The sequence below is a fragment of the Onychostoma macrolepis genome, chromosome 21, assembly GCF_012432095.1.
Source record: "Onychostoma macrolepis isolate SWU-2019 chromosome 21, ASM1243209v1, whole genome shotgun sequence".
Classification (NCBI taxonomy): Eukaryota; Metazoa; Chordata; class Actinopteri; order Cypriniformes; family Cyprinidae; genus Onychostoma; species Onychostoma macrolepis.
In genome coordinates, this window is record NC_081175.1 from 8,389,381 (window position 1) to 8,506,278 (window position 116,898).

Sequence of the window (116,898 nt, forward strand, 5' to 3'; positions counted from 1 at the left end):
TTCTAAAGAAGGTAGCGTCCCAATACGTTTGTCCATATAGTGTATGTACAAGTCATTGGTGTTTGGTAAAGAGTTTTTGGCTTAAGGTCTGCATTTAAAGTCACACCAGAGGTGTTCAGCTTGGATTAGGACTTGGCTTTCTGCAGGACCAGTCAAGTTCTTCCACACTGACTAAATCAATCATTTATTTTTGAACCTTGACTTATACACAGAGGCATTGTCATGTTAGAATAGAAAAGGGTCCTGTCCAAACTGTTGCTTTAAAATTAGAAGCACACAATTCCCTAGAATATCATTATATGCTTAAACATTAAGATTTGTACTCATGGAAATTACTAAAGTAGTCAAACCTGTTCATTAGAAGGGGGTGACCCAATACTTTTAGCAATATAGTGTATTTCTTATAGCAACATCCAAATCGTTCTCCACAACTTGTTGAATTGTCTCGTGAACATTCCCGGGCTCTTAATTTATTCAGCTGATTCTGCGGGATTACGTAAAGCTTTTCAGCATATTCCATTCCTAATGTTGTCTGGATGATATTAAACTAGTAATAAACCGTATGACCACACTTAACAGGGGCACGAGAAAACCTCCTTGTTGATTAATCAGTCGTTTTTTTCTCTTGACGATGATCTTTTTACTCGCCGTGTATTTGATCTCCTCTTTTCTCTTTTTTAATCTTCGGAACTGCGCACTGTTTAGAGGTATGGTACTGCGGACCGCGTTAAGAGCTATTCCGCACAAGGATAGAATCAGTTTATCTGAAGCTGACTGTAAAATGACGCGCTGTTGCTTCGGTGAAGCATTATATAACAATTTTAAAAGAGGGAGGTTTTTACAAAGCCTATCGCTGATTTTCCTTGTTTTTCACTAAAGTTACCGTGTTCTTTTCTGCACGTACACCACCTGTTGATCTGAAAACAGTCCTGATCTGAGACGAAAATGCTCCAGCGTTTTAGCTTTAAAGTGCATATTGCAGGTTAAAAAATTTTTCAAATGAATATATAACCTTGTATGAAAATATCATATGAACCGTTATTGCAGGGTTTGAAAATGTTTTACAAGGCTTGAGGGCACAAATTTAGAAGAAAAAGTGACGCATTCCTTGACAGTTCTGAAAAAGCGCTTTTTTTTCAACATCGCGTCATATTACGTCACGAGAGGGAGTCGTGTGCCGCGCGCTGCTGGTGTTCAGTGGAGCGGGCGAGAGTCATTGTGTTTTGGTACTTATTTTTTTCGGTTTATCATCGTCATGGTAAATTATTGTGTTTGTGGAGGTTGCACAAACTCCAGCTTGTCAGGACATCGAGTCCACAAGGTTTCCTGACCAGACATAGGACCGTATCTTCCGAGCCTCGGTGCGTTTGTGCAGCTGAAGAGACTTGATGCATCTGCTTCAAACAACGCGGTGGTGTGTAATTTAGCGATCACTATATACCGGAAGATTATCATTCCGGCGATATGATGCAGTTCAGCATGGGATATCGGAGCAAGAAGCGAGTGAGACTCCGAGCTGGTGCGGTTTCTTCATCGGGTCCCGGTCCGCCTGTGTTCGGCCGCCGGTGTTGTGCCGAAATTGGTGACTTAGCGAAAACTGTGACCAGGGGTCGCTGTTCAGCAAATGTTCTCGCGGGAGCGCGCACGCGTTAGATCAGACGCAGAAGCCGAATGATCAGCGTCAGAGGAGACGAGCGCTGCTGTAAAAGATGTTTCATGTCTTAAGACTAAAGAAAATTAGACAAGCATCTAAATTCTTATATAGAAAAGAAATTAAATATTAATGCTGCTGTTGTCTGCGAATGTGTTACCCTACTACTAAGAATGGTTTACTTGTGATGTTATGTAAAACATATTTCTGATTATCTGATAAATGCAGGTCTTATCTTTATTCTTATTACTACTGTAATTGCCCAATAATGTTGGAGATCTACAGTTTGTTCCTTACAAATGCATATGATTATACACTTGAAAGGGTCACTGAATCTGACAAGTAAAAATTCACATAGCTATCAAAATGTTACCACTGTTTCAAAATAACTTACTATACAATTTTAATAAGGTGACTCATGTGATGTGTGAGCTCCTTTTCTTTCTATTTTACATAAATAATGCATATTGATAAGATATTGATATATTTATAGATACAGTAGGTTCTGACAGGTTAAATTTAAAGCTACTGAAATGTTAGCTCCATTTATTTAATGCTTAATAAAGTGACTTACAGTTGAAGTCAAAACTTTACATACATCTTTCAGAATCTGCAAAATGTTAATTATTTTACCAAAATAAGAGGATCATACAAAATGCATGTTATTGTTTATTTAGTACTGACCTGAATAAGATATTTCAGATAAAAATGATTACATATAGTCCACAACAGAAAATAATGGTTGCATTTATAAAAATTACCCCGTTCAAAAGTTTAGATACACTTGATTCTTAATACTGTGTTGTTACCGGAATGATCCAAGCTGTGTTTTTTGTTTGTTTGTTTGTTTAGTGATAATTGTTCGTGAGTCCCTTGTTTCTCCTGAACAGTTAAACTGCCTGCTGTTCTTCAGAAAAATCCCACAAATTCTTTGGTTTTCCAGCATTTTGTGTATTTGAACCCTTTCCAACAATGACTGTATGATTTTGAGATCCATATTTTCACACTGAGGACAACTGAGGGACTCATACATAACTATTACAGAAGATTCAAACGCTCACTGATGCTCCAGAAGGAAAAACTTTTGAACAGAATGAAGATGAGTACATTTTTCTTGTTTTGCCTAAATATCATATTTTTTCATTTAGTACTGCCCTTCAGAAGCTACAGAAGACACTTACATGTTTTCCAAAAGACAAATTAAGTTAAATTTACCCTGATCTTCAATTTCAAAAAGTTTTCACGCACTGGCTCTTAATGCATGGTTTTTCCTTCTGGAGCGTCAGTGAGCGTTTGAACCTTCTGCAATAGCTGCATATGAGTCCCTCAGCTGTCCTCAGTGTGGAAAGATGAATCTCAGAATCATACAGTCATTGTTGGAAAGGGTTCAAATACACAAACATGCTGGAAAACCAAAGAATTTGTGGGACATGAAGGATTTTTCTGAAGAACAGCAGGCAGTTTAACTGTTCAGGACAAACAAAGGACTCACAAACAACTATCGCTAAACTAAAAAAACACACAGCTGTGGATCATTCAGCTAACAACACAGTATTAAGAATCAAGTGTATGTAAACTTTTGAACGGGGTCATTTTTATAAATTCAACTATTATTTTCTCTTGTGGACTAGATGTAAACATCTTTTAAGTGAAATATCTTATTCAGGTCAGTATTAAATAAACAATTACATGCATTTTGTATGATCCCTCTTATTTTGGTAAAATAATTAACATTTTGCAGATTCTGAAAGGTGTATGTAAAGTTTTGACTTCAACTGTACTGCATGTGTCAGCACCTCTTATTTTTCTCATTTAAACAAAAGTTGTTTGATATGCACCTACCATTAATTGGCTTAATCATTTACAAAAAGCAAGAACTACACATTAACCTTGTTTTTATATGAGTTTTGTTATTCAAAATCTGTACTTCATTAAAAATATAAATAATATGTGAAGGTATTATGTGGCATCAAGAGAAAAAGCAGAATTGAAATTAAAACATTTATATTGTGTGGCTTACAGGTTTTCCCTCCTGATGTTTCCCCCCTGAATCACAGATTCAATGTGAAAAATGCAGATAGAGAAGGAATTCCTTTGCCCAACATGCATTTATCTTGTTAACGTTCACCCCCTCCATTTCTGAAAGTGCAGTAATGCTGAAAAACTTAATAGTTAGTAGTAGTTTATTGAAATTAAATTATTGTTTGTTCATGTTGTAAATCATTTTTTTTTTTTTAAATAAATCAAATAAATGAATAAGCCATAAAGGTCATGTGGGACAGTGAACATTTAACATATAATTATACTACAGAATGTATTTCTGTATTTGTTTTGTAAAGGTTGATCTGTGAGCAGACAACACTTTAAGTTATTTACAGTTACATAAAAGTCTTATTTAGGCTATTTATTCATACACTTTTTATCCTACTTTTTTTCAGATTATATAAAAACATTTGAACCCAATCATAACTTATCTCTAATTTGACTTGTGAAATTGATATAAAAACTTTTCTAGGAATACTCTAAAAGGCAGAAAAAAAAAAAACTCATGAGGAAATCTCTGTAAAATATAATTGTAATGGTAACAAATTCTTAGTAATATGCAAACATAAATGTAAAATAAAAATGGTATGATCAGTTAGTCATGAAAAAGTCATGTTTTACATTACTTTAACTCATCAAAATAAGTTAAGCCATTCTTAACTTTTTTAAATAAATTAGGCTATACGAAGTTCAACTCAAGTTTTAAGTCAGTTTAATGTAAGTTAAATTGAAATTACCTATACAGTTAAGTTGACTATACTTACAGTTGAGACATTTCAACAGTGTTAGAGGTGGAATAAGGAACAAACCTTGTGAATGATAACCTAAAAAACATCACATAAATTAGATTTATGAGCTGTTGTTTTATTTATTTATTATCGTATTACTATTTTATCATAGTAATAAGAATAAAGATAAGACCTACATTTATCAGATAATCAGAAATATGTTTTACATAACATCACAAGTAAACCATTCTTAGTAGTAGGGTAACACATTCGCAGACAACAGCAGCATTAATATTTAATTTCTTTTCTATATAAGAATTTAGATGCTTGTCTAATTTTCTTTAGTCTTAAGACATGAAACATATTTTACAGCAGCGCTCGTCTCCTCTGACGCTGATCATTCGGCTTCTGCGTCTGATCTAACGCGTGCGCGCTCCCGCGAGAACATTTGCTGAACAGCGACCCCTGGTCACAGTTTTCGCTAAGTCACCAATTTCGGCACAACACCGGCGGGAGACATGATGCTCACGGATCCGTCAGAGATGCTGCTCCACGAAAATCAACTGTGCACCGTAAGACTTGATTTTTAACATTTGCTAACTACCAAATCAGTGAACATAATTATTTAAATAATGAGACGCAACCAGATGTATATAAAGTTGTTGTAAAGCACCACAGCTAGCTTGTAAGCATTAGCAATATCGTTATATTTTTAAAAACCGTGTAAAAACGTTACCATATGAGAAGACATAGCTGGTAAGTTAACCTCAGTTTGCTAATATTATAACCATCAAGTCTAGTGACAGCTTAGTAACATTGTTTGCACAGCTAATTGGTAATTTTTTTGTCATTTTTTGTTTATAAGGCTTTGGAAGACGGGAGTGTGAAGATCTGAAGCAGTGGAGGCCAGCTGTTATGAACCACCTCTACTGGACTGCAGCTTCACTCCTGATGGAGATGCAGATGTGATTGAGGCCGAGTGGAGAAGCATGGTCAGCAGTGAATGTGATCTAAACGTTTGCTTGCTTCTCCCAGCATCAGGCCTCATGGAGTCTCTGAGAGTGTTATACTGCAGGTCACCACAGGCTCCATGAGAACGCAGCACTGTCTGTCTTCCGCTACACCTGCTCCTCTTTCCAGATCCCTCTCAACAAGATGAGGCTGTTGTTGGATTGTGTATCTAGCACAGCATTCACGATTTAACACACTTCAACAACACATTAGTGTGATACCCAGACTGAAAGATTGTTAAATGTTTTTAAATGGGTTCGATGGTATATTTTTCTTTCGGTAGTATATGTTTGGTGCACACACACACACACACACACATATATATGTATATATATGTATGTTAATTAACAGTTGCAATGTTGTGTTTTTAATTGGGTATTAACAGTGCTATGCAATAACATTTGTTATGATTTAGTGCTGTATAAATAAAACTGAATTGAATTAACCATTAATGCAGATCTGCTTGATATATATCTAATGTAAACTTCATAAACAAGTTTTTATACAATAAGACAATTTGTGATTGTGATTATTTTTTATTGATGGTCAACAAAATGGGGCCATTCAAAACCTTTATAAAGTCCTCCTTCCTCTGTAAACTGTCTTCTAATGTCTGACTCAACACATGCTGGTAAGGGCTGCTCAGAGCACCACAGGCCCAGCGGACAACTTGTCTGTATGCTGTCAATATTGACTGTCTTATACCAATGGCATCAAAAAGTGTGACTTGCAGGTAGTTGTGACCTACTTAAATATAGGCAACTTGTAATTGAAGACAATTATTCAGATGGTTTTAAAATGGTTTTCAAATCTTTAATATACTATGTATTTATACATACAAGTATTTAGCTCAGAGTAATAAATGATCTCTGCCCTAAACACACTAATGTCTGCTGGCCTGGAGAGGTCCATGCTCCTGTCTGAAGTGCATATAGGTTATCTGTAGCACATATGGGTTTAGACAGCAAGCCTCAAAGCCGGACACTACACATCAAGTGTGGGGGTCACATTCTCCACTAAAGCCCAGTATGTATCTAACTCCCTGCAGCACTGACTTTCCTCAGCTGTGACCATGGCCTTGCATTTACCACACAAACACTTAATGAAACAAAAACGTGTTTATCTCTCTCTCTCTCCTGCAGTGATGAGACACCGCTATATCACTTAACGTTAGTGTCGGATATTAACGAGCGTGACACGCCTGATCAACGCTTATTAGTTTATGTTGCTGGTAAGTATCAATACTCATAGATGACCAATACTAGTTTTGCTATTGTCTGATTACATATCGTTAGCTAACGTGTGTATATCTGTAAGCTAACACTGGTCTCACCAAGACACCTGCTGTTCTCCTCACACATCAACTCAATCTGTCTCCTCTGACTGTTGTTCTGTCTAATCCTGACCTGTCCCTGCTCTCTTGGCTGCATAACAGGCTCATAATTTTCTGTGGTCCGTCACATAAGTGTAAATAAACATTTAAAATTTCCTCAGCGTCCAAACTGTCATTGCGATCCATTGTTTTCCTATGGTTAACATGGACCGCTCTCCCTCTCGTTACGTCACTTCCGGTTTTGGCGGTTTTCAGATGCGGAAGTAAAATTCTCACAAAAACGACTCTAGAAGCCTTAATAGTGTATTTTAAAGTATATTTTAAAGATAATCTAGTTCCTACATTATTTTTCTATACATCGACTCACAGGAGTCTCTAACCTGGAATATGCCCTTTAAAGTCAAACAAAAGAAATCCGAAAGGTTGATTGGTTGCATCCCAGCCAACATGTCCATGTGGGCCCCACATGGGATTTATCTGGGCTATATGGGCATCAAACTGGGCATGGGCTCAGAGTAGGCACATTGATGTGCTGAATGTGGGCCCCAGCTTGGATAAAGTTGTGGGCCCCAGTTAGGTTGCCCATTATTGTTTATTTGTGATCAGTAATGTATAATGATAAGATTAAACACTAAATTTTTAGTTAAAGGCATTTCATTATTGAATTCAGAGATGTCATTGTCTAGCTCAGTTTAGTTTAAATAGTATCTGTGCAATCAAATCGGCGATAATCGCTAGAAATTAAGTGTCCCCAACTGAGCAAGCCAGAGGCGACAGTGGCAAGGAACCAAAACTCCCTCTGTGACAGAATGGAGAAAAAAACCTTGGGAGAAACCAGGCTCAGTCGGGGGGCCAGTTCTCCTCTGGCCAGACGAAACCCGCAGTTCAAAAGTTTCTATTTCTATTTTTAATTTTGTTGCAATTTCTAACAATAGTAGTATTATGTAGTTAGGTATTTTATTATATTTTAGTTATTTAGTTTTATTTTTATTTTTATTGTATTTTAATCGAGGTCTTCACTGGGGCTATGTCTCTGGGGCTCATCTGGGTGTCCTGGTCTCCGCTGACGATCAGGGCTGTAGACATCATCTCTTGGTGCTGATCCACCATCTGATCGGATACGGACTGAGAAACAGAATAGGAAAAAAACAGACAAATATTAGCGTAGATGCCATTCTACTTACGATGTAACGAGTACATCGTGTGTTATGAGGAGTGTTCCCGGTTCCGGTTGATCTAATTAATGCAGCCTAACAATACTTTAACGGATTTGAATAATAGAAGCGTATTAGTGTGTTAGGTGTAAGCCAGGCTAAAGAGATGGGTCTTTAATCTAGATTTAAACTGACAGAGTGTGTCTGCCTCCCGAACAGTGTTAGGTAGATTGTTCCAGATTTTGGGTGCTAAATAGGAATAGGATCTGCCGCCCGCATTTGATTTTGATATTCTAGGTATTATCAAACGGCCAGAGTTTTGAGAACGCAGTGGACGTGGAGGACTATAGTGTGATAAGAGCTCGCTCAAGTACTGAGGAGCTAAACCATTCAGGGCTTTATAAGTAATTAACAAGATTTTATCCGATGTTTGATAGGGAGCCAGTGCAGTGTTGACAGAACCGGGCTAATATGGTCGTATTTCCTGGTTCTAGTAAGGACTCTAGCTGCTGCATTTTGGACCAACTGTAGTTTGTTGATCAAGCGTGCAGAACAACCACCCAATAAAGCATTACAATAGTCTAACCTTGAGGTCATAAATGCATGAATTAACATTTCTGCATTTGACGTTGAGAGCATAGGTCGCAATTTAGATATGTTTTTGAGATGAAAAAATGCAGTTTTACAGATGCTAGAAACATGGCTTTCAAATGAAAGATTGCTGGTAACATGTAAAGCGTGAAAAGTAACGGCCCTAGTACTGAGCCTTGAGGTACTCCATACTACACTTGTGATCGATATGATACCTCTTCATTCACTGCTACGAACTGATGGCGGTCAGATAAGTACGATTTGAACCATGCTAAGGCACTTCCACTAATGCCAACAAAGTTTTGTAGTCTATTCAAAAGAATGTTGTGGTCGATAGTGTTGAGCATGGCGCTAAGATCCAGTAGAACTAATAAAGAGATACAACCACGATCAGATGATAGAAGCAGGTCATTTGTAACTCTAATGAGAGCAGTCTCAGTACTATGATACGATCTAAATCCTGACTGGAATTCCTCACAGATATCATTTTTCTCTAGGAAGGAATATAATTGTGAGGATACTACCTTTTCTAGTATCTTTGACAGAAAAGGGAGATTTGAGATCGGTCTGTAATTAACTAGATCTTTGGGGTCAGGTTGTGTTTTTTTAATGAGAGGCTTAATAACAGCCAATTTGAAGGTTTTGGGGACATATCCTAATGACAATGATGAATTAATAATAGCCAAAAGAGGATCTATGACTTCTGGAAGCAGCTCTTTTAGTAGTTTAGATGGGATAGGGTCTAACATACATGTATGTATGTTCTCCTACAGTAGAGAATGAATTGAATTGTTCCTCAGAGGATCTATAGTGTACTATCTGATGCGATACTGTAGCTGACGGCTGCAAGGATACAATTTTATCTCTGATAGTATCGATCTTGGAAGTGAAGTAGTTGTGAAGTCATTACTGCTATGCTCTTGGGAAATGCCAACACCTGTTGATGCTTTATTTTTCGTTAATTCAGTCACTGTATTGAATAAATACCGAGGGTTATGTTTGTTTTCTTCTAGAAGAGACGAAAAGTAATCAGATCTAGCAGTTTTTAATGCTTTTCTGTAGGATAGGGTACTTTCCCGCCAAGCTAAACGAAATACCTCTAATTTAGTTTTCCTCCAGCTGCGCTCCATTTTCCGGGCTGCTCTCTTTAGGGCGCGAGTGTACTCATTATACCACGGTGTTGTATTCTTATCCTTAATATTGCTTAAGCGTAAAGGAGCAACCGCATCTAAACTGCTAGAAAAGAGAGAGTCCACAGTTTCAGTTAAATCATCAAGTTGTTCTGAGCTATTGGATATGCTGAGGAACTGAGATAAGTCAGGAAGATTATTTATAAAGCAGTCTTTTGTGGTAGAGGTAATGGTTCTACCATATTTGTAACAAGGAGTTGGCTTTACAGCTTTAGCTATATGGAATATACAGGAGACTAGATAATGATCTGAGATATCATCGCTCTGCTGCCAAATTTCAATGCCACTGACATCAATTCCATGTGACAGTATTAAATCTAGAGTATGATTTCGACAATGAGTAGGTCCTGACACATGTTGTTTAACACCAATAGAGTTTAGAATGTCTATAAATGCTGATCCCAACGAATCTTTTTCATTATCAACATGGATATTAAAATCACCAACGATTAGGACTTTATCTGCAGTCAGCACTAACTCCGAAAGAAGATCAGAAAATTCTTTAATAAAGTCTGTATGGTGCCCTGGTGGCCTGTATACAGTAGCCAGTACAAACATCACAGGGGATTTATCATTAATACTTGTTTCTTTGGATAACGTTATATAAAGCACCATTACTTCGAACGAATTATACTTGAAACCCGACCTCTGAGAGATACTGAAAATATTGTTATAAATTGTACCAACACCTCCCCCTTTACCTTTTGGACGCGGTTCATTTTTGTAACTGCAATCTTGGGGTGTAGACTCGTTTAAAGTAATGTAATCATCTGGTTTTAGCCAGGTTTCTGTCAAACAAAGCACATCTAGTTTATGGTCAGTGAACATATAATTTACAAAAAGTGCTTTTGAAGAAAGGGATCTAATATTCAATAAGCCAAGCTTTATCATGTGTTTATCTGTATTATATCGTTTTTTTATTTGTTGAACATCAATTAAATTGTTACTATTACTTTGGTTTGGATGTTTTCTGTATTTTCTAGTTCGGGGAACAGACACAGTCTCTATAGTGTGATATCTAGGTGAAAAAGTTTCTATGTGCTAAGAGTTAACTGACTTCTGTGACGTGAGGCGGCTAGCAGACGATCGGTTTGGCCAGTCTGTCTGCTTCCTGACCTGGGCCCTAGTTAGTCAGATACGAATTCTAAGACTATGTGCCATATTTCTAGAGAGAAGAGCGGCACCACCCCAGGAGGGATGAACACCATCTCTTTTCAACAGGTCAGGTATGCCCCAAAAATTCTTCCAATTGTCTATAAAGCCTATGTTATTTTGCGGGCACCACTTCGACATCCAGCCATTAAGTGACGACAGTCTGCTATGAATCTCATCGCCACGGTAAGCAGGGAGCGGACCAGAGCATATTACAGTGTCTGACATCGTACTTGCAAGTTCACACACCTCTTTAACATTATTTTTAGTGATCTCCGACTGGCGAAGTCGAACATCATTAGCGCCGACGTGGATAACAATCTTACTGAATTCACGTTTAGCATTAGTCAGCACTTTTAAATTTGCCAAGATGTCAGGCGCTCTGGCTCCTGGTAAACAATGGACTATAGTGGCTGGTGTCTCTAGTTATTGGCGATTCTATTGTACGGAACGTGAAAATAGAGCACTTTCATCAGGTTTCTCAGTGGGTGCTTCACTGAGTGGGGAGAACCTGTTTGTTGTTTTGATCGGAACGGAAGAGTGGTGTTTTGACCCGCGACTACGCCGCCTCATAGTCACCCAGTTGCCCTGCTGCACGTGCTCAACCGAAACAGAACAATGTACAGGACTCCCTGAGCTAGTCGCATCCAAAGCAGTATCTACAGCCCTCACATTCTTACTATCCTCAACTAAAGTTTGGATGCGTGTCTCTAGTTCTAAAACCTTCTCTGTCAGCCTAACTATTTCTCTACATTTATCACATGTGAATCCCTCACTGCTGACAGAGACAGATAAACTATACATGTGGCAAACAGTGCAAACAACAATAGCAGGAGAAGAAGCCATTACTCACCGTGATTAATGAATGATACCAACTTAACTTACCACTTACCACTGTTGTTTGATGAGCTCGTGAAAAACGGAGCGAGGAAAAAAAAGAATATAATAATAGGCGCAAATAGAAATGTAAATGGAACCGCCAGTGACAAGCTAACAGGCTAACAAGCTGCACTTGCGGTTTTAAAAGCGGACGATCAAATTAGTTAGATTAGTTTGAAAGATAACACCAGAAATAATTAAGTTATATATTATCACTTTAGACAAAAGGGAGCAGCACAACAGACTGAAGCAAAAGAGTGTAGTCTCAATATAAGTATAAGTATCTCAAAGGTTTTTTTTTCCTCCTTATAATCTAAAAGCACTTGTTTTATGCAGTCAATGCGTCATGCGATGATTGGCGTGCGTGTCTTCCCGCCCCTTCTCATTTGAAAAAAAAAAAAAAAAAACCAAGAGCAACCGTTTGCTACTCGCCACTTGAACACGGTCGGGCACCTCCGTGTCAGTGGATAAACTCTCTTATCAAGGTAACATATTTAGATTTCATTTTATATTAGCCAAATTACTGCTGCTTTTATATAATTGGATATTTTTTAAAACATTTGAAAATTCAGTAATGGCAGAGTCGACACTAATGAAACTTACGAAGACTGTCACGATTGATCTATCGTAGCTAAACAGTTATATAAAAATTAAAATGTTGGCAGTTAACCAGCAAACTTTCAGTACATTACAATACAATCACGGGGCAGAAGCTGAAAACAAGTTTATGCTCGAATGTTTCTGTGTGTAACGCAATCGCCCATATAACGTTTCCACTTCAATAAAAAGCTTTTAAAGTGAGTGCATACAGGCACGTCTGCTTCATAATAGATTAAAAATGCTATCTTTGTTCGCAAACATGTCGGATGTGTAAGTCAGACAGCTATTTGGTCTCTGAACGGGGCTTGAGAGAGAGTTGATAGTGAGGGCACTGGCGCAGCCTCCGCTTGCCAGATCCAGCTATTATAAGCGTCTTTGTGGGGAGAATAAAACTAATAGGTTACAGAATGAAATATGCAAACACTGGTCATGAAGATTGCTATGCATTGTTTGATAGTTAACCTTTTACAAAAATCATGCTAAAACATTCATAAGAGCAAGACAAAGTTCTTATTATCATACATATAGCAAAACTTATTAAGCTATTACAGTAATAAGCATTGTTGCTTGAATGATACATAAATTTATCCACACCTAACATGTAGAAAAGTATGAACAAATTGTTGATACTTGTTTTCAGACAACACAAGAGAGTGGAATGAGTTGCATTGTAGGCGTTATTAGGTTTTAGGTGTTACCAAACATCTCCCCATGCGATGGCATGGCACCATGATGGATTTATTGTGAAGATGAAAGCTCACAAGAGTGTGGTAAGTTAACTTTAATTTTCAACTTTTTTATCTCTTTATACGTTTTATTTTGATGATGTTTGCAAGATATAAAGCTATATTAATTTTTATAAGAATATGTGAGCAAAGGCTCAGTTTCTGAGTCAAGCTGTGCTAACTGGCCTTTTCCTCCCACAGCATGGCTGTCAGACCAGGGGGAGACTCGTCGTGAAGTCCTAAGAGCATGTTAAATTTGTAGGTATACGTTAAAATACATGTATACAGTTTTCTTCAGCATCATGGACGTATTATTGTAATTTTATTTTCTCACTTTCCTAGTAAACTAGTATTTTCCTCCCGCAGCGGCACTAGCAGCCCAATGGGGAGACTCGTGAAGACGACAAGTTGTACGAGTGCGTTAAATAGGTAAGTAGGTGAACTTTAAAACACTTGCAGTGGTCTCATTTGTTTTATCAATTAAGCCATGCTAACTAGCATTTCTCTCCCGCAGTGGTGCTGGCTGACCAGCTGGACCATCGTGAGGCAGGCGGGAAGAGTCGTTGCCATAAAGAAGACCATTTTAAATGTTTTGAGATGATATGTGTTCTCTGATTATTGTTGTATAGTCTTAATAATTAAGTACATTAAGTCTTCAAACTTTTATTTTTATATTTACACCATTTATTTTCCACTGGCACAATGTGTTATCTGTGATTTTACTTGTAGGCTATATGTATGTTCACTGATGAAATCTGGTTAATATGCTGGCAATTCTGTGTTATTGAAGTTCAGCTGTGAAATATAAAAGATGATTTGTGAATAAAGCTGTTGGTGTGAAGCAATAACTTGTGTCATTGAATATATAACAAAAAATAAAAAATAATAGTACACTTAAAGCTACTGTACTTAGTTTCACAGTAATTTTACTGTGGTATGAAATACTGCAACTACTGGATAATTGTTGCCAGTAAGTTACTGTTAATTTGACAATAAACATTTTACGGTTATACACTCTTTTGAAATCAAACTGCGTTGCTGTGTAGGCTGTCTTGCAACAAAAATAGCTCCTAGAACATAATTACATTTCTAAACTGAACAGCGTCACTTTTAACTTGTTCATATTACCTTTAGTAGCATAACTATCCCTTTAAGTGACAGTTTTGTCACTTAGGCAGAAATATGAAGTACTGGCACGGCTTAATTATAACCATGCATGCTTTTTAATACTTTTGTGAATGTTTCAGTAGTATTTTAAAAATAATTGCCTTTTCTGTTTTTCTTTCTTTACTGTCTTTTTAGGTATGAAGCTGAGAAGTCTGCACAGGCCCATTTCATCCTGTTCTGCTCAAGTACTTTTATCCAGTTTTTATCCTGTTTTACCCAATAAAAAAATGTTTTTTTTTTTAGAGATTCTGAGTTGAAGTCATTTTCTTAACAGTTGAAATGGTAACACTTTAGAATAATGGTCCGTTGTTAACAAGTAACTATGCAGGAAGTAATAGGTAGTACTACATTAACACTCAACTTAATACTATTAACTAATAGAGAAGTAAGATTAACTAAGCAGTAAGTAACAATTTTAGGACAAAGGTAGTTCCTTATTAGATATGTGATAATTATTAAATAAAAATCTCATCACTGAGAACTACTTGCGAACTATGACCAATTAATAAAGAATAACCAATTAATTACTAATCACAACAGTAACGTCTTAAAAGTGAGCAATTGGGTTCTTTGTGGAAACTAATTTATGAATATGATATCCCCCAAATAAGTCGGCTACAGTTTGAAATTATGACTTCTACTCTTACCAAAGGATGGATGTTCTCCGTTTATTTCAATCAAAAACAGAATAATAATAAAAACGATAATTCACTTAAAATTTTTAATAATTAGGAAGTGATGCTGACAAGCTCATGATTGAATTAGTTCACAATTATGAACTCTGTTTTATGTCATTTCAATATGTATCCCACTCCACATGATCTACTGGTAAAATATCACTAGTGCTTCACACAAATGTATGACTCAGGTGTCAGATATAAAACATTACATAACTTATTAATTTATGTGTGAGTAATTACTGAGGGGTTAACGTGTTTTCACTTTAAAATAATGGTCCAGATCACTAGTAGTTCCTTAGTAGCACCTTAGCTTTAAAGTGAAAATACATTAGCCCCTCTCAAACGTTACCTTGTCAGCCTGCAGGAACTACTAGTGATCTGGACCATTATTTTAAAGTGAAAACACCTTAACCACTCAGTAATTACTAAGTAATTTAATAAGTTATTTAACACTTTATTTTGATGGTCCCTTTTGAACATTATGCTGACACTAAGTAATGTTGCAACTACATGATAACAAACTCTCATAAGAGTATTAGTAGACTGTCTGCATATCTACCAACTCCTTATTGTGTTGGTCTCCCAACAGATAATAACTTTGCAAGAATGTGTCAACTTAATCTAACCCTAACCCTACTAGTCAACTAATACACTACTAACACTCTAATGAGAGTCAGTAGAAATGTAGGTGCAACATTACTTATAGTCAATAGAATGTGTTAAAGGGACCATCAAAATAAAGTGAAACCAAAATGTTTAAATCTGACACATAGTGTACATTCATACATTTGTGTGATGCACTAGTGATATTTTAGCAGGCACTGTAATCTGGAATATGCTGTTTTGTGCTTAACACAATATAAATGCAGTCGATGCCTTCATTAAGGATGTAAATTGCTTTTATCAAGAGAACATCATTATTTATATTCAAGAAAAGTCCTCCCCAGCCTACTGTCACTAAAGGTAGGTCTTTTTGAGTCGGAGGCATACTGAACTGACACAAACTAGAGCTCATAATTGTTAACTAATTCAATCACTTCCTAATTATTAAAATTTTTTAATTATTTTTATTATTATTCTGTTTTTGATTGAAATAAACGGAGAACATCCATCCTTTGGTAAGAGTAGAAGTCACAATTTCAAACTGTAGCCAAATTATTTGGGGGATATCATATTCATGAATTAGTTTCCACAAATAACCAATTGTTCACTTTTAAGACGTTACTGTTGTGATTAGGAATTAATTGGTTATTCTTTATTAATTGGTCATAGTTCACAAGTAGTTCTCAATGAGGAGATTTTTATTTAATAATTATCACATATCTAATAAGGAACTACCTTTCTCCTAAATTTGCTACTACTTACTGCTTAGTTAATCTTACTTCTCTATTAGTTAATAGTATTAAGTTAAGTGTTAATGTAGTACTACCTATTACTTCCTGCATAGTTACTTGTTAACAACGGACCATTATTCTAAAGTGTTACCGAAATATTTTAACATGTAATTTAAAATGTATTGAGCACCACGTAAAATCAACTGATATTAGGTCAAAAAACATTGTAAATTAGAGTTTTATTGCATATTAGCACATTAATTTTATCCAGAGGAATTAATAAATATAAATGGGGCTCAGTTCTGACCCACTGTGGTCCCACAAAAACCCCATATATGGGCTTTTTGTGGATTCAGCGTGGTCACCCCATAAGGGTTCTGTATGTGGCCCATCTTGGCCCCAATTAATAGAACCCATGTGGGCCCATATAATGAAAATCTACATGGGCCCCACTTGGAGCCCACTATGGACCCATCATGTGCCCCTATGGGCTAATACACATGGGGCCTAAGTGGAGCCGATGGACAAAATTGTATGGGTCCCATTTGGGTTGCCCATGCGGGGCCCAAGTGACAGCCCATCAAAAACCCACATGGGGCCCATGTGGAAATGTGTAAAAATAAATGTTTGTATCTTTACATGTGATCTCAGACTAGAAATTATTGAGAAAATCCTAATTTGTAGGGCATCCAGTGAGTAAATAACTACTGACCCCATGAGTGAATTAAATCATTCCACTTGATCTTCAGACAGATTATCAGGCGTAGACGCTGCATTTATCAACCCCAATTAATTTAATCCTGATGGCAAGAGCAAAACAAACACTGAACTCCTAAATTAATTAACTTATTCTCTCAAACTGAATAATGCTCCTAAAGCCTCTAGCAAGAATGGAAAGTAGATATAGAAATAAACCAGTGAATAGAATCACATTAAGAAATTCATTTATTGCATTACAATTAAAAGGAGAACAATATTTTATGCATATTGTGGAAGTTCAAAACCTAAATTAGGAAGGTTTTTGTAAAAAAAGCTTTAGGTAAACAAAAATTAAGTGAGCTAATTCTTTTTGACTATAATAAGATAAGACTTATTATATAGAAGGGATGAAGAGACTTTTTGGTTGTTTTCAGGATCCAGATGGCCCTGACATTTACATGAGGAAAAATGACCCGTAAGTCGAAGCTTTTGTTATGGACAGTTATATGAATTTTATTTGGTATAAGAATCTCTCAAGACACCAAAAAGGACTCGTGTTCGTAGGAAGAAGGCATTGACCAGTTCACATCCTCTCAACTGGACTGATACCCAGAATATCAAAACCTTTGACCATCACTGCAGCAGTGGCTTCACAGAGGAGCATCCGCCACATGTTGACTTTGACCACTTCCCCTGAGAAGGACAATGCAGAGCATTAGTTAAGCAGCCCATCTGCAAAGCAGCAGAATCATTTCAATAAAATCCAGGACATTCTTGTCTTGGTCATTAAAGGTCATTTATTTAAGTGAATGTTTTATCTTAAAATATTATTTTTCCTAGTTTAATGTGAGATGCATAAATAACCCATTAAACACAGTTTAGGAAACTTGTTTGAAAATGGTCATTATTTTTGCATTTGTTGCTGTTGAAATTGTTTACCTTTAAAACCATGAACTTTTAAATCACTGTGCTTAAAACTAAAGAATCATAAAAGAAAACCTAAAAGTCCCATAAGCAAAGCCTTTTTCAAACTCTCCAGTACATAAGACTAAAGAAGCTGTACAATTCAAGAGACAGTAGCTTTATCAGTGTCTAAGTAACTAGTTTTTAATGAGGACATTACAATGGAGGGGGGGATCTCCTAGTATAGATCTCCCCGTTCAAATGAATCATTTGTTGTTCGTTAAAACGTATTGCACACAACTGTGAAAAACAGTGTTCTTAAATTACATCTAAATTACAGCTCTTCTATTTAGCATCTTTCATTACATTAAAAGTTTATACTGACTTGTGACTTGAAACTAAATGCATTTCTGGACCGATTACACCCCTGACACATCTGCTAAAGAGCAAAAACCACAACAACTTAAATTTATTTCAGATCTGCCAACCTTGGGCAATTTTTTTTGAGTACCATCAGTGTGGCCGGGGTAGGGAGTGAGTTGGTTGGAGGGGATTGCAAGATTTAATTGCAAGGGGATTACAAGAGTAAACAGTAGGGATGCAACAATACAGATAGAAAAACATGGATTATTATATGTCTACTTCAAATTTCTTTTGAGAGAAGTATTATTTTTATGGAATGGCCATTATTTTGTGGTACGAACTGGGGATGCGCGGTATACCGGTATATATTATATTTCAAATGGTACGATATCATAATTTTGCTCAATTCGGTATTTCATACACTGCTGTTGCGAAGTGCACCAGTAGGTGGCAGTGCTTCCCAAATTGCTGTGCAACCGGTAAACGTGAAAACAGAACGCGATGGATCAAACAGATGAAACTCTATCAACGCAAGCGAAATTAATAAATAAAGAGAACAGTAGAAGTGAAATATGGCATTACTTTGCATACAAAACAGATGACAAAGGTGAACAAACTGACCTTACTGCACCTGAATGCAAGTGTTGCTATAAATCATGTGTTGCCAAAGGAGGCAACACATCAAACCTTTTTAAGTATTCGTCGCTTGCTCATCCTGATCTTTTCAGAGAATTAAGAGATCGACAGGTGAGTGCGTCATTCATAAATTCAATTTAATTTTTACTTTTATTTACAACTGATCAACGCACATAGGCCTACATAAGATGTTTTACAGTAACAACTGTTGTAGAATTTTCCATGTTCAAAATAAATTGCTAGAGAGGTTTTGAAGCCAGTAGACTTTATTGACCATACAACAAAGTTGAGTTACGGTTTGCAAAGGTAACTCCAGAATGTCTGTTTAACACTGGTATACCTGCTGTTCCACAGTATTCCATATATGCTCCGTTGTATTTTGGGACAGGTATCTTTTACCATATACAGTGGGTACGGAAAGTATTCAAACCCCTTAAATTTTTCACTCTTTGTTATATTGCAGCCATTTGCTAAAATCATTTAAGTTCATTTTTTTCCTCAATGTACACACAGCACCCCATATTGACAGAAAAACACAGAATTGTTGACATTTTTGCAGATTTATTAAAAAAGAAAAACTGAAATATCACATGGTCCTAAGTATTCAGACCCTTTGCTGTGACACTCATATTTAACTCAGGTGCTGTCCATTTCTTCTGATCATCCTTGAGATGGTTCTACACCTTCATTTGAGTCCAGCTGTGTTTGATTATACTGATTGGACTTGATTAGGAAAGCCACACACCTGTCTATATAAGACCTTACAGCTCACAGTGCATGTCAGAGCAAATGAGAATCATGAGGTCAAAGGAACTGCCTGAAGAGCTCAGAGACAGAATTGTGGCAAGGCACAGATCTGGCCAAGGTTACAAAAAAATTTCTGCTGCACTTAAGGTTCCTAAGAGCACAGTGGCCTCCATAATCCTTAAATGGAAGACGTTTGGGACGACCAGAACCCTTCCTCGAGCTGGCCGTCCGGCCAAACTGAGCTATCGGGGGAGAAGAGCCTTGGTGAGAGAGGTAAAGAAGAACCCAAAGATCACTGTGGCTGAGCTCCAGAGATGCAGTCGGGAGATGGGAGAAAGTTGTAGAAAGTCAACCATCACTGCAGCCCTCCACCAGTCGGGGCTTTATGGCAGAGTGGCCCAACGGAAGCCTCTCCTCAGTGCAAGACACATGAAAGCCTGCATGGAGTTTAAGATGGTGAGAAATAAGATTCTCTGGTCTGATGAGACCAAGATAGAACTTTTTGGCTTTAATTCTAAGCGGTATGTGTGGAGAAAACCAGGCACTGCTCATCACCTGTCCAATACAGTCCCAACAGTGAAGCATGGTGGTGGCAGCATCATGCTGTGCGGGTGTTTTTCAGCTGCAGGGACAGGACGACTGGTTGCAATCGAGGGAAAGATGAATGCGGCCAAGTACAGGGATATCCTGGACGAAAACCTTCTCCAGAGTGCTCAGGACCTCAGACTGGGCCGAAGGTTTACCTTCCAACAAGACAATGACTCTAAGCACACAGCTAAAATAATGAAGGAGTGGCTTCACAACAACTCCGTGACTGTTCTTGAATAGCCCAGCCAGAGCCCTGACTTAAACCCAATTGAGCATCTCTGGAGAGACCTAAAAATGGCTGTCCACCAACGTTTACCATCCAACCTGACAGAACTGGAGAGGATCTGCAAGGAGGAATGGCAGAGGATCCCCGAATCCAGGTGTGAAAAACTTGTTGCATCTTTCCCAAAAAGACTCATGGCTGTATTAGATCAAAAGGGTGCTTCTACTAAATACTGAGCAAAGGGTCTAAATACTTAGGACCATGTGATATTTCAGTTTTTCTTTTTTAATAAATCTGCAAAAATGTCAACAATTCTGTGTTTTTCTGTCAATATGGGGTGCTGTGTGTACATTTAATGAGGGGAAAAAAATGAACTTAAATGATTTTAGCAAATGGCTGCAATATAACAAAGAGTGAAAAATTTAAGGGGGTCTGAATACTTTCCATACCCACTGTATGTATCCTTGAAGGTGATCAATAGTTTGTCATGCATGTATTTCTAGCTCCTGAACAAAGTCTTTTCCATATATGGGTTTTTCAATCTTTAAATAGTTCACTCAGTTTACGGCTCATTGCAATCCTTAACCCACAGTTGTTTCACACCGTCAAGACTAATAATAGAGATAATAGTAGAATTGTTTCTTCTTACAAATAAGCATAATTCTATGTATTGCATTAATTCAAGATTAATGCAAATATTCTACACAAGGAAAGCTCAAATGTGCATGTGTGACATGCTAGAACCAGTGAAGTTTTGGTCACGTAATATATGCACTTGCATTTCATTCAATCGAATATTAATGGAATTTGAATCAAGCAAGTTTGCTTTATTAATGTTAGTATCAATAACAAAGGGAATGTTTCTGCCACGCTGCCGACCGCTAATATGAAGCAGCCGAGAGAGCAAGATTTATATTTAATGCTTTTTCTTTGGCTATCTGAGGCTGAAATCTGAAAACAATCTGAGAGAGAGTAATAACGTGATTTGAATATTACTTTTACTGTTAGAATAACACTTTACAATAAAGCAACATTTGTTGCATTAATTGCTTAGTTCAGTTGTATTTAATTTTTTTCTTCAAACTCAGTCAAAATGTAACCCATGTTGCCGGTAGGTTTTTGGTTACATTTTGAGACATTTTGCTTGCATTATGTGTTTGCACTGAAAAGATAAGAAGATTTGAATATATTTTCATTGTATTACTTCAGTTATATATATATATATTTTTTTCTCCAACATCAAAATGTAACCTATGTTCCCTGTAGGTTTTTTTGTTACAGTTTAATACTAAGTATTAAGATATGAATCTGTTTTTATTATTATTATTATTTTAATAAAATTGTTTTCAATTCACTTATCTTTTGAGGCTGGTTATTTGTTACCTATGGTATCGATTTAGTATCTATACCAAGGTATTACATTCTGGTATCGCACCGAAGCCAAAATTATGGTATTGAGCCATCCTAGTATGAACACATGTAATGTCTGTTTCATTCATACTGCCCTCATGCAGAAAATCCACATATGAACAGTGTTGCCAACTTAGCAATTTTGTTGCTAAATTTAGCAATTTTTCAGACTGCCCTAGCAACTTTTTCTTCTAAAAGTACCTAGCAACAAGTTTTGCTATTTTTTTATATTTATTTGATAACTTTTAGCAACTTTTTGACAATAAAAAGGCATGCATTTTCCATCTAAATTACATAAAAAGAGGAAATTAAAGATGCTTAGCAGTACACACATCTTTTAACATTAAGTGAGCTGCTGTTTGCAATTGTTAAATTTAATAATCATAATAATAATTGAATCATTGTTCATTTATGATACACCTTGTTAGTAGCTTGTACCTACGATTGTTGATCAGTTATTACACTAAGAAAAATGGAAAAGGTATTATATAGTAATTTTCCAGGATATTATCCGTTATCCATTATTGCGTTATCCAACACTGCATATGAATTACAGAAGAAATAGAACTCAGACCTCCAGGAAATCCCTAAAGCCAGGCACACACTGTGCAATGTTTAATAGTCCTTTATGATTGCTGCTTGTCAGACTGTACGAACATGATGATCATGTCACACTGTGGGATCTCAGTTGTCATTAATGTCAGACTGTACAACAGCCAAAACGCATTAAAAACAAGTACGTGCAAGAAAACTTGTCCAGAGTTTCACATTATCAACCCATACAACGTTCAGTGACTACAAGCTGTGGGGCTGAAATGTTGGCTATCATGAAAAGCTTCTGAATGGCAGCAATTGCAGGCCGCTATTAATAGCATATTTAAGAAGAATAGTGTTAGCAGCAGTACACACCCACATGAAAACAGCTGTGCAACCGGTGTTCATATAGCAAAGGCAATATATCATATGAATTCCTTGAGCGGCGGCCGGGAGCGCCGGAGTTTATGGCGGTTAGAAGAAATCTCTAGCATTAATTCTGATCATGGTTTGCCTTGAAAAAACGAAGACAGTTTGATGTTCATCGTAGGAGAAGTCACACTGCAGGACAGTGTGGCAAATCTTCTGACACTGCCAGAATTTCATCTGAGGTCACATTTGATCGCACCAATCATTAATTAGCTGTTTGTGAACATGTCAAACTAGCGATCACAGATTTTGAAAAACCAAACCAAGACCACAGATTTTAGCCTAGGATTATAGGAATCTTTTAAGATTTTCAAAATTTGTCTCAGATGACCAAATCGTGGCCAAAATTGCACAGTGTGAGCTGGGCTTACTATGGACAAAAGCATCCAGCTATCGTGTAACTGAATGAAAGAAGACAGAAACGCTTTGAATGAAAAGAATCAAAATCAAAAAGAACATTAAGATAATAAACACTCCTGCTGCGACAATGTTCATCTGTGTTCTTAAAATCACCTCGGGTATTTAAAAAATTAAGTATATTTATAATCCACTGTTAATCAACATAGCCTTTATTACAGTATAGAATATATTTCTGCCTCATTCTGTGATAAGGCACATCAGATCAGGAAGGAAATTATTTTAAACATTTGTCTGATGTTGTGGAGTAAAAGCATGTTATAATGTTCTTTTGAACTCATCTTTTTCTGTTGCTTGTTTTGAATACTGCGCGTGGACAGAGCCGTCATCAGGTTTTTGCGCAGTTTAGAGTGACAAATCGTACCAGCTTACTTTGAGGTCAAAATGCTTACAGGTTGGCAGGTCTCTTATTTATCCATTATCCATGTTAAACATTATCCATGTTATTTATTTGACCTCATAGCCATTAAAATTTTGGGTACTGAGCATATTTTTCTTTCTTCATTAGAGGGACCCACCTGTCTGCCGGTCCTTCTCCACACAGTAGCAGCTGTCGTAGAACTCTGTGAAGGTGGTGGCCAGCTCGTAGAGGTAGTCACACAATGTGTGAAGCAACAGGTCATCTGTGATCTTTTGCAGAATCTCAGGGAAGCGCAGGATGCACTTACCCAGTTTCCACTCTTTCTCATGGTCCAGTAGGACCTCTGTGGTCTCAGCTGCTGTGCGCAAGGTGGCCTCCTGGATGTTAGCCAGTCTAGCTATAGACCTGGAGAGAAATGGAAGAAGAATAGGTGTGCATACATTGATTTATTTGTGGCGGCCCGCCACAATATCAAAACTGACCGCCAAAAATAGATTTTTCAAGAGGCTTTGACTTTGTTGAATAAACATGAGCACTGCACGTTTCAAAATCGAAACCCGGTGCGGGTCTTTTTAGATCACTGTATTTCTGAAGGAAACCGACTGTCTTCAGAAAATTTTGGATGTCATTTTCATTTCATCTTGCATGTAATGCCTGATAAAGCAGCGTTCGTGAGCGGAGCACTGCTCTGTGTACAGCCGTTACCGGGGAAACCGATATCTCTCCACTCTACAAGCTCCTCCTGCTGGCAGAGAATGAATTTGCATATACAGTGCTGCTTGAAAGTTTGTGAACCCTTTAGAATTTTCTATATTTCTGCATAAATATGACCCAAAACATCATCAGATTTTCATATAAGTCCTGAAAGTAGACAAAGAGAACCCAATCAAACAAATGAGACAAAACTATTTTCTTTGTCATTTATTTATTCAGGAAAATGTTCCAATATTACATATCTGTGAGTGGCAAAACGTGAATCTCTTGGATTAGCAGTTAATTTAAAGGTAACAGAGTCCATCTGTGCAGAGGTGTTTTCAGTCAGTGCAATGACTATCAAATGTCAGTACGTGACCTTTTTTATTCAAAGAACAGGGATCTATCAAAGTCTGATCATGTTTGTTGAAGTGAATCATGTCACGAACAAAGGAGATTACTGAGGACCTCGGAAAAAGAGTTGATGTTGCTCATCAGACTAGAAAAGGTTACAAAACCATCTCTAAAGAGTTTGGACTCCACAAATCCACAGTCAGACAGATTGTGTACAAATGGAGGAAATTCAAGACCACTGTTACCTTCCCAAGATGTGGTCGACCAACAAAGATCACTCCAAAGCAAAACGTGCAATAGTCTGTGAGGTTGCAAAAGTTCTAAGCAACTAAAGGCCTTTCTCACATCGGCTAATGTTAATGTTCATGAGCCTACCATCAGGAGAACACTGAGCAACCATGGTGTGCATGGCAGAGTTGCAAGAAGAAAGCCACTGTTCTCCAAAAAGAAAATTGCTTGCTGCATTTCAGCTTAAGAATTTTATCCCATCTTTGAAACATGGTGGTGGTAGTATCATGGCTTGGGCCTGTTTTGCTGCATCTTGGCCAAGACAGCCTGTCATCATTGATGGAACAATGAATTCTGAATTATACCAGCACAAAGGAAAAAGGTTTTTAAAGGAAAACGTCAGGACATCTGTTTAAGAACAGAGTCTCAAGAGAACGTGGGTCATGCAGAGAGACAACAATCCCAAGCAAACAAGTCATTCTACGAAAGAATTGTTAAAGAAGAACAAGTTAATGTTTTGGAATGGCTGAGTCAAAGTCCAGACCTTAATCCAATTAAAATGTTGTGGAAGGACCTAAGCAAGCAGTTCATGGGAGGAAACCCACCAACATCACAGAGTTTAAGTGGTTCTACACTAAGGACTGGGCTAAAACTCCTACACGTTATTGTGCAGGACTGATCAGCATTTACAAGAAACTTTACCTTCAGTTACTGCAGCAAAAGGGGGGTCACACCAGATACTGAAAGCAAAGATTCACATACTTTTGCAGCTCACAGATATGTAACACTGGATCATTTTTCTCAATAAATAAATAAATGATGTAGATCTATTTTTTTATTTCCGTTAATAAAAATATTTTAACTTAGTCATCAACGATAATTATACTGCCATACGCAAATGCAATTTCAGAGGTAAGGTGGATTAAAAGGTTTTCAGTGAATAATTTAATTTAATTAATTTAAATGGCTGTTTCGAAATGGCTTCATAAAAACATGGAAAACAGCTCCTAAGTTTTATGAATCATTTTATATTATATATTTTTGTTACGAATCTTGACAGCTAATCGGTCACTGTATGTTTCCACTGTATGATAAAATTTCTTCAGATTTTCTTCTTTTGTTTTCAAATAAATTAATGGGCTTAGAAGAACAATGATGACATCATAATTATAAAGCAAACTATTCCTTTGAATGGTCTATTATTGAGCTCAACACAGGATAAGATGAATGGAAATGGCGAAACAAAAATTTTAAGTGGACAAAGGAAGGAAGGGACATTTAACTGCTGCAAAATCTCACATAATAAGAAAAACATTATACAAGAATTTTTTTTTTTTTAAATCACCATGACTAAGTGTCTAAAAATCGATTCTGCCAGAGCATTAGGAAATCAGATTCAATTCAATGCATTTTGAAGAACCAAATGCTGAAATCACCACCAACTGCTGCCATTGCCATTTTTTTTTTTCTTTTTTTTTTTTGGCTCTTCTCCTTTCATTGAATCTTTTACTTTTTCCAAATATGATTTTCTGTTACCAATTGTTACCAACAGCCCATTAAAGATAAGACAAAGCTTTCCAAATGTGTGAAAGGCATGAAACCGGAGGTACCCCAAGCTCCAGACATCAGGTCATCAGAGCAAACACAAGGTGATAAAGAGTAAAAATAAAAGGGCACTTTGCTGAACATCCACTAAGATGACAACAGAAGTTTATCCGTCACAAACACACTTTTTTTTTTTGGAAAGCCTTTCTCTGCAAGCTTGTGAAAAACTGGGCACGTCAAATTTCGCTCCCCCCATGACGAAGAGAGGATCTTATAATATTACCGCCCCTTAATCTGCACATTTCCACCCACGGCACTGCTATTGTGTTTTTGCAAACGACAATGGTGTACCAGTTCTAATGCCATGGCGAGAGTTCAAGCAAATGCACTGATGAGCACAGAACACTGTTTAAAGTCCCAGCCTCAGAGAAGACAAGGGAGCAGTGGATTTACTTATTTATTTACTGTATATTACGCTGCTGCCACACAGAACTAATATAAACATGTATTTTTTTTCCCCAGCTGTTTACCTTCACAGACATAAACGACTGTTTTTGTAACTTGTGTTTTTAAATGTAAACTGTGTATCTGACAGTTTAAGAGATGAAAGAGAACTCTGTCTGTGTGCCTGTTTTGGCTCAGAAAAACCACATATCAGACATATCAGTTCAAATTAATGTTTTAAAACCCATGATTTCAGTGTGATAGACATGATAATTAAAATCAAACATTTTTGAGAGTAGAGTATCAGAGACGAGCTGTAAAGGCAAAGCCCTTTTCTGAAAAAGGGGGCGGGGGAGCAGCAGCTCATTTGCATTTAAAAAGACATGCACAAAATCAGCGTGCTTCTACTCAAAATAGGCATTTTCAAAATGATATAACAAATGATCTGTGGGGTATTTTGAGTTAAAAATTCAGAGATACATTCTGGGAACACCTGAGACTTAGGCCTAGTTTACACTAGTGTTTTTGTTTTAAAACGCATTACATTTGCTACGGTTACGCCTGTCGTTTACACTTCTACGGCATTTTCAACCCTCGAAAACGGACACTTTTGAAAACGCAGCAGACCCCGTTTTAGTTTGAAAACTCCATGGTTGCGTTTCAGTGTAAACGGACCAAAACGGAGACTTTTGAAAACGATGGCGTGGCTGCCCACATTCTCTCTGCGTATCCTTGACGACCATGTAAACAATAACATTATGCTCATTTTTGTACGCATAGATAGGTACAGGTAGATTCCCCATTCGACCACTCCAAGCACACAGACACATACGCCATCTAAATAATAGGGAATCTAGCTATACATATCTATGTGACATGCGTTTTCGGTTGTGTAGTGTAGACGGAGATCATTTCTGAAATGCAGTGAAAACGCCAGTGTAGACGAGGATCGTTTTCATTTTAAAATGCCATTTTAAAACGAAAACGCACAAGTGTAAACGGGGCCTTATATTACATATAGTAAAAAGGGGCATAACAGGTCTTCTTTAAAAATAAACAGCAATTGAATTTTATAGTTTGTTCATTTTAACCTTTAATATTATAGCAGTGACAGGGTTCCTTGAATTTAGTTGAGAATAATTTTTTCCTCAAGAAAAACTGATGCGTACTGTACAAATTGTGAATCAAATTGTGAAATTTGTGTCAATAAACAGCCCTACATAAGTGTGTCCATAACACAAAATAATGTACGATGTAAGTATTTTTTTGTATATTTGTATCTTTTCATTTTTGGTTCTGATATTTTGGTTTAAACTAAAATCTTATTATGAACTAAAATCTTTTATATTTTGGAATAAATAAATAGGACAAAAAATTAGCACCACATCAGTGATGCAGATCAATACCCAGCAGGGCTCATTTGATGTGGATGAAGATATCTATTGCCTTGAGGGTTTACCTGATGCGTGTAAAGGCATAGAGAAGATAGGCTGCAGTGTTTCCCCTGTCATCCAGCATCTTGTCGAAGGAAAAAATGTAATCATTGATGCGGTTGTGTGAAAGGTCTGCATATTTAATGCATCCAAAAGCCACAGCACGCTGAGCCTTCACCAGCTCCTCCGGGGTCAGAACCTGCAACATATAGTTTCAAAAAGTTGTGAGATTAGAGCAGACAAGACATTTTGCCACCCTTACAAAAACAAGTTACCAAGTATGTCCTGATTACTGAAGGAGGAAAAAATTTGCTAATCTTAAGATAAGCAAAATTTCGCAAGTAAAAAATTATCGTTTTGAGTGTAGCTATGTATGAAGCACTACTTGCATTGAAGTCACATTCAAACCAAGAAGCTTTAAAAATCTGCTTGACCAACCTGAACACGAGATAAATCTGTGCAGTGAGCTTCATGAAACTCCAGATCACACTGATTCCTATTGAAATGATGACTTCACCTATGAAATTTCACAGAGGTAAATGCAGTGTTTCCACTACATTCATTCTGCCGTAGTGGGCTGCCACACCAAAAATCATCCCTGCCATGGCTGCAGCTTCTCAGTGACATCATAGTGACGCCACTCACATCATTTACAGTTGGGTAATTAGTGGAGAACACAGAGCAGGACTTGAATTTTGGCACGGGATTGCAGATATTGCGCATAATTCTACTCATTCCTGCAGGTTCCGCACTTATAACGTGTTGACAAATGACGGAATGTATCATTTGCATGTGCTTTTGAGTTATTCCAATTTAAAGTGAAAGAACTCAATACAGTACTCTCTTATAGACCGTTTTCTGTGTGCCCACACCCAAAGCATGACCACATAAAGCTGCCTCTGAAACAGCACACAACTACAGAATTGAGTTATGTGCCTTATTGTGCGCAAACGGCCAAATACATACCAAATTATGTCAAAATGCCCATCTTGGCGAGTGTTCACGTAAACACAGTTGGTTTATATTAAACATGGTCGGTATACAGTATGTGCCATTAAGTGAATGTAAACCATTGAGAAGCAAAATGCACGTGTAAAACAGTATATTAGATCAATGCATGAGGTCTTAAAGAGACTCTTAAAGAGTAACTGTCATTACTGTTTATTTATACAGTGAAGACTATCCAGTGTTATTTTACAGTTGAATAGATCATTCAGTTTCTGTAGTAATTCTGTACCTAAATATTAATTAGACCTACCTGAAAAAAGTAAAGTACTGTTAATTAAATTTGTATCTTATTGTTTTTGTTTGTGCTATTGTTTGTCATTTATTTCTTTGTTCTTATTTTATTACTTACTATTTACTTGTATTTTAATAGTGCTGTCAAAATTAGCACATTAATTGCAGGCAATTATTTTTTTTTTCAGTTTAACACATTAAAAATATTTAACACAATTAAAGGAACACTCCACTTTTTTTGGAAATAGGCTCATTCTCCAACTCCCCCAGAGTTAATAAGTTGAGTTTTACCGTTTTGGAATCCGCAGTGATATTACGCAGCGCCTGAAAGTAGTCCCCAGCTATATTATAACTAGTTACCTAGCTGGGGACTACTTTCAGCGCCATGCATCACTGCGCCTGCTGCGCCATGGTACGGCAGCAAAGTTCCTTGATTATTACGCCGGAATGAGAGTATAGTTCCTAATCATATCAGCCTAGAAAATCGCAACTTTTCATTTTCCGCCGGTCTTAGTACACGATATAACTACAGAAGAGTCAAGTTTTAAATAGGACAAATATCGAAACTCTTTGGTCATTTTTGAACGCGATGCTACTGGTCTAATCGGATTCAATGATCTATGCTAAGCTATGCTAAAAGTGCTATCGCCAGACCCGGAGATCGGCTGAATGGATTCAAAAACGGTAAAACTCAACTTATTAACTCTGGGGGAGTTGGAGAATGAGCCTATTTCCAAAAAAAGTGGAGTGTTCCTTTAACACAGGGGTGGAGCTAGGGTTGGCCACCCCACTCACAACTGCTGTTTCTGTCACTTTTTCTCTTGACAAGAAGCGCATTTATTTAGATGCAGAACGTCTTTAGGACCGCATCAAATGGGAGACGTTTCAGACACACTGAAACGTCACCTCAGCGCCAGCGAGTCTAACAAGCGCAGAAACGGTACTGTGCTCATAGCGTATGCGCTTCAATTGACTATCGCAAAACCCGCCCAACCTTAGTTACTGTTGCTATGCCTGACAAACAATGCTGCTCTCAACACTACAAATCATGTTCTCACGCAGTGAAAAATACATCGCAGAGCAAAGAGAAAACTGAAAACACACTGACAGAGGAGACAGAGCAGGTTACTACTATTTTTTTTTTGTTATCAACTTTATTTATTTTCAAACACATCATCACAACATCCATTCAAAACAAACAAAACGAAACAACAGACATATAATCAATACTTTAAAACTCCAGTCAAAGAGGAGAGAGAGAGGGAGGAAAAACAAAAAAACAAGTCATTCCTTTATATAATCGAGTATGTTAAAAGAAAAAACCCTGCATCAATAGTAGAAGGCTTGGCCCCATTAATTTGCGCTGTTGTACATTCATAAGTCACTATTTTCAGGAGGCTATGGATCCAATATGTTTTTCCATACATGTGCGGTAGGCATGGGCGGTTTCCAAATTTTGATACCGTCAAACCTCCTCCCTATTTTACCTCGGTATACGGTATTACCGTGAATAATAAAAACATTATGACATAAGGCTCAGACAGTGTCACCAAACTGTTGGCTTGTGCCTAAACCGTTCAGAAACTGAATACCAAACACTAATACTGAAACAATAACATGCACAACAATATTAACAACTTTTATTAGCAACAAATACAGTTTAGAAAAAAGTGCAAATACAACAGTCAAACAGAATTAAATTAACATAAACATCCATATTATAAAAAGTATTGCAAAGCGGCTGTCGGTGGACCTAGATGTTGTTGGTCCTGCATCGGGAGGCGTTGAAACTGTTGCACCAACCTGATCTCACAGAATTCCGTGTAATGTTCACGGACTTAATTAACCTCCGAATCTGTGGTGACATCACGGAATCGCCGAAAATTCCGTGCTGGGCTCACAGAAGGCACCAGCCGTGGTCCATGCACGGATTCACTGGTTCAACACCAGCACTGCATCGGACCACGTAAAAAGAGTGACTCCGATGCAGTTATACTTTCACTGGAGTACCTGACCCCACCCCTACCCTAAACCTACCCAGTTCTGAACAATAATGATGACGATAAATTTCCCAGTATCGCGTCGGCATGTTGATGCTAAGGGTTTCCGTGCGTGGAGCACGGCTGATGCCTGTCACTGACTTACATTGGTATCACTTCTGTGAGTCCATCACGGGCTCACAGAAAAAATTCCATCACGGAATTTTCGGCGATTCCGTGATGCCACCACAGATTCGGAGGTTAATTAAGTCCGTGAACATTACACAGAATTCTGTGAGATCATGTTGGTTGCACTAAGTGAACTCAGGTCCATCCTCGCAGCAGTGTGAGTGGATGGTGGTTTCGTATATGCGACCTTAGGTTCGAGGTATTTCCATCTCTCGCGGGCACCTTTTTGTTGCACAATTTGCAAATTGCCTCGTCCGTATTTACCGCCTCTCCCTTCTCGTTCGGTCGAAACCCGAAATACTGCCAAACTGCAGAAGTTGTGTTCTTTTTCGAGACCAGGTCACTTGGTGCGCGACTCGCCATCTTTCCCCCTCTCTCTCTTTCTCCTCCACGCTGTCACGTGATGACAACCAAGCATACGCATTTTTAGGCATTAAATAAATTTAATTTAACCTCGTCTCCTATATAAGTGCATTGTTTTTTATGACGGCATAACGGTATTGAAACTGATACCGTTGCTATTTTTAGATCCCGCGGTATACCATATTACCGTATTACCGCCCAAGCCTAATGTGCGGTGTAAACCAATTCTGTATTATTGTCTTCTTCGCAGTTGTAAAACCAGCAAACAACATTCTCTTTTGTATTAAGCTTATACAGAGACCAGAATCATCATTAAGAAGACACAAACTTGGGTTTGCAAAGCAATTAATTTGCAGTAAGGAGGATAAAACCAGGTTTACGTGTGTCCATAGATTAATGACGATAGGACACTCCCAAAACATATGAAGAAAAGTACCTGACGATGCAGTATTACATATATTGCAGTTAAAATTTGGTTGTAGTTTCATTTTGAATCTTTTGTAAGGAGTTATGTATGCTCTATGAATGACTTTGAAGTAAATAAGACGATTAGCCAAGTTTTTAGATGTTAAGCTGAGGTTAGACCACACTCTCTCCCAGTCAACAGATAAATTAAGGTCAGATAATTCCCTATTCCAAATAGATTTAATAGAAAGAGGTCTTGTAATGCAATCAATAATTTTATTATATATTAAGGAAACAGATGGCCGACCAGAAGATGGTGCAATCCAATCCCGCACAAGATGAGAGGAAATGGGAGATGCCCAAGGAACTCCATACACTTTGAGAGCAGAAAGACAAAATATGCGGATGCTGATAAACAAAATTTAGTTGTTAATGTCTGAAATGAACAGAGGCCCTGGTTATCATATATATATATATCACCGCACGTGTTATGCCTAAAGAAGACCAAGAGGACAAATGGACGATTTCTGCATACAAAATTAAAATTATGCCATAAAGGTGCTCTGTTGGAAAATTTGAAGGGTCCACCTATCAGACGTTCAGATCCAGATTTTAACAGAATTAGCCACAACCGGACCAAATTTATAATTATCACCTTTTTTACCTGTGCCAGTAAATAAAATATCTTGGAGTCTATTTGGTTTAACCTTGTCAGCTTCAATCACTCTCCATGAAACTTTCGATTGAGGATCAACCCAATTATAAAGAGCCTTAAGTTGGAACGACCAATAATACAATTAAAAATTTGGTACAGCCAGTCCTCCTGCGCGTATAGGATGTTGTACTGTGGTACGTTTGATTCTGGGGCATTTATCATTCCAGATAAATTGAGAAAGCATGGAGATGATCTCCTTAAAATAACCTGGAGAGGGAGAAAGTGGTAGCATAGAGAAAAGAAAGTTAAACCGAGGTAACAAATTCATCTTAACTGTGGAGATTCTTCCTTGAAGAGAGACTTTAAGATTCTTCCATCTTTGAATGTAATTTTTGACCTTAACTAGAATACTATTAAAATTGTCTCTGGCAATCGATGTTTTTATATATGGTAATTCCCAAATAGATGAAAGATTCCTTAATAGGGATAAATGAGTGAATAGAAGAATTAACCTTAACATTGGTAATTGGCATTAAAGTAGATTTGCTCCAATTTATTTTGTATCCTGATAAGCTACTAAAATGATCAAATTCCTTAATTATACTAGAGACTGAAACATCAAAGTGGTCTAAATATAGAATAATATCATCAGCGTACAATGAAATTCTATGATTATGATCATGAATCTTAATCGGTACTTCAGATTTGCTGATGGCTTGTGCTAAGGGTTCAAGAGATAAGCAAAACAATAAGGGGGAAAGCGGACATCCCAGCCTCGTTCCTCACTATAAAGGGAGCAGGGGGGAAATAATATTACCAGTCAAGACTGATGCTTCAGGTGAGTGGTATAATGTCTTAATCATAGAAATGAAATGTTCACCGAAGCCAAAACATTGCAGAACTGCCCACATATAGTTCCACTCTAGCCTGTCAAAGGCCTTTTCTGCATCAAATGAAAAAAACGCACAGAGGCTCGGATGAGAGTCGGCAAAGTTAAGAAAATGAAAGATTCGACGCATATTGTCAGACGCATCGTGCCCCTTGATAAAACCGGTTTGGTCCTCCTTGATCAAACTATGAATTACCTTCTCCATACGAGAAGCAAAAACTTGAGCATAGATTTTTAGATCACATGGGATAAGTGATATCAGTCTGTCAGTCTCTAATGGATCTTTCCCTTTTTTAAGAAGTAATGATCTCAATGATGTTTTTTGATCTCTATGAAATACACCATGTTCAATTGAAAAATGAATGAATTAAGCATAAGTGTCCCTACCAAATCTCCAAATATAATTCAGGGGGGGAGACCATCTAGACCCGGCGATTTGCCCTTTTGAAGGCTTTTTAGAGAGACTTGGAGCTCCTCCAAACTTAATGGGGCCTCCAAAGATTTATCCACCTCTGAGATCCGAGGCAATTCCAATTTATCTAAATACTACTTACAAATTGGTTCATCAAAATGTTTCGGCTTTGTACAGATGTGTGTAAAAACCTTCAAATATGTCGTTAATCGCCACAGGGTTCATAGTGACCTGACCATCCAATGATTTTATTGCGATAATATATGCCTTAGACTCATATTCTTTCAGCCTAAGGGCCAATAGGTGACTAGGTCTCTCTGATTCGAAATAATATTTTTGCCTATGTAAGATAAATTCCACCTTTGAGTGTTAAAGTAAATCATATTCTTCTTTTAAAGAGGACAGCTGTGTAGCCTGTTGCTCAGTAAAATTATGTTTTTCTAGGTTTTGTAATGATTGGATTTTATTTTCTAATTGTGTAAACTGGTAAATTTTCGCTTTGGCAAGAGTAGAAAAAGATATACAGAATCCTCATAGTACACTTAGTCGTTTCTCACAGTATTTGAGGATCCACATCAGAGGGCATATTAATTTCAAGAAATTCCTTTATATATTCTTTTAGAGAAGTAATGAAGGTCTGATTACTTAATAATGATATGTTAAAGCGCCATCTAGGGGATCTGGCCTTAATATCGGAAAGAGGAATATTGCACAACACAGCAGAATGATCAGATAATAAAATTGGTAATATAGAGATGGAGGAATTAGACGAAATTAAAGATGGGCTGAGAAATATGTAGTCTATCCTAGAGAAAGTCTTGTGTCTATTAGAAAAAAAAGTGAAGTCCTTAGATTTAGTATTCTGATTTCTCCAAAGATCGATTAAGCTCAGTGATAAATTTATGCTCATGTAGTGTTTTGGAAATATTTGTAAGGAATTCACCGTCTGTCTCATTCGTCTGTCTCATTCACCGTAAATAGAGACCAAAGCTAACTTCTTATGTATCTTGCAATGGATAAAAACAAATCTACCCTCCTAATCACTTCCAATATGTTAAATTGTTAAATGTAACTTCCTGTTAACAAGGATAAGCACCCCCTTAGTTTTATTAAGAGCGCAGGGGAAGGCTGCCAATTTATAATACTTATTCTGGAAACGTGCCACGTCAGATTGATTTAAATGCGTCTCTTGTATCAGCGCACAGGAAATCGATTTACGGTGCAAATATTCTAATACACGAGTACGTTTCACAGCAAAATTTAGGCCATTTACATTCAATGATAAAATATTTAGAGTATGCATAATACAGTATTCATAATCCCAAAATTGTATTCAGTAAATGAAGAAAAGCAAAAGCTCTCCCATTCTGTAAGTAACATGTAAACCCTGGTGTGTATTCTACATACCAAACCACCTAGATGAATAATCCTTTTAGAAATAAGGTCAAATAAATAAAAGAATGTCTGTTGTAAAAAATAAAAGCAACACAGAAACAGGAACAACAAACAACTATAAAAAAGAAACAACTCAGGCCGCACATTACCGAGAACGTAGGTCTGATTGAGCAACAAAATACGGTGATGATACGTGACCGGTCCACCTCAATGAAAGACATGTCCCCAAAAAGCCCACATAGTCAAAAATTATTGTAATTAAACCTACTCTCCATTAGACCCCTCCAAAAAAAAAAATGGTGTTAGTCTTACAAGTAAAGAGACAGTTGTGCCAGATAAATCGGAACAATATCCCAGGAGGAGAAAAAAAAAAAAAAAAAAAGATTTAACAAGTGTCCATGTCCGCCTTGTTATTATCCTCTCCTGAGCAGCTGGAATCGCCTTCATCCATTAAGTTCTTCTCACTGGGCCGAAGAGATGGAGATGCTGGCTGCTGTTTTCTCGTTGCTTTGTAGAGCTGCAGCATATGTCGTCTTCTGTGACAGTGAGCTGATAAAATCCTCCGCTCTCTGAGGAGAGTCGAACATCATCTGCTCACGTTTGTGCCGTAGTTTGATTACCACCGGATAGGTGAGAAAGGGCTGGAGACCAAGTGCTGTCATCTTCTTCAAGACTGGATTAAAGCTCTTTCTCTTGGTAGTTGTGGCTGGACTAAAGTCGGGAAAAAATAGTAGCGTGACATTGTCCTGCGTGTATTTCACTGGATATGCCTGCCGAGCACCCTTCAGGATCACCAATCTGTCATGCCATCTTAGTACATGGAAGATGAGAGTACGTGTCCGATCTGAGTTTTTCCTTCCGTCATACATGCGATGGGCCTGGTCAATCTCAATGTCACGGCCTTTCAGTGAAGGGATCCACTTGGAAAGATTAGCTCTGAGGAAGCCAGCTGCATCGGAGCCCTCCGCCCCCTCCGGCAACCCCACCAGTCGTACGTCATTTCTCCTGCTCCTATCTTCAATGTCCGTCATCTTCTCAGTGAGTTGCTCCAGCTGATTTCTTAAGTTTGTGACTGTCCTCCTAACCTCACGTGCAGCTGCTTGAACGGAATCGACCCGGTCACGTGTCTGCTTCGCAGCGCTAGCTAGTCCCTCAAGTTCCACTCTTAGCCCTTTAACAGAATTGTTGGTCGCTTGTATGTCTGCACGCAGGTCACGCAATGCTAGGGTCAGTACAAAGTCTAGCGCATCTCTTACTGTTCGAGGCCACGACCGAGTCCAAAGTACTTTGCTGCTCTTTAAGCACTAGCTTGATACCGTTAGCGATAGCACCGTTGAGATCCTCTATGGAGATGGTGGAATCTTTTAATTTTTTTCTTTATTGGCGATTGCTCAATCTCTCTTTTCCGATTGTCTTTGACTGTTGAAATATTCATGATGGGTTAAATAGAGTGGTTTGAAATTTACTGACAGGATTATATAATATTTGACAGAGTGAGCAGAGCGAAGGACTACGCATGCATCGCTGTTGAAGGGTCATGTGATCTCCAGAGCAGGTTACTTCTCATATGAAACAAGATCTCAGGACTCTCAGCTTTTAAACGGTGTCATGTTTAAAGAAATTAAAACAATAAATACTGTTTTGTGGCTCTTTAACGTGTTAATCACTGTATTGCCTCAGTTCAAACATGTGAACCGATCATCATTAAAGTAAGGAAAGATCTATCTGATAAAATGAATTTAACCTTGAGATTAAAACAAGAAAAACTATTGGTTGTGAACACATAGGGCAACATGGAAGTAACAAGGAAGCTGACAAGACCTGTCATAGTTCGATGAGAGGGAAGATGACATGAAGCGACGCAAGGTTAGCTGCACTGAAAACAGATGAGCGCACATGTGCATATACAACTCCCGATCGGGTGAAGTTCACGGGATTTTGTCCACAGAATGATAAGAGCACACGTTTTAATTTTTTTTTCTTTAACACTCCGTATTTTAACTTCAGCGCTGCAAGCCATGCATACAGCGCCGGACATGACAGTTTTTCTGTTATGCAAAACAAGTATTTAAGTGAATTCCTTAGCTAATTGTCTACTGTGGCAGCCAACAACAGCACAGCTTAACCCTCTGGGGTCTGAGGGTGTTTTGGGGGCCTGGAGAAGTTTTGACATGCCCTTACATTTGTGCTTTTTTAGTTGCTTATAAACATGTAAATGGCTAAAGTCTTAAAACACTGTAAACAGCACAAACTGGGCTACAATAATATGTTAGCAGCATTTAAGTACATGATTTTGTTTTTGAGAAAGAAACGTTTATACGTGGTTAGTGAAAAACTAAAATTTTGAAGTCACTGAAATAAGGCCATAAAACACATACAAAACATTTGTTCACAAGACTATTGAGAACTGGACCTTGTAGTCTAGAGTTTTTGCTTCAAAATGATATGTAAATCATCTTGTTTACTTGCTCACAGAAAACAATATATTGATTTAAAGTTTCTAAGTCACTTTTTGAGTAAAAAGGGTCTATGCGTCAACCTTCACATTCACACCTGAGCAGACAAAGGCCCGCATAATGAGCTGCATAATGAGCTTCATAATGAGCCATACAGGCAGGTATGTGACAAAGGAAAAACTTACAAGAAAGAATATGAAGACAAAATATATTTATATTTTTTTGTTAGTAGTTTATTAAGAATATATTTAGCTATCACACAAAATAACTTGAGATTACTTGAAAGTGCATTTAAACAGTTTATTAGGAACAATCAAAGCTGACTTTTTAGCATCATTACTCCAGTCACAAGATCCTTCAGAAATCATTCTAATATTCTGATTTGCTGCTCAAAAAACAATTATAATTATTATTTTAAAAAGAGCTGAGGTTTTGCAGGTTTTTTTGATGAACAGAAAGTTCAGAAGAACAGCATCGTTTGTAACATGATAAATGTCTTTATCATCACTTGTGTGCTGAATAAAAGTTTTAATTTCTATATATACTGACTCCAAGCTTTTGAATGGTATAGTGTATATTGTTACACTTGGAGTAGTAATGATGCTGAAAATGTAGCTTTGATCACAGGAATAAATTACATTTTAAAATATATTCAAATAGAAAGCAGTTATTTTAAATAGTAAAAATATTTCACAATATTACTGCTTTAGCAAATACAACTATGTATTTTGGACATGAAGGCTTGGTGAGCAGAAGAGAATTCTTTACAAAAACATTAAAAATCTTACTGTTCAAAAAGCTGGTAGTGGACTGGTAGTGTGTCATTCCTGCAACAGATGCTGTCCAACAAGTGAAACAAGTAAATCATACCTGATATTTACGTGTTTTATTTAAGTGTTTCTGCTTCTTTCCATGGATTCAAGAAGAAAAAAAAAAAAAATCAGTAGTCAAGGAGTTTGTTTCACCATAGAATATCAGTGTAGTTGAACATCTGATGTTGGTACAGCGCTCTCAGAGGAAAACAGTTTGAAGAAAGTCATCAGGATTCATCTGTGGTGCAGATTCAATAAAATACAAACAACCCAAAAAAAAAACATTTGTGAGCATGTTAATATCAGGAGCATCTGTGTGTGTGTGTGTGTGTGTGTGTGTATGTATGTATGCATGTATACATACATATATACATATATACATACATACATATACACATACATATATATATATATATATATATATATATATAAATAAAGAAAATACATTTTGTATCTGAGAAACTAATTATTATTGTTTAGCACGTTATTAGAATCTATTTTTGAACAGAGTAGGCTAGGCTATTAACAATAAACATGTACTAAACATAGGCCTACTTAGACTCGTAGCATTCATCATGTTACAGTGTACACTCATATTACTATTATTGTTTTATATAGACCATGAAAACATCATCGCGCCATAAGAAATTTAAATACAATTAATTGCCTATCATATTCAAAATGTTTTACATGATTTCAAACATTGCAGTCAGGGATTATAGTTTGGGAAAAACCCAACTATGATAGCCTAGTATGTATGATTTTATAGTAGCCTATGATATGATTCTGCAGCCATAGACTCACGTATGCTTTGTACTATAAAAGGATGTAGTAAAAAAAATGATATTTTATATCTGAGAAACTAATCGTTATTGTTTAGCACGCTATTAAAATATATTTGTGAACAGAGTATTAATAATAAACATGGTCTAAACATTCTTAGATGCGTAGCATTCATCATGTTGTAGTTTGGGAAAAACCCAACTAACTGTTAGTAAATGTGTAGTTTTTGTCACAATAACACGGTAACTAATGCAAAAAAGAAACATTACTTACTCATCAGATTGATCTCCTCTACTGGATGAAATCGTGTTCTTCTTTCGAGGGAAATCCTGCCTTTACTCAGTGCGTCTTCTTCCAGAAACGAACAGTAGCCGCAATGAGCATCTCTTCTCTTTGTTTGTGTTGGGCGTTTGCATGTGCACACGTCCCACGTGGATATTTACATATGAACAGCGCGAGCTGCGCGGGGACAGGATTGCATTAGAGATAATGAGTTAGATGGGAAAGACTGAACATAGTGTTGGTTTCATACGGATTACTTCATCACAGAATGTTTGTTTTCGATAAGACGACGCGTGCTGTAGCCTGTATTTCATATCAAAGCATGAAATAAACTATGCGCATGAAATAAACTATGCGTCGTGATCAGTTAAGTCATGAAGTTACCAAAAAGGCGATTAAAGCTGCCTTAAAACTGTGCATGCATGTAATATATTTTATACAAGTCACATTTAAGAACATGTCTAAGAAATGATTTTCGGAATTGTCCTGGAGCATCCCTGCGCTGTCTTCCTCATCTAACACACCCGATTAAACTCGTCAGTTCGTCAGAGACTTTAAAACCTGAAGTGGGTCAGAAAAGGTAAAGAGAGTTCGCGTTCCTCGTCACATTTAGCAGCGGCAGCTCTTAAAGAAATAGCAGCCGAAACAACCTAATAACCCGGCTGCTGTGATGTCTGTTAATCAAAGAAAAAATTAAAAAAAGAGGAATTAAATAACTTTTATAGCTTTAAGGATTAATCTATATTTAATTTCGAATTTAGTGTTTGATAACTTCAATTTCAGTTGAAGGGCACAGGTAATATGACATTTATTATAATGTGTTTATATGAAGATTGTTTTAAGTTCACTTAAATTAGAAGTTATTTTTTTAAAAGTCTAATAAATGTTAAAATTGATAGCTCTCAATTATACTTTAATGTTGAATGGCTATAGTCAATGGTTAAATATTGGGGGTTAAAGAGACATCAGTAGTATTGTATCAGTGATACTTCAGTCATAAAAAAATATGCCATTAAACAAATATTAAAAATATACGGTCTTTGTGTTGTTTGTACATTCATTTGAAGATTTAATGTGAAATTATTACAATGTAAAAGTATATTTAAAAACTTTAATGTTAGGTGGGATTAATCGTGATTAATCGCGATTAATTTCTGGAAAAAAAAATATACGATTAATTCGTTAATATTTTAATCGATTGACAGCACTAATTTTTAAGTTAAAATAAATTAAATTCTGAGTTTGAGTACACGTAATTATTGGGTGGGGAGGGGAAAATAGTCCTGCCACCACAGCTGGAAAAAATCCTAGAGGACAGACTGTAAACGTGACTGCACTTTTACAATTATATTACTATGTTATATTTTACAGGTTTGTGCGCATTTAAAGGGGTCATCGGATGCCCATTTTCCACAAGTTGATATGATTCTTTAGGGTGTTAATGAAAAGTCTATAACATACTTTACCAAAAATACAAAATAGAAATTTTAACCAGTGTAAAAAACACCCTTTTTACCCTGTCAAAATCAGCACTGTTTTCAGAAAGCTGTTTTTAGTCCATGTTGCTTTAAATGCTAATGAGCTCTGCTGACCCCGCCCCTCTCTTCTGTGGGGCGAGGAGCAGAGGTAAACTTCAGCCGCGAAACTGGCTAACTAGCACATACAGTCATGGCCAAAAATATCGGCACCCTTGGTAAGTATGATCAAAGGCGGCTGTGAAAATGTATCTGCATTGTTAATCCTTTTGATCTTTTTAAAAAATAAAAAATTCACAAAAAATCTAACCTAAGAATAATTTAAAATGGGGGGAAATATCATTATGAAATAAATGTTTCTCTAAAATACACGTTGGATACAATTATTGGCACCCCTACAAATTCTTATGAGTAAAATATCTCTGAAGTATATTCCCATTCATATTCACAATTTTGAGCACTCCAGGGTGATTATGAACATGAAATTATCCAGCCATGGCTTCCTGTTTAACAGAAATATAAATAGGAGGGAAAACAAAGCCCAAATTCCCTTAATCATCCATCACAATGAGAAAAACCAAAGAATATATTTCTGATGTGCAGCAAAAGAAAATTGAGCTTCACAAATTAGTGAAGTGGCTTTAACCCTCTGGAGTCTGAGGTCATTTTGGGGCCCTTGAGATGTTCTGACATGCCCTGATATTTGTGCTCATTTCAGCTACTTAAAACATACTATTGACCAACATGTAATTTTTTTGTATTCAGCACAAACTGTGCTACAATAATGTGTGACCAAGATGGATGTACATGTTTGCATTTTTTAGAAAAAAAAATATTATGCGTGGTTAGTAAGTTTTGGGGGGAAAATGTAGCTGAAATAAGGCCATAAAACCCACACTAAATAGTTCTGAATAAGCCTTTTGAGTAATCAGTCTTGTAGGCTAGAATATTTCCTGTATATGTAGTAGGAAAGGAATAATTGTATAAACTTGTTAAATCATCTAAACCAACAACATGTATGTTAGACCCTATCCCATCTAAAGTACTAAAAGAGCTGCTTCCAGAAGTCATAGATCCTCTTTTGGCTATTATTAATTCATCATTGTCATTAGGATATGTCCCCAAAACCTTCAAATTGGCTGTTATTAAGCCTCTCATTAAAAAACCACAACTTGACCCCAAAGATCTACTTAATTACAGACTGATCTCAAATCTCCCTTTTCTGTCAAAGATACTAGAAAAGGTAGTATCCTCACAATTATATTCCTTCTTAGAGAAAAATGGTATCTGTGAGGAATTCCAGTCAGCATTTAGATCGTATCATAGTACTGAGACTGCTCTCATTAGAGTTACAAATGATCTGCTTCTATCATCGTATCGTGGTTGTATCTCTTTATTAGTTCTACTGGATCTTAGCGCTGCGTTCGACACTATCGACCACAACATTCTTTTGAATAGACTAGAAAACTTTGTTGGCATTAGTGGAAGTGCCTTAGCATGGTTCAAATCGTACTTATCTGACAGACATCAGTTCGTAGCAGTGAATGAAGAGGTATCATATCGATCACAAGTGCAGTATGGAGTACCTCAAGGCTCAGTACTAGGGCCGTTACTTTTCACGCTTTACATGTTACCCTTGGGAGATATTATCAAGAGACATGGTGTTAGCTTTCACTGTTATGCTGATGATACTCAGCTCTATATTTCTTCGCGGCCTGGTGAAACACACCAAATTGAGAAACTAACGGAACGCATAGTCGATATAAAAAAACTGGATGACGAGTAATTTTTTACTGCTAAATTCTGAAAAGACAGAGGTGTTAATTATCGGACCTAAAAACCCCACATGTAATAACATAGAACATTATTTAACACTTGATGGCTGCTCTGACAATTCTTCTTCATCAGTCAGAAACCTAGGTGTGCTGTTTGATAGCAATCTTTCATTTGAAAGCCATGTTTCTAGCATCTGTAAAACTGCGTTTTTTTCATCTCAAAAACATATCTAAATTGCGACCTATGCTCTCAACGTCAAATGCAGAAATGTTAATTCATGCGTTTACGACCTCAAAGTTAGACTATTGTAATGATTTATTGGGTGGTTGTTCTGCACGCTTGATCAACAAACTACAGTTGGTCCAAAATGCAGCAGCTAGAGTTCTTACTAGAACCAGGAAATATGACCATATTAGCCCGGTTCTGTCAACACTGCACTGGCTCCCTATCAAGCATCGGATAGATTTTAAAATCTTGTTAATTACTTATAAAGCCCTGAATGGCTTAGCTCCTCAGTACTTGAGCAAGCTCTGATCACATTATAGTCCTCCACGTCCACTGCGTTCTCAAAACTCTGGCCGTTTGATAATACCTAGAATATCAAAATCGACTGCGGGCGGCAGATCCTTTTCCTATTTAGCACCCAAACTCTGGAACAATCTACCTAACACTGTTCGGGAGGCAGACACACTCTGTCAGTTTAAATCTAGATTAAAGACCCATATCTTTAGCCTGGCTTACACATAACACACTAATACGCTTCTATTATTCAAATCCGTTAAAGGCTTGTTAGGCTGCATTAATTAGATCAACCGGAACCGGGAACACTCCCCATAACACACGATGTACTCGTTACATCGTAAGTAGAATGGCATCTACGCTAATATTTGTCTGTTTCTTTCCTATTCTGTTTCTCAGTCCGTATCCGATCAGATGGTGGATCAGCACCAAGAGATGATGTCTACAGCCCTGATCGTCAGCGGAGACCAGGACACCTAGATGAGCCCCAGAGACATATCCCCAGTGAAGGCCTCGATTAAAATACAATAAAACCAAAAATATAATAAAATACCTAACTACATAATACTATTATTGTTAGAAATTGCAACAAAAGAAAAAATAGAAATATAAACTTTTGAACTGCGGGTTTCGTCTGGCCAGAGGAGAACTGGCCCCCTGACTGAGCCTGGTTTCTCCCAAGGTTTTTTTTTCTCCATTCTGTCACAGAGGGAGTTTTGGTTCCTTGCCGCTGTCGCTTCTGGCTTGCTCAGTTGGGGACACTTAATTTCTAGCGATTATCGCCGATTTGATTGCACAGATACTATTTAAACTAAACTGAGCTAGACAATGACATCTCTGAATTCAATAATGAAATGCCTTTAACTGAAAATTGAGTGTTTAATCTTATCATTATACATTACTGACACTCTATCCTCCAATTTGATACTGTTAAGTGCTTTGACACAATCTGCATTGTTAAAAGCGCTATATAAATAAAGGTGACGTGACTTGACCTCGAAATTGTGAAAATCATTCTGCTTACTCATTCACAGAAAACAATATATTGATTTAAATTTTTCAAGACATGTTTTGTGATCGAAAGACTATATGCGAGGGAGTGGCAATGGCCTTGAATATTAAGTGAGTCTCACCTGAGAGACAAAGAGCCCTCCCCTGATGGCCCATCAGTGTGACTGTGACTTTGAGGCAGGTAAGAGAGAATGTGAGGAGATTGAAAAAAAGTTTTTTTTAAATTATTTGTATTTTATTTACAACACAGTATAATCAAAACATACATAATGAAGGTCAAAGACACATTATTGTGCACACTGATCTAACCACAGAGATGTGAACAGACTTTGAGTCATTCCTGCAACAGATTCTGTTCAACAAGTGAAACAAGTAAATCATACCTGATATTTACGTGTGTTATTTAAGTGTTTCTACTTCTTTCCATGGATTCAAGAAGAAAAAAACATAATCAGTAGTCAAGGAGCTTGTTTTAACATAGAATATCAGTGTAGTTGAACATCTGATGTTGGTACAGCGCTCTCAGAGGAAAACAGTTTGAAGAGACATCAGAATACATCTGTGGTGCAGGTATCTGACTCAATGAAATACAAACAAACAACCAAAAAAAAAAAAAACATTTGTGAACATGTTAATATCATGAACATTTGTGTGTATACACATACATATATATATATATATATATATATATATATATATACAGTGGGTACGGAAAGTATTCAGACCCCCTTAAATTTTTCACTCTTTGTTATATTGCAGCCATTTGCTAAAATCATTTAAGTTCATTTTTTTCCCCTCATTAAATGTACACACAGCACCCCATATTGACAGAAAAACACAGAATTGTTGACATTTTGCAGATTTATTAAAAAGAAAACTGAAATATCACATGGTCCTAAGTATTCAGACCCTTTGCTCAGTATTTAGTAGAAGCACCCTTTTGATCTAATACAGCCATGAGTCTTTTTGGGAATGATGCAACAAGTTTTTCACACCTGGATTTGGGGATCCTCTGCCATTCCTCCTTGCAGATCCTCTCCAGTCTGAGGTCCTGAGCACTCTGGAGAAGGTTTTTGTCCAGGATATCCCTGTACTTGGCCGCATTCATCTTTCCCTCAATTGCAACCAGTCGTCCTTTCCTGCAGCTGAAAACACCCCACAGCATGATGCTGCCACCACCATGCTTCACTGTTGGGACTGTATTGGACAGGTGATGAGCAGTGCCTGGTTTCTCCACACATACCGCTTAGAATTAAGGCCAAAGTTCTATCTTGGTCTCATCAGACCAGAGAATCTTATTCAGGTGTTTTTTAGCAAACTCCATGCGGGCTTTCATGTGTCTTGCACAGAGGAGAGGCTTCCGTCGGGCCACTCTGCCATAAAGCCCCGACTGGTGGTGGGCTGCAGTGATGGGTGACTTTCTACAACTTTCTCCCATCTCCCAACTGCATCTCTGGAGCTCAGCCACAGTGATCTTTGGGTTCTTCTTTACCTCTCTCACCAAGGCTCTTCTCCCCCGATAGCTCAGTTTGGCCGGACGGCCAGCTCTAGGAAGGGTTCTGGTCGTCCCAAACGTCTTCCATTTAAGGATTATGGAGGCCACTGTGCTCTTAGGAACCTTAAGTGCAGCAGAAATTTTTTTGTAACCTTGGCCAGATCTGTGCCTTGCCACAATTCTGTCTCCGAGCTCTTCAGGCAGTTCCTTTGACCTCATGATTCTCATTTGCTCTGACATGCACTGTGAGCTGTAAGGTCTTAAATAGACAGGTGTGTGGCTTTCCTAATCAAGTCCAATCAGTATAATCAAACACAGCTGGACTCAAATGAAGGTGTAGAACCATCTCAAGGATGATCAGAAGAAATGGACAGCACCCGAGTTAAATATATGAGTGTCACAGCAAAGGGTCTGAATACTTAGGACCATGGGATATTTCAGTTTTTCTTTTTTAATAAATCTGCAAAAATGTCAACAATTCTGTGTTTTTCTGTCAATATGGAGTGCTGTGTGTACATTAATGAGGAAAAAAATAGAACTTAAATGATTTTAGCAAATGGCTGCAATATAACAAAGAGTGAAAAATTTAAGGGGGTCTGAATACTTTCCGTACCCACTGTGTGTGTGTGTGTGTGTTTTATAGCCATAGACTCACACATGCTTTGTACTATCATAAAAAAAAGGAAGAAATCTTATATCTGAGAAACTAATTATTATTGTTTAGCACGTTATTAAAATCTATTTCTAAACAGAGTAAGCTATTAATAATAAACATGTACTAAACATACTTAGACTCATAGCATTCATCATGTTACAGTGTACAATCATATTACTGTTATTGTTTTATAGAGCATGAAAACATCATCTCGCCGTAAGAAATTTAAATACAATGAATTGCCTATCATATTCAAAATGTTTTACACAATTTCAAACACTGTAGTCAGGAATTATAGTTTGGGAAAAACCCAACTATGAATTTGTAGTCATATAGCCTAGTATGTATGATTTTATAGTAGCCTATGATATGATTCTGTAGCCACAGACTCGAGCATGCTTTGTACAATAAAAAAGGATATTTTATATCTGAGAAACTAATTATTATTGTTTAGCATGCTATTAAAATCTATTTGTGAACAGAGTATTAATAATAAATGGTCTAAACATTCTTAGATGCGTAGCATTCATCATGTTGTCGTTTGGGAAAAATCCAACTAGTAAATCTGTTCAAGATTATGTCACAATAAAACGTTAACTAATGCAAAAAAGAAGCATTACTTACTCATCAGATTGATCTCCTTTACTGGATGAAATCATGTTCTCCTTTCAAGGGAAATCCTGCCTTTACTCAGCACGTCTTCTTCCAGAAACGAACAGTAGCCGCAATGAGGATCTCTTCGCTCTTTGTTTGTGTTGGGTGTTTGCACGTGTGCACGTCCCACGTGGCTATTTACATATGAACTGCGCGAGCCGCGCAGGGGCGGGATTTCAGCTTTCTATAGATATAACTCCCATGTCTCTGTGTTGAGCATTTGCTGAGTTACAATTTTAGTGACGCGTTTTCCAAAAGCAGTTCGCGGAGATGGAGAAGACAGAGAGCGCACCCTGTTTGTTTTCTTATTTTTCCAAAAGCACAAAGTTGTGTTGTTATTCTGAGTGTACAAAAATAAAAGTAGACACTTAACAGTTTTGATTGATGTATAACACTTATTTGTGTGACCAAAATCAACAGAGCATTTTTAGTGTCTTTTGCACTGATCTTAGAGAGTTAAACGAGAAAGACTAAGATGAATCCCGACTCATCGGTACTTTATGGATGGACTTTGGCTGGCTGTTAAATTGCATTTGCACATGGGAGGAGAACAGTACAAGAACATTGGACAATTATACACCTGCTATCTTTTCTTTTAATGCAGCATATGTTATTTTCCATAATTCTGACAAATAAGGCACTTATCAAAAGTCTGATTCACTTTAGGGAAATCAGAATTAAAAAAATGTATTCTTGGCCAGGAATAAAATCATAAAATCTATTATTTGACATCAACGGTCAAATAATAAAATCTATGAAAACTTAAATTGTATGTGTGTCATTAACATTCCAAAAAAGTCTATTTGAGGGCATCTAAATGTCCAAATACTTTTGCTTTGCCTACTTGTGTCTGAAACAACATAGTTGTATTTTTCAAACTCCTTTACTGTCAGAAGCACTCTGCACTATTTGTGAGATATTAATCAAGTGCATTAGGCATTAGGAGGTTCTTCATTTCTGAGAGCAAAGGAGTTGTGATTAATATATTCAGTAATTAGTACAGCTGGCCCCTGGTCACATTTGAGATCTATTGATCTATTCTGAACTGAGTACTCAGGCATACAAAAGGAGTTGGATGGAGGCTTTCAGGGTGACATGAAAAGGCGCTAATTTCGTCAGAGTTTGAGGGGCTCACCTTATCTCTCCCCTTCTCCTTCAGTTTGTCCATGGATCTTTTCAGACCCTCCTCAAGAAGGTCCATTAGACGAACCGTGTCCCCTGAACGAGTCTTAAACTTTTTCCTGGGAAGGAGATTTAATATAAATACATATAAAACATTATTCATTACAATATTTTCCTCACAGCAAAAACTAGTGGCACATGGGGCACTAGAGCTGCAACTAAAAAACTATTTTGATTAACCAATTAATCTGTCCATTTTTTTCTTTGATTAATCAAATATTAATATTCTATCAGATCTCTTGTCAAGCATTCTCCTTCAAACGATGTGCAAATTAAAGTTTAACATTATGTGTTTTGTATATATTACCATTAAAATGTTTGGAGTCAGCATGTTTTTATTATTACATTATTTTTAAGTATTATTTTTATTTATTTATTTAAATCAATACCAAAATGAATTAATATTTTTAGTCATCAAGGACACACTGAACTATGGAAGCCCATTTCCGCCACCTTGAGAAAAAATATAATTCTGTAAGTCATTAATAATGAGATACTTTCTCATAATTATGACTTAGTATCTTGTTACATTGAGAAACTTTCTCGTAATAATGACCTAGTTTCTCGTAATAATGACTTATTTTCTTATTAAATTGAGAAACTTTCTCATAATTATGAGTTAATATAACATTCAGGGGAAAAAATATCATATAACGAGAAACTTTCTCGTAATAATGATCTATAATCTATAATCTGTTCTGTAATCTAAAGTGTATAATCTGTCATTAAATAATGATTTCAGATTAATTATCTACATGTAGTCTTGTTAATTTGTAGCACTTACCAAGTTATTCTGCCAGATAGTTATGGCTTCAAACATTCCAAATTAATATTTCAGTTAAGAAATACAGGCATTTTAAGAAGAAATGGAAGCCATTACGCATACAAACTTAATTTATAGATGTTTATTTCAATGATTTATTAGTTTTATTAGCTGTCCCTTTCATGCATCACATGCTTCATACAGTAAGCCATCTCATTTCAAAAGCACAAAGCATCGTTGTTCGTTACCACGGCAACCACTTGGTCTTCAGCGTGCCACACCGCTTCTTGTTTCTCATTATTACGAGATGTTAAGTCATTATTTCAAGAAAGTTTCTCATTATTATGAGAAAATAAGTCATTATTTCAAGAAAGTTTCTCATTACTACGAGATGTTAAGTCATTATTATGAGAAAGTCTCTCATTATTTCGAGAAAGTTTCTCAATATAACGAGATACTAAGTCATAATTATGAGAAAGTATCTCATTATTATGACTTACAGGATTATATTTTTTCTCAAGGTGGCGGAAATGGGCATCCATACTGAACTGATCAAAAGTGATGGTAAAGACATTTATAAAGTTACAAAAGATTACTATTTTAAATAAATGTTCTTTTGAACTTTCTACTCATTAACAATCCTGGAAAAAAAATCCAAACCATTTCCACAAAAATCAGCACAGCACAACTATTTTCAACATTGATAATAAGAAATGATTCTGAGCACCAATTATATTAGAATGATTTCTGAAGGATGACGTGACACTAAAGACTGAAGTGATGGTGAAATTATAATTATAAAATATTTTCACACAGTTAAATTACAGTAATGTTCCAAAATATTGTTTTTACAGTATATTATTTCATCAAATATAATTCTTACCAACCCTAAAACTTTGAGCAGTAGTGTGATTATGATTTAAAATATAACTCTTACAATACAGTGATATTTTCACAGCTTAAAAGCAGCAGAAAAATAATCAAAGTTCTCTCCTCTGAACATAAGAATGTAATTATTTTTCAGTAACCCTGCCGTAATCCAGTTATTGTTCATGTTAAAAAAATAAAATACTATTACTTGCGTAGCACAGAGGATTTTATATATCTAATCTGATCAACAGAAAATAATGTTTTATCCAAAATGAATTTGCTTCTGTTTATGCTACACTCTGTGCATCTTGCCTCAACCAATCAAAATTTGTTGATTATTTATTTTATTTCTAGCTGTTACATCCCTATGGGTCACCCTGGTGGAAATAAGACAAAGGTGATTTCCATACTCATCAATACACTTACTTGTCCTCCCCAAGCACCACACCAAAACCTGCATGTTCTACCCGTATGACCTTAGGGTCATACCAGCCGATCAGCTGAGCAGCAGCAAAGACCACTTGGAAGTGCATTGCCTGTCATAAATCACAGACAATGACAAGATAAAAAAGAAAACACACACACAGAGAAAACATTTAGTTATCTTATCTAGTCATCAACACACATAATCCCTAATTCAATTTTAGCCATGGAAAATGGAATATGTCTTTCTTCTTGTGTAAACAGATCACAATTGTAAACTGTGTTGACGAAGTCGTTAACAGAGCGCACTCCTGACCTAGAACGCATTAATATTTGAGGTGAGGAATCTATTGCAAATATTTATAAATATATAGATGTTTGAATTCTGGGGTTTGTTTCTATCTTGCTCAGTGCCCTTGACCCCTGCTGCATGTGTCCTCATACATATCAGGTAAGTGTGGGAAGGTTTATGTTCTGGGGTCTGTTCAAGATTTCGCCAACACACCTGGCCACTGTCAGTCACATAGATGATGATGTCAGCTTTCTCATCAAATAGCCTGTTTTTAATGGCAGCTAGATCGGAGGTATCGTAAGTGTAGCCTCCATCCGATTTGACAATTGTCAGGGGAATAGACTGGCCTGGAGCAAACACTATCTTCCTGCCCTCGTCCAACTGCACCAGCCCTGTTGAGAGAGAATAGGATTGGCAAGAAATATGAAAGAGGACGGTTGAGCGAGGGACTAAAAGAATTCTTAAACCAACACTGCCCCCCAATGGATATGAGCATTTAGATATGTGCAATGCATTTAAATAAATGTTGTAGTTCAATTAAAGCTAAGTTCTATCGACTGTCGAATGGTACAGTAAAAGCTTTTGACCTGTCTTTCAGTCTGTAAAAACAAACAGAAATCATGTTTACAGTAATCATGTTTACAGTAATGTGCGTACAACGGAAGTCTATGGTACTGAACTGGTGTAAAAATTAAACACTGTTTTGGAAGTAAAGCCAGTAGTATGTGACACTAGTGCAATAAAATCAACTATCAACCTTGCCTGTACAACTTTAAACTCAATCTTTAAGTCATGTGATGCCCATGTAAATCCTGTTTGCAAGAATAACTGACACTGTTCACAAGCTGTTTAGAGAAATAAATCCAACCTTCTTAAGAATTAATTAAAATAATAAATATAAATATTTAGTGATTAAAAAGTAAATCAAAATGAACATACAAAACAATAAAAAAAAATGAAAAAAATAAATAAATTAAAATATACAATAAATAAATATTAACTGATGACAATGATAAAACATACTATCAATCACTTAATGAAACACTTGTCTTTTAGGATGTCATAAGATAGATTATTATTTAAAATTAATATTTTACAGAATTTATATTTCTCTCATTTCTACACCTACAGCAGCACAAAACAATCGCAATACAAAAGTATGGCCCAGTAACTTGACCAATAGTTTGGGGTGGGACCACTTGTTTGTTTGAACAACAAAAAATCTGACAAACAGACATTCCTGGTGCAAAAAAAAAAAATTCATAAATAAAAAATCAGATGCATGTGTGTTAGGTTAGAGGCCATCTATATGACAGATTATCCCAAAAAAGTTACCTAAATAAACTGTTAACCTTTTTATATGTCCCACCCAAACCTGTTTCAATTAAAAATACAAAGACAGGAAATAAAGCAACTTATTAATATTCATTCAAATGCTGTTGGAAAAAAAATATCTACTTCAAAAGCAAGCAAAAATTATATTTTTAAACATTACATATATCAACTTTTACTATTAGATAGTAAAACAACAAACATTAGAAGTCCAAGAGCCCTCGATCTGTACCTTTTTCCTCAAACTCTTTAATCACGGCTGTCATCATTTCCTGGTAGTAGGACTCTCCCCTCTCTTCTATGTGGATATCCAGGCAGTTGTAGACCTTTTGAAACTCTGCATCAGCAAAGCGGAAGGGACAAAGACGGTTTAATTACAACAATCACACCACAGGGAAATCAAATGTGGCACTCTCCTGAATTAACAAAGCCTGATTAGATGGCATCATCAGAAAAAAATAAACACTAATTGACCTTCATTAGACAAGCCTTAGTGGGGACCAGAGTATATGAGCGGAGTGGAGCATCAACAATTTCCCCTCCACGCTCCGAGCATTTAATAATCACTCCACTCCAGCTCCACTCTGGGTTCACCATTTCCCACTCCCGCTCCACTCCTCGCTCACTGATATCAGAAACACTGCTCTGCCTTCACTCCGCGTCTAAAGTATTTCAGTATGTTTGAAATACCACAGTTCTGTTCATAATGTATATTAAACAATAAAATAAATAAAATAACAGGAGAGTTTTAAAGTGGCTTATTGGAACACTACAGTGTGTGCAGAATTATTAGGCAAGTTGATATTCTGGTCATATTTTTTTTCCAAGAACATTTTACCAATTCCAAACCACATCAATCTTAATAACTACTATTGATTTTGTATTTAATAATTTATAAGTGATATATAATTGTCCATGAAGGCTGATAGTCAGAAACTTCTTATTTCAGGTGTGCAGAATTATTAGGCAGGTTTTCCTTTACAGATAAAATGAGCCAAAAAAAGAGATTGAACTCAAGAATAAAAGTTAAAAAAATTATTAAATGCCCATGAGAAGGATGCAATACTAATGCAATAATAGAATTAGCAAAGTTAAGGCATGACCATTGGGCAGCGAAATGCTCATTGGGTCAGCAAGGTCAGAAAAAACAGGGGGAGAGGAAAAGACACATGTTAACTGCAAAATAATTAAGAATTAAGGTGAAGAATTAGGTGAGAAACCATCAGGAACCATTTAGTCTCCAGCACCATCATTTTCCAGAACTGCAACCTTCCTGGACTCAGGTGTCAGGTTCTCAGAGACTTTGCTTGGGTAAAAAATTCTTTAAAATGGCCCTCACTTAATAAGAATAACATGCTGAAGTGTTGTGAAATACATGAAGACTGATTTTGTATAGGATTTATGGACAGATAAGTTGTGAGTGACTCTTGAAGGACCAGCATCACATCCTCTTGTACCACTGTTTGAAGAATTTATCTTCCAGAATCTGGCAGTAAGTTTTAGAATAATATTATATATATTATAAGTTAAATAAATAATATAAATAAGTTATTTTACTTACAGATGGATGCATTTCTTAGAAATTTCTGCTCATTCGTAATCGGATACAGATGAAGTAGCACTGTAAGATTATTTTTTGTTTGAATGCATTATTGAGAGAGTGAATGCGTGTGAATAAGTGTTGTAGTAGGCTAGTTGTTCAAATCATGCTTTCAGCTGAAAATATTCAGTATCTAGAAGGAACAACAAATTTCTTGAGAACTATAACTTCCCGCTCATGTCCATTTCACATTCTTTTCTGATTTGAGTGATCCTTCTCTATTAAGCAAGCTAAATATGTTTAACGTGAATTCTTGCTAAATATGCAGTTATATTACGGGCCGTTGGCATGAATTGTACTCGTGATGGAGCGGTGGTGGAGCGCTTTTGGAGCGAGTGAAAACCACGACGTTCTGACTTTTTTTAAAAATCAGATAGTGTTTAAAACATCATTCCATCTTAGACACAAAAACTCTTCACTGCTTTAACAGAAGCTTCAGAGCTTAGAAAAAACACTTGATCCCTCTATTTCACCCTTTTTTTGTTTGGAATGAAAGGGAATAAATGATAACTTTTGAGTCAAGTACTCCTTTAATATTGCACCTGCAAAGAATTATCAGTACACTGCAAAAAATTAACGTGAATTTAAGGGTACAAGACTAAAAATGCTACAGTAAAAACCTGTTAAATATTTAAAGGTACGTTCCCCTACTATATACGGTTAAAAACTGTATTGGACATTACATGTAATTTTACGGTAGTATACCATTTTTGGAAGTAGAAAAATAATGTATAATTTACATTGAATAACCGTAAATTGATATTCCCAGAATTACATTTCAAATTTGATGTTTTTTTTGTTGAAATAACTATGTTTCAACAAAAAATGTAATATGTATTTCATTTGGTGGCTTTTGGTGGTTATCAGTGTATTACAAAAGGTACAAAACAGATTTCAGTACTTCAGTAGGTTGGTATATTAACATTATATCAGTTAATGAAATTACGGTATTTAAATTTAAGTTAAATCCGTAAAACCTAAAATACTGCTATCGCATTTTTTACAGTAAAATTCTGGCAACCACAGCTGCTGTTTTTTTTACCGTAGATTTTACAGATTTTTTTACAGTGTATTTATTATTTAGTTATTGTAATTGTTAGAATGGCCAAGGATCGGCAATCTCCACGTAAAACTGATCGGGCAGACCAAACCGTCAGTCGTATAGAGACTTGAAACTTGAGGGATGATGGTACTCACGCCATCTACAATGTCACCAAGGCTCACCCCAATCGTCCTTACGGGGCACTACAGCGATCAAAAGTATGAAATCGCTCATTACTCTTAAACTGGTAGTCAAAGGCCCAAGTGCCTTAAATCATTGGAATCCTTGGCTCTCATTGGACAAAACACATTATAGGACAGTCACCCTGGCTTTCGGGTACTTTGGATTTTTTGAAAAACCTACTTTCACAAACCAGTCCTAAGTTTTTCATCGATCGAAATCAAACCAGCACAGAAAGATTCCCTGGAGAGTGAGAGTGTTCACACTTGTCATATTTGGTTCAATTAAATCAAACTCTGGTGTGATTTCTCTGTTAGTCAGGTTCATTTGAGTAAGGGTGAATGGGTACTTTAATGTCATACTCCAATCGGTCTGCACAGCGCCGCTTTAAGTCAAACACACCTATTGTTTGGGATGTTCGATAAGTTCTATCATGAAATATACATCATTCAACCAGACCAATCAGGTTGTGAACGTATCACTATGCCTTTAGGTTCAGTATCTTTAGGCTCAGCGTCAAAAATGCCAGTGTGAACGCTAAGCAGACCTGGACTAAATGTATAATTTTCTTTTTTTTGGTTCGGACCAAACGAACTAAGAGAACCGAACTACAAGTGTGAACCAGGGCTCAACAATAAGGAGTGCCCGATGGCCCGGGGCCAGTGTGAAGGACACTCAGGACAGTAGACAGATTTGTCACTTGCCCGATCGGGCCACAGCAGCATCGTCACGAACGTTTATCATTTACATGTGTTTTTAAGCCTTGAATTGAATTTGCCAAGTCTATAAACTATGAACAGCACAAATAAATTAATGTTCACCTTTTATTTGTATTTAGCCTTCATACAAACAAGAAATGTGAAATCACTGTCAAATAAACATCTCAGACTCACCTTATTAATATCTTTAACTTCAAACTATAGGCTAACATACACTACCAGTCAAAGGTTTTTGAACAGTAAGATTTTAGTTTTTTTAAAGAATTCTCTTCTGCTCACCAAGCCTGCATTTAATACAGCAAATTTCAAATTCTATTTGAAAATATTTTAAAATGCAAGTTATTCCTGTGATTTCAAAGCTGAATTGTTAGCATCATTTCTCCAGTCACATGATCCTTCAGAAATTTATTTCATTTAATTTATTATTATTTATTATTATGTTGAAAACAGCGGAGTAGAATCTGATTCTCTGCCAGTAGGAGGCGCTTTGAGAGCGGTAGAACTAGTGCTGTAATCTGTAGGCTGTAATCTAAGCAGCTCCGCTCATGAACGCTACTTTATCAGATAAAATGAAAATGCCATCAAAACTATTCTGAAGACAGTATGTTCCCTTCAGAGATCGGGTGTGTCTCACTCGTCCTTAAAAGTGAAGCTGCGGGCTCTTTGATCGCCCTCTGGTGGCTGGCTGCAGTACAGGTCATAAACCCCGCCCTTTCCATGTAAACGAATGGGACTTCAGTCAAAATAAAAAAAAATAAATTACACTTCCAATACAATTTTCCGAAATATGGTTTTGGTCATTTAAGGTAGTTGTTATCACGCTGACGTATGTTCAGTTGTTCGTTTTTGTGATACATTTGATTTTAGCTAGTAATTTGATGCTATAAAAACGGGGCATGTCGTTATGGTTGATTGGGTTTGCGGGAGTTTGGGCGGGAGTTTGATTCCGCGGCTCCACTTCACGACACTACTGCGCAGACTCGGGCTCCAAACAAATCTCTACTGCGCAGACTCGGGCTCCAAATGACGTCATTTACTCAAGATGGCAACGGCCATACTGAGATGTATTCGCTTCACTTTTCTATAGTAGAAGGAAGCGGAGACGCGTCATCCATCTTTTTTTACAGTCTATGTCAGAGATGCATTCATATAAACACTTTATTTCGATAGTCCACTTTAGACATTCTACTAACAGTAAGTAACTTTGCAACTATATGTCAACTAGCAGTCATTAAAGTATTAGTAGACTGTCTGCTTAATATCTTCTAACACTTTATTTTGATGGGTCCTCAACATACAACATACTGAGTATAAGAAACTTTGCAAGTATATGTCAACTTATTCTACTAACCCTAAAACTACCCTACTGAGAGTTAGTAGACATGTAGTTGCAAATTAATGAGAATTAGTTGACATGTAGTTACAAAGTTGCTTATAGTTAGTAGAATGTCTAAAGTGGACTATCGAAATAAAGTGTGACCAAAAAATGTTTTTCTGCTTTCTTCAGCAATGAACAATTTATATTATCCTTATCCTCTAAAGGGAACATACTGTCTGTTGAGGTTTGTACATGCTGTCTTAGTGAGAATGGCATTCTTAGTGATTAATTTCTCACACATACCATTGCGGGAAACATCACAGATGAGGTTCCAGGCTTTGATGAAGTCTGGCTCTTTGCTCTGTAGTTTAACCACACACTGGTAGGCCCTCCTCTTAAACTCCTCATCCTCATCAAACCTTTTCTTCGACTCCTGATGGAGATGAAAGTAGACAGTAGTTTAACATCTTTGAAAAGTAAAAAATAAAAAAATAAATAAAAATCTGTTGCACAGAATGCACAACAAACGCTCTATGGAGTTTCTGTCAAAGCCTTCCACAAATATACTGTATATAACAAGGGACCTTAAAAAACTACTTACATTTAATTATACATTTTTAGAGACATGCAAACAATACAACCACTGATCTAGGTTAAAGCAATGCAAGTTACTCCAAATACAGGTGCATCTCAAAAAAGTAGAATATCATGAAAAAGTTCTTTATTTTTTGTAACTTATTTAAAAAAAATGAAACTTTCATATATTCTAGATTCATTACATGTAAAGTAAAACATTTCAAAAGTTTTTTGTTTTAATTCTGATGATTAGAGTTTACAGCTCATGAAAGTCAAAAATCCAGTATCTCAAAATATTAGAATATTTACATTTGAGTCATTAAATGACCATCCCTACAGTATAAATTCTGGGTATCTCTTGTTCTTTGAAACCAAAATAATGGGTAAGACTGCTGACTTGGCAATGGTCCAGAAGACAATCACTGACACCCTCCACAAAGAGGGTAAGTCACAGAAGGTCATTACTGAAAGAGGTGGCTGTTCACAGAGTGCTGTATCAAAGCATATTAAATGCAAAGTTGACTGGAAGGAAGAATTTGGGTAGGAAAAGGTGCACAAGCAACAGGGATGACCGCAAGCTTGAGAACACTGTCAAGCAAAGCTGATTCAAACACTTGGGAGAGCTTCACAAGGAGTGGACTGAAGCTGGAGTTAGTGCATCAAGAGTCACCACGCTCAGACGTCTTCAGGAAAAGGGCTACCAAGCCACTTCTGAAACAGAAACAACGTCAGAAGCATCTTACCTTGGCTAAGGAGAAAAAGAACTGGACTGTTGCTCAGTGGTCCAAAGTTCTCTTTTCAGATAAAAGTACATTTTGATTTTCATTTGGAAATCAAGGTCTGGAGTCTGAAGGAAGACCGAAGAGGCACAGAATCCAAACTGCTTGAAGTCCAGTGTGACGTTTCCGAAGTCAGTGATGATTTGGGGTGCCGTGATGTCTGCTGGTGTTGGTCCATTGTGTTTTATCAAGTCCAAAGTCAATGCGGCCATGTACCAGGAGATTTTGGAGCACTTTATGCTTCCATCTGCTGACAAGATTTATGGAGATGCTGAATTTTTTTACATCAGGAGTTTGGCACCTGCCCACTTCCAAGTGGTTTGCTGACCATGATATTACTGTGCTTGATTGGCCAGCTGAAGGCTCAATAGTGCATAAATGAACATACTTTAAAGAACTTGAACTTTTGTTTTGCAAATCCTTTTTTGATTGATCTTAGGAAACATTCTAATATTTTGAGATACTGGATTTTTTACTTTCATGAGCTGTATGCTCTAATCATCAAAATGAAAAACAAAATATGAAATAAGTTACAAAAAACAAATGAACTTTTTCACGATATTCTAATTTTTTGAGATGCACCTGTATTCCAAATAAAATCTAAATTCACACTATTGACTTTGCTAGCACACATTGCTAATCTTGAGGTGAACAGTTAATCCACTAAAAAAATATTTTTAGCAATCTTAAATCAAAATGAAAATTTGCTTCCGTTCTGGAATTGCATTCCTTCTTCCTTCTTGATGACATCAGTTTGAACACAAAGGGTTAGGGGTTACCCTAACCCCATCCTTAACCACTCCCCTCCAACTAGTTTGCTACAAGTGATCGTGGAGAGGTGAGCTAAAACAAAAACCTGCCTTCTATTTAATATGTGACCCTGGACCACAAAACCAGTCATAAGTAGCATGGGTATATTTGTAGCAATAGTCAACAATACATTGTATAGGTCAAAATTATTGATTTTTCTTTTATGTCAAAAATCATTAGGATATTAAGTAAAGATCATATTCCATGAATATATTTTGTAAATTTCCTACCATAAATATAATCAAAACTTAATTTTTGATTAGTAATATGCATTCCTAAGAACTTGGACAAGGCGATTTTCTCAATATTTTTATTTCAGATTTTAAAATAGTTGTATCTCCGCCAAATATTGTCCTATCCTAACAAACCATACATGAATGGGAAAACTTCAGCTTTCAGATGGTGTATAAATCTCAATTAAAAAAAACAAACAAAAAAAAACAATTACCCTTATGACTGGTTTTTGTGGTTCGGGGTCACATATTTTTATTCAGATGGATAATATTTTATTTCAGATGGAAATGTGTCACAATACTGAATTACGAAGATCTCAGATGACCAAACACCTGAGAAGAGATCATGTCAACCCCCCAGAGGACCTCAGATGATGCCAACCCTAAAACAACATACAAAACTATCAAACTTTGCTATAAGTTGATTGCAACATAATTGTTGTTAATAGTGTTCACCATCTGTTTGATTACGTGTCATTACCACTAGGGGTGTGCGATATTGAAAAAAAAAATTATATCTTGATATGTTCTGGGATTTTTTCGATAACGATAATTAGACGATATTTTGCAGAGTGTGTTATTGTGCTTATATCTGACTACCGTGGACAGCTGCAGTTTTTGATATTCTTCATATTCTGTGTGGTCAGTGCACATCAGTGATAGAAATTAATCTATTCATAAGTTTAAATTCATTTTTACCTTTTATGGGCAATGTTACCTTTAAAAAAGCCATTTTTTCCTAAAAGTGTGCATCTTTTGAATCAAATTATTACATTTAATCAGTCAATTAGAATAATAAGACATTTAGGCTGTTACCAAACAAATGAAACCAGTATCAACAAAATTAATCTTTGCAGAAGCTGCATCTGACGTGGCATTTACACACTGTGTTTAGATGTATTTACACACTGTTTAATGCAGCTCAGAGGGACATGGAGTGCTTTTTATTTTAAACATAAAACATTGAATACTGATATTTGAAATTATTTTAAAATGAAAAGATACTTTGAATGTCAAATTAAAAACGCCAGTAGGTGGCAGCAAGTCACTGTTAACAAGTGAGTCATTGCGACTGAACCGAATCATTTAAACAGTTGATTCATTCAGGAACGAAACAACATCGTCATGTTGCTCAGTGACGCAAAGCAGTGCTGTAGCTGTTTGGAATTATTTTTTTGTTGGCGAAATGGAGCAAAAACAGGCAATATGTTGTCTAAAACGAAAGTCTCTAAATATTAACTTCTTGTTTATTGAACTGTTGTATAAAATCAATATCGCATTTGTAATCATGCTTATTTTTGAAGAAAAAAATGGCACTCTTCATGTGATTTTAACCATATGAAATATACACATACATATATATATATACACATATACATACATATATATATATATATATACACACACACAGTGGGGCAAAAAAGTATTTAGTCAGCCACCAATTGTGCAAGTTCTCCCACTTAAAAAGATGAGAGAGGCCTGTAATTTTCATCATAGGTATACCTCAACTATGAGAGACAAAATGAGAAAAAAAAAAATCCAGAAAATCACATTGTTGGATTTTTAAAGAATTTATTTGCAAATTATGGTGTAAAATAAGTATTTGGTCAATAACAAAATTTCATCTCAATACTTTGTTATATACCCTTTGTTGGCAATGACAGAGGTCAAACGTTTTCTGTAAGTCTTCACAAGGTTTTCACACACTGTTGCTGGTATTTTGGCCCATTCCTCCATGCAGATCTCCTCTAGAGCAGTAATGTTTTGGGGCTGTCGCTGGGCAACACAGACTCCAAAGATTTTCGATGGGGTTGAGATCTGAAGACTGGCTAGGCCACTCCAGGACCTTGAAATGCTTCTTACGAAGCCACTCCTTCGTTGCCCGGGCGGTGTGTTTGGGATCATTGTCATGCTGAAAGACCCAGCCACGTTTCATCTTCAATGCCCTTGCTGATGGAAGGAGGTTTTCACTCAAAATCTCACAATACATGGCAGAAAAACAGCCCCAAAGCATGATGTTTCCACCCCCATGCTTCACAGTAGGTATGGTGTTCTTTGGATGCAACTCAGCATTCTTTCTCCTCCAAACACGACAAGTTGAGTTTTTACCAAAAAGTGCGTGGAGCCCCAGATCGAGGGAGATTATCAGTGGTCTTGTATGTCTTCCATTTTCTAATAATTGCTCCCACAGTTGATTTCTTCACACCAAGCTGCTTACCTATTGCAGATTCAGTCTTCCCAGCCTGGTGCAGGTCTACAATTTTGTTTCTGGTGTCCTTTGACAGCTCTTTGGTCTTGGCCATGGTGGAGTTTGGAGTTGGACTGTTTGAGGTTGTGGACAGGTCTCTTTTATACTGATAACAAGTTCAAACAGATGCCATTAATACAGGTAACGAGTGGAGGACAGAGGAGCCTCTTAAAGAAGAAGTTACAGGTCTGTGAGAGCCAGAAATCTTGCTTGTTTGTAGGTGACCAAATACTTATTTTACCGAGGAATTTACCAATTAATTCTTTAAAAATCCTACAATGTGATTTTCTGGATTTTTTTTCTCATTTTGTCTCTCATAGTTGAGGTATACCTATGATGAAAATTACAGGCCTCTCTCATCTTTTTAAGTGGGAGAACTTGCACAATTGGTGGCTGACTAAATACTTTTTTGCCCCACTGTGTGTGTGTGTGTGTGTGTATATATATGTGGTGTATTTCACACCACACTAACTGCAGTCAAGAAGGTAATCTTTCAAATTTGACATGAACCCACATTCATGTGGCTCAAAGAACAAAAAATATTGTGCTGTTAGCATGTTCAACAGCAAGGATTAACAGAGCTAAACCAATCACAATTTGAGAAACTTTCTAATACAATAACTCGACAGACCAAATGCAAACCCTGGTTTGTATAGTTATTGTAAGCCATGTATGTTGACTTTATTCTACAACCCCAATTTCAGAGAAGTTGGTACATTTTGTAAAATGCAATAAAATCAAGAATCTGTGATGTTAATTCTCTTTAACTTTTATTTAATTGACAGAAGTACAAAGAAAAGATTTCCAAACTTTTCACTGACCAGCATAAATGTATTTTGTAAATGAACAAATTTTGTTTTTGATGGCTACAACACATTCCAAAAACGTTGGGACAGAGGCAAAATAAAAGTGAAAAGGTTCTAGAATATCCACATTAAACTGTTTTGAAAAAGTTTACAGTAAGCAGGTGAATTGGTAATAGGTCAAGGTATCATGTTTGGGTATAAATGTAGCATCTCAGTCTTTGCAATCAAAGCTGGATCATGGCTCATCACTTTGTGCCAAATTTCATGAGAGAAATATCAAACAAATCAAAAATCACATTTCGCAATGCAAAATTGCAAAGATTTAGGTCTTTCATCAAGTACCATACATAATATTGTGAAAAGATTCAGGGAATCCAGAGAAATCACAGTACATGTAGGGCAAGGCAGGAAACCGTAGTTGAATGATGCCAAGCCAACGCCGGCCACTCCCGAGCCCCGACCTCCTAAGGATCGCAAGATGCTACCCCTTCCCGAAGCACCAAGGACCCCGGCTCAAGATCGCCTTGGATCCGGCGCCTCAGAAGTCCTCCCGATCAGGCAGGCAGAAAGAGGAGGGGCCCGAGTCTCGCTACTGCTGGACCACCCCGCAAGCAGCCTCTAAAGTGCCTCGTCACCCCGTTCAGCGCTGGGTGCAGAGGGAAGTGTGTTATTGGTTCCCCAAGGGCCCACTCTAGCGCCCAGGCGTCCAACCGCTGTGATAGCGGACAAAATAAAACATACATTTTCAAAAAGATAGCAAATATCCTCTTCTGCCTACCATAAGCGACCTATTCTAGATCTCAGACTCCTGAATCACGTCCTGGTAAAAAGGTCGTTCAGGATGATCACTTTGAAGTAGATCCTCTCGCAAATATGCCCAGGGGACTGGTTCATGTCACTGGATCTGAAAGACACATACTTTCACATCCAGGTAGCCCCCCAATCACAGACGATTCTTGAGATTCGCATTCGAGTGGGTGGCATATCAGTACATCCTCAACTACCTCAACGACTGGCTCATTCTGGCCCAGTCAGAGGCAGTTTCAACACTGCACAAGACCCTCTTCCTCTGCTTCACATGTGACCCATCCAGTTCTGGCTGAAGCAGAGGGTTTCATCCACGGCTTGGCGTCACGGTCGCCATCGCATAACGGTGTGTATCAGCCCTGGCCAGTTGGAGGGACCCCCTCTGGCTGAAGCAGGGTGTGATCTTAGACACGGCGCACAGAAGGAAGGTTGTCACGACAGACGCTTCCAACAAGGGTTGGGGAGCGCTGTGCGAAGGCAAACCGGCCTTCGGGCTTTGGTCCGAAGAAGAGTCGGGACTGCACATCAACTGCCTAGAGATGCTAGCATTGTGCCGTGCCTGTCAATTCTTCCTGCCAGACATAAGGGGACACCATGTGCTAATACGCTCAGACAGCAGGTCCGTGGTGTCATACATAAATCACCAGGGCAGCCTCATCTTGAAGCGCATCTGCACGCTGGCGAACGACCTTCTTGTTTGGGCTCAGACCAATCTGCGCTCACTGAAGGCGACGCATGTGCCGGGCAAAATAAACCAAGGAGCGGACATGTTGTTGAGGAACAACGTCTCCTCAGAAGAATGGACGCTCCACTCACTCGCGGTTCAGAAAATCTGGGAAGTCTTTGGCAGAGCTCGAGTAGACCTCTTCGCCTCCGAAGACAACTCTCATTGCCCAATCTTTTTCACGAAGAGCACGGATGCCCTGGCCCACGAGTGGCCCAGCTTCCCACTCTATGCGTTCCCACCAATCGCTCTGATACCGCAGGTACTCAAGACGAGTCAGGGAACAACGCCACAAGCTTCTTCTAATAGCCCCCCTCTGGAGGAACCAGCTGTGGGTGTATGGAGCGAATTTTGTGCCAATATTCATCAAACAAATCCAGTGTTTTGCAAATAAACAATCTGCTTTGCAAAGAAAAACTCGACTTGCAAACAAACGCAAAATGATTTGTAAATACAAAACTCTATTTGAGAGAAAATGCAGAGGTATGGACAAATATATGTATTGTGTGTTGCAACTGTGAGCCTCCTTTGCCTTTTTATGAGGAAACTTGGCTTGATTTTCTCACAAATGGTATTTGTAGTAAAACTGCCTATATTGAAATGGTAACCTGCAAAAAAACATGATTACCACACTTTTACTATAGTAAAACCAACTTTAATTTTCATAAGGGATATCATAGTTTATTATCATATTTATGTTTATATATAGTATAGTAATATGCATGCCTTGTACAACATGTAAAACTAAAAGTGGCCTGTAAGGAGATATTTCATATTTCAACCAATATAGCAGCAGATTTTAGTCTGACAATAGCCTGTTTGGAAAAATCCAACTAAAATTATGTAGCTTCTCACTACACTCCTAGAAGAGTCCTCGCTGTCCAGAGTGTGTCTTCACCCGTGTAGCACGCTGTTTATTAAACCACTGTTTATTAAAATGCTGAATTTAGTATTACATCAGCGTGAACTTGTTCCTTCTCCCTTCTCCCCAATTCACAGGACAAGAGTGACACCAGAAGAAACATATTCATAATTTTGCTTAGCTAAAAAATACGTAATTATTTTAGACAAATGATAGCACAGTTACATCATTTTAAAAAAAAGTTTAAGATATTGTACTAAATAATGTGATTTGTTTTCATTTTTTTATTAATAATTAAATGACCTCTTGGGTGATATTACTATATCTGATACTAAATTAAATTGTCTAAGCTTTCATTTTTGGTACACAATATTGTTGCTATCCATTATACATTTTTGTATTACAATATATTGTGACAATATATTGTTATACCCCTGCATTGTTTTGAATTTTATATATTCTATATCCCGCGATCCAACAGAGGATAAGAGGTACGGAGAATGGATCAGTTTTTATAGGGAAAGACTGCCTAGTTAAATGTTTAGCCATGTCACTACTGATTTTTGAACTAATCAATCATGTTAACAATTTTACAGCACTTGTTGTGAATTTCACTGACACTGTAGTAGGGTCACTTTTTGAAAACATCTAAATGGTTATTAATGGAGATAGTAACACAGAAACTCACCTGTTCCCCACTCATATTGGTCTGAAAAGGTAAAGAGGTGTTTTGGGTCTCAGGAGACTAGCGTAAATTGACTGACAGCGCCATCTGCTTTTTTTGAAAAAGAAAGTTGCTCAATTGCACTTGTGAGAAAATCTGCCCGCACGCGTGTGAGAAAATCAGCCTGCAAGCATTTGTGAGAAAATCAAACCAAGTTTCCTCATAAAAAGGCAAATGAGTCTCACAGTTGCAACACACAATACATATATTTGTCCATACCTCTACATTTTCTCTCAAATAGAGTTTTGTATTTGCAAATCATTTTGCGTTTGTTTGCAAGTCGAGTTTTTCTTTGCAAAGCAGATTGGGTTTATTTGCAAAACTCTGGATTTGTTTGATGAATATTGGCACAAAATTTGCTCCATACCCGTGGCCCATTCCCTTGAGACGGGACCTCCTCTCTCAAGCGAACGGCACGCTGTGGCATCCACGCCCCGAGTTATGGACCCTGCATCTGTGGCCGCTCAACGGGAGCCTTTCGACCTCCCAGAGCGTGTCTTAAACACTATGGCAGAAGCTAGAGCCCCGTCTACCAGCCACCTCTATACTCTGAAATGGTCTATTTTCTCGGCTTGGTGTCAAGACCGCGACTTAGATCCGGTTACCTCTGATGTATCAGTGGTTCTTTCGTTTCTGCAGGAGATGCTGGATAAACAGCGTTCCTCATCCACCATCAAAGTTTACACGGCAGCCATAGCGTCTTTCCATGCCCCTATTGCTGGCTGATCGGTGGGCAGGAATAGTGCGGTGGTCCAGTTTATACGAGGCGCCAGGAGAATTAACCCCCCGCATCCACGTACAGTTCTATCTTGGGATTTACCAAATGGTACTAAGGGCCTTGAAAGGCCCCCCGTTTGAACCATTGCAATCCACGAGCCTCAGATCACTCTCGTTTAAAACCGCCCTGCTGTTAGTGCTGGTGTCGGTTAAGCGAGTAGGCGCCCTACAGGCCCTTTCCATCAACCCTGCTTGCCTGGAATTCGGGCCTAACGACTCCAAGGTCGTCCTGAAACCAAGGCTGAGTTATGTACCTAAGGTGCTCTCCACTCCGTTCAGAGCCAAGGTCATAGCGCTTTCCGCACTTTCCCCTTCGACGGATGACCAGGAATTATCCCTGCTCTGCCCCGTCAGGGCCCTGAGGGTATACATTGAGCATTCTGCCTCATACAGGAGATCAGAACAGCTTTTTGTCAGCTTCGGTAACCGCACTAAATGTCGCCCTGTTTCGAAGCAAAGAATTTCCAAGTGGTTAGTGGATGCTATCACCCTAGCATACTCCTCCTTGGGCTTGCAGTGTCCCATTGGAGTCAGAGCCCATTCCACCAGAGGCATCGCCTCTTCCTGGGCATGGTAGAGCGGGGTGTCCATTTAGAAAATTTGTGAGGCGGCCGGCTGGTCCTCGCCGTCCACATTTGTAAGGTTTTACAACCTGGACGTCCCTGCCTTACAGGCCAGAGTCCTTTCTGCTTAGTTCATTGCCTCTGGCTAGTTTAGCAGTCTTATGGGTTCGCTTGACCAACATTGTTCATGTCCCTCCTTCACTTGGGCATTTGATACTGTTAAGTGCTTTGACACAATCTGTATTGTAAAAGCGCTATATAAATAAAGGTGACTTGACTTGACTTGACTTGGACGGTCCATATTATATGGATACCAGGTATAAACTATAGGGGACGACACCCAGGCCACGGATGACCCTGATGGCTCAGCCTGTACTTGGGTGTATTCTATTGACTCCCCTGGGTCTTACTCCCACGTGAGTCTTGGTTTTGAGTCGTTCCCCATCATAGCATGGCGTGATTGTACTGGTTCTCCTACAGCGTCTTACGACGCAGTACGAGTGGAATATCGAAAGGGAACGTACTCAGTTACTATCGTAACCTCGGTTCCCTGAGATACGGGAATGAGTTCTGCGTTCCTGGCCGTGCTATGAGCTGCACGCCTCAGTCGCTTCATTCGAAGAAATCTGAAATGCAGCGGCAAAGCGGCCGCTTGTATAGCCAGAGGCCCTGCCCATTTTGGTGGGCTGCATAGCCATAAGCTCGCTCAGCCAGGGTGTCTACAGATATGAACAAGTTAGATTTAAGACTTTTTAAGACCTTTTTAATACCACCATATGTAAAATTTAAGACCAAACCTGTGAAGGAAATACACATTATATTACATACGTAACTGTAAGATTTAATGTGTTTTTAAATTTAAAAAGAAAACAAAATATCATCGCTGTCAAAAATGCTATTTATTATTACGATATACAGAGAACTTTTCATATCTGAAGACAATATCCCATACAAAATATTCCTCAAAAGCTCCACATCAGCAATATTTTTGGTGGTGTAAATGAAGCAATATTTTCATCAGTTTTCTATTCAGCATTTACATATTTAAATCTGTATGTTTTTAATATTTACCCCAGGTTGTTATTTACCTCCATAAAGTCCAATATTTTTTAACCTTATTAAATGTATGCGTCATCTGTCAAATTCTTACAACTGATGAGGAAATTTAATATACACAACAGGGCTGTTAGCAATCAAATTAAATATTTTGCACTACAAATTTACAACCGTAATAAATAATGTTATGAGATTAATGTTTTAAATAAATTTTTTGGAATATACAAATAAGAAACCACCAGTAGGTGGCGGTAAGTCACTTATTCATTCAACCGATTCATTCAAAACACTGAATCATTCAGTAACAAAAATGCGAGTGATGCTTGGAGAATGTGCAATACTTCTGATCTTTGTTTGGAACTATTTTCGTTTGTGAAATGGAACAAAACAGTCAATATTCTGTCTAAAATGTAAGTAACTACTTAACTACTTGTTTCTTGAGCCAAAATCAATGTAACATTTGCAATCATGAAAATATTTAGCAAAATAGTCCCCTTGTCATGGTATGTTATCATCATCATCATCATCATCATCATGTTATAAATAAACTAAATATTTTTAATTTTTACCTCAGTGTGTTTATTCTGTGAGTTTCTTTATGTTTGCCGTTATGCTCATTTGATTTGATTTCTCCATATAAGTCTCTCACAGAGACAGGCAGCATGAGCCTCAACAGCGCAACATTGATACCAGAAATACACTATCCATTATCAATCGCTGTTTACACTGAATGTAATAAAATATCACTTAAGTTTTAATCAAGCTATTTGTCCCGTCGGGCAAGTAAAATCCTCGAGCAATTTTTCAGTAAACTTGCATTAACCCATTTAAAGCAGCTAGGAGGCTTCTCAGCGAGCTGGTGGTATTCGACATGCATTCTGCTACCGCAACTCTCTCTGATGACGCAGTAACTACGGGGGGAATCTTCCGTCTGTCCAATGATTGTAAACAGTCCCTGGGTCCATCAGACTGGTGAAACTTTTGCGGTAATGAGACCGAAGATATTTAAGACCCACTGAATCTGAATTTAAGACATTTTAAGACTTTTTAAGGCCTTTTTTAAGCAAAACTTTATTTAATACATTTTAAGACTTTTTAAGGACTCGCGGCCACCCTGTCAGCACCGCCGCTGAGCCATTGGTTCGATTTTATAGCACTGCACGAACCAATGGATGTGCAGTTTCACTGCATGATTGAAAAGGCTTCAGTTGAAGAGAAAAAAAAGGAGTTTTTTCCTCAGCTCCGCTCCAGGTTCTCCAGCTCTTTTATTGCATTGCATAATAATTCTCTGTTTTCACTGTAGTTATGCCAAATTCCATTAACAGTGTCTGGTTACCATGAAAATATGGAGTAGTGTTGTCAAAAGACCCGGTACTTCGGTACCAACAAAAAAAATGTAAACGTCACGTTACCAGGTTTTTTTAAGTACCAGTGGTACCGAATACCCGGTCAACCCGGTTCTTGACACGTACGGCCCTATGATTTCCGCGATGCAGAAAACGCGAACAGAATCTCGGAATCCAGTTTTAAAAATGGAATTTACAGTTTAGCACGGAATGTCATGGAATTTGTCAAATTTTGGATGAATTAATCAAAAGTAGGTCATTACACTTAAATCAAAATCGCGACATGGACTAGTATCTGTAAATCCGCAAGAGTCGATTCAGATATGAATCCCACATGTTCTGTGAGTCTCTGTGTGTGTGTGAAGGAATGAATGGCAGAGACGCGCTTTTTTTTTTTTTTTTACTTCACACTGAAGACGCTCGCGGTGATTTCAGCATCTGCCGTCTCAATGAGGACATAAATACATAAAAAACATCTCCAGGACTGCTCACTTCACGAGCATTTTACCGTTTCATTTGAGTAAAACTAGCGTCATATCATATAGCTACACACAGAAATTTAAAGGAATTAACGGCAACCCGTCAAAATAAAAGTTTATCTTAAAGACATTGTGCCAGAAATATATTACTATTATTTAGTAGAATAAAAATTAATATTTATTTTTAAATAAATAAATCACACAAAATTTCTTACAAATTTTAATTTTAATAGTAAATCCCCTTAATTCACCAAAAAAAATAAAATGTGTTTAAATTTCATTAATTAAAAGACAAATTAAATTCGGGTGAAACTTTACTGTTTTTCATACTTTTATTACTTGTGGAAAAACTTGAAACACAATTTAAATAAGTATAAAGAATGGCACTGATTTTTGTAAATTTTATTTTTGTTTGACTTTATTATTAAAAATAGTGTGTTTTTTTAATTAGCATGTGGTACCGAAATTGGTACCGAGAACCGTGGATTTTCACTGGTATCGGTAACGAATACTGAAATTTTGGTACCGTGACAACACTAATATGGAGCATATAATATGACAAAACTATTTGAATTTGAATTGTGTAAACTTTAATTATTGACAAGTGTCATTTAACAGAACAGAACAGTTTTTTTAATATGCATGTATTTTCGAACAGATTTTTTGTTCTGAATTCTTAGACTGCAAATATTCATTTTTTAAAAATACAGCTTCAAGTTTTCAACAAAGAAATTCGGAACATCTAATTCAATATTCAAAACGCAGAAATTCAGATAATACAGAAAGTAGGTCAGAGGTCATCCACAGGGAAGACTAGATGATCTCTGAAAAGTCAAACGAAGTATTTACAGCGACTGGGAGAGGACATGTTCGATTCATTACGCTAGTTTTATATATTAATAATATATTATATTATATTACATTAAAAAGTTAACAGTTAACAGATTTACAAGACTGTGTGGTGGAGAAAAAATGTTTTATTCAGAACAAAAAAAATCTGTTAAAAAAACTGCCATAATTTTTTTTTATTGTGTTCAATTTCAAATGTTCAATATTCAACTAATTAGTTAAAAAAAAAATAATTCAGAACTGTTATATGCCACATAATATTCAGGTTTTTTTTTAAATGACACTTGTCAATAATTCAAATGTACACAAATTCAAACAGTTTTGTCATATTATAAGCTCCATATGAAAACAGTGTTATGCGCTGGGCACTCGCTGCTGCTTCAGCCGCCAGATGGTAAATGTCCAAATTAAAATGTGTTCAACAAGCTGAAAGGCTTTTTGGACAAAAAGAAATAGATCGCCACCTTTCAGCTTGTTGATAATTTAAGTTTAAATTTAAGTAATTTAAGTTGTTTTGTTGTCATTGTAAATCTTTACTTTCCCATGGCCACGGAAGGGAATCAGAGATTGCAGGTCACATTCAGCTGACAGATACTGACATTGTGTGGTTTATTTTTGTTTGTTTTTTTTGTATGTATTTCAACACGACAACCAAAACCAAATCCCTAGAAGTTTGTGAACAGTTTGTAGTGACTGCATGCAAGTTCTGCTAATTCACAAAACTGTGACAAACATACTTGTAAAGGTAATGCTAATTATTAAACCAAACAAAATACAAAACTTCCAAAAACACTCAGCAATGATTTTTTTGCTGAATGATAGGCAGTGGGTTTAATCAGTGACATTATTAATAGATTTGCTATCTGGCGTCTTCTCGTCACCTCCTCAGTCTGCTTCCCTTAGTGTTTTTACATGTAGAAAATGTGAGGGGGAAAAATTTAATAAAATAATAATAATAATAATAATAATAATAATAATAATTACATTGTCAAGTTTTCTCCCTGAAAAATGATGTGAGTTACTATGGAAATTCTCGATGCAGCATGAATAACAATCAAGACTGAAAATCAAATCACAACCTTAAAGGCCTGTTCACACCAATGACGATAACTATAAAGATAACGATAAAGATATAGTTCTAGAAATCATTCTCAATATTAAAGAATAGCAAGTCCACACCACAGCTATAACGATAAAGGCACAGAGAAACGATATTGTGGAAATTATTTCCAGAACGATTTTTTCCAGCTGATGAAGGATACAAACACTGATGCCCAATCAGAATCAATCCTTCTATAACGAGCTCGAGAATTTAAAGCGACAGACGCGTGTACGCTTAGAATAAACGTACGATACTGTTCGTTGGTGTAGATGCTAATATCATTATCTTCATAGTTATCGTTCTTGGTGTGAACGGCAGAACTGCAAAATAATACTAACAATAACTAATCAAGTAATGCAGGGTAAACATTGGTGAAACTGATCAGCAGTCAGTCTCCAATTCTGAGCACATTCATCAGGTTGTATATAAGAGATACTCACTTTGTAGAAAGCCTGAAGGTCAGCAATGGGAGGGGAAACACTGAGATAATTTGGGAACTTGTCTTGCAAATGAGCAATAAGCATCCCAAATTGTGTCCCCCAGTCTCCAACATGGTTCAACCTGACAGATAGAGGACAAAAGAATGAAAGAGAAGCAATTAAGCACTACTGAACACACAGATTACTGCTGGCCTAAAGAAATGCTATAAAAGAACATCCTTTTCACTTAACATTGAAGCACTGTTCTTTGCTGTGAATCAAGTCGCCATGATAACAATGATTTCTGATTGGTGGATATAATTTCAAGATTGTGTAGTACTTCACTAGGAATTTAATAAAACTTTTTTAAATCTTTCGCTGCCAGCTTTTAAAATTTTTTTAGTTGCCAGCCACTGCCAGCATTTTTCGTGATTCATGACTCAGCGTCAGCTGATGCTGCAGGCATGCCGTGGTCTGCCTGAACTATGCTTGAGCTCCCTTCGTCGCTCAAACTAGATTTCAGTCTGGACCACTCTGTTTGAGTAAGATTATTGTAGAGGTCCTGAACTTTATATTTGGCAGCAGGCTTCGCTCTGAAGGTTTCAGATTCTGAGCTATCCATAGGCAAACCTCAATGAGATATGCAAACATTTGAACATGGGTAAATTTCATGAAAAAAGCAACATTTTGAACAAAAAGCTGAGAAAATCACATTTTTGTAAAAGACTCAATAGATTGCTTTCATCAACATGCAAAGCTTGCATGGTCCTTTTCCACTTCCTGGATTGTCATTTCATTCTGTAACATTTTGATTTATATAATGTTTGATGACCGCATTATTTTACATATGCATCTGCTTACATACACAATCACTTGTTTCTGCTTCTTCACTGTGTTTTGGTCCAGACAATCAATACTCTTTCAGAGGATGAGTAATATTTTCAGAAGATGTGTAATACCCCAGTGAAAACATGGAAAGACAGACAATTCTGTCAATGGCGGGGAAGTGTTGTCTCATAAATGACGGAGAAAGAGCTAAAGTCTACAGCAGGGGTCTCCAACCCTGCTCCTGGAGAGCTACCGTCCTACAGATTTCAGCCCCAGCCCCAGCCCCAATCAAACAAACCTTGAATCAGCTAATCAAGGTGTTCAGGGCTACTTGGTATTTACAGACAGGTGTGTTGAAGCAGGGTTGGAACTGAGGTCTGCAGGACAGTAGATCTCCAGGAGCACAGTTGGAGATCCCTGGTCTACAGTATTGCTTTAACAACAGTATTGTTTTTATTTTTATAAAGAATATTTCACAACAGAGATTAAGATTAGCTTTTCATTTTTGAAACCCTACAGTTGAGCTCCATGACTAATACAAACCAACCTTAGCACTTCATAATCCAGGAACTCAAAGAGTCGACACATACTGTCTCCAATAATTGTGGACCGCAGGTGACCCACATGCATCTCTTTGGCAATGTTAGGTGAGGAGAAGTCTACAACAACCTAAAAGAAATACAAATGAGGGTAAAGACCACTGGATAAAACTGCACTGTAGATTATACTACTATGTTGTGATGCATCACTACAGTGAAACTCCTACCTTCTTTTTCTTCTTCAAAGATGGAGGCTTCACTCCATTCACAAGCAGGTTTGAGAGGAGTTTAGAGACAAACATCCTCTTGAGATGAACGTTGATAAACCCTACAATCCAATATGTACTTGATTATTTATCAAGTAGGGGAGAAAATGGTCTTGGTATTTATGATATTCTAAACAAACCTGGCCCTGCGATTTCTGTTCTCTCAATTAATTCATTATTGGGAATGTTTTGGACAATCTTCTCTGCTATCTCCCTGGGGCTGACCTTCTGTCCTTTAGCTTTCAGCATCTTAAAACAAATTAAAAGCATGTTTGGAGTGACAAAAAAAGGAGAAACTGAAGAGTTTATCCGAAAATGAAACTGACCTGAGCCATTGCCATGGCACTGTTACACTGGTAATCACCAAACTTGGCCTGCTGGTTAGGGGTGACCGTAAGCGGCGGGTTCTCTAGGCCAGGGTAGGTGGTACTGATGGCCTCCCCAAAGATCTGTTGCAAACGCTGATTGACGTTCAACATCACCTTGTCGTTTTGGCTCATCTCCTCCTGTAAACTCTGAGGAAATGCAGTGGAAACAACACAGATTTAATGACTGAATTTCAATTGTTATTTTAGCATTATTTATACTACATACTTTATAGTATGCATAACAGTTTGAATTAGCTTTTATTTTTACTTCTGTTTTAGTTTAAGTTTCAGTACTTTTTATGTGCCTATGACTTTTTGTTTTTTGTTTGTTTTTGTGGGGTTTTTTTTTTTTGTGATATTTGTATTTGGTAATTTTTTTTTTCTTTTCTTTTAAACTAATATTGTAATGCAGACTCAGAGAAACAGGATTGAGATCCATGCAGCTTTATTAGCGAGAACAGCAAGAACAGACAGGTAGAGATCAGTAACAACAATAATCATAGTCATAGACAGGCACAGGTTTGAGGACTGCTGCAAATAACCAGGGTAAATATCCATGCAAACAAAGCAAAGTCAACAAGGCAGGCATCAAAGAGTTGTAAACAAGAAAAACAATTAAAGGGTCAAAACACATGCTCAGAATTGTCAGCCAGAACAAAACAATACTTTGCACTGGGCCTAGTACGTTTTGTGCTTAAATAGTCCAGGTAATTGAAAACAGGTGTGTAGAATCAGTCTAGGTATGGGGTCATGGGAAATGCAGTCCAGATAGTGTTCCACTAATTTTCTGGTGAAGGAGCCCTAAGTGGGAGGAATACAGATAAGTCCTGTGAAATTCAGTGATGCGTGTAGGGTCGAGGATGTCCTCTGCATTGACCCGATACTGTTCCTCTGGACCATACTCCTCTCAGTCCACCAGAAAGTAGACGTCCCAACGTCTGGAGTCCAAGAGATAGTACTTCCACATCCACAAATATTAGTAGGGGCTTCGGGCGTTGCTGTGGGCTTCAGGCATTGAGCAATGGATTTTCCCTGCTCAGGGAGTAGGGAGCAATGAACACTGTGTAGGGAGCATGTCAAATCGGAACACAGTTCATGCACATAGTTCTCTTCTAACGAGCTGGTTATCTGAATCAGGTGTGTTAACTAAGCGAGACATGCAAAATATGCAGAGCAGGGGGCGCGAGGACTGGAATTGGGAACCGCTGGGCTACATAATGTGTCATTCACGGTGAGAAAACTTTATAGCACAGTTAGTAAAAGTACTACAATACCAGGAAGAAAGATCAGGTTGTTGATGTTTGTCTGCCATTCTCGCTCTGTCTGTACAGCGTGCGTGAACGCGCTGATGACGTATCCTGTCTGCACGAACAGGGTGTGCAGAGGTATGCAAATACATACGTTGACAGGCAGGTAGGAAAGACAATTAAAACGCTCGGACCGAGCGTTTTGATTGGACGAATATTTCTTGGTCCTACCCCTTCCACAGAATGTGTTAATACAGATAAATACATTTAGACCACTTAACTTAATGATTGCTATTGGGATGTAAAGAGACTTTCGACCAGCATAACAAAAAATGTTTCTGAAGACAATCACCTATTGCACCTTTAAGAAAGTGTGACAGATATGGCATTTAACAAAACAAATGAGCCCGGTCTCATGAAAATGCATATCAATAGCACGATTTTCTGTTTCTATTTGGCATGTGATTTATATGCAGAAATTGACTTTGGCGTGCATATGATACGCATTTGATATGCAAAAAAAAAAAAAGTGGTGGTACTCAACCCCACTCCCTCACCCAAAAATAAATAAATACAAACTAAAGTCCTTAAAAAAAAAAAAAAAAAAAAAAAAAGTACTTTTTAATTTTCATAATTCGCAATGAATGTATATAGTGCCACAATAAATAAATAAATCCATTAATAATTGTATGCAATTCACATTTATTTGTATAGCACTTTTCATGATACACTGTTGCGAAGCAGCTTCACAGAAAATGAACATTTCTATAATTACATTTAGAAGTTTACAGCACTTTTAATAGAAAAAATTGCATAAGTCAATCTGCGATGCCAAACAGGAACACAGGGGGATTCCAAAAGACCACTAAACGAGCTACTTTGACCTGACTGATCCAGAATTACTAAAACACTGACTACTGCGTAATCTAAAACACCTTCAGCTAGCATCCAGTTTAAAACACTTGTGCTTTTAAGCCAAATAGCTTGCAGATTTTTTTTTTTTTTTACTGACTTACATGAGTATTATCATCTCCAACATCTCTGATGACATCAGCCTTGTTTTCTCTGCATTAGCGCTGTTTTGAACTTGCTGTTTGAATGCATTCGCTTACTGGATCCTTAGACTTTCCAGGAGTTTACCGGTTGATCTGATCGCAAAAAAAACCTGCTTCTTTTCCATTTTTATAATGTATTGTTTTTGTTAAAATTTACTGATTTAAATTAGTAATTATTATTTTATTACTCTGCACTAGGATGACCACCTGGATATAGATGTAGATGTGATTTTGCAGGAGAATGCGGGACATGAGCGAAACAGATACATTTACTGTTATGCTATGTACATACTGATTTACATTCGTGGGCATATGGGATAATTTTTGAGTGCACACATGTAGCCTAATGTCTGACCGACAGAGAGCACGTCCTTTTTCTGTGGGAGTGTATGAATGGGAATCCACCTGCGAGCAGAGAGATTTGCACTCACGCATTGGATGCGCTCAGTGGCGCAAAAACGCAGAATGCAGTGCATAGGGGCGCCATTTTGCCAAAATCATTCTGTGAAAAAAAACTTTAATAAATCGTTATAAATAATCAAAAGCTTAGTTATTAAAAATAATTAATGCAACATTTTTATTTAATGGTTTTTAGCATTTTAATGAGTTCAAAAATGTATTTATTAAAAACTTAAGACACGGAATGGCTGTATCTCTTTGCGACCACAACAAACGGGAGACTTTTCAGACGCGCACTTCAGCTTGCCCTCAGCACCAGGCGCGAGTCAAACAAGCGCGGAAAAGGTACAGGTGCCAAATGAGCTTCAGTAGAACAACAGGGAACTGCGGACTGATGAGATATTGTTATGTGTCAGTAAAACAAACTTCCTGTCCTGTCAGCCGTTTTACTGTGCTCACGACGCGCACTCTTCGCGAATATGAGGCACACATTCACTTCATAAATAAGCCGCACTAGGAACTGCGAGTCACAAAATTACAAAAATGGCGATTAAAGCTGCAAAACCGTGCATCATGTATGTGCATTACATTTAAGAACGTCTCTCAAATGGATGCAGCCTGAAATATTCTGCAATTCGAGATCACAATAGGGCGCAAAATGATAGGCTATGTAATTATTTTTATTTATGATTTAATGCACAAGTAGCCAAATGTAATCACAATGCAGTTGTGCAAAATGTGCTAATGTGTGTTAATTTGGAAAGTAGGGCCTACGAAAATGAAGAGAAAATGAAACCATATTTAAATGCATAAAATAACTCATTTTACTTTCTTACATTATTTTCCTTTGTACAGAGCTCGATTTAAGCACTGCAATGAATTCATTTTGACAACTAATATAAATGTTAAACATTGACTGATAACGTTTTCAGAGTTAATTGATAATATAAAATTCAGTGAAGGTTGACTATAGTTATCTGCATGTCTCATCCATGAGTGGGCCTATGCAATGATTTTTACCAATATTGCGATTGCGATTTAATATGCAATTATTTTTTAAAGCTCTTTAAATCATCGTATAGTATGACCAACACAATATTAGATAGATTAAACATAAATGTTCTTTTCTGTAGGCCAGGCCTATATGTTACGATGAAATTAGGTGATGCATGAATTGATATGAATTACATTATTTATCAACTACAATCACAGTAGTATATTGACTGATTTGTTGAACTTCCAGCCTTGTAAGCATGTAATAATTATGACAACATAAAGCACTGACAAATGAGCCTGGTGTAAACATTATTATGAAAGTCAGTAACAAATCACACAAACTAAAGTAGATTGCAGAAATATAAAAACAAATTTGTTGCTTTATACCACACTCATTATTTAGGGAATTAATTCAAAGTCACAGTAATAAACATATGTAAACATGTGGATTGCACTTTTTAAACACTGCTGTTAACTTTAGACAGACTTTAAATAAACAAACAAAGAAAGAAAGAAAGAATATATATATATAGAACATTTCACTGAGCTCATGTGTTGGAAACATGATGAGATATTATATATAATATATATATATATATATATATATATATATATATATATATATATATATATATATATATATATATATATATATATATATATATATATATATATATATATACATACATATATATATATACACATACACACACACACAGGTGTTGGTCATATAATTAGAATATCATCAAAAGTTGATTTCACTAATTCCATTCAAAAAGTGAAACTTGTATATTATATTCATTCATTACACACAGACTGATATATTTCAAATGTTTATTTCTTTTAATTTTGATGATTATAACTGACAACTAAGGAAAATACCAAATTCAGTATCTCAGAAAATTAGAATATTGTGAAAAGGTTCAATATTGAAGACACCTGGTGCCACACTCTAATCAGCTAATTAACTCAAAACACCTGCAAAGGCCTTTAAATTGTCTCTCAGTCTAGTTCTGTAGGCTACACAATCATGGGGAAGACTGCTGACTTGACAGTTGTCCAAAAGATGACCATTGACACATTGCACAAGGAGGGCAAGACACAAAAGGTCATTGCAAAAGAGGCTGGCTGTTCACAGAGCTCTGTGTCCAAGCACATTAATAGAGAGGCGAAGGGAAGGAAAAGATGTTCCAAAGTGTACAAGCAATAGGGATAACCGCACCCTGGAGAGGATTGTGAAACAAAATTCATTCAAAAATGTGGGGGAGATTCACAAAGAGTGGACTGCAGCTGGAGTCAGTGCTTCAAGAACCACTACGCACAGACGTATGCAAGACATGGGTTTCAGCTGTCACATTCCTTGCGTCAAGCCACTCTTGAACAACAGACAGCGTCAGAAGTGTCTCGCCTGGGCTAAAGACAAAAAGGACTGGACTGCTGCTGAGTGGTCCAAAGTTATGTTCTCTGATGAAAGTAAATTTTGCATTTCCTTTGGAAATCAGGGTCCCAGAGTCTGGAGGAAGAGAGGAGAGGCACAGAATCCACGTTGCTTGAGGTCCAGTGTAAAGTTTCCACAGTCAGTGATGGTTTGGGGTGCCATGTCATCTGCTGGTGTTGGTTCACTGTGTTTTCTGAGGTCCAAGGTCAACGCAGCCGTATACCAGGAAGTTTTAGAGCACTTCATGCTTCCTGCTGCTGACCAACTTTATGGAGATGCAGATTTCATTTTCCAACAGGACTTGGCACCTGCACACAGTGCCAAAGCAACCAGTATCTGGTTTAAGGACCATGGTATCCCTGTTCTTAATTGGCCAGCAAACTCGCCTGACCTTAACCCCATAGAAAATCTATGGGGTATTGTGAAGAGGAAGATGCGATATGCCAGACCCAACAATGCAGAAGAGCTGAAGGCCACTATCAGAGCAACCTGGGCTCTCATAACACCTGAGCAGTGCCACAGACTGATCGACTCCATGCCACGCCGCATTGCTGCAGTAATTCAGGCAAAAGGAGCCCCAACTAAGTATTGAGTGCTGTACATGCTCATACTTTTCATGTTCATACTTTTCAGTTGGCCAAGATTTCTAAAAATCCTTTCTTTGTATTGGTCTTAAGTAATATTCAAATTTTCTGAGACACTGAATTTGGGATTTTCCTTAGTTGTCAGTTATAATCATCAAAATTAAAAGAAATAAACATTTGAAATATATCAGTCTGTGTGTAATGAATGAATATAATACAGAAGTTTCACTTTTTGAATGGAATTAGTGAAATAAATCAACTTTTTGATGATATTATATGACCAGAACCTGTACATGTATATGTATACACACACACACACACACACACACACACACACACAGTGGGTACGGAAAGTATTCAGACCCCCTTACATTTTTCACTCTTTGTTATATTGCAGCCATTTGCTAAAATCATTTAAGTTCATTTTTTTTTTCCTCATTAATGTACACACAGCACCCCATATTGACAGAAAAACACAGAATTGTTGACATTTTTGCAGATTTACTAAAAAAGAAAAACTGAAATATCACATGGTCCTAAGTATTCAGACCCTTTGCTCAGTATTTAGTAGAAGCACCCTTTTGATCTAATACAGCCATGAGTCTTTTTGGGAAAGATGCAACAAGTTTTTCACACCTGGATTTGGGGATCCTCTGCCATTCCTCCTTGCAGATCCTCTCCAGTTCTGTCAGGTTGGATAGTAAACGTTGGTGGACAAAAGAGAACAAGCCGTGCTCGAGCAACAAGTCGTGGACTTACAGGATCGTAATAGACGCAGCAATCTGCATCTGGTCGGATTGCCGGAAGGTTCCGAAAAGGACAACCCTATGGGCTTTTTGAAAAGATCGCTACCGCTGTGGCTCCCGTCTCTGGCAAGCAAAGAGATTGAAGTGGAGCGAGCGCATCGCGTGTACACAAGGCTCTCCTCAGATCGCGCTAAACCACAGGTTTTTATCTTCAAACTGTTACGGTACACGGACAGGGAGCTCATTCTTCGGCCGCCAGACTTCACGCCCACGGTGAAAACATCTGACGGAGCAACGCTGTCTTTCTTTCCTGATTTTTCTCCGGTCACCGCAAAAAGAAGAAGTGCTTTTGCGCCAATTAGGAAGGAAATGAGAGAAGCTGGCATCCAGAATTTTCTTCTTTATCCTGCAACATTGAAGGTCATTCTCAATCGAGGTGAACCTAAAATGCTATACTCCCCAGAAGAAGCAAGAGTATTTCTCAGATCCCATCTATCCACCAACTCTTGGTGAGCTTCAGCTGGACATTTGCTGTCTAATCGGAGAAGAGATGCTCTAAATGGTTGGTTGGTCTCTTTCAATGTTCACTTTAATGTTCACTTCTTAATTCATAGTTACTAGAAGCTTTCATTGTGCATACAGTATTGCTTACTGATTATGATGTTATTTTATTTGTTTTAGTTGTATTCTTTCTCTATCTCTTTTTCTTTTTTTTAATAGAGATACTACCTAGTCAATATGTGATTATGGGGCCAATGTTGGTGCTTCAGTAATGTGCAGGTTTTTGTTGATGCCACAGATCATATTAAGGGGTGTTGGCAGATCAAGGTTTGTTCTTGGTTTGATCTGCCATAGTTCATGGGAATGTGTTTATGTTTTCTTGAATAGTGACGGGAAGGGGTGGGGGGTGGTTTAATGGTAGACTCAACTGGTTTTATTTTCAAACTCGTATTTTGTCTTATGATGCAGCAATTTTGTTTGATATTGACTGATGACTGACCTGAGTTGTAATATTAATGGCCCTCACAAACGTACAGGTTTTCTGGATTTTTTTGTGAAGAAGAAAGATTGATATAGTGTTAGCTCAAGAATCCCATTTGAAAGAGGAGGATATACACAGGTGTAATAATAAGTTTTATGAAGTAGTATCTCACTCATCATCGGATACTAAAACCAAGGGGGTCCTAATATTGGTGCAGAGGACTTTAAATATTACTATTTTAGATAAAGATTGTGATACAGACGGTAGAATAACACACAAAAACAATAGTGGAGAATAGGAATATTGTATTTCTTTCCATTTATGCCCCTTGTACCCCTTGTATGCCCCTTCTCTGTTTTGTCAACCTATCTCTTAAAATTTTCAGATTTTGAAATTGTATTGGGTGCAGATTCAAATTCTGTAATGTTGCATATCCTAGATAGATCTGGACCAAAGCAATCACACTCTCAAGCTTTTTGTTCAGACAAACTTCGGCAATGTGTAACCTCATCCTCATTGGTGGATAGTTGGCTTTTTATTAAATCCTTCTGCCAAGTCCTTCACTTTGTTTTCTGCTACTCATAAATCTTATTCGCAAATTGACTATATTTTCATTTCTACTTCTTTATCTTCAGCTGTTCGTGATGCCGATATCTGTTCCTTATCTCTGTCAGATCATGATGGAAATTTGTGCAGATTATCTTTGATCCCTCGGCCATCTCGTGCCACTAGATGGCGATTTAACCCTAAATTGTTACAGGATGAAAACTTTTGCAATCAATTCAGAAATAAATTTGCTGAGTTTATTGAAATTAACCAAGGTTCAGTGGATGATCCTCGAACACTTTGAAATGCAGTTAAAGGATTTATAAGGAATAACTCAATATGCCTCTTTCCTTCAGATAAAACCGACAAAAAAAAAAGATTGTTGAACTGGAATCACAGCTCCAGAATCTGACTAGAGATAATCAGCGTTGTTTCTCAGACAATACACTCAGTAAAATAATGGCGGTTAGGTCCGAACTCAATTCATTACTGAGATCCAGGGCAGAATTCCTGATTCAAAGATCCAGGCAGAATTATTATTTTCAAGGGAGTAGACCAAGCCACCATAATGTAATAACTGCACATAATGTAAAAATTGCACAAAGTATTACATTATTATTGTAATAAAATGTTCATAATGTAATGATTTTCTCAAAACGTAATAAAATATTGAGCTCAATGTAACAATTTTTAAATGTAATAACAATTTCACATAATGTAATAGGTTATTGTATGAGAAATTTATTACATTATGAACACACTGTGGCAACTTATAATGTAATCACAGTTCATAAGGTAATAAGGTACCAGCACATAATTTAAATTAATGTTTACAATATTATAATTATCTTTCAATATAATAAATTTGAACACAAAGCATAATAATAGTTTTATGTAAAATAAGCTATAACATTAAAAGAAAATTAGGCTTATTAAGCTATATTGTGAACTTTTATTGTGAAGTAATATTCATTTAACTCGTGCTGCTATTGTCTGAGGCAGACAATGCAATCTACTACATTAGACTTTGGAAACTTTTTTTTTTTTCTTCACATTTGTTCATAAAAATGAACATGCCTTCAATGCCTTAATTTTGATCAAACAATTAAAATATATATGTAACCACTGTCGTTGTCATCATGCCACGGACATTACCTGAGAAGTTAAAGTAAATGTGTCAGAAAACTGCGCTCTTTCAAGGGAATGCATTTAATGTATGGCCAAAGTAAGAGCATAATCTACTGTAAGTGTTTAAAACATGCAAAGTTTTTCTCCTTTCTCTGATGTGTTCTAACAACATCAGAATTCTGGAATGCAGAATATTTTGATACTTGAATAAAAACAATGAGAGCATCCGTACTGTAGTTGGTACTGTGCTCTACCCTTTGGTTTAGCAATGTAAAAGGGCATGGAAATCGAGCAATGGATGTTGAAACGTACAGTACAATGTAATTTTGGAAGCACTGATGTTTTTATTTTAAAAAATTATGAAATTTGACTATTTTTGATGAGTTTATAATGCAATACATTTCTCAAAATGTAATAATTGTTATTACATTATGAGCTCAAGATTTTATTAAGTTTTGAGAAAATTACTACATTATGAACATTTTATTACAATAATAATGACTTATTACATTATGTGCCGTTTTTACATTATGTGCAGTTATTACATTATGAGTTGCTACACACCTTTTAGCTGTAAGATTATGCAACAATGAAAAGTTTGCTAATATTTCAGCAGTGAAATCCCAAATTGGGCTCATTATGACAGACCCAAAAGACAATAATATCGCCTTCCACTCTTTTTACTCTAATCTCTATACTTCTTCTGCTGATGGTGAACCTGACTCTTTTGCATCTTTTCTGTCCAACCTTGATTTACCTAGGCTGTCAGATTCGGAATACCTGGCTGAACCGATCACTCCTCAGGAGCTGGAATCAGCAACCCAATCTATGATCAAAGGGAAATCCCCAGGCATAGATGGTATTCCAATCGAATTGTATACTACTTTTTGGTCAGCTTTAGGCCCCCTCATGTTAGATATCATACATTTTTCAGTTACTCAAGGCTCATTTCACCCATCTATAATATAGCTGTTATTTCTCTCTTGTTTAAAAAAAAAAAAAAAAAAAAGATAAAGATCCGACTTCCTATTCTAGTTACCAGCCTCTTTCTTTGATAGGGATTGATGTTAAATTATATGCTAAAGTCTCAACTAGGGAGGTTAGGTTAAAATGGCCAGTCTTGCTATTTCAGAAGAAGAGTGGTTGAATATTTGTTCTGTTCAGGCTACTTCTACTAGTTCTGGTATGTGGAGAGAATTCTGCTGGAAGAACCTTATTAGATACTTTATAACCCCCAAGTTAAAATTTATTCAGAATGGTCAGACGGGTAGTGGTTTGTGCTGGAGGAAATGTGGGGAACAACTAGCAGATCACTTTCATGTATTTTGGAGCTGCCCAACCATTCAGCCATACTGGCAGGAGGTAACAAGTAATACACAATATTTTTGATGATGCAATTGATTATTCTTTTTCTACAATTTATTTGGATAACTTGCCAGCTCATTTGATGGTGAGAGACAAGTACTTATTAAAGATACTGTTAGCAACCAGCAAGAAAGCTGTAACACGAAAGTGGCTCCAGTCTGAACCTCCAACAAAGTCTGAATGGTTGGACATTGTAACCAGTGTACAAAGTATGGAAAGAATCACTTTCGCATTAAAATTACGGAGGGACACATATCTTCAATACTGGGAAAAATGGATTGTGTCTATGACTTTATGTTCTGTAATTTGACCTCTGTATGTATCTGTTAATAAGATCTATGTAAAGATGCAAAGGTGACCAGTCAACTGTTTGCCAAGTTCTGTTAATATTCTTATTCTTGAATAAAAAAAATAAAAAAAATTATATGCTAAAGTACTATCTTGTCGTCTAGAGAAATGTATGAATAGGCTAGTTCATCATGACCAAACAGGATTTATTAAATATCACTCAGCTTTGGATAACTTGCGCAGGTTATATCATGTTATTAGTTCAACGAATATTTCGTACTCCCCTTGTGCAGTATTATCTCTAGATGCGATGAAAGCTTTCGACCAGCTAGAATGGAACTATTTATGGGCGGTTCTACAGCATCTGGGTCTAGGATTGAGTTTCATAAATATCATAAAAGTTCTGTGCTCCAATTCAGCAGCCACTGTTCTCACAGGTGCTGTTCGCTCTAACCCATTCTTTATACATCAAGGTACTCGTCAGGGTTGCCCGCTATCTCCTCTGTTATTTGCCCTATCTTTGGAACCCTTAGCTCAAGCGGTCCGACAATCTGAAATTTCTCCCATAAATATACAGAATACTCAATCATATTTCTTTGTTTGCTGATGATATCTTATTGTTTTTGAAGAAGCCGTCACATATTCCTCATGTGTTGAATTTATTTGACCATTTTGGATCTCTCTCCGTTTAAAATTAATTGGAGTAAGTCATGTTTACTTCCCCTCAATTCTAAAATTGATTCCATTAGGGCTGTGACGATAACCGCATTACCGCGGTAATGAGATGCCGACCGCGGTGTTGAGGTCATCACCGTTATCACCGCACTTTCTTTGCAAGATATTTGCAGGAGGAAGCTAGAGGTCTGCGTTCCGCGGGACCCTACCAGATTTCTTGCGATGCGGGATTAAATTCCCGAATAAAACTCGGTAGCGGTCGGTAACTCTGGTGTAATTTGAACGGGAGTGGGCGGTCTAACAATATCCCGTTCCCGACTCCTTTCAGAACAGCATATCTGCGCTTTACTCACTCTTATCGCTCACGCGCTGCACGCACGGACCAGTGCTTTCTGTGTCATGTATTTTATTGCAGGGTCTGTGCACGCAGCATGTGTATAACGGCCCTCAGACAGAACAGGCAGGTTGTGGATGAGTGACAGAGCAGAATAAGGATGGCAAAGCAAAGTGTGGATGCGCTGTCCTTGAAGGACTTGGACTGGAAAATGGTCAGTTTACTGCTAAGAAAACCACGTCAGGCAAGTCTGACTCGGACATTCTTCTCAGGGATGTTAAATTGTTCGGTTAAAAAGTGATTTCATTTCGCAATGTCTACAAGCCAACGGTTTTGTTCATATTTTGCTTATAAATTTAAATGTCGGGGTTTTTTCTCTCTGCGACACTTTTCCTACTGTGCTGACAGCAAAATGTTAAACGAATTTTGTATTTTGACAAGACGAATAAAAATAACAAATAGGCTAAAATTTTTGTACAACCATAGGCCTACTTTTTTTTTTTTTTCCCCTCTGGGACAATTTTTCCTATTGTGTTGACAGCAAAATGTAAAACTAATTTGATTCTGGACAAGACGAATAAAATAAATAGCCTACAATAAATTTTGTGCAGACTACAATTTTATTTGTTATCCTCTCTCTTTCAGTAGTGGAAATTTAAATGTGAGATTCTGGAAACAAGATATATTAGCGGGAACGGTCAGGTCAGGAATAAAATTATTCTAAGCAGACAGCGCATGAACAAAGAGTGGATTTATAGCGGGAGCCTCATGTTCCCTTTTTATGTTGCACTTTAAAAAGGTTGTTATTATAAATGTAGCATAATTAATAGTTAAAGTTGCGTTTGGACAAGCGCGTTTCTATCCACGGACTGTTACCTGAAAAACAATGTCTAAAGAAATAGGAATCGAAGTTTAACACAACTCCCCAGAACTAAGCAATGAGCTTGTATTTTCTGCAGCTCAGGTTGTTATTCTTTTAATAATTTATTGTACAAAGAATGAGTTACAAACGATGACAAAGACTGTTCAATAATTCCTATTAAACTAAAAAGATATCGAAAAAAAAACAACAGAGTTATATAAATAAATATTATTTTGTTATTATTGTTAATATAATTTACTTCTTTTCAGGCTCGTATATCGGTGATTAAAATGCATGTTCTCCCACGTATTAATTTATTTTCTTCCATAATTCCTCTCACTCCACTGATTAGCTACTGGAACAAACTAGATGCATGTGTTTCACGGTATATATGGGATGGGAAACGTCCTTGCATTAAACTGACAACCTTACAACGATGTAGATTACATGGAGGTCTTTCTTTCCCTAATTTTAGACTCTATGCTCAAGCCTTTTCCCTCCGCCCTTTATCAGTTTGGTTTGATCTTGACGCTTCTGTGTCTTGGAGAGCAATTGAGGAATCTATTGTTTACCCGTATAAATTGAAGCATCTTGTTTTTTTAGGGGGTTCCACTTAGGCAGTGTAAATCTCGCTTTGGTCCCATTGTAACTCACCTCCTCTCCACTTGGAGGGATGTTGAAAGACGTTCACAACTAGTTACAATATGGCATAGGCATTCACCTATTTTCCACAATAATAACCTTTTGTCAGGCAGTACTCCATTTCGTTATCCGCAATGGACTCATAATAAAGTAAACACTCTGGGAGATATCTATGATGATAGTGGTTTAAACTTCACCTTGTCTGTCCAACAAAAATGAATAAATTCATGGCATTCAGCTTTTAATGTTGTGTTATCTTTTATAAAATCTTTGTAAAAATTATTTCATTGTTATTTATCTATTAATATAAATTATTATTTTTTTTTTTTATTGTTTTATTTTAATTTTATTATTATTATTTTTTTAAGTCTACCAGGGGGTGGGATGGGTTGGGGTGGGTTCTAAATTTGTACAGCTGATTTTTGGTTTATATTACTGTTCCCTGAATAAAAATAAAATAATAATTTAAAATATAGCTGAAAGCAGCGATGGCGGGCCCAAGCCGTCAGTGCAAACGCCACCCTGCTGGCATCAGGAAAACTGTGCCCAGCGGGCACATGCATTACAGTAATCCTCTGACAGTCTGGTTTTGAGGGATACAGCAATAAAAGGGTTAATCCAAACTATCAAGTCTGTGAAAGACACACACAAACACACACACACACACACAGACACACACACATACATACATATACACACAACAACATATACAATTTTGGAAACACTTTCAATAAGGTTTCAGTTATTAACATTAACTATATTAATTAATATGAACAATAATTACATAGCTTTTATTAATGTTAGTCTCTCTCTATCCTCTCTCTCACACACACACACACTCACACATAAAGAACAATATGTAAATCTTTTGTAACACTTTGATAAGTTTAAATTTTTTAACATTATATAAGTTAACATGAAGTTAACATGAACAATTAAATAGCATTTATGAATCTACTACATTTTTAATAAAAATTTCTGGTTAATGTACATCAGTCACTGTACCATGAACTAACAAAGATTTTTTTACTAACACAAAGAAATATAGTAAAAGATATGTTGTTCATACTTAGTTTGTTAGTTTTAATTAACTAATGTTAATAACTATATTATTGAACTATACTAGTTAACATGAACAATAATTATATAACATTTATTAATGTTAATTAATGTTAAGTTAAAAATTTATTAATACATTATTAAAATTGAAAGTTGTATCTTAACATTAGTTTATGTACTGTGAATTAATATAAAAATGTATATGTTTAATGTTAGTATTAACTAACACTAAATAAGATTAATAAATGATTTTAAAATATATTGTTCCTTTTTAGTTCATGTTAATTAATGCAATAACTTATGTTAACCAAAGGGGCCTTAATGTTAATTATTACCAATACTTTTTATGATCTATAACAATTTAAATATATACACAGTGGGTACGGAAAGTATTCAGACCCCCTTAAATTTTTCACTCTTTGTTATATTGCAGCCATTTGCTAAAATCATTTTTTTTCCTCATTAATGTACACACAGCACCCCATATTGACAGAAAAACACAGAATTGTTGACATTTTTGCAGATTTATAAAAAATTTAAAAAAAGAGTATTTAAGAGTATATAAAGAAAGAGACCCTTTGCTCACCATTTAGTAGAAGCACCCTTTTGATCTAATACAACCAGGAGTCTTTTTGGGAAAGATGCAACAAGTTTTTCACACCTGGATTTGGGGATCCTCTTCCTCCTTGCAGATCCTCTCCAGTTCTGTCAGGTTGGATGGTAAACGTTGGTGGACAGCCATTTTTAGGTCTCTCCAGAGATGTTCAATTGGGTTTAAGTCAGGGCTCTGGCTGGGCCATTCAAGAACAGTCACGGAGTTGTTGTGAAGCCACTCCTTCGTTATTTTAGCTGTGTGCTTAGGGTCATTGTCTTGTTGGAAGGTAAACCTTCGGCCCAGTCTGAGGTCCTGAGCACTCTGGAGAAGGTTTTCATCCAGGATATCCCTGTACTTGGCCGCATTCATCTTTTCCTCGATTGCAACCAGTCCTCCTGTCCCTGCAGCTGAAAAACACCCCCACAGCATGATGCTGCCACCACCATGCTTCACTGTTGGGACTGTATTGGACAGGTGATGAGCAGTGCCTGGTTTTCTCCACACATACCGCTTAGAATTAAGGCCAAAAAGTTCTATCTTGGTCTCATCAGACCAGAGAATCTTATTCAGGTGTTTTTTAGCAAACTCCATGCAGGCTTTCATGTGTCTTGCACTGAGGAGAGGCTTCTGTCGGGCCACTCTGCCATAAAGCCCCGACTGGTGGAGGGCTGCAGTGATGGTTGACTTTCTACAACTTTCTACAACAGCCACAGTGATCTTTGGGTTCTTCTTTACCTCTCTCACCAAGGCTCTTCTCCCTCGATAGCTCAGTTTGGCCGGACGTCCAGCTCTAGGAAGGGTTCTGGTCGTCCCAAACGTCTTCCATTTAAGGATTATGGAGGCCACTGTGCTCTTAGGAACCTTAAGTGCAGCAGAAATTTTTTTGTAACCTTGGCCAGATCTGTGCCTTGCCACAATTGTGTCTCTGAGCTCTTCAGGCAGTTCCTTTGACCTCATGATTCTCATTTGCTCAGCTGGAATCAAATGTGTAGAACCATCTCAAGGATGATCAGAAGAAATGGACAGCACCTGAGTTAAATATATGAGTGTCACAGCAAAGGGTCTGAATACTTAGGACCATGTGATATTTCAGTTTTTCTTTTTTAATAAATCTGCAAAAATGTCAACAATTCTGTGTTTTTCTGTCAATATGGGGTGCTGTGTGTACATTAATGAGGAAAAAAAATGAACTTAAATGATTTTAGCAAATGGCTGCAATATAACAGAGTGAAAAATTTAAGACTTTGTGTGTCATTTTCAGGTTTCTCTGTGATCATAATGTGGCAAAATATCTGTATATATATATCTGTATGAACAAAGTGGTAAACTTGAATTAAATGTGATTTTATATGTTATAACAGTGATTTTATAATATCTCCATAAGAAAACCTTTGAACAGTACTGTTTGAGTGTTTAAAGGGATGGTTTACTGCTTTTTTTCTTTGCTTGATTGTGTTTAAGGGGTGCAATATAACATGTCTTCGTGTTTCGTTTGTTATAAAACGCCTTATTTTTCATATATTTCACCTTTATTGTAAGACGCTTTCTCCTCTGTCATTTGAACGACCGGTTGACTTCCTGATTCTATGAAACCACTCCCTCAGAAACGGGCAGTGGGCTCAGATTGGTTAGTTGGGCCGGTGTGTTGTGATTGGCTAAACTGCGTACTGCACATTGTCCGGAAACTTCACGCCCATCTCAAACAGTTTGATTGCCAGCAGTGTTCATAGAGGCAAAGTTATTCAGAATGTGAAGATCTATCATATGATATGAAGATATAGTGTTTGTGTGAATATATGAACATGTTCTACAATTTGAGGTCATTTTCTATGGAAAAATTGTGTTTTTGGAGGCATTTTTTACTGTTATAGCACCACCTATGGTCCGATCTCGATGAAACATTTCTTGCTTGTTAAGAGTCATCTGAAGTTTTCACCAAGTTTCATAAAGTTTTGAGCTTCCGTTTAGGTTTTATAGGCTTTTGGGTATATTTGGCCAAGCCCCTATTCTAAATGAACCGGTTATAGCTAATCAAAGGACAAAATTCAACATTTTTTTGATAATTATTGATCTAGAGAGTCCAGAGAATTGCGCTGCAGTGGTTTGATCGAGATTGAGCAAAAAACCTAGGACTAGTTCGCAAAAGTTCACTAAATATCAATATTTAATGAACTATTTGATTGACCGCAATAGTACCTGGGGTAAAGTTGCTCATTATGAGGAGATCTATCGAATGATATGTATATTGTGTGGATTTGTGAAACACCATGTGATTACAGGGCCAAAAAAACTCAAAATTCTTACAAACCTTTATGCCAAGTTCACACTGCACGATTTTCAAACTTGTCGGATCGCTGTTGTTTTCACACTGCGTGACTATCTGGGGTAGCATTCAGTCGCTGCTGTGTTCACACTGCACGATGGATCGGTGACAGGGGCTTTCACATTGCACGATTTCACAATAGGAAGAATCGCCGACAACTCTGTCTAATCCGCAAACTACGTTTCACAACAAAACCCACGTGAGAAGTGATAAGTAAATAACGAGAGAACCTGCGTGCGTCAGACCGTTGTTCTCGAGCAAGACTGGAAGTATTAAAAAAATATAGCCCGCAAATTATCTTTATGCTGATTTCCAGCTACAAAAAGAAAAACAGATTATGCAGGAGGGAGATGCAGGGAACAGGGATTGTGTTCTGCAAAGAGTGGTAAATAATAATTTTGCAATTTTGCTGGTCAAGCTTTCGTGCTTGTTTCTGTATGATATAATTGTACATATTAAAATACTGATATGGTCTATAACTCCTCACCGAATCACCCTCTGCCCTGTATCTTTGTCTCTCATTAGCTGAAGGTCATCGCCGATGTAGTTTTCAGTAAGAACTCATTCACACAGCAGGATTGTGAATCGCCGACAGCTCCAGATATTTAGCATGTCAAATATTTAGCGGACGTCGGCGACATGTCGGCAATTCCCTCAGATCGCGTCTTTGATAATTTACACTGCGCGATTGTCACTCGCGTGAACGAGCTCCGATTTGCCTCCGATTTCAGACATTTGTCGGCGATTTATCAAAACCTGTCGGCGAGTGAAAAATCGGGCTAAAAAGTTTCGTTCCGATCAACCTCTGTTAACCTTGTCAAATAGGTGCTTAAACTTCATTGGCAGATGGTGGCCATGTTTTTTTTAGATACGCCAATGTCCTCATATGCACTTGTGCCACTTCGCACAAAGACACTGCATACAAATTTTCAAGTCGATCGGACCAACAATTGCAAAATTATATTTGTTTTTAAGTTTTTCCCATATTATAGCACCACCAAGTGGCAGAGCTACACACGTGTACCCAGTTTGGTGAAGATATCTCATTCCGTTCAAGAGTTATAGCCATTTTAGTAAAATAGGCCCTGCCTCTTTCGAACGTTTTGGCACCTCTTTCCGACCACGAGTTGAATGTTTTTTTGATAATTGTAGATATTCAATGTCCATAGAATATTTCTACGCTGGTTTGGTTCCGATCGGGCAAAAAACCTAGGACTAGTTCGCAAAAGTAGCTTTTTTTTTTAAATAATCTTGAATATTTAATGAACAGTTTTATTGACAGCATTGGTCCCAGAGGCAAAGTTGTTCATCATGAGGAGATCTATCTTATGATGTGAAGATGTAGTGTATGAGTGAATATATGAACATTATTTTTTGCAGCTTAATTCTTTTATTTCTTAATTGAAATAGTGTTTTTGAATACTTTTTTTACTATTATAGCGCCACCTAAGGACCGATCTCCATGAAACTTTGCATGCTTCTTAAGAGTCATCACACATGTTTTCACCAAGTTTCGTAAAGTTTCACGTTTTTGTTTAAGTTTTATAAGCTTTTGGGTATTTCTGGCCACGCCCCCTTTTTAAATGACCTCCTTATAGCTAAACAAAAGACATTGTTTGGCCAATGGCGGCCATGTTTTTTTAGATATGTGAATGTCCTCATATGCACTTTTGCCACTTTGGACCAAGTCGCTGCATACCAATTTTCATTTGAATCTACGACAAACGGTGTACGAGCTACAGCCAAAAATGTCTGAAATTTTAGTTTTTTGAGCAAAAATCCTAACAGATACAATAGGGTTTCAGCACTGTGTGCTTGAACCCCTAAAAATAAACAATTGGAAAAACAATTCTGGTTGCTACTATGGGCTCAGTACTAAAACTCTTTTCTACTGATAAACAAATTATAAGCAATAGCAGAAAATAAATACAATAGAACAAAGACACAAGTTCAATAAACAGTGCTTTTCAGGTTTTTCAGCTCAGTCTAAAAGAAATTTTCAGTTACGCTACAGAAATGTAATAGGCCTAATCAAATGTAAAATAACTGCATAGTCTTTACTGTATAAATTAAATATAGATTAATAATTTTTGATGTTACAAAGGTTTTTTAGTCAGGAGCAGTGAGCACTTGTATTTTTCTTTGACATCATTAGATTTATTATTAGTTTGCTTTCACTTTAAGAATGAAAGCACTGATTTAATATACTGATACACATGCCTTTTCTTTCTCAACTGTTTACGTTAAGACATATGCCTAACTGACTGTGTTTACTATAGGATATTCGCCAAAACGCACATTTTGATGTAATTTTGTCTGTATTTATTCATCCATGCACAAAAAAAGTGGAAGAGAGCTCAATTTAGTATTCGCGCGGTGTAAACTCTGTGTGCGTGCGCTTCAGATGTGTGCGCAGAAAACTTCTCACACAGTGCTTGACTGTTCCGCCAACAATCCCGAGTGTCTTTTATGCTCACCTTGTGCCTTCGGGCAGTCCTTATGTCGAGTCCTGATACGCGAGTTTGAACGAGAATGCACGCGTTGGCTGTAACGCATAAACGGACATTATGTGAAAATGTGGACAGTGCCAAAATAAAGGTGCCCATTTATACTACAGATATCGATATTTTACGTGTGGCATCAATGCATTGTATCGTCAGACATCGTATCAATGTATCGATCCATATCAATGCATTGTTACACCCCTATTTGCAAGGTTTGTGAAATTAAATGTTCATTAGTCATTCAAAGATTTGTTTAAATTATATAAATGTGTATTTGCTGAATGCTGATGGCAAACAAGAAATAAAATTCTGGCGCACTGTCAAAATAAAAGTTCGAACACTTAGGCAAATGCCGATATTTTTAAATGTTACAGTGAATTTAGGCATCACAGAATTGTAATGTACAGTATGAAAAAAGGATATTAATTTTGAGATTTACTGAAGATGGCATTCAACAGTGTTTAAATTATTAAGTGAGCGTTAGTTGATTGCAAAAAAATAACACAAATGTGATAAGTAACATAAAACTAACTCAGCACACACAATTTAATATCCAATATCAACAGATACTAATGAATGAAAAATCTCTAATCTTGGCCAATAACTGATGCTACCATGCATCAATTCAGTGCAGATTGCTTTGTGATCCTATTACAAGATAATAAAGCTTTGCAAAAATTAGCTTTACAGAACAGTCTATAGGAATGTTTCCGCAAACAGCATAATTTTTCAGTAAAACTATACTGATAGTAGTTTAATGTGCAAAATGTATGATATGACTTAACATATGACTGTTCATTAAGAAAAAGCATATCACACTAACTCTTTTCAGAATGTCAAGGCGATACTTCAGACGAGAATTCTCCTCCCGCAACTCATCCAGCTGTGAAGATGTGAAGTTCAACTCCTGTGGATCTCTCAGCCTCTCTATTTCATATTGGAGCAACTTGATTTCTCCTTCCTGGATGCCAAATTAAAACCACAAAAAAATTTAAACATATTAACATTGTTAGTGACAAGGAAATACTTCAAAGTTCAAACTAACAATGGCATGAATTTTGTCATAACTACACATCACTATGGCATTGTTTTTTTGTTTATTATACAAAGCTCTTTTTTAGTTTCAGTTTGACTGGGGAAGTGTTTAACGTCACCAGTCTGTACCCTATCCATAGGCTTATTGCTCAGGGAAAGCCCATTTAAAGCATGCTGTATCATATTTGATGCATGAATTTCTAAAGCCTCTAAATTATCAACATGCTCAAAACTTTGCTGAAAAATCTGTTGTTCACATGCCTTCTGCCCTCTGGTTGACAGTTCATACCTATTTAGCAAGTAAAAGCCCTTTTTTAATATAATTCTAAAAATGCCACCCAACCCACCATGAGGTTGTGAGCACGTGTCTTTTTGGTGTGAAATATTGAATATATTTTTATACAGTAAATGTACGAATACATTCTATATTGCTAGTAATATTTTACCGGACTGAAGACGTGGACATCATTTTCATGATGTCAATATAAACATTTTTGTTCATTAAACCAGATCTCTAAAAAACTGCATGTAATAACTCACAACAGCCAGTTCACTAGATATTTACAAAAACACCTACACCCTACACGCGTTGTGGTTTTTAGCCGAATTAAACAAAATAATCATCATGACTGTAAGACCTGCATGCGTGCTTCAGTGTCCTAACGTTACGTCAGAGCACGAAAAACAAATGAATATATGAACACAACGTCTAAACTTTTTAACGTTTTAATACAAAGCTGACCTGTTGCTGAAGTCGTGAAGTATAGTTGGCAACGCGGTCACCCATTTTTTTCAGAATAAAAGTGAGGTACAAACAGCCACAATGTCTAAAACTGTACACTTCAGCAACGTGAGGAACTGCTTTAACTGGCTTTGGCACGTCACTTCCGCTTTCCAGCGCCATCCGAAGCATATATGTATGCGTTTGTAAAACGCATACATAAAAAATAAAAAATGTAAATACAAATTTTAAAAAACATCGTAAGCCTAAATTGATCGTAGCTCCATTGGTTTCGGGTCTACGATGTACTTACGCTTACGATGCTTTTGGGAAACGCAGCCCAGAAAGATTCGTGGTGCAACAGTCAGATTCCGGAAGTAAAAACTCTCCATATGAGGAGTTCAATTCTCCATATAACTGCAGGACTCGATGAGAAACGAAACTACATTACCCATGATGCTGCGGAGAAATCTCCATAAATCATCGAGAATCGATCGAAATCAAATGAATGAATGAATAAATGAATAAATAAATAAATAATCGGACAAGACTTAAGGGCTTTAGTGAGGGAAAGAACTACAATCCCATGAATTGACATTAATCAAGTATTTTGATAAGTTGAATTCATGTGAACTGGTTCAACAAAAGCATATACAGTGGAGATCAAAATTACAGAACTACAATTTCCTAAATTTCAAGGTCACTGTTTAATTACTCCTATTTGAAGTTATCCTTACATGAGTAGAAGGGCAATTTTTAAGCATAAATAAATGTTGTTAGGTTTATTATTTTATCATTCTGAAACACCCCATACGGAAAGGTACACTAGAGTGCAGGCGTGAATTAGCAGAATCGCGCTCGGTGTGAAAGCACCGTCGTCGGCGATTCGCCTCACTTTTTCGCATTGCGCTCAGTGTGGAACGGCCTTTCACTTTTCTTTGTTCCTCACTAAATAATGTTGTTTCACTAAATGTTTAGATTTTATAAAATTATTGTGCACCCATGATTTTTCTAGAGTATATTTGCTGCTGAATTATCCAATAATCCAGTTTATAATAGTATTTTTGTCATAGATTATGATTTTATATTTTTTTCATTTGTTATTTTTCATTAAAATGAAGTTGTCTATTTAGCAGATTATGTTTAACACACAAAAGAGTGATGAGGTCTATGGTCAACACACAGAAGTATAGAAATTCTACATTGATTTTAAAAAAAAATTGCACTGGTATCAGATCTAGGGCTGTCGCGATTAGTCGATTTTATTCGACTATTCGATTTTTAAAAATCCTCGACTTCATTTTGCTTGAGTCTACTAACTGGCAAAATATCGGAAGTGGGCATTTTACAGATGAGAATCCATAAAACACATTAGACTGTTTTATTAAACCCATTTAAAAATCATAATTAAGCATAATTGTGAATTCACAAACGCTACGATTTAATTAAATAATTATATGCGATGCAGTTTTAATACATGTGCTTTAATTATTTACATGCGTGTAGGTTAAGTACATGCATCTCACAGTAGTTCATCCCCGTTAACAGTAGTTCCACAGGAACTGTTATCATTTACATGTGTGGAGTGTCTCAAACTCCATCTCTGCATGTTGTTGAGTTTGGGTTTATTATAACATTCATCTGGGAATGCAAGGTGCGCCATTTCATCAGATTTGTAAGGTAAATCATTTATAAATCTTTGCAAACACAGGAGAATACATTGCGGTTTCAAAATAAAAGCTCAAACCCTCACTCTGAGTTTACAGGTTATGATGTCCACATGTGCATTTAATTACAGTGGCTATAGCATTTCTTTCCTAAAGAAATGGCCAAATATTAAAGATTAAGTGGATATTTTAATTAAATGGTTCTTTGTCAATATTAAACAAGGATTAGATCGCACAGTAATGTGTAAAAACAATCGTCAGGCAGTGGCGCTCCCTGCAGGCCTTTCCTCTAATGTGTAATGTACATTAGCTCTATTGTTTATAATACATTATGTATTTTAACAGTTTTGTTCAATAAAACTATATCATTTCTTGCTTTTGATACTTTATTGTCTCATTGGTATTATGTATTTTAAGTCATTTTAAAGTCTATTGTTCACTTACATCTATTTTTATTACAACAACAAAAATAATTATAGCGCCCTATGAAATACGTTTTATTTACAAATTCAGTTTTTTCATTTTCATTTTTCTATACTCTGTTTTAATGGTTAAATTAAATTTTACTAGTTAAAAAGCCTGTCTAATTAATTGAGTTTTACAGTTTTATCTTTATCAAATTCTGTTTTCCATTATTTTGTGGATTCCATTTTAATGGTTCCATTAAATTTTAATAATCAAAAGCATCTCCAATTAATTGATTTTATATATACACTGTAAAAAAAACGTTTCAGATACGTATTCTGTGATAACGTTAAATCTGAAGTGTCCTACAACTGTGTTTAGAGCGCTGTGTGCCTCCAACAGAAGCTGGCAGAGGAATTGTCAAGAAAAGTAGATACCATTACGACTTTTTTTATTCTTTAAAAGAGATTATACGACTAGGTGAAGATCTGACATCGCGGAATTCTTCAAGGATAACGCAACTTTTCTGCCAAACAAGGTAGGTTTAGACGTTTTATTGTCTTGTTTGTTACACACACACACACACACACACACGAGAAGTTTGTTCGGTAACGTTACTGGCACACTGTCGGTGAACGCACACGCTTCACACAGCGCGTCAGGAGCGCATCGAGTTCTCTCGCACTTACACGGACAAAAGCACACAAAATTATGGCAATGCAATATGTATAATGCCAATGCATTTCTGTATTTAAATTGACATTTTCCCATACATATGTGCAATATTTAGTGCAAAATGAAAATTCAATTATATAATTTACGTTTACCATTTCCTACACTAGTTTTAATATGCAAAATAAAATCATATTTTAACGCTTTATAAGTTGTAAAATGAAAATGTATTACACACATTGATTAGATATGTTTAATATGTCCAAGCCAAGACTGTAGTAAAATTATCATTTAATTGCTGTTTTTCCTAAATGCATTTAGACTTAAGGACACTTGGGATTGCATTTTCATCATAATACCGCATGATAATTGTAGAAAAATTGCAGTGAGAATTTGAGGATGCATTCTGAGCCAAGGGTGCAGCAAAAGGGTAGAAAAATAGTGATTTAAATGTCTTTTATTTTTCTTAAATGCATTGACGCTTACATATAAGACGTTTCAATTGCATTTTCATTTAATACCTCGCTATGAATTTAAAGTCAATGTGGATTTGAAATGCATTTGAAAATGCAACACGCCCCTGACCTGTCAATCGTTAGGTGGGGCTCAGCAACAGGACGCACAATAGGTCAATATTCACCGTCAACCAAACGCTTTCCACATTGACTTGTTCATTGCGGGGTATTAAATGAAAATGTTATTGAAATGTCTTATATGTGAGTGTCAATGCATTTAAGAAAAATAAAAGACATTTAAATCAGCATTTTGCTACCCTTTTGCTGCACCTTCGGCTCAGAATGCATCCTCAAATTCTCACTGCATTTTGCTACAATTATCATGCGGTATTATGATGGAAATGCAATCCCAAGTGTCCTACCCAGTCTAAATGCATTTAGGAAAAACAGCATTTAAATTATAATTTTGCTACAGTTTTTGCTTGGACATGTTAAACACATCTAATCAATTTGGGTAATAATTTTTGTTTTAATTAACTTAATATTGTGAATAATTAACTTATAAAGTGTTCAAATATATGTTTTTAATTTGCATATTAAAACTAGTGTAGAAAATGGCAAATGTAAATTATATAACTGAATTTTCATTTTACACTAAAATTTGGACACATGTATGGCAAAATGTAAATAAAAATACAGAACTACATTGCCATTTTATGTATTGCAATGCATTGCCATTTTGCATATTTCAAATTGAATTTTGCTACCCATATGCTTCCATTTTTATTTACCTTTAGGGATGTTCAATGCTGACAAATTAGTAATTGAGTCGTTTATTCAGTTGACTTTATTGAAGTTGTTTGTGTAGGAAAGATTTAATCAATGTTTGGAGTGGCTTTCTGAATTTACAATGTGTTGTTTATAATTTCTTATTTTTTTTATTGTTATTGGTGATTCCAGATTGCTGTCATTCAAGAACTTATCATTTCCTCCCCCATTGTGGCTGAGCTACACATTCTCTTCATTTTATTTTAAACATAGAACATCCAGAGGAGATGGCACCTACGTTGGAATTCACACAAATGTAAGGAACATATGTAATGAAACTGTGTGTAAAGCATTTTGTTGTGTTGCTGTTTAGTTGAAAATAATCAAAGGGGTTAGTTCACTCAAAAATGAAAATTCTGTCATTAATTACTCACCCTCATGTCATTCCAAACCCATAAGACCTTCGTTCATCTTTGCTACACAAATTATGATATTTTTGATGAAGTCTGAGAGCTTTCTGACTCTCCATAGACAGCAAGGGTCCTTACACGGTCAAGGCACAGAAACGTAGTATAAGGACATCGTTAAAACAGTCCATCTGCCATCAGTGGTTCAATCTGAACTTTATGAAGTGATGAGAATACTTTTTGTACGTAAAGAAAATAAAAATAACTTTATTCAAGTCGTTATTTAACAAAAACAGCGTATCCGTGTGGTGCGGCTGACACAGAACAGCGTACGCAGTTTGCGTTCAGCGGATATTCTCCAAAATGGCGCTACTGTGACGCAGATGCGCCAAATTGTTGAATAAAGTCGTTATTTTTATTTTCTTTGTGTTCAAAAAGTATTCTCATCACTTCATAAAGTTCAGATTGAACCACTGATGGCAGATGGAGTATTTTGACGATGCTTTTCATACTTTTCTGGGCCAAAATATCTTAAATTGTGTTCTGAAGACGATCAAAGCTTTTACGGGTTTGGAACGACATGGGGAAAAGTGATTAATGACAGAATTTTCATTTTGGGGTGGAGTAACCCTTTAAGTATATCATAAAACATTGTTGACAAGATCACATGACGGATACAATTGGAGACCACTGGAAATGCAAGTTTAGCATTTTATAAACCATGTTTGAACTGAAACTTGATAATTCAATCTCAACCTGTTCTGCACGTTACTATATACTTCACTTTCATTCATTTAATTTCTTGTCATTTCCAGTCTTCCTGTGAAGAAATCCTGAACGAGGGTCGACGGTTCAGATGAAGGGAACCTATGCTTCCAAGACTCATGTATGAACAACTTTGAGAATCCATGTACAATTTGAACTTTTTTCAAAACTCAACATGGAACTTGGACTGAACATGCAGCAAAAGGGAAAAAAAAGAAGTAGTTTCCCCAAGCTGGCACATGGCAAGAGATACTAAAAGCACACAAACACTTGGAGCCCTGCTCTTAATTTAGATTGTATAGTTCTCTTAGTTTCACATTGAAATGTCAGGCATGAGTGCATGAATCTTTGTTCTTTATTTTCAAATGATGTACAAAGGTTTTTTTAATTTTTTAATTTATTTTTTTGCAGTACCATGTCAATTGTAGATTCACAGTTTTGATGTGAACTGTCCTTTTAAATAACATTTCACTTGACTATTGACTAGAAGTCTGTAGCAATTGTTATTAATGACAGCCCTGTCTTTTTATAATTTTTTTTCCCATGTATCTGAAAATGTTTTGAATCTTGACTGTTTCACAGTGAAGTTTATATTTGTGACCACTAGCAACACCAATATTGTACAAGTAGCTGCTCATGTTTTCTTTTTTCTGCCTGGTGCCGTTTAAAACTAAAATACATTGTTAAATTAATTGATGTAATATTTTTGTCTTCACCTGTTAAAGGCAAATAAAAGCTACTGAACGCACTTTTAAGAATGTTTACATGAGGTAAAAATAAACGATGTTCAATTTGTATATATTGTGCTGGATTTATTTGCTACTAAAGATAGGCCTATGCTATAATTTTTTTAGAAATTTCTGCAAAACGGATTGTCCGTTTATGGTACAGAAGAAAATGTAAATCTACAGAATTATCCTTTTTAATGTGGAAGGAATTGTCCGTAATTTAACAGAAAATGTCCTGGTAATTTTCTGCCAGTACATTATTTTTTACGGAATATTTTTTACAGTGTATATATATATATATATATATATATATATATATATATATATATATATATATATATGTATATATATATACTACACATTTACTTTTTCTCCTAAATAAATTATGGTAAATAATATTTCTGGTAAATACTCCTCTAAAAAGTGTTTTTGATTTGTAATTTTATTATTAGTAGACTAGGACACGTGGATATGTTGTCATTCTTACACTATAATACTGAACTTTGATTTCAGTGATTTGGACTATGAGATGGACACTTGCTTCTTGCACTCTGTTGCACTTTACTTTTGCTTTAATAAAAGGATTTCATAGAAATTTACGGAAGTTCTAAGCGGCCATGCATTATTATTTTTTTCCTTCTTGTTTTGTCGTGAAAACGACTTAATTTTCTCGTGATCACTACATAACGAAAGTTGTTTTCTCGTGATCACGACTTAATTTTCTCGTCATCTCGACATAACGAAAGTTGTTGATATCAACGTCAAAACCGTTTTCTCACGACGTAATTGTAGCTATAGCGAGAAAATCCGGCGCCTTGTGAATGTTTCTGGTGAATATCATGGTGTATGTGTCACCGGGTGAACAAACCCGGAACAAATTAAATGGGACTTGTTGCTAGGGGGAGAACTTCCGGTGTAACACCGGGCCGGCTTTGGGTTTACCCGTCATGGGTATAATGAGCGCCAGCTGAAGCAAATAACGAGCGCTTCATTGAAGCATCCGCCCGGGAAAAAGGAGGATAAAAGAGAGAGGCTGGAAGGACAGAGAGTGTGTGTGCCTGGAGAGAGAAGACGTTCTGAGTAGTGTGCAGCAGTGACAGTGAGCAGCGGAAAGTGCGGAAAAGCTGAGGTTTAATGTCAGATCGGTGTTCATTGTTGGGTCCCCCGAGACATGCTCATTAAGTGAGTCCTTTGAAGAAACCACGAACAGCACCGCAACGAAGTGAGTGAGAGAAATTGCATGGAGAAAGAAGGAGAGTGACTGGCAGAACAGAGAGTGGGAATACGCCACAAGGATTCATGTGATTCACCGAGGAAAAGTTAAGTGCACCCTTTATTGATTCACTTCTCTGAGAAAACCACATGTGAAGATTCACCAGCACCAGTGTACGACTAACCTGTGTTTGTGGGCAGTGTGTGTCATCTTGTTGACAGTGAGGAACAGTAACTGTGAACGGCTGGGAAGATCGCTGAATCCATGTCCATGTTCTGAACACCATTAATCCTTGAGACATCCACCCTATGAAGAGAAACAAGTTGCTTAATCGCTGTGAAGAGAGAGTGAGTTTGCAGTGTCTGAAAGAGTGATTTTAAACACGTGTGAAGCTTTACAAGAGTGATTTATGCACAAGTGTGGTGAGATCAAACGACTATGTTCTCTCTGAGTCTCTGATGGATGAAATTGACCCATAATTATTGAAGGTTCTTTCAAATTGATCTGTCCCCTCAGCTGTGTCTAGATCCCTGAAGTTGTGCGCGCAGTGCGGAGGAGAGAATCCCAGCGCACTTAAAGTGCCACAGTTCACGTAACGCTGTGTTCCATCAAAGGAGGCCAGTCCCACTCTTTCTCCCAACGACGCCGTTCTACCATGCACAGAACGAGAGCGTAGGCTGGTAAAGTACCCCGATTTCATCTTACCTGCTAATGTCCGTCTCACTGTCCATTTGTCTGTTCCTGTAAGGAAGCCAAGAAAAAGCAGTTACTGCTGGAAGTGGAGTGGTGGCTCCACGAGCACGACAACGAAGCTGAACGAGGGAAGCCACTGTCTGTCCCACGAGCCATTCGACGAGTCTTACGACGAAAGAAGCCACTGTCTGTCCCACGAGCCTATTCGACGAGTCTTACGACGAAAGAAGCCACTGTCTGTCCCACGAGCCTATTCGACGAGTCTTACGACGAAAGAAGCCACTGTCTGTCCCACGAGCCTATACAACGTGCCCTACGACGAGAGAAGCCCCTGTCTGTCCCACGAGCAGCCTAGAGAAGAATATACTTACCAAGAGCACGGGAATAGTACCTACCAGCACCCCTCTCCCCTCTCTTCATTAAAGCCACAGCCACGACCATCCCCCTGCTTTTATCCCTTTTAACCTAAATAAAAACTTACCTTTTAACTTTATTCCTGTTGTCTGTCTCTTGGTGTCCTCTGGTGTCTGCTCCTCCGGAGTGTGGTACATAACCCTCGGCCCTAACATCGGTGACATAACTTTTGGCGTAGTCGGCAGGATTACCACTCGGAGTTGAGCGGCCAGAGGACCCAGGATGTCCGACGAGGATTTGCCAGCCGCCCGGCAGCCGATGGCATCTATGTTCATCGGAGTCCCGTGGGCCCAGAAGTACGGTGGGCCTGGCTCAGAGTTGAGCTTGACAGACTGGAAAGCGCAAGTGGAGTACCTGGCCGGACTGCAAGGGCTCCGAGAAGCCCAGAGGATACAGTTTGTGCTGAATTCGCTCGAGGGGGAGGCGAAGAGAGAAGTTCGAGCAGCACCGGAAGCCGTCCGAGCCACTCCACAAGCGATCTTCGAGTTCCTATCCAGGCAGTATGGTGATTCCATTCCCGTGGCAGTGTTGCGGGCTCAGTTTTTTAATTGTAAACAGGGACCTGGGCAGACCTTGCGAGCATTCGCTCTGCGATTACGAGAGCAGTTCTCCAGGTTGAAGAGTAGGGAGCATCACGGCCTCGGAGATGAAGAGACACTATTAAGGGACCAGTTTCTGTTGGGGTTACGAGAAGGTCCAGTGCGACAGAGTCTGAGACTGCAGCTCGACGGGAAGCCACCCTGACCTTCAAGACCTACGAAGAGGCCCTAGCCCTGGAACAGGATCACCATCAGACTGTGGAGTCGCCGGTGTGTATGGCGGGAAGTGGAACGAGTGCCCCAGTACCGTCTGAACCAACGGATTGGAAACAAGCCTTACGTGCAGAGTTGATGAAGGATGTTCGAGAAGAAATGGCTGAGTTCTCGAAGACTATTCTAGGAGAATTCCGCCGTGGACGGCTAGAGCCCCCGCCTTTGCCTCGAGACCGGTCATATTCTGACGGAGGGAGGGATCCGGGAAGACGTACCGGCCGACCATTCAGTTCCAGGTTCCAGTGGGATGAACAAGGGCACCCAATCTGTAACAACTGCGGAGAGCCGGGACACTATAGCCGCCAATGCGGCTCCCGACGTAACTCGCAGGGGGGTTTTTAGGACGACCGGCCACTGTGGGTCAAGTGGTCGGGACCCCCCAGATGGACCCCTTTGTGAGCTCAGCCCCACGAGATGGCCTGGTGGGACGTTGCCCCCTCGTGGAGATTAAAGTCAATGGAGTAAGTGTTCGGTGTCTGGTAGACACAGGATCCCAGGTCACCCTGTTTTCCGAGAGTCTGTCCAAAGACCTGTTCGATGCCCATCACTTACCTGGAGCTGAAGTTCCCTGGCTCACCCTGCGAGGAGCAAATGGCCTGAACATCCCCTATATCGGATACCAAGTGACCGACCTTGAGATCCACGGCACCACGATCCCACAGAAGGGAGTAGTGATTGTGCGGGACTCCTGTCTGGGAGAATATCGAGCCTTGCTGGGGATGAACGTACTCATGGACTGCTGGGAAGAGCTGTTTCGGGCTGGTCCTCCTCGTCCCACTTCTGTAGCCGAGAAGCGAGAGTGGGAACGTGTCGTCACCGTCTGTCGACGAGTACGGGTCGCCAGCTCCCAACCAGATCGGGAAGACGTTGGTCGGGTGGCATGCCGGTACGCTGTCTCCATTCCTGCCCAGAGCGAGGCTGTGGTCTGGGTCCGTCTTCCTGAGCGGGCCTATAGTCCCGAAGAGTGTGTCCTTGTTGAGCCCCACTGGGAGTGCCAGACTGTTGAAGTCGCTCGGGGGTTAACAGTAGCCCGTCGGGGCCGAGTCACAGTTAAAGTAAGAAACCCGAATACTTACCCCGTCCATCTGTACCGTCACCAACGACTGACCCGTATCACGCCTGTAGACCCCCACCAGGTGAGGGAGGAGCAGGAGGTCCGCTTCTGCCAAGTGAGCGCCACAGTGGTCGAGGTTGGCCTGGCGGAGAAGGAGTCTCGTCCTGGTCCCACTGCACAGGGCATGCCGGGCCACCTTCAGAGCGAGTCCCTGGAAGGAGAGGGCCTAACGAAAGAACAAACCTGCAAACTCCAGAGTCTACTGGCCAAGTGGCAACACGTCTTCTCCACCCACGACGAAGACTATGGGTGCACCGACATAGTCAAGCACACCATTCCTACTGGAGACGCTCCACCCAGTCGAGAACGATACCGCCCAGTCCCTCCGACTTTGTATACGGAAGTACGAGCCCTACTGAAAGGAATGTTGTGACGAGGAGTTATCCGGGAGAGCAGCAGCCCATGGGCCGCCCCAATTGTCCTGGTCCGCAAGAAGACAGGCTCTTGGAGGTTTTGTGTAGACTATCGGAAACTGAACTTGGTCACCAAGAAGGATGCCTTTCCCTTACCCCGGATTGAGGATTCCCTTACGGGACTGACTGACGCCAGCTGGTACTCTACCCTGGACTTAGCGAGTGGCTACTGGCAGGTGAGGATGGAGGAACAGGACCGCGAGAAGACTGCCTTTACCACCCCCTTCGGCCTATTTGAATGGGATCGTATGCCCTTCGGCCTCTGCAACGCTCCTGCGACCTTCCAGAGGCTCATGCAGCGATGCCTGGGAGGGCAGCTGATGGACTCCGCCCTGGTTTACTTAGACGATGTGATCGTCTACTCCCCTGACTTCAATTGTCACTTGTCACACTTGGAGCAAGTCTTCCAGGCAATGGAACGGTATGGACTGAAGCTCCAGCCCGGGAAATGCCAGCTCCTCAGAAGAGAAGTTCAGTTCCTGGGGCACCGGGTGAGCGCTGCAGGAGTGGCTGTTGATCCGGAGAAGGTGTCTGCAGTACAGGGCTGGGTCCCTCCGAAGACCGTAAGGCAGGTACGGTCCTTTCTGGGATTCGTCGGCTATTACAGACGCTTCATAAAGGACTTCTCAAAAATTGCAAAACCCCTGAATCAGCTGCTGGCCGGTACCGCGCGGAGCCGAAGTTCCCCTACCATCACCTGGAGTCAGGAGTGCGAGACCGCCTTCCACCGACTCAAGCAGGAGTTGTTGCAGGCCCCATTCTGGCTTACGCCGATTTCACCCAGCCTTCGTCCTCTACACTGACGCTAGCAATAGCGGGCTGGGAGCCGTATTGGCCCAACGACAAGACGGGACAGAAAGGGTCATTGCCTACGCCAGTCGGAGCCTCCACCCTGCTGAACGGAACGATGCCAATTACAGCTCTTTTAAAATTGAGCTGCTGGCCCTGAAGTGGGCTTTGTGTGAGAAGTTTAAGGATTACCTGTGGGGAGCCAAGTGCTGGTAGTAACCGACAACAGTCCGCTGGTGCACCTGCAGACCGCGGCTGGGAGCGGTGGAGCAGCGGTGGGTGGCCCAGCTCGCCAACTTCAACTATCGGCTACAATATCGACCAGGCCGAGAGCACATAAATGCCGATGTCCTGTCCCGATTACCACCAGCTAGGGAAGGGGGAACTTCAGGGCCAGAACCAGAAGAAGGGCTGATGGTGGGAGTGGTGGAAGCACCTGGAGCACGAGCGGAAGGCATACCAGCAAATTGGGGATGGGACCCCCATCGATGGAGGGAACGGCAAGAGCAGGATGAAGGGCTGGCTACCCTGTGGACCTACCTGAGCGGAACAAATTCCCTGGGGAGGAACGACAGGGACATCCGGTGAGGGTAAAGAAGCTTCTGGGGCAGTGGAAGAGGCTGAAGTTGCGAGATGGTGTGATCTGTAGGTCTGTTCTGGACTCGAGGACCCATGAGATGGTGTCTCAGGTGGTGGTGCCCGCAGCCCAAATTCAGCCGTTGCTCCAGGCCTATCATGACCAGTTAGGACATCAGGGCCAAGAACGGACCGTATCACTACTGCGTCGGCACTTCTTTTGGAGTGGTATGGAAGAGTCGGTGGGGAGGTATGTACAAGGATGCCCCCGTTGCACGCTGTTCAAGTCCCGGCGAGACGTGAGGGCCCCTATGGTTCCGGTGCGACCCAGAGCCCCGTTACATATGGTGGCTATGGACTTCCTGACCTTAAGTCGCCCCGCAGACCGCTACCAGAACATCTTGGTAGTGACTGACTTGTTCACTAAGTACGCTTGGGCTATACCAACCTTGGACCAGACCGCCGCCACCACTGCCGGTGCCCTATGGAGACACGTCTTCCAGCCCTTTGGATGTCCCGAGACGCTCCATTCTGACCAAGGGCCGAACTTCGAGTCCCGTATCATCCAGGAACTATGCCAACTGTACGGGTGTAGAAAGACCCACACTACTCCTTACCATCCACAGGGAAACGGGGGATGCGAACGTTTCAATCAGACGCTTCTGAGTTTACTGGGGACTCTGGACGCGGACCACCAGGGTTACTGGACTGATAGCCTCCCGGCCCTGGTACAGGCCTATAACAACAGCGTCCACAGCACTACGGGTTATGCCCCTACTTACCTGATGTTTGGGAGACATGTGCGTCTGCCCACAGATCTGCTACTCGGAGCCGCAGTGACCGAGGCCCCCGCTACCACCACCGAATGGGTATACGGACATCACCGCCAACTCCACTCTGCGTATGAGAAAGTGTCCAAGCACCTCGACGTGGCCGCTAAGAAGAACAAGCGTCTGTATGACCGTACTGCCCGAGAGGCCCCCTTGTTACCCGGAGAACGGGTGCTGGTTCGAGATAACCGGCGCCAGGGGAAGGGGAAGCTCAGTGACCGGTGGGAAACCGTGCCCTATGTGGTAGAACAACGACAGAGGCCTGACCAGCCCGTTTACACCATCCGACCAGAGGGGAAGACTGGCCCCGTGAGAATCCTGCACCGAAATTTGCTTCGCCCTTGCCCCAACTATCCGCGGCAAGCGACTGAGGCGCCACCGGCGCCTGTGGCCCCTGCACCACCTTGGGTGGGTTGGGCTGTGTTCCCTAGAGCCCCTACTCCTGAACCAAGGGAAGAAGAACCCGCTGCTCCCGCTCGACGCTCCCAACGGGAGACCCGAGGAGTACCTCCTACCAGGTATGGAGAATGGGAGTCTGGACCCCGTTCTCGGGACTAGAACGGATCCGGTGGGGGAGGATGTCACCGGGTGAACAAACCCGGAACAAATTAAATGGGACTTGTTGCTAGGGGGAGAACTTCCGGTGTAACACCGGGCCGGCTTTGGGTTTACCCGTCATGGGTATAATGAGCGCCAGCTGAAGCAAATAACGAGCGCTTCATTGAAGCATCCGCCCGGGAAAAAGGAGGATAAAAGAGAGAGGCTGGAAGGACAGAGAGTGTGTGTGCCTGGAGAGAGAAGACGTTCTGAGTAGTGTGCAGCAGTGACAGTGAGCAGCGGAAAGTGCGGAAAAGCTGAGGTTTAATGTCAGATCGGTGTTCATTGTTGGGTCCCCCGAGACATGCTCATTAAGTGAGTCCTTTGAAGAAACCACGAACAGCACCGCAACGAAGTGAGTGAGAGAAATTGCATGGAGAAAGAAGGAGAGTGACTGGCAGAACAGAGAGTGGGAGTACGCCACAAGGATTCATGTGATTCACCGAGGAAAAGTTAAGTGCACCCTTTATTGATTCACTTCTCTGAGAAAACCACATGTGAAGATTCACCAGCACCAGTGTACGACTAACCTGTGTTTGTGGGCAGTGTGTGTCATCTTGTTGACAGTGAGGAACAGTAACTGTGAACGGCTGGGAAGATCGCTGAATCCATGTCCATGTTCTGAACACCATTAATCCTTGAGACATCCACCCTATGAAGAGAAACAAGTTGCTTAATCGCTGTGAAGAGAGAGTGAGTTTGCAGTGTCTGAAAGAGTGATTTTAAACACGTGTGAAGCTTTACAAGAGTGATTTATGCACAAGTGTGGTGAGATCAAACGACTATGTTCTCTCTGAGTCTCTGATGGATGAAATTGACCCATAATTATTGAAGGTTCTTTCAAATTGATCTGTCCCCTCAGCTGTGTCTAGATCCCTGAAGTTGTGCGCGCAGTGCGGAGGAGATAATCCCAGCGCACTTAAAGTGCCACAGTTCACGTAACGCTGTGTTCCATCAAAGGAGGCCAGTCCCACTCTTTCTCCCAACGACGCCGTTCTACCATGCACAGAACGAGAGTAGGCTGGTAAAGTACCCGATTTCATCTTACCTGCTAATGTCCGTCTCACTGTCCATTTGTCTGTTCCTGTAAGGAAGCCAAGAAAAAGCAGTTACTGCTGGAAGTGGAGTGGTGGCTCCACGAGCACGACAACGAAGCTGAACGAGGGAAGCCACTGTCTGTCCCACGAGCCTATTCGACGAGTCTTACGACGAAGAAGCCACTGTCTGTCCCACGAGCCTATTCGACGAGTCTTACGATGAAAGAAGCCACTGTCTGTCCCACGAGCCTATTCGACGAGTCTTACGACGAAGAAGCCACTGTCTGTCCCACGAGCCTATACAACGTGCCCTCTGACGAGAGAAGCCCCTGTCTGTCCCACGAGCAGCCTAGAGAAGAATATACTTACCAAGAGCACGGGAATAGTACCTACCAGCACCCCTCTCCCCTCTCTTCATTAAAGCCACAGCCACGACCATCCCCCTGCTTTTATCCCTTTTAACCTAAATAAAACTTACCTTTTAACTTTATTCCTGTTGTCTGTCTCTTGGTGTCCTCTGGTGTCTGCTCCTCCGGAGTGTGGTACATAACCCTCGGCCCTAACATCGGTGACATAACTTTTGGCGTAGTCGGCAGGGTTACCACTCGGAGTTGAGCGGCCAGAGGACCCAGGATGTCCGACGAGGATTTGCCAGCCGCCCGGCAGCCGATGGCATCTATGTTCATCGGAGTCCCGTGGGCCCAGAAGTACGGTGGGCCTGGCTCAGAGTTGAGCTTGACAGACTGGAAAGCGCAAGTGGAGTACCTGGCCGGACTGCAAGGGCTCCGAGAAGCCCAGAGGATACAGTTTGTGCTGAATTCGCTCGAGGGGGAGGCGAAGAGAGAAGTTCGAGCAGCACCGGAAGCCGTCCGAGCCACTCCACAAGCGATCTTCGAGTTCCTATCCAGGCAGTATGGTGATTCCATTCCCGTGGCAGTGTTGCGGGCTCAGTTTTTTAATTGTAAACAGGGACCTGGGCAGACCTTGCGAGCATTCGCTCTGCGATTACGAGAGCAGTTCTCCAGGTTGAAGAGTAGGGAGCATCACGGCCTCGGAGATGAAGAGACACTATTAAGGGACCAGTTTCTGTTGGGGTTACGAGAAGGTCCAGTGCGACAGAGTCTGAGACTGCAGCTTCGACGGGAAGCCACCCTGACCTTCGAAGACCTACGTAAAGAGGCCCTAGCCCTGGAACAGGATCACCATCAGACTGTGGAGTCGCCGGTGTGTATGGCGGGAAGTGGAACGAGTGCCCCAGTACCGTCTGAACCAACGGATTGGAAACAAGCCTTACGTGCAGAGTTGATGAAGGATGTTCGAGAAGAAATGGCTGAGTTCTCGAAGACTATTCTAGGAGAATTCCGCCGTGGACGGCTAGAGCCCCCGCCTTTGCCTCGAGACCGGTCATATTCTGACGGAGGGAGGGATCCGGGAAGACGTACCGGCCGACCATTCAGTTCCAGTGGGATGAACAAGGGCACCCAATCTGTAACAACTGCGGAGAGCCGGGACACTATAGCCGCCAATGCGGCTCCCGACGTAACTCGCAGGGGGGTTTTTAGGACGACCGGCCACTGTGGGTCAAGTGGTCGGGGCCCCCAGATGGACCCCTTTGTGAGCTCAGCCCCACGAGATGGCCTGGTGGGACGTTGCCCCCTCGTGGAGATTAAAGTCAATGGAGTAAGTGTTCGGTGTCTGGTAGACACAGGATCCCAGGTCACCCTGTTTTCCGAGAGTCTGTCCAAAGACCTGTTCGATGCCCATCACTTACCTGGAGCTGAAGTTCCCTGGCTCACCCTGCGAGGAGCAAATGGCCTGAACATCCCCTATATCGGATACCAAGTGACCGACCTTGAGATCCACGGCACCACGATCCCACAGAAGGGAGTAGTGATTGTGCGGGACTCCTGTCTGGGAGAATATCGAGCCTTGCTGGGGATGAACGTACTCATGGACTGCTGGGAAGAGCTGTTTCGGGCTGGTCCTCCTCGTCCCACTTCTGTAGCCGAGAAGCGAGAGTGGGAACGTGTCGTCACCGTCCTGTCGACGAGTGCACGGGTCGCCAGCTCCCAACCAGATCGGGAAGACGTTGGTCGGGTGGCATGCCGCACGCTGTCTCCATTCCTGCCCAGAGCGAGGCTGTGGTCTGGGTCCGTCTTACTGAGCGGGCCTATAGTCCCGAAGAGTGTGTCCTTGTTGAGCCCCACTGGGAGTGCCAGACTGTTGAAGTCGCTCGGGGGTTAACAGTAGCCCGTCGGGGCCGAGTCACAGTTAAAGTAAGAAACCCGAATACTTACCCCGTCCATCTGTACCGTCACCAACGACTGACCCGTATCACGCCTGTAGACCCCCACCAGGTGAGGGAGGAGCAGGAGGTCCGCTTCTGCCAAGTGAGCGCCACAGTGGTCGAGGTTGGCCTGGCGGAGAAGGAGTCTCGTCCTGGTCCCACTGCACAGGGCATGCCGGGCCACCTTCAGAGCGAGTCCCTGGAAGGAGAGGGCCTAACGAAAGAACAAACCTGCAAACTCCAGAGTCTACTGGCCAAGTGGCAACACGTCTTCTCCACCCACGACGAAGACTATGGGTGCACCGACATAGTCAAGCACACCATTCCTACTGGAGACGCCCACCCAGTCGAGAACGATACCGCCCAGTCCCTCCGACTTTGTATACGGAAGTACGAGCCCTACTGAAAGGAATGTTGGGACGAGGAGTTATCCGGGAGAGCAGCAGCCCATGGGCCGCCCAATTGTCCTGGTCCGCAAGAAGACAGGCTCTTGGAGGTTTTGTGTAGACTATCGGAAACTGAACTTGGTCACCAAGAAGGATGCCTTTCCCTTACCCCGGATTGAGGATTCCCTTACGGGACTGACTGACGCCAGCTGGTACTCTACCCTGGACTTAGCGAGTGGCTACTGGCAGGTGAGGATGGAGGAACAGGACCGCGAGAAGACTGCCTTTACCACCCCCTTCGGCCTATTTGAATGGGATCGTATGCCCTTCGGCCTCTGCAACGCCTCCTGCGACCTTCCAGAGGCTCATGCAGCGATGCCTGGGAGGGCAGCTGATGGACTCCGCCCTGGTTTACTTAGACGATGTGATCGTCTACTCCCCTGACTTCAATTGTCACTTGTCACACTTGGAGCAAGTCTTCCAGGCAATGGAACGGTATGGACTGAAGCTCCAGCCCGGGAAATGCCAGCTCCTCAGAAGAGAAGTTCAGTTCCTGGGGCACCGGGTGAGCGCTGCAGGAGTGGCTGTTGATCCGGAGAAGGTGTCTGCAGTACAGGGCTGGGTCCCTCCGAAGACCGTAAGGCAGGTACGGTCCTTTCTGGGATTCGTCGGCTATTACAGACGCTTCATAAAGGACTTCTCAAAAATTGCAAAACCCCTGAATCAGCTGCTGGCCGGTACCGGTACCGCGCGGAGCCGAAGTTCCCCTACCATCACCTGGAGTCAGGAGTGCGAGACCGCCTTCCACCGACTCAAGCAGGAGTTGTTGCAGGCCCCCATTCTGGCTTACGCCGATTTCACCCAGCCTTTCGTCCTCTACACTGACGCTAGCAATAGCGGGCTGGGAGCCGTATTGGCCCAACGACAAGACGGGACAGAAAGGGTCATCGCCTACGCCAGTCGGAGCCTCCACCCTGCTGAACGGAACGATGCCAATTACAGCTCTTTTAAAATTGAGCTGCTGGCCCTGAAGTGGGCTTTGTGTGAGAAGTTTAAGGATTACCTGTGGGGAGCCAAGTGCTGGTAGTAACCGACAACAGTCCGCTGGTGCACCTGCAGACCGCGGCTGGGAGCGGTGGAGCAGCGGTGGGTGGCCCAGCTCGCCAACTTCAACTATCGGCTACAATATCGACCAGGCCGAGAGCACATAAATGCCGATGTCCTGTCCCGATTACCACCAGCTAGGGAAGGGGGAACTTCAGGGCCAGAACCAGAAGAAGGGCTGATGGTGGGAGTGGTGGAAGCACCTGGAGCACGAGCGGAAGGCATACCAGCAAATTGGGGATGGGACCCCCATCGATGGAGGGAACGGCAAGAGCAGGATGAAGGGCTGGCTACCCTGTGGACCTACCTGGAGCGGAACAAATTCCCTGGGGGGGAGGAACGACAGGGACATCCGGTGAGGGTAAAGAAGCTTCTGGGGCAGTGGAAGAGGCTGAAGTTGCGAGATGGTGTGATCTGTAGGTCTGTTCTGGACTCGAGGACCCATGAGATGGTGTCTCAGGTGGTGGTGCCCGCAGCCCAAATTCAGCCGTTGCTCCAGGCCTATCATGACCAGTTAGGACATCAGGGCCAGAGCGGACCGTATCACTACTGCGTCGGCACTTCTTTTGGAGTGGTATGGAAGAGTCGGTGGGGAGGTATGTACAAGGATGCCCCCGTTGCACGCTGTTCAAGTCCCGGCGAGACGTGAGGGCCCCTATGGTTCCGGTGCGACCCAGAGCCCCGTTACATATGGTGGCTATGGACTTCCTGACCTTAAGTCGCCCGCAGACCGCTACCAGAACATCTTGGTAGTGACTGACTTGTTCACTAAATGCACGCTTGGGCTATACCAACCTTGGACCAGACCGCCGCCACCACTGCCGGTGCCCTATGGAGACACGTCTTCCAGCCCTTTGGATGTCCCGAGGCGCTCCATTCTGACCAAGGGCGAACTTGAGTCCCGTATCATCCAGGAACTATGCCAACTGTACGGGTGTAGAAAGACCCACACTACTCCTTACCATCCACAGGGAAACGGGGATGCGAACGTTTCAATCAGACGCTTCTGAGTTTACTGGGGACTCTGGACGCGGACCACCAGGGTTACTGGACTGATAGCCTCCGGCCCTGGTACAGGCCTATAACAACAGCGTCCACAGCACTACGGGTTATGCCCCTACTTACCTGATGTTTGGGAGACATGTGCGTCTGCCCACAGATCTGCTACTCGAGCCGCAGTGACCGAGGCCCCGCTACCACCACCGAATGGGTATACGGACATCACCGCCAACTCCACTCTGCGTATGAGAAAGTGTCCAAGCACCTCGGCGTGGCCGCTAAGAAGAACAAGCGTCTGTATGACCGTACTGCCCGAGAGGCCCCTTGTTACCCGGAGAACGGGTGCTGGTTCGAGATAACCGGCGCCAGGGGAAGGGGAAGCTCAGTGACCGGTGGGAAACCGTGCCCTATGTGGTAGAACAACGACAGAGGCCTGACCAGCCCGTTTACACCATCCGACCAGAGGGAAGACTGGCCCGTGAGAATCCTGCACCGAAATTTGCTTCGCCCTTGCCCCAACTATCCGCGACAGCGACTGAGGCGCCACCGGCGCCTGTGGCCCTGCACCACCTTGGGTGGGTTGGGCTGTGTTCCCTAGAGCCCCTACTCCTGAACCAAGGGAAGAAGAACCCGCTGCTCCCGCCGACGCTCCCAACGGGAGACCCGAGAGTACCTCCTACCAGGTATGGAGAATGGGAGTCTGGACCCGTTCTCGGGACTAGAACGGATCCGGTGGGGGAGGATGTCACCGGGTGAACAAACCCGGAACAAATTAAATGGGACTTGTTGCTAGGGGGAGAACTTCCGGTGTAACACCGGGCCGGCTTTGGGTTTACCGTCATGGGTATAATGAGCGCCAGCTGAAGCAAATAACGGCGCTTCATTGAAGCATCCGCCGGGAAAAAGGAGGATAAAGAGAGGCTGGAAGGACAGAGAGTGTGTGTGCCTGGAGAGAGAAGACGTTCTGAGTAGTGTGCAGCAGTGACAGTGAGCAGCGGAAAGTGCGGAAAAGCTGAGGTTTAATGTCAGATCGGTGTTCATTGTTGGGTCCCCCGAGACATGCTCATTAAGTGAGTCCTTTGAAGAAACCACGAACAGCACCGCAACGAAGTGAGTGAGAGAAATTGCATGGAGAAAGAAGGAGAGTGACTGGCAGAACAGAGGTGGGAGTACGCATACAAGGATTCATGTGATTCACCGAGGAAAAGTTAAGTGCACCCTTTATTGATTCACTTCTCTGAGAAAACCACATGTGAAGATTCACCAGCACCAGTGTACGACTAACCTGTGTTTGTGGGCAGTGTGTGTCATCTTGTTGACAGTGAGGAACAGTAACTGTGAACGGCTGGGAAGATCGCTGAATCCATGTCCATGTTCTGAACACCATTAATCCTTGAGACATCCACCCTATGAAGAGAAACAAGTTGCTTAATCGCTGTGAAGAGAGAGTGAGTTTGCAGTGTCTGAAAGAGTGATTTAAACACGTGTGAAGCTTTACAAGAGTGATTTATGCACAAGTGTGGTGAGATCAAACGACTATGTTCTCTCTGAGTCTCTGATGGATGAAATTGACCCATAATTATTGAAGGTTCTTTCAAATTGATCTGTCCCCTCAGCTGTGTCTAGATCCCTGAAGTTGTGCGCGCAGTGCGGAGGAGATAATCCCAGCGCA

The 116,898-nt window shown here is 39.0% G+C and overlaps 2 protein-coding genes and 2 long non-coding RNA genes across 4 annotated transcripts; 1 reads left to right on the forward strand and 3 right to left on the reverse strand.

Annotated features, from left to right (window-relative positions):
* Positions 1–10,832: 10,832 nt before the first annotated feature.
* Positions 10,833–11,699, reverse strand: LOC131528227 (uncharacterized). The gene is given in 1 exon segment (XM_058757233.1): positions 10,833–11,699. A coding segment is annotated over 1 exon segment (867 nt).
* A 44-nt stretch (positions 11,700–11,743) lies between these two features.
* LOC131528228 (uncharacterized) lies at positions 11,744–14,244 on the forward strand. Its single transcript, XR_009267822.1, has 5 exons — positions 11,744–12,217; positions 12,973–13,102; positions 13,259–13,315; positions 13,424–13,486; positions 13,572–14,244. It is a non-coding gene; the product is annotated as an uncharacterized LOC131528228 (long non-coding RNA).
* Positions 14,245–17,175: 2,931 nt separating this feature from the next.
* On the reverse strand, positions 17,176–96,435 carry rars1 (arginyl-tRNA synthetase 1). Its single transcript, XM_058757424.1, has 15 exons — positions 96,117–96,435; positions 95,163–95,300; positions 74,530–74,718; positions 74,344–74,452; positions 74,165–74,265; positions 73,946–74,067; positions 72,592–72,712; positions 57,714–57,843; positions 52,784–52,888; positions 51,433–51,611; positions 50,931–51,040; positions 48,825–48,930; positions 28,272–28,444; positions 23,706–23,953; positions 17,176–17,630 (listed from the first exon to the last, which is right to left on the reverse strand). Exons 1-15 carry the CDS (start codon positions 96,285–96,287, stop codon positions 17,521–17,523), a joined length of 2,112 nt encoding a protein of 703 aa, XP_058613407.1. The 5' UTR covers positions 96,288–96,435; the 3' UTR covers positions 17,176–17,520.
* LOC131528324 (uncharacterized) lies at positions 45,099–48,816 on the reverse strand. The gene is made up of 2 exons (XR_009267848.1): positions 47,660–48,816; positions 45,099–45,459 (listed from the first exon to the last, which is right to left on the reverse strand). It is a non-coding gene; the product is annotated as an uncharacterized LOC131528324 (long non-coding RNA).
* Positions 96,436–116,898: the final 20,463 nt, after the last annotated feature.

Excerpts from the sequence above, each read along its gene's own strand:
- rars1 (XM_058757424.1), bottom strand. The coding sequence starts at position 96,287 with ATGCTTCGGATGGCGCTGGAAAGCGGAAGTGACGTGCCAAAGCCAGTT. Across the intron at positions 95,301-96,116 it reads CTTCACGACTTCAGCAACAG|GAAGGAGAAATCAAGTTGCT; the intron begins GTCAGCTTTGTA and ends TTTGGCATCCAG. Across the intron at positions 51,041-51,432 it reads ATGTGACTGACAGTGGCCAG|GCAATGCACTTCCAAGTGGT; the intron begins GTGTGTTGGCGA and ends GATTTATGACAG.